General features: G+C 43.6%; 1 protein-coding gene across 2 annotated transcripts; it reads left to right on the top strand.

Annotated features, from left to right (window-relative positions):
• The first annotated feature begins 51,268 nt into the window (after positions 1-51,268).
• On the top strand, positions 51,269-120,542 carry TAPT1 (transmembrane anterior posterior transformation 1). Of its 2 annotated transcripts, XM_023253285.2 has the most exons (14): positions 51,269-52,808; positions 64,305-64,435; positions 79,356-79,474; positions 90,525-90,687; positions 93,125-93,260; positions 94,563-94,660; positions 94,841-94,910; positions 96,163-96,243; positions 104,568-104,677; positions 106,060-106,119; positions 106,494-106,562; positions 111,691-111,767; positions 115,264-115,424; positions 118,395-120,542. In XM_023253285.2, the coding sequence occupies exons 1-14, from the start codon at positions 51,962-51,964 to the stop codon at positions 118,610-118,612; spliced, it is 2,340 nt and encodes a 779-aa protein (XP_023109053.2). In that variant the 5' UTR covers positions 51,269-51,961; the 3' UTR covers positions 118,613-120,542. The 2 variants fall into 2 exon arrangements, 1 of the variants encoding a protein (XP_023109053.2); XR_006597206.1 differs by lacking the exons at positions 115,264-115,424; positions 118,395-120,542 and adding an exon at positions 107,391-107,496.
• The last annotated feature ends 23,637 nt before the right edge of the window (positions 120,543-144,179 follow it).

The following is a 144,179-nucleotide window of genomic DNA, read 5'->3' on the forward strand; positions in this document are numbered from 1 at the left end:
CCCACCATCTATCCCCTGCTTCTTCCAGTAAATCACCGAGGTAAAGTGTCCCCCTGACAAAGTTCTGTGACATGATAGCTGCATCACTCAGAAGGCGTTTAGCGTCAAGGAGCTGAGGACTTCTTTAAATAATTAGGAAATATAGAACTAAACAGAACTGTATTAAGTAAGAAGGAAATATACACAGAAACCCACAGACAGCCAAAGGTCTCTGCAATAGTACACTTGGAGACTCAGTGACATCATTCAGGGTCAGGGATCTTGGCACCTCTCCACTTTATAGATTTCAACCAATTCTTCATCCTAATGCTTATTCCCTTTGTGCTTAAAAGATGCAACCAATTTTTCCTGCAAGAGTCACATCCTCTGACTGAAACAGATTATCCAGAAGTGTTGAAAACAGTAAAGTGCCGTACACATATTAGGTGTTATATTGCTATGCTGCTATTTTGAGAACTCCCCCCCCCCCAAAAAAAAACAAATAAGAAATAATGGGGAAAAAAAAAACAAATAAAAGCAATGTCTTGATTTTTGAGTACTTGAGCTATTCACTAATTTAGTCAGTCATTAAGAAAATATTGTTGAGCACATGCTCTAGGTCAGACGCTGTGCTAAATGCTGGGATACAAGATTAAGACAAGGAGATTCTACAACAATTCATTAATAAAGTCACAGTCTGTGACTTTTGTATAAAGAGTTATTAGCTGGTCTCAAAGTTCCTCTAAAAATGTTTATAGCAGTGGTTAAAATTTGGAAACCCAAAGGTTACTTCTTGGGTTGTCCAGACAGTATTTAAAATTACTGGAGAATTCTACATAATAATCCAGATTGCTGCCTTTCGCATGGGACATTTGTTTGGATTTGAGCAATGGTTCTTCCCTTAGGTGTGGATAGGGCATGAGTCTTCCAGTTTCCAAATACTGTCATCAGTGCCTTTTGCTTTATATTTTGCCTGCTTTGCTTATTTACATTCCTTGTCTGGCTGTGAAGGGAGGTCACAGGCACTGGTGTGGACTCCGAGGTGCAGGAAAAAAAAATTTATTATGTCTAATGCCGGTCTTCTGCATCCAAATGGATACAAAACCTCACCCAATGGGGAGTAGGATGAAGTTAAGTTCCCTAAATTTCTTCCAGTTTAAAGCAATGCCATTCCAGGTAAATAGCCCAAATTTCATAAGCCTGAACGCTTGTGATTCATTCTGCTCATCACTAAAATTTAGCCATGAGGCTAGCTTAAGAAGAAAGAGAACAAGATGTAGGAAGATTAAAGGATCCGTACCTGCCATGTCTGGACTGGACATGAGAAAGGATGTCCCAAGAGACAGGAAGAGAGAGGAATAAAATATCCTCTCCCCATTCTGGTCCCAGCCAGTCAACAGCAGCCAAAGAGACAGATGTGCCCTCACTTACCCTCCCTGGGCTCTGGCTGGGAGAGGAGAGGGTGCAGCCAAGAAATGAGAGAATAAGAAAAGAACAGGGTGAGCGCCACACTTACACTTGGGGCTCCAGAAAGCAATCACCTCCCGGAATGTCCCAGCAGCACCGCTGAGAAAATATTCCCTGGGTGCGTTTGGCACATGAGACCCTGACCCAATACATCAGGAACAAAATCACATTCCCTCCTCTCATAAGGCTTATGTTCCAGTGGAGAGAGACAAATAGTAAATGTGATTCCTAAGTGAATTATATAGAGCTGTCTTTAGTCGGGGTTTTGAAATATGACTCTGGCTGCTATGGGAGGAATGGACTCTAAGGGGGCCTAAGTGTTGACAACTACCATGGTAATTAAGGCAAAAGATGCCAGTGGCTCCAACAGAGTGTTACAGTGATGTGGGGAGAAGTCATTGAATTTGGGAAACATTTCAAGATGGAGCCGCCATGACTTCCTGTCCCACTGGACTTGGACATGGGAGAAAAATAGGAGAGTCATAGATGGCACCAGTGTCCTTGGCCATAGGCAACTGGAAGGTGGAGCTGACAGTGCCCGAGGTGGAAAAGATGCGAACAGAGACGCTCTGGGTGGGGGGTGGGGGTTGGGGGGCAGATCAGGTGTCCATGTTAAGGACCGAAATGTTTGGTAGTCATCAAAGTCGAGATATCGAGGAGGAGCACAGGGGTAGATTTGATGCTGCTGAGACAGAGAGGCCCTCAGTTTCCACGTGGAAAGAATGGGGTAAGAAGACACAGCAGGGAGCTGGGTTGAGAACTAATTGCCTGCCATGGATCCCCCGCGGCCAAAGGCTACATATGGACGTGACAGGGGCCCAAGAGTTCTATAGTGCAAATGAAAACTGAGACGAGGCCAAGTGGGCTGAGAAAAAGCGGTGGCCCCTGACCAGGCCACAGAGGAGAAGGCCAGGGGCCATAAGGACTGCAGACCTCACAGGCCCTGCATGCATGGCTACTCCCAGCAGCACAACACCCAGGGCAGAACCACCAATCCAAGGAGCATCCCCAACTTAGTCCTCAGCGGAGCCCCTTGAGGATCCAGATGTGTTTGAGAGCCATGTTTCTTCCCAACTGCCCCCAAGATCGAATTCCTCCGTAAGATGAGAATTCTGAAGGAGAGAAGAGGCCTCATCTCGAACCTAGAGGGGAAGGTCTTCGGGTGCCTGAGCAACAGCTCTTTCCTATGGGACCCTAGGTTGGAGGTAGTATTTTACTTCCTTTTTTAAGGCAGAAAATTGAGGTTCAAAGAAACCAAGTGATACGTTTAAAGGCCACTAAGAAGCTCCATATATACACTACAAGTACCAACTGAAATATCATGGAGAAGATGATTAGGTGTTAGAGCTGACCGCTGGGACATCTGGGATCTGGGCTTTCAGTCATCATCTAAGCACTGCTCCATGGAGGTTCAAGCCGCATGCACTCTGGACTCAGCACGGGCTGGCCCCAGGAGCCCAAGGGCAGTGCTCAGAAAAGAGTCCCAAGCATAGCATTTGGGAATAAAATGCTCTGAAATCGGGAGAGGGGCTCCCAGACGCAGTAAAATGGACCCAAGGGGATCTGGGCGGGACACAGTGTCCAGCGGGATTTATCTCTTGTCGATTTGTTTCTTTTAAATTGTGGTCAAAAACGCATAACATAAAATTTGGCATCATACCCATTTTTAAGTGTATAACTCAGAGGTTCTGAGGCCCTTCGCACTGTCGTGCAAGCATCTCCATCATCCACCTGCAGACTCTTGCAAAATTAAAATTCTGTCCCCATTAAGCAATAGCTGACTCCCCATTCACCTTCCCCCGGCACCCAAAACCCACCATTCTATGTTCTTCTGCCTCTGCGACTTTGGCTCCTCGACATGCCTCGCACAAGCGGAATCATATTCTAGTTGTCTTTTTGTGACTGGCTTACTTTGCTTGGCATTCTGTCCTAAATATTCCTTCCCATTGCAGCCTGTGTCAGAAGGTCCTTCCGTCTTAAGGCTGAATGAGTCCCTCTTATGTACCTATCACATTCTGTTTGTCCATTCACCCACCGATGGACATTTGGGTTACTCTCACCTGTTGGCTATTGAGAATAGTGCTGTGATGAATATAGGTGTGCAAAGGGACTTATTTTGAGCGTAGGCTGTGCCAGGTATCATTATCTCATTTAGTTCTCCCAACCATCATGCAGCATGGGGTGGCAGACTGCTAGGCATCCCCCAGCGTCCATTTCCCCCTTCTTCCTTAGTAGTAGAACCCTCTCTAGCTTTTTTAAAATTTTTATCATTTTTAAGGAGGTTCCACACCCAGCATAGAGCCCAATGCAGGGCTCGAACTCACAGCCTTGAGATCAAGACCTGAGCTGACATCAAGAGTCAATGCCAACCGACCGAGCCATCCGGGGGCCTCTAGTTTTAAATCAGCACAAAGCAAATGAGCAGAAAGTAAACGAGAGACAACAAAGGAAGGCTGCTGATGCTAAGCTCCCCTTGAAGCTGGAGGTAACTACCTCACCAAGTTCTCTCCAACGGCTGTGAAGAGAAGTGGTCCGTGCAGTTTCCAGGCAGGCTGTTCACAGCCGGGGGTGCACCCTTACCTTCTCTTTCCTACAGGCCGGAATGTGGATGTGGTGGTGGCCTATCTTGGATCTTGTGAACAAGAATACCCTCCTGCCCCCACCCAGAGACAGGGAATAAGGTAGAGAGAGTGTGAGCTTCTGACTTAGGCTGTTTGTGTGGGGCGTGGCATCCCTCTGTCTTGCCTAAGACACAATTTTTTGAGGTCTTCGCTACAAGTGTCAAACCATATCCCAACTAATACTGATAGATTGATTATTATTCTTGCTGTTGCACAGATGAGGAAACTCGTGCTCAGACAGACAGAATGCCTTACACGCACTCATGGCCATGGATGGACCAGCCCTGCCTGGCTCCACGCCTGTGTTCCTCCCATCACGCCATCTTGCCTTGGATCATGTTTATGGGAGGTATACGCATGGGGGAGAGTGTGCGCCGTATAGGCGTGTATAAGAACATATACGAATTTAGATTGTGTTATTAAATTCCTATTTCTAAAAAAAAATGAAAAGTTACAAATTAAATAATATTTTAATTGCACCAAAGGCACTTAGGATTCAAAGGTATTTTTTTTCAAAGATATTTTTTAAAAGAATTCTTTTGGGGCACCTGGGTGGCACAGTCGGTTAAGCGTCCGACTTCAGCCAGGTCACGATCTCACGGTCCGTGAGTTCGAGCCCCGCGTCAGGCTCTGGGCTGATGGCTCAGAGCCTGGAGCCTGTTTCTGATTCTGTGTCTCCCTCTCTCTCTGCCCCTCCCCTGTTCATGCTCTGTCTCTCTCTGTCCCAAAAATAAATAAAAAAACGTTGAAAAAAAAAAAAGAATTCTTTTATGAAGTGAAGGCCACATCCCCAGTTTTGTTCTGTTATTCAAGGTTGGGTTTTCCTATACTACATTTAGCTTACTTAACACAGATCACATGCACACACACACACACGCACAAATGGATAAATACGTCTCAATTGCCTTAATAGCCTATGATATTTGCTTTCAGGCTTCATTTGTCATATTGGAGGAGGAAGAAATCTGGAAGAGGGGAGGAACAAGATGGGTAATTCACACTCAAACTTTTAAATAAAATTTCCTTAGACGTATCATATTTGCAGTTTAAATTGTTTTTCTGTTGCATGAGTGGTTTAACCACCCCCCTCCAAAAAAAAACATGAGAGGGAAGACAATGAAGCAAACTGAATCATTGGTTTACAACCTACAATGACCATGACTTTAGCTGGGAGTGTATGAGAGTACTTCCTTAATTCTGCCATCTGGCAAGGTTTTCCATGTGATTAATGAGAGACCATTGCACAACATTACCAGGAGGGAAACAATTCCAATTATGCATAAAGTGAAACCATAATTACTATGCAAATGATTTCAGTAATGTAATAGAATGGGATATCTGGTCATTACAGGGCAGACAATTCACAATGCTAATTGGGGTTAGTGTGTTTTGAGAAGGTAAATAATATTAACAGTAAAATAAATCCAAACTAATATTAGGTTTGATTTTGCCTATAATCAAGGGGCATGGTCTGGCTTCTGAAATTACATGTATATTAAAAAGATAAACCATACTTGCTGTAGGCATTTTACTTCTCTCAGAAGTAAAATGACTTTGGGTTGAGACACTGGGAACAGAATGATACCGAGATGAGATTTAGCATTTGAGAGGGGGGTCAGCCGTTGAGGGTCTTTGGGCCAGAAGATCTGAATGGAAATAGACAAGCTTTCATTCTCAGAGTTGCCCAAATAGACCTGGGGCAAGAGGTGACGCTCAATCTGAAGAACAGGGGAGGACAAAGAAAAAGGAAACTGCTGATCAGTCACCCACTTGAAACCTTTTTTTTCCCCCAGTCTCTTTTCTGTTACCCAAGTATAAGTCCTACATCATCACCACCCACTTGTTCTGTTATGATCACTTTCAAATCAGTTTCTTCTGCGTCCCTCCTCCTCCCCATTCATGCTCACCTCTCCACCATGCCATGCTATGGCAGCTCATGAGGTCCTTCCCTTCCACTGCTGAGTCCCACACATTTTACCTCTGGGGGAAGTACCCAAAGCCTCCTTCATCAAACTTTTCTCTCCCCATTCTGCACAGCCACCGGAAGGGCACAGAACCTGAGCTTGGATAATCAGAGTCATTCCCCCAAGACTCTTGCAAAATGGAGCCCATTATCCCAGCAGCAGTGCCCAAATTTTGAGCCCGTCCAGCAGCTTCCCCCGACCCTGCCTCCACAGCAAACATGACATCTGTTTGTGGCTCCTCTCATCCTATTTTTGGACCAGGTGTTTTAGATTCACTCCCATTCCCTGATCCACATAGCGTCCTTCTAACAAATTCCCCTTCTAGAGGGTCCTAACCAGCCCTCGTTTCTGTGGATTTCCAAAAAGGAACCAAAACTGCTACACTTCTCCTGAGAAATTTAAGCTAGATCTACATGGCATTCAGTGGATGGGCATGAGAAGAAGGTCATGATCATCTTGTAAATTGGTGCTGTTTCTAGAGATTGCTTGTGGTCATTTGACATTTGGAAACATCCTGTGAGTACATGATATCATCAGAAGCAGTGGAAGCAGTGGTTGAGAACCAAGCTCTCAGCATAGACCATGTGGGTTTGAACCTCACTTCCTCCAGTTGAGAGCTTGTGTGGCCTTGGGCAAGTTGCTTACAAGGAAAATGGAGAGAGCAAGAATACATTCCTCCTAGGATTGCTGGGAGAATGAATGAGTTATACACGCAGAATTCCTAGAGCAGAGCCTGATACTGGCAAGCATTGTAAGCATGTGAAATGTGATTATTAAGATTTCCGAAAAATAGCCTATGTGGGCAGGCAAAATAAGATTTAAAGCATAATGACTCAATACACTTACTTGACATCTGTGTACAAGGATTTATGCCGCTTCCAAAGTAGTTCCCCTGGGGCTACTGATATCCCATGATACTGCCATTATTCAAGTTTGGGGGGAGTTGGGGTTTTTTTTTTTTTTTTGGTTTTTGGTTTTATTTGCCGGTTCCAAAATTTCTTTCTTAGAACTTTGTTTACAGCTGCTGTACATAGATTGTAGTGCACTTTTTCCAGTTGGAAGGGGATTCAGTTACTAAATATCAGGAGAAAGTTACTATTAGAGCAGGTAGGCGGTGTGTGACCACTATTCCCACGGTCGCCCGAGCCCTGCCAAAAACCGAAATTGTGAAAGTGAGGATACACGCCTCTTTGCTCCCATGGGCCCTTCTGGCTCAGGGAACCAGTCTTTTGGTAAAACTGTAGGCACTTGCTCGTCTGACAGCAAAGTCACTAATCCAGAACCTTAAGTGTCCTCGCCGCCCCTTATGGGGTCTCAGATGACCAGCAAGGAAGCCCGGGCCTGGGACATACTCCTGCCTCCCCTGCTCCTAGAAGGCACCAATCAGCACCTGCTTCTGCTGCTGCTAACTCTTGGTCCTTCACTCCTAGCCCTGTCCAAAACACTTATCAGGCTCTCCAGAGGTAGCCAGAGTTTGATGCATGTTAACTTGAACACTTCCCAAGAGTCAGATCCATGGGTCTAAAATTTGAGAGCTCACTGGCATCTTGGGAAATTTAATCCTCTACCCAGTTCTCAATTTGAAGATAATGCCCCTCTCAGTACTCTGAGTGAAACACTTGAGCTCCCAGCTGCCAAAAACAGCAGGAAATGAGTCCCCAGGTCTCCCCCCTGGACTCCAACACACACAGTGCTTCGCATTCAGGACTCCCCGGTGCCCACAGGTGTCTTGGGTCAGGTGTGGTAGTGGAGGATATAGTCAAGGCACTGGCGTCATTCAATGCATGTTTGATTCAGAGAAACAGTGGTGGCTGACCAGAAGCTCACCCAGTCATGTTCTGATCCCAAGTGGTGGTCTAGTGGCCAAGTCCTGCAGAGGACACAAGCGGTTGGTATCATCTTCTAGGATAACTCATCTTGGTGGTGAGCAGCTGGCTCACCAGCGCTTCAGTCCTTGGGAAGGTTCTACTGGCCAGTCTCTTAGAAGAACGCTCGCCTGGTTCCCTACAGCCTCAGGCATAAGTTGTCTCTGACAATAGCTGCCGTCAGTGACAAGTATGGCTCACTGAATGAGAAGAGGCTTGGGAATAGAGTCATGGTTAAACCTCTCGGCGAAAGCCAGAGCCACTCAGAAGCAGGGCTATGGTTGGGGCTCTCCTATAGAAAGCACCTAACACCAGGCTAGTAAAAGGTGCCAAGTAGCTGCCATTCTGAGTTCTAAGTTGGGAGCCAGATGTTGGGAGCAATTATCTTTATCTCCATAAAGTACTCACTGAGGGAGGGTCACTTCAGCAGAATGAGCACCAACACCACCTCCAACCACCCATTGATGTGAAAATAGGGTAAGGATGGGACAGAGCTTAATTTGGGGCTGCAGTAGGAGAACATTTAGATGTTGCAAAGTGCCAACCTACCATCCTTTCCTTTTAAGACAGGAGCAATGTCTCTAAGTAAGCATATTAGCTCCAGCACCCAAGGCAGTGTCTCTCATCCAGTAAGAGCTGAATAAATATTTGTTCAGGACCAATCCCTCTCTGTAAAAACAATTTCCAGGCCTTCAGTGAGAGATTCTAAGAGATAGAAAGACATCTTCTTTCAGTCCTGCTAGTCCCAATCCACTTCTGAATTGAAACAGTGACAGTCGTGATCCCTCTTCTCCTTCATTTTTTCCCCTAATTTTTTTCTAATCTTTTCAAGGAGATAAAATGTAGTTTAAAAACTAACAACACCAAAGAGAACATAATTAAATGTCCAGTGAGCTCCGTGGAAAAGAAACATGGCTGTGCCCAGAGGTAAACAAGAATATGTGGCCAGGGTGGTTCTCCATCCATTTTCACTGTACCCAACCTAAAAAGGCCCATCTCAAACAAGACCAATGCCAAGTCTTTCCCTACACCACTTCATCCCCAAATCTACCTCTTATCTGTCTCATCAAATCTCCATGGTACAGTTTGGTTTAGTTGTTTTGGGTTTGTTTGTTTGTTTTCTGCTTTAGCTTTAGGTTTTTTAAACAACATAAAAAAATAACAACAGTATAGAAATGTATAGAGTAAAAACTAAAAATTCCCTCAGCCCTCAAGGACTGTTTGTGTTTCTCTTATAGGATTTATTTGCTTTCCCTTTTTACTGTAATTTTTTTTAATTTTTTTTTTAACGTTTATTTATTTTTGAGACAGAGAGGGACAGAGCATGAATGGGGGAGGGGCAGAGAGAGAGGGAGACACAGAATCGGAAACAGGCTCCAGGCTCTGAGCTGTCAGCACAGAGCCCGATGCGGGGCTTGAACTCATGGACCATGAGATCATGACCGGAGCTGAAGTCGGACGCTTAACCGACCAAGCCACCCAGGCGCCCCTACTGTAATTTTTTTTAAAAATTTGACTTCCCTCCCACAATTTGGAAGTTCATGGAAGGAAAATAATGCATCTTATTCACTTTTGATCTACTTCAGAACTGGTAAAATTTGAGATTGAGTAGAACCTTAAAGCATGGATAGGTTTTAACAGGTAGGGAGGATAGGGAAAGCTATTTGAAACTGGCATGCTCTCTGACACTTAGGAGAAAAGGTATGTTTGTGAAATGAATGAATGAATGAATGAATGAGAGATTTGTCCTCTGTGGTAACCAAGTAATGGATTGAGATAAATTCAGGATCAATAAAATTTATGAATAAAATTTTTCCTAAACAATGTAAGAGGAGAGGGGTACCTGGGTGGCTCAGTTGGTTGAGATTCCGACTTTGGCTCAGGTCATGATCTCACGGTCTGTGAGTCTGAGCCCCACGTCGGGCTCTGGGCTGACAGGTCAGAGCGTGGAGCCTGCTTCAGATTCTGTGTCTCCCTCTCTCTCTGACCCTCCCCTGTTCATGCTCTGTCTCTCTCTGTCTCAAAAATAAATAAACATTAAAAAAATTTTTTTAATGTAAGAAGAGAAGAAGAAAAGAAAAAAAACAAATAGTCTTAGTGATCATGTTTTCAGCAATGTTGCTAAATTTAAGCTGGTATAAATTAACAATTTTTGTTTCCCAGTTTTTGACACTTTCTCCTTCCTTAATTCCTAAATACATGCTGAATTACATGTATTAAAATTTTGTTTCAAAATTTTAAAGTATATATTCTTATAGAAGTTTGGAATTTCTCTTTTTCTCCTTGTTTTGGTTTTGAAGGGATACCAGCCTCATAAAATGAATTTAAGAGCTTTCTTTCTTTCTCTATTACAGGAACAGTCTGTGTAAGTAAAACTTCCTTCATGGTGTGATAGACTGAGTCTTGAAAATTGTCTGATCCATGGGAGTGAGGGAGCATGCGTGTGTGTGTGTGTGTGTGTGTGTGTTTATTTTTGAAACTTGATTCAATTTCTTTGATGTTAATAGGACTCTTCAGATTTTCTATGTCCTCTTGAGTCATTTCTCAAGCTTAAAGAACTTTATTGGCATAAAGCTGTTCATAATATTCTCCTATACTCTCTTTGTATCTTTATTTGTTTGTAATCCCTTCTGTATCTGCAGTCATGATTCCTTTTTCCTCTTAACAGCAATTATCATTTACCACTGATATTAATGCCAATCAATATTGCTGGAAGTTTATTCTGTTAGTTTTTTCAAAGAAGTTGTTTTAGTTAATGTTTATTGGTTGTCTATAATTTTTTGTTTCGTATTTAATTATTTTCTGTTCTTATCTTTAATATTACCCCTTTCTCTTGTTTTGGGTTTATTCTGCCACTTGTTTTCTAGCTTTATTTGTAATTTTTAAATTTTTTTTTTTTAGCGTTTATTTTTTTTGAGACAGAGAGAGACAAAGCATGAACGGGGGAGGGTCAGAGAGAGGGAGACACAGAATCTGAAACAGGCTCCAGGCTCTGAGCTGTTAGCACAGAGCCCGACGCGGGGCTCGAACTCACGGACCGCGAGATCATGACCTGGGCAGAAGTCGGCCGCTTAACCGACTGAGCCACCCAGGCGCCCCTATTTGTAATTTTTAAATCTTTTTTTTTGGTCAAATAAATGTATTAACTCCATAAATGTAAAGTATTACAATCACTAAACCCCATTATCCCATATTTGTACTGTTTTTCTAAATATTTTGTAATATTTATTACAATTTGGTCTTGCGATATACATTATTAATTGATTACTGTGGTGTTTTTTTTTCATTTTTAAAACTATGGGGACTGTCTATAGTATTAATTGCTAGTTTGATCGCCTTTTAGTAGAACAACATAGTCTATAGTGTATTTGTTTTCAGGTGTTTGCTAAGACTTTTTGTGGATTTATACATGTTTATTCTTTAATTAATGGGATCAGGGTGGTTTTATTATGCCTATTTTATTATATTGTCCAAACCTCCTAAAGCCTTTAAAGATGCTGTCTGTCTTATTTATCAGATTCTAAAAAAGATATGTTAGACTCTCCAGGATTGGTAAGAATATTCCCATTTCTCCCTGAAATTCTCTCAGTGTTGGTTTAAATATTTTGAAAATAAAGCTGGTAGATGCAGACGAGTTCAGACCTATTTTAGTTTCCCAGAGAATTGCTTAATTTATTGTTCGGTGATGACTTTATCTCTTACAATGATTTTATTGCCGTGAGAAAGCTAATATTAATTATTAATGTATTTTAAGACAATATTAATAATTCATAATTACTAATGACTAGGCTCATTGATATCGCTATGACTACTTTTTAAAAAAAATTTTAGCTTGTATAGAAGAGTGTTACAGGAGCCAAGGAGGGTGGTTTGGGCTCACTCCCGTTCAAGCCAGCTGCCAGCCCATGAGCTCAGCATCCCCCTGCTTAGGCCACCCACTCTGGTGAGGGACAGTGGATGCATGCCCTATAATTGCAGTCATTTCTCTTCTTCCCTGCATGCCCAGGTGGAGACGAGGGCAGGGCCCACAGGCTGGGTGGATAAGACATTGCTAATAAACACACCTTCATTGGCTAAAGACCATTCCAGACACCGCAAGAGCCGAGGGTCCTTCTTCTGACCAGGGTCAGCATTCCATCTCTTCCCCATCCCAGCTCAGCCTTATCAAGGACAAGGAGCACGTCCTAGTGTCCAGGATGCTTGATGGCCATCAAGGCACTGCAACCTCAGCTCAGCTCAGTCTGGAAGAAAGCCTGAGACCAGGGGAAACCACGGCACCCATTTGGGTGTATATTTACGCTATAAAGTGAGGGAGGTACATTTTTTAAAAGTCTGAGGTCATTTCAAGTTGAAGAAAATGCTTATTGCAATAGGTGACCTGCTCTTCGTACGGGGAATTTCAAATCCGAATTATGCTGAGAAATTAACTTATAATTATGCTGAGAAATTAAACAAACAAATCCTCAGAACTGAACACAAGAAGGTTGCAGTGAAGGGAAATGATGGCAGGGGGATAGATATTAGGAAATTCTAAGGTGGAGCTTGGCAGAGCAGGAACACTTTTCTTCAAACACTCAAAGCAATGACGACATTTTTTCCCCCAGGAAATTCCCCTTTTTTCTGAACTTCCACCTCTCTGGCAAATGAAACATAGCAATTTTCAAGACAAAGCAAGCTCTGTGTAAGTATAAAACATTTTAAAATATACAACATGCTTTCGAATTTTATTTTAGTCCTCCAAAAATCTAACAAGGTAACTCTTCATCTGTTTAAAAAAAGACTGAAAGATATGTGTTATATAGACCCTCTATTTGTAGGAAATCTTTCCTATACCAGCTTTATAAAACTTAGGAGAATCCTAATACTTAACCAGAATTCAGGTGCAGAAAGCACAAAATCTGAAATCACCAGCGCAGCCCCGTGGCTATTCCACTAGGGGGCAGCATATAATAACGAATAATGGTACTACAAAGGCATGAAGCGAAAAGCTACTTTCATAACAAATGTCAGTCCCACAAAGACTCTGAAAGAATATAAAAGAACTTGAGTAACTTTCAGCTTAACTTTAGAGTACTGTGGATCTACTAGAGGCGTTATTTTACTCCACACATTCACACTTCCTGCTTTAAGTACAAACTCTTGAGACTGAAGTATGATATGGGTAGAAAGGTTGGATTCTCTGACGCATCTTTTCTTCATTTACATTTAAACTAAAGGAAATGAAAACTGATCTCCTAGCCAAGACAGCTTTCAACAGATACCAAGAATCAGTTGGGGTGCCTGAGTGGCTCAGTCGGTTAAGCGTCCGACTTCGGCTCAGGTCATGATCTCACGGTTTGTGAGTTCAAGCCCCATGTCAGGCTCTGTGCTGACAGCTCGGAGCCTGGAGCCTGTTTCAGATTCTGTGTCTCCCTCTCTCTCTGCCCCATCCCCGTTCATGCTCTGTCTCTCTCTGTCTCAAAAATAAATAAAAACGTTAAAAGAAGAATTTAAAGACTCAGCTATAATAAAGCCTTTCTCAAAGTCAGATCTTGAGTTTTATTTGGCAATTAATGATCTAGAAAAGGAACTCAAGATTTCAGGGAAACATACCAATCCAACTGAGAAGTTTAAGGCCAAAGGTCATTCTACAAATTCAGGGCATGAACATGTTTTGCTCGGCCTGAAGTGTGTGTGTGTGTGTGTGTGTGTGTGTGTGTGTTTTAAGAACAGTCCGTATTCAAATTCACACTCTTTCATACAAAACTCCAGATCCCTGGGTTATCTGGAGCATACAGAAGATCCGCCAACACTGAATCCGTATTTTCACACGCAACGAGAGGCTGGAATCAAACGGTGGCTGCTCCTTTTTGACCAAGCAAGAGCCCTTAAGTTTTTCTCATTTCCTCTGGCTCTATTATCTATTTCCTAGCTATATTTTCTTAATGTTTATTTTTGAGAGAGACAGAGAGAGACAGAGTGCAGGTGCAGGAAGAGTAGAGAAAGAGGGAGACACAGAGTCTGAGGCAGGCTCCAAGCTCTGAGCTGTCAGCACAGAGCTCAGCGTGGGGCTCGAACTCGTGAACCGCAAGATTCGTGACCTGAGCTGAAGTCGGAAGCTTGACCGACTGAGCCGCCCGGATGCCCCAGCTATATTTGCTTTCTACTGTTATGTAACAAATCGCCACAAACTTAGAAGCTTAAAACAACACGCACGCGTTAGCTCACAGTTCCGTGGATCAGAAATCCAGGCCTGCATTTTCTGCCCAGGGGCTTGCAAAGCCAACGTCGGTGTGTTGGCCACACTGCAGCCCCATCTGGAACTTAGAATCCTCTTCCAAGCCTATGGTTGTGGCAGAATTCGGTTCTTTGTGGTTGTGGGCCTGAGCTCCCCATTTCCTTCCTGGTTCTCAGCAATTCCTATCAGCTGCCTGCGTCCCTCACCATGTGATCGCCTCCCTCTTCAAAGCCAGCAAGGGAGAACTTACCACGCACTAAATCCCACTCAGGCCTCCAATCTCTCTGCAGAAGTAGCCCGGTCCCCTTTAAGAACTCGGCTAGTTAGTTCAGGCCCACCCAGGTTACTCTCCCTTTCCGAAAGTCAGTGTGCTAGAGGACATAACCTAGTCATAAGAGTGATGTCCTCCCTCAATCACAGTTCCAGAGATTGTACAGAGATTATAATGGAACATGCCACTGTTACATCAGGCAGATCTCAGAATCCGATTTACTGCACTTGGCTAAGAGTCAGTTTGTCATTTATTGTGAAACATACACTCTTCCTTTTTCAGAATAGAGTTTAAAGGAAATGGAACTATTTCTATGCAAACATTTCTATTAAATGATAAGAAAGAGAAAATGATGAGTGGAAAGGCCACATAGTTCCACAAAAACACCAAGGAAAAGATTCTTACGTGTTTCTAATGAAAATAAAAAGGACTATTTGTAGACTGGGGCCTCGTGTTTCATTTACGGTACCATCTGGTTGCTTTGGGGGTTTCCGTCTGGGACCTCTAATTTAAAGCATCTCCTGACATCCATCGCCACTAAAACCCTCTGAGTCCCTCTCAAAACACACCCCATGGGACTCTTGGCCCCTCACTCCTACTTCTCCCTTTCCTCTTGACGTTGGTGTCTTAAATCTCCCGGGTTCGCCAAGACGGAGAGTTTCCCTATTCCAGTGCTTCTCAAACCATCTTCCGGCAAAGGAACTTTCTTCCCCCAACCCACCACAGACTGATGCTTTTATAAATCGAAATAATGCAATGAAAATAGAATGCACTTACTGCTTATGTTCTCGGATGTTCGAGCAATATTAGATTGATATTAAAGTTTCTAAACTTTATCTCACTAAAGGCTGATGAGCCACGGCTCATGGACAGCTACCACTCCACTGACCACACAATGCTCACGATGAACTTTCATCAAAGAAATTTTCAGTGCAAATCCTGTGTAGTATCTAATTACATATATCGCTATGGCTGTGATAGCTAACTTTTCTTGTGGAATTATTATCTGCCTCTGTCAAGTATTTTTCTAGTACTTTATTCACATTATCTCCTTTGGTCCTCAAAATCTGCTGATGAGTGAATTCTGTTATTTTATAGGTATGCAAACCAGGCACAGATAATGTAAATAACTTGGCCGCATTCGCACAGTCTGTTCTCAAATACCATGCTCTGTGGCCACTCAAGTAGCCACAAGGGTTGTTAGAAATTGTACCAGAAACTAGGTACAAACTAGGTACAAACTACAACTCCTTTGTCTCCTAGATACATGACATGGGTCAAATTATTTAACTTCTCTGAGGTCCACTGTCTTCACTGAAATGCAGTATTATAATCTGCGGCTCACTGGGAGAAAATAGGGAGAGATGGTTACATGATATAATTTGTATTAGTACTTTACAAATTGTAAAATTCTCTTCCAGCATTAATTATACACACACACCAATTTTTTTTAAGGTGATATTGGCATAGTCTCTAACCAACGTCCTTCAAAAAGCCTCTTTCAAATATGCTGTACTGGTGAGGGGAAGAAAACCCACTCTTCCATACAGAAACAATTGAATACCGGGAACAGAGTTGGTGGAAATATTATATTTATATTATATTTATATATATTATATAATATAGAATATATGCATATATAATATATATACACATACATGTACCAGAGACATAAGAATATTTTGTATCTATACATAAATATATATAATTATAAATATATTTTTACATGTAAGTAAATATAATATATGTAATAAATATGAATATATAATAAAATATATACGACATATATGGATTCAACACAAATAGCAAAGAATCGTCAGTCCCTCCACCTTACAAATGCTTCACATTTTAATCTTTTTTTTTTTTTAATTTTTTTTCAATGTTTATTTATTTTTGGGACAGAGAGAGACAGAGCATGAACGGGGGAGGGGCAGAGAGAGAGGGAGACACAGAATCGGAAACAGGCTCCAGGCTCCGAGCCATCAGCCCAGAGCCTGATGCGGGGCTCGAACTCACGGACCGCGAGATCGTGACCTGGCTGAAGTCGGACGCTTAACCGACTGCGCCACCCAGGCGCCCCTTCACATTTTAATCTTTTGTTGTCAGTTTTGTTCATCTGTTTATCTTCCTGCCACCCTCATGGCTGCACTAGTCCAAACGTACCAATATAGCTTTCATAAATACATAGATACCAATCATCTGATTTACATAAAAATGCTGTCAGGCATAAGCTTAGCATAGCAGACACTGGGACTTGAAAGACGACTGCCGTAAAATAGTTAAGTGCAGGGGACATCTCCTATTTATTTTCACCAGATGAACAAGGACCTGGAGAAGGTGGAAAGCATAGGGCCAAGCGTGGAAGCGGGGAAACTGGCCTTGGGAAAAATCCAGGAAACCAATTCACAGAAATAGGGAGGAAGAAGGGCTAAAAAGAGAGGTGTTTTGAAGGGGGTGCTGCAGAACTGGCCTATGGTCCCTGCAGAGCAGGAGGTCAAGGGGACAGGGCGGGGTTGGGGCTTAAGGGGAGAGAAAAAACTTTGCAGTGGGCCATGGTGAGGGATTGGAAACCAGCTCACCGTGGAATGGCAGTCAGTCCTAAGTCGGCTCAGGGCCAGCTGTGGGGAGAAGTCATCAGTTCCTGATGTTTCCAATGAGTCTTGAGGCAAGACCTGTCTCCTCTGAGAGTCTTGGTTCTGCTCTCCACCTTTCATATGCAGGCATACTTGCATTGGGAAGATGTGTATCTTACACACACATTATAGATCTGCAGGTGGTGAGGATCGGGAATTGTTACTTTGTGTTACCCTGTGCCTCTAACTCTTCTCCTCTCTAGTTTAGCATCTCAACCTGCAGCTGCTCCTCAACTAACACTCGTTCTGCCATCTTGGCAGCTTTCTCTTGGAAATAAGATAACTCACGACGAGAACTGGTACATCTTCAGGTTACCTTGTGGGATGGTTAAGTTTATGTCATCTTGGCTGGGCCACAGTGCCCAGATATTTGGTCAAACATTATTCTTGATGTTTCTGGGAGGTGTTTTGGGGGGAAAGTTTAACATTTACATCAGCGGACTCTGGGTAAAGCAGTTTGCTCTCCATAATGCGAGTGGGCCGCATCCAAGCAGTTGAAGGCCTGAATAGAAAAGGACTGACTTCACCCATGCAAGAAGGAATTCTGTCAGAAGAATGCCCTCGGATTCTAACTGCAACTCTCCACTGGGTCTTCGGACTGCTGGCCCACCCCATCAGACTTGGGGCTTGCCAAGCCTCCATAATTACATGAGCCAATCCTTAAAATATATCTATAGATACATGATTAGATATGAAGATTAGATATGAAGTTAGATATGAAGATTAGAGACATACAAATGATAGAGATAGAGACAGACACATCATGTCGGTCCTATTTCTTCAGAGAATCCTGGCTAATACACTTTATGAAAAGTGTTTTCACATAAGCTACCCAGCAGGTGCATTATGAAAGTTATTTGTGCCAATCAGCTTATATGGGCTTTTCAAAATTCTTTCACATGAAAAGGGATATAAACTTTTGTGATCCCTTCTCCAGTTCTCTTTGCTAATTTTCAAACGCCAAAGCCCACAGCAGCTACTGAATGTTCATATCTGGTATGAGTTACACAGAGGTAGGCTAAGCCTCAATTCATTAGTAGCACTTGTAAACAAACAAACACGCCATAATTAATGACCACGAGCTTGTTTATTCCCCAACTTCCCCTCTGATCTTCGAATAAGCTGCCTTTCTTCAAATAATGCAGGGTTTCTAACCTATCAGTTATAAATATTATTACAAAGTGGATTTGAAATTCAGCAGCACATCTAGAGAGAATGATGAGGATTCTGTTGGAATAAAGATGACTAATGATGTATTATCAAGAGCAGCAGCAGCTAAGGCTGGTGCAATTGGCAACTCACCCACGTAGTTCCAAAAACAGACCGCCTCGTTGAGATCCATGATGTAATACTAGCAGCCTTCTGATGGAGAACTCTCTGGGTCTTCTCTTTGACCCAATTCACTGACAGAGCTTTACTTTCAGGCAAACAACCCTGGGTTAGTATGAGAAGTAAATGGAGAACAGCATAGCTAGGCTGTATTCTCTCTCCTTTCGAATCTCCTTTATGGAGGGCTTAGTTTGGGGAACAGAGCTGCCTCAGATCATAGGCACCAACACAGTCAACCCAGATTCTGAAATCACAAAATTGCTTGTCCTTGCTGGAAAACACCTGCTACCCTATGCAACACCCCCCCCCCCCCCGGACGGCCCCATACCATCTCTTCCTCTCCTCTAGTCCCTGCTTGGGACTGCGCCAAGACCTTCCCACAGTTTCTAAGCCAAAAGATCATGCTTGGCAGAGTGGAGGTCCTCGGAAGCCCATTTTGGAGCCATCGCTGGCATGTCTTCTGATTGGCCAGTATCCATGCGCTACTGATCTGTAAACATGCGACGTGTCATACCTGGCTGGTAGGGAATGTTTTGAACATTCTTTTTATTCTTTTCCCCCATACAAAGGTTTTTAACTAACCTATATTGGGTCCTGTCATTCCAAGCACCACGATCAATCTTCTCTCTCTCTCTCTCTCTCTCTCACACACACACACACACACACACACACATCCTTTACTCCTCATGACAACCTTGTGATGTAGGTGGTACCATAATAATCCCCCCACCCCCCTCAAAATCATATTAATATTAGCTAACATTCTTTGTGCTGGATGACAGGCCCTATGCTGGGCACTCTACATGGATTCGCTAAATTTAATCTACAACGATGTCATGAGATACAGGCTTTTCTTTTTTATCCCCAATATCTAGATGAGTCAACTAGCACCAAAAAAATTAAGTAACATCCTCAACACTAAAGAGCCGCTAGGAACCGAGCAAGAGCACTCACCAAGGTTTTCCCACCCACTGCATTCTCCGTTCTTGCCTTACAAGTTGATATTGGCAGAAGCATTGAGTAACAGGGCTACCGCAATTTCTAAATGGTTTAAAAGCGGATTGAGCTCTCGCTTTCAGCTTTAGCATCGGCAACTTCTACATTTCACAGCAGAAAGGTTAGCATTCCCACAGCTAACTGATCTCCAGGTGAAACAGTGCTCCTGTTGCTCATTGGCAATTCTAATCTCCAAAGGATGGGCATTTTACCATAGTGACTCTTTCTGTGTTTTTATTATACGTCGTATTTAAGGTGAAAAAAAAAACTGTGGCTTTGACTTCCTGGGGCTATCGCAGAGCAGAGGAGTTGCTGGAGATTTTCTCTGATTCCTGCCCCCACCCCACTTTTCCCTACTCCTATCCAGAGGGGAATGCTTCACCACAAGTTCTGGGACAGGGCCTATGCCCATTTCATTGGATCCCCAGCCACGAATCTAGTGCCTAGAACATAAGAAAATAGAAAACGTTGTTTTAATACAGGAATAAGTACGGATGATAGGGATGCCTGGGTGGCTCCGTGGGTTAAGTGTCTGAATCTTGATTTTGGCTTAGGTCATGATCTCACAGTTCATGAGGTTGAGCCCTGCGTTGGGCTTCGTGCTAGCAGCACAGAGATTCTCTCTAATCTCTGGTGCTTGAGATTCTCTCTCTCTCCCTCTCTCTCTCTCTCTCTCTCCCCCCCTCCCCCTGCCCCCTCTCTCTCTCTCAAAAATAAATAAACTTAAAAACATTTTAAATAACATCAATATCTCCAAAAGAGGGTGTGCTTTCAGTCATGACAATTATCATACTTCCCACAATATATTTTCTAAGTCCCTTGGGTTAAAAAGTCACCATATCCAGTATACGACACCTGACACCTGGTTCTCTCTTCATTCTTTCACTTCAACAAGCATTTACTGAAATAATCATTCATTTATCTAACAAGTGTTTGTTGAGCACCTGTTATACACCAGGCAACGTGCTCAATTCTGGGAATACAGTGACGCATGAGAAGGTAAGCGAGGTCACTTCCTCAGGCAGCGTATGTTCTAGTTGGGGGAAGGAGGTGGAAATGAATGCATTCAGAAAAGAATTCCGAAAGTAATACGCAATATACTTATCAATTGTATGAAGGGCTATGAAAAATAAAATAAATGAGGGGAAGAGATGGAGAAACTAGGAGTAGCAATGAGAAGATGGCCTTGGGCTATCTAAAGGATGAAGATTATGTCACCATGCAAAATGGTGGGAAAGAGCATTGTGGGCAGAGAGAAGCGTATGTACAGGTGCTTGGGCTCTTGAGAAACAGAAAGGAGGCTGATGCTGCTCCAGTACAGTGAGAAATGGGGAGGGGCAGGAAGGAGAAGGCAGACCTTGCAAGATTTCATGGTACTGAGTTTGCCTTTTATTCTCAGAGAAATGAAAGGCCAATGGAGGGGAATGAAAAGAATTTTATGTCTACTGCAGAGAGGACTGAAGAGGGAAAAATAAAGAGAGGGAAGTGAAGGTGCCTTAGCAGTAGAAATGGAAAGAGGTTGATGGGTTCAAGGCCAGCATGAACTGGGTGTATTGGATAAGGACAATCTGGCCTAAGCAACTGAGATAGGAAAGAGTGGAATAGGAACAGGTTACAATCAAGAATTTTTGCTTTGTACATATGAGCTTTCTTTTGTCTATTAAAGACCCAGATGGGGCTATCAAGTAAGGAGTTGGATATACAAGACTTGAGTTCCAGGGAGAGAGAGAGATTAAAGCTGGAAGTAATAAATTTGGGTATCGCCAATAGATAGATGGTATTGAAACCAAAGTGATATGTACAAGGATTTGTCTCTTTAAACACCAGTTACAAACTATGCTAATCCCATGATCCTGAGCAAACACACGACTTCTTCATGCCTCCATTTCTCATCTGTAAAACAGAAATGAAAGTGCCACTCTTAGGGGCATTGTGAAGATGAATAAAATAATCCATGTTCCCTCCTTAGTCCTGGATAAGCACTCCATGAGTGTTAATGTAATTTTTCTCCCACAACTGACTTCACACTTGCTCTTGGTATGACTGCGTTAAGAAAACTCAAGTCTGAGTGCCTTCAATGGGGTCACTTGGACATGCTTGCTCTACCAAATTCTAGTAGTCTTGGTCAGTGCCCTTGCTGCCCTTAATCTTCATCTGCAATCTCAGGCAGCTTTGCCCACCCCCACATGTTCATAATTCTTTAGGCAATAAGAAGGTGTCAGTCTCGGGGGTGAGGTGTCCATATTCCCTCCTGGCAGACATTCCCCTTTTTTAGGTTTGCTTTGAGGACCATCCTAACTGGGCTTCAGGAATAAGCCCTCCTCTCTTCCCCCAGAGTTGGGAAGATCAGAGAAATGCCATGATGCTCTTACATCCGTGAATCCCATTTAAAGCATCTTCTCAAGCTTTTTCCTACATAGTTGAAGGCGGTTAACAGAATTGATAGTCAGAGGACCCGTTTGTTCATTTCAAAGTCCCCCACAAATGTGCCCAACGTTGCTCTTTATAATGAATTTGTCATACAGTGTAACTAGTTTTGGATCATCAGCCAAAATTCCAACAGAAAACATCCCATTTCTCATCATTTATACTTTATTTTTAGTTTTTTCTTAGTATCGGATTTATTAGCTCATTATGACCTCCAGGCGAATAAATACTGGCCTGAAAATCCAAGAAAGATTTAGGAAGAATAACAGTATATATATTATTGTCTCTTCTTTTCTTACGCTTGTGATACTGGTTACAAATCTGCATAAGACATTATAAATATCTGTACTACAGAGCAGTTCATAGAAAGGGTCATCTGGGTGATGTTTGATTTTAAAGAAGGGTGGTAATTAATTGCTCCTTCTCCTCAGAGTTCAGAACTAATTAAGAAATGGAGTCCTATGCATGGAGACCCAAACATAAGCCTTATCATTCGGAAAGACTATTGGAGAATGTTGCTTATCCTATAGCAAATGTAGGCTCCCCAACTCCCCCCCCCCACCCCACCCAATTAGGCAAGGCAAGATGACAGCCTGTCTTCAGAACCCTACCATATGCAGTCGGGGGCCAGAACTGCATGCCTGTCATTGGCCAGCAGAGCCCTGAGAGGCAAACAGGTGGCCTCTTTTGAAGGCAGGGACACACAATCACAGACGCTTGTACAAGCCGACATCGGACTCCCCTGCCTTCCAAATCAGGACGGTAAGAGAGGAGAGAGATACCACAGCGTTCCTTGTGTCTTTTCCTTTCCTTCCTTCCTTTTTCCTTTCATGAAGGAAAGGTAGGATGAGGGATAAGAAGGGCCCTTCAGTAGGCAAATGAAAGAGCTAAATGCTGTGCACATGCAGAGAGTAGAGAAAGATCACCTGGAAGTGGAGACACCCAAGGAGGATGTCATGATGTTCGTTTGCTCTAGGGCCACAAGGTGTGCATTTTTCAGGGGAAGGGGTACAGGCAGCGTTCCCATCAGAGGCAGAGCATGAGTGAAGACAGGGGGGCACAGGCAGGGGTGCTTAGGGAAAGTAGGTGGCCTAGACTGACGTGAAAACCAAGGCTTCGATGGGGACCGGAGGCAGACAGTGAAGAGGCCATCTGGAGCCAGATTGGAGAGGATCTTGGTTACAGGCCAAGGAGTTTGTATTTTATTTGGTCAGGAATTGGAAAGCAGTCAAAGTTTTTGAGTAAGAGAGGAACATAATTATAGCAATGCTTTAAGAAGATTAAGTGGGCAGCAGGGTTCAGAATGTATTATCTAGAGAGCATTTGGAAGCAGGAAGATCAGTCAGAGGCTCCTGTACAGGTTGGAAGTGGAAGGGACGCTAATTCGTATCATCACAGTGTGATGGGAAGGCAAATGGCTTGCGTCGTGCTTTAGAGTTTACAGTTCTTGTTGCATTAATTACCTCATGTGATGTGGTAGCTGCGAAAAGTAAGTAACTCAAGGATAGACATACCCTGAGTTATCAATAACTGTTAATTGAATAAGAGCAAGGGACACTCAAAAGGACTCGGTGACTATAAACAGGAAGGAAGGCAAGTGGGCATTCAAGATGACCCACAGCCCTCAAGAACTAGGATAAGTGAATTGATCGTCAAATATTTATTGAGCTTCTACGACAATGCCAGGAATCCTTCCAGATGCTGGGCTATAACAAAGAGCCTGATAGACAAATCGTTTATCCTCAGGGAGCTTATGTACTAGGGGAAAGAAATCATCAATAGATATGTAAAGAAACATAAAATTAAAATACCTGGGAGGAAAGGGATGAACATCAGAGTAAGTGAATTCAGGGTCAGGCAGGTGCTTTTTAAGATAATGCTATCAGAGAAGTCCTTTTTCTGGAAGCAACTTCTGAGCAAAGACCAGACGGGAGAGAGTCAGAGATCCACACAAAGTTCTGAGAGAAGAGTATTTGAGGCAGTGAGAACGGTAAAGGGAAATCCTCAAAGCAGGCAATGGTCTGGCACGTTCAAGAAGCACCCAGGAGGCCTGTGCAGGCAAAGCAGAGTCCACAAGGTGGGGGTGGTAGGAAATGAGTCATCATAATAGAGTGATAAATGACAAATGAGGGGTAGGTCAAATCCTAAAGGGTTTTGTAAGCCAAGCTAAGGACCTTCTGGCCATGGTGGAGAGTCATTTGTAGAGGGGCAAGTGTGAACATGCCGATGATTGACGATCATTGGACTAATGTGATACTGTTAGAGAAGATGAAAAACAGCCAGAATCTGTTTACAGTAGGTAAGACAAGGCTTATAAGATTCTTTATTGGATTTGATCTGGAGTGGAAGAAAAAAAAAAATTAAGAATGCTTCCAAGGTTTTTGCCTTGAGCAGTTTGATAAATAGCTGTGTCCCTACTGAGATAGGGAATCATGGACAAAGGAAACGGGAGCTTTGCTTAGAGCCTTTGTCTGTGATAAACCCAGAGACGTTGCAAAGATACAATTCTGGAGTTAGGAGGAGGGGTCAGGGTTAGAGATACACATTTGAGAGGGCTTTGCCGTCATCAAAAATACAAAAGCCAGGAGGGAGAAACTGGTTCTTACGCTTACCCAGTACTTACTAAGCACTTAGTATGTGTGAAGCACTTTTTCGGGCCCTAATGGGTGCGGATACCAAAGTCATAGTTCTCCTCTTCAGAAGGCTCACCATTTACAAGCAAGGAAACAACCAAATACACCGTGGTGGGAAGAGTTCTACAGCAGCAGCTTCCAGGGGGTACTGTGGGAGATTGGTGGTGGGGCACTGGATCCAAGAATTCAAGCAAGTTTTCCTAAAGAAGGTGACACCTCAGAGAAGTTTTGAGGGTTGCAGAAGGGTTGTCTGGGGAGAAAAAATCAGACTGGGGGAGAAGGGCATCTCAGGTGGGCGGAGCATAGTTAATAGCATAGAGATGCGTGGGAGCACAACACGTCTGTGCAACAACATTTAGGTAGGTAGGACCAGAAAAGAGGGGGCTTGTGGGAGAGTGGCAGGAGATGAGACTGGAAAGGTAGGCAGGGACAGGTCTTGAAGACCCCTTTAGGCCATGTTAAGGGGGCTGGTTAGATGAAAAGAGGACAAGTTCTGTTTTGGAGATGCCAAGCTTGAAATGCTGATGGTGTGTGTCTAGAGGGTAACAGAAAACAGAAGATGGGAACTCCAGGGAAGGTCAGGGCCAGATTCATATTCTTATGTCTATTTATGTAAAACAGAGATATGGATATAGATAGATATAGACACAGATATGGATATAGATACCTATAAAATCTCAGAGTCTCCTTCATGGGGGTTATCATTGAAGCCATAAATGCAGATTCAATAGTCATGAAATAGAAAATGCAGAGAAAGAGGGGTGTCTGGGTGGCTCAGTTGGTTGAGCATCCAACTCAGCTCAGGTCATGATTTCACAGTTCCTGAGCTCGAAACCCACATGGGACTCTCTGCTCTCAGGGCAGAGCCCACTTTGGATCCTCCGTTCCCCTCTCTCGCTCTCTGCATCTCACTGCCCATGCTCCCTCTCTCTCAAAAATAAATATTTTTTTTTTAATGAAGAAAAAGGAAAAGCAGGAGAAGAAAAGTTGTAGGTAAAACCCACAGTTTGAGGACTGGAAGAGGAGGAGGTGTGAGGATGGAAGTTAGGACAAGAAAGGTCAGGGACGTTTCAGAACTGGAAGAACACATTGTCATGGTAGCCAAGGAAAGGGGGAAGGTTCCTGAAGGTTCCCTGCCGTTCGCAGTGTCACACGCTGAGCAAGGTTAAGGAGGGTGAAATTGGAGGGAAGGTCATCAAACGAGGTGACCAAATGGTCCCTTGGTGACCTTTGGGAGAATACATAGAATGCTGGGGGTAAACCTTGGCAGCAGGGGTTTAGGGTGACTGGGATCCCAGCAAGAATGAAGGCAGAAAAGGCGGACTTGCAAACCTCTGTTCCCAAGCTTGTCCTATTTTTATGCCTGGCATCTGCCTTTTGTACTCAACCTTCACTTGACCCTTTTCTCCTGGCTCTCTGTCCTGTCTCTGTTATTCTCACTGTCAACTGTCCCAATGTGACGGCACCTCTTGCCAGAGGCAGTTCTAGCGTTCAGCCATCCGGCAAGCCATGACCTGAATCATCAAATACACTTTATCAGATAAGGAAATGGGTCAAAGGTTACCTTGATGAAAGACATGCTGTCATAGATTCTGTAAAACCAACAGAATTTCTCTTCCCTTTTTTTTGCTCATTTGTTCTGAGCAGGTGATGGATGTTGTCCACTGATTTTTCTGAATCTATTGGAATGACTGTGTGATTTTTTCCCTTTATTTGCTCAATTTAAATTTTTGATTTTTATTTACTTAAAAAATTTTAAATTGAGGTATAATTAACCTATAACCTTATATTAATGTCAGGTGTCCAACACAATGGTTCCATATTTGTGTATATTGTGAAATGAGTACAAAAAGTCTAGTTAAGGGGAGCATGGGTAGTTGAGTCGGTTAAGCGTCAGACTTGGGCTCAGGTCATGATCTCACAGTCCGTGAGTTCGAGCCCCATGTCAGGCTCTGTGCTGACAACTGCGAGCCTGGTACCTGCTTCAGATTCTCTCTCTCTCTCTCTCTCTCTCTCTCTCTCTCTCTCTGTCCCCCTCCTGCTCCTGCTCTCTCTCTCTCTCTCTCTCTCTCAAAAACAATACACATTAAAAACTATTTTAAGTCTAGCTGGCATTCATCACTATATATAGTTACCAATATATTTTTTTCTTGTAATGAAGACTTTTAAGATCTACTCTTTTAGCAATTTTCAAATATGAACAGTATTATTAACTACAGTCACCATGCTGAACTAGAAATCTGTACCTTTTGACCCCTTTTTTCCCACCCCCTACTCCGGCCTCCCAACCACACCCTGCTCTCTGTATCTATGAGCTTGGGTTTTTGTTGGTGTTGTTTATTTCTGCCTATATATGAGATCATACTGTATTTGTCTTTCTCTGTCTTCCTCATTTCACTCAGTGTAATGCCCTTAAGGTCTGTTCATGTTTTTGCAAATGGCAAGATTTCATTCTTTTTTATGATTGGATATATTCCAGTGTGTGTGTGTGTGTGTGCGCGCGCATGTGTGCGTGCATATCCCCCCATTTTTTATCCATTTATCCACTGATAGACATGTAGGTTGTTTCCATATCTTGGCTATTGTAAATAATGCTAACATGAACATGAAGTGAGTTTATCTTTTCAAATTAGTGTTTTCATTTTCTTTGGATAAATACTCACAAGTGGAATTGCTGGAACATATCACAGTTCTATTTTTAATTATTTGAGAAACCTCCATACCATTTTCCACAAGTACATGGCTGCACAAATTTACATAGCCACAGCCATGCATAAGGCTGCCCTGTCTCCACATCCTCAACAGCTCTTGTGATCTCTTCTCTTCTTGATAGCCATTTCGCATGCGTGAGGTGACATCTCATGGTTTTGATTTGCATTTCCCTGATGATGAGTGATGTTGAGCATCTTGTCATGTACCTGTTGGTCATCTGTATGCCTTCTTTGAAAAAAATGTCCATTCAGATCCTCTTCCCATTTTTCAATTGAATTGTTTGGTTTTTGTATGATTTGTATGATTTTTTTTAAAAATATATTTTTGATATTGACCCCTTATCATATATATGATATTTGCAAATATTTTCTTCCATTCAGTAGGTTACCTTTTCATTTTGTTGATGACCTCCTTTGTTGTGCAGAAGCTTTTTAGTTGGATGTTTATTTTTGCTTTCGTTGCCTTTGTTTTTGGAGTCAGAGCCAAAAAATCGTCACCAAGACTGATGGCAAGGAGCTTACCCCCTGTGTGTTCTTCTAAGTTTTATGGTTTCAGGACTTAATTCATGTCTTTAAGCCACTTTGAGTTTTTGTGTGTAGTATAGGACCGTAGTCTAGTTTCATTCCTTTGCATGTGTTTGTTCACTTTTCCCAACGCCATTTATTAAAGAGATTGTTCTTTCTCCATTGTATATTCTTGGCTCCAGAATCTCTTTAAGGACACTTTCTACTAGGAAGAATGCCACCTATCTATTAACAATAGTTACCCACCCAAGTCCTGGCCAGTAGGAAGCTGTGGGAGAGGATGCTTTTGAATTTTTGCGATATACACCATTATATTATTTTAGGTTATTATCATTGTTGTCGTTTTCCAACAAAGTTTGTTGGTTTTCTAATTTAAACATTTTTTTTAAAGACATACCCTTCATTCTTCTAATCTGCAGAGGTACTACTTGGCTAAGATCATCTATACTTTATGTTTTCCTCCCAACAATCTTTGGCAGCCAGCATTAACTGAATGGAAATGTTGGCAAACTCTCGAGTCAGACATTTGTTCCCTTTAATGTCACGACCATATCTAGATAATTGTTCTTCTACATCAATTGATACCTAGCTTTTAACGTAATTGGATTTTTGCATATCCAAACGCCACTTATGCAAATTAAAACAATGACTCCATTCAATAAACTGGAAATGATAACCACAGTCATTATGAAAGTAAGTGGAGCTAATCAAAGCCCCATCTTCATCATTTTCTTTTTAGAGACCGACAACTGAAACAAATGATCAGGAAGGGAATAATTGGCCATTTATTCCAATCCATGCTTTTTCTAATAATAATAAAGAGCATAAATAGCAAACAAATTAGGCACTGGTCCCCCTGAGCCAATCAATTACCAAGTCATGATAGCTTTACCTCTTCTGGCTGGAATCTTTTCCTTTTATCACTGGTTCACCCAGGCCCTGTTCTTTTGCTCTGAAACATGTCAACAGCCTCCCAAACTCTATTCTTGCTTTTCTTAAATATGTCCTCCACATCTGTCACTGAAATGAGCTCTCTCATACAAAAACCAAGCCATTGTCTTGCTTAAAACTCTTCGGTGGCCCTTAGAGCAACACGGAATGTTTCAGCTCATTGTCACAGCACGCAAGATCAGTGGTTTCTACCTGTGGATGTTCTGAATTCAGTTTTGCAGTATGCCAGATTGAGCTTTTACTTTTGACTTGGGGTTATTGTGTGGAACTCAGATCACTGCCAGACCCCACTTTCTCTGTGACGCATTCCCCTTTCGGAAAACTTAGTGTCCTCTTTTGTCACTGTACCCAGGTGAGGATGACCACAGTCCACTGTGGCAGGTTTACCTAATTTTAACCCCGGTTGAAGAGGTTGTTGACTTCCTTTCTTCCCATCCAGTGGGCTTTTAGGATCCTATGCAGATACATCCATTCTCCTCCCAAACCTCTATGAACTAAGAAGGGTTTTGCAGCATTTTTTGTTAAAGTTTATTGTATACCATTTTCCAAAGTCAAGACATGCCTCAACTCTTATATTTGTATGAAGGGATGCAGCTCCAGTATGGCTTTCAACGTTCACTCTTAAATAAAAAGTTCTACCACGCCAGGCACCCTATCACACGCATATAATCGGATTTGTGTAAAACTCAACTCACTATAGATAGAAGCACACGCATATGTATGTTAAATATATCTCTGCTCGAAATAATATTTTTCTGGAAATACTTTCAAATAATATTATTACTGTGTTCTGGGTGGCCTAACAGATCATTTCCTAACTAACATTAGAGCCTTCTATGACTTTAGCCAGAACCCAAATGACTGAACCCCTACAAGTGACTGTCCGTTATTTCTTCTGCACCAGACTTCTAAAAGAAAAAAGGAGAGAAGCTACTAATTACAGACTTGTCGGAGACTATTTTAAGGAGCTGTTGAAACAGCTTCTGAATCTATAGGCCTCAACCACACATGCACACATAAAAATACAATATCTAGTTCTTAAGATCTAAAGACTCCACTTGGCTCATGTAGGCCCTTTCACCAGGTGTAACTCTCCTCTTGCAAGATCTTACTCAGGCATCTAGAAAATGGTGACTGCGGAGATAGGAATTCCCACTGAAGACCAGATGAAGAACACCTTAGAAACATAATGCTGGCCCTTCTGATGGCTGTAAAAATATCTATAGGACCCACAGAGACCCAGTCAACTAACAAGCTAGGGTCTTTGAAAAACCCTTAAATATAAAAAACTACAAAGTTGGTACATGTATGTCTTCAAGTCCCCCAGCTTTCTAGGGCCATTCATTCTTAAAAGGAACTTACTTAAGGACGTTAGGCAGCTCTAGAACCTCTAGGAGGACCAAAGAGTCACGTTTGGAGCCATCTAAGGACAATGCTCCCTGTTACACAAGGAGTCCCGCCCATTTGGCTTGAGATTATTGGGAGGGATTATTAAAGCCTTGTGTCTTTCTTCACATTATAGTTCTTTTTTTTCTTTTTCAAATAATAAGAACTTTATAGCCCAACACTCACCCCACTTTTGTCTAGCTCTCAGGGAAGGCAGAGCTCAAGTCAGAGCTTCCTGTAGTAACTCCCCACTGCCCTTTTGGAATAGCCTTATTTATGTGGAGTAAACTTTACAAAACCAGGTGGAAATCCCAAGTAAGGTGGACAAATGAGGCAGAAAGCATAACACGCAGCCTCAGTCAATTGCTGCCAGATCAAGGTACAAACATAGAATAGCTCTGGCCTTTTAAATAGTCCCTGGATTATCAAAAGTGAATGTCTGCTGCTTTACTTGTGTCTTCTGAGGTCATCGTTTCCTTAAATATCCTAATAACATTGTCTGGGCCCCAGTACCATATACTTTAGGAAACTCTGCGGCCATCTTCCCCTGACACAAGCACACACATACAGGCACCACGTGCACACGCTTTTCCCATCCCTGCATCACTCTCCCCAAGGTACCCCAGGGAGCTTGCTTCTAGTGCTCAGCGCAACCTCTGACTTACCCCTTTCCCCTCTCCTCTGCTCTAAGATTGTTGGTGTCATGGATGCTATGGGTGCTCAATCAAAAGGGAGATACTTCATCCAGGAGATTAAGTTTCTCCCATCCCCCCTTCAGAGAAGGGGACAATGACTCACAGACACAAGTTTTAGAAAACCACAACTCTTGCCTCAAGTGGGGACCGGCTCTATGGTGCAATTCACGCTCTGGAGCGTCCCTGTGGAATCGGCCCCAAGTTAGTCCCTGATGAAGCCATACCCCTGCCATCCCTCTCTCATCCCTCTCTCCTGAGGACTCAATACCTCCATTCATTCCCTACATCATGTTCATGGCAATTCCTGTCTCAGGCTCTGCTTCTGGGCAACCCGACCTGACACAGTTGTGTTCAGTAGATTTTTTCCTGAAGGAGGATGATGATCCAACATAGAACAGCAATGTTTAGATTTGAATTCAGTGCCAAGGACTACCAGAGTGGACACCCACAGGGCATGCCCCCCTCTTCTCTGTGTAAGACAATAGGATGATATCATATCTCTTTTGTAGTTTGAGGGGCTTTTATTCTGTCCTCTCTTAACTGCTTCCTGGGGAAGGAAATGAGCACTCAAAGAAAGGGACAGAAAATCGTTGGTGCAGGGCCCTCCCAGAGTTTGACAGTTGCATTATTTTAAATGTTGCTAAAAGCTTTTTTTTTTTTTATTTTTTTTAACATGTATTCATTTTTGAGAGAGAGAGAGAGAGAGACAGAGCATGAGCAAGACAGGGGTAGGGAGAGAGGGAGACATGGAATCTGAAGTAGGCTCCAGGCTCTGAGCTGTCAGCACAGAGCCCAATGTGGGGTTCGAACTCTCATAAACAGTGAGATCATGACCTGCGCCAAAGTCGGATGCTTAACTGACTGAGCCACCCAGGCGCCGCTCTAAAAGCTCTTGAAGTAAAGACAAAACACAGGAATGAGATCATTAGACCCTTGAAAATCTGCCCTTCCCCAAACTCATTTCTCCCGTTTTCTTTCCCAGCCACTTTTATCCACAAAGTAAAGAACCTTTCCCTCAATTCGCTTAGGGACCTTGGCAAGTGTTGCAAAGTGGAATGTGTGACGCTGTGAGGGAAGGCATGTTAAAAAAAATAACAACGACGACAACAAAATGCTGAGTGAACTTGAAGATCAAACTGGCTTTATTCAACAATTCACAATTCAACAAGTCCCCTCTAGCAAGTAAAAAGGAACTCTGAGGAAGTATACAAAATGGAAAACTTTTAGAGGCAGATGGGGGTAGAAAAGGACGTTTTAGTAGAGTGGACTATTCCAGCCAGGCTTCTTCTGGGGGAAGGGTGGGGGTCTATCATACAGATCACCTCACTAGGGCTGACCGGATAATTCTAGGTTGACTGGGTAAACATCACATTCCCGGGAGAAGCTGAAACTGCAAATTGGGGAGGTAGTAAGTCTTGGTTTGTTGACGTTGGCCTTAGCCTAAGTAACTCCTTTTGGGGCCTGTTGTCTCTTTTTCTTTCTTTTTTTTTTAAGTTTATTTATTTATTTTTGAGAGACAGACAGGGGAGAGAGAGAGAGAGAGAGAGAGAGAGAGAGAGAGAGAGAGAAAGGATCCCAAGTAGGCTCCATTCTGTCAGCACAGAGCCCAACGTGGGGCTGGATCCCTTGAACCATGAGATCATGACCTGAGTGGAAATCAAGAGTCAGAGGCTGAACCGACTGAGTCATCACGTGCCCCTGTCTCTTTCTTTAACGGGTATACAGGGATCTGGTCATGAGGAAATCCTGTGAGAACTGAGATACACAGGATGGGGTGATTTCCTCCTTCATGGGGCACCGGTGGTGTGGGGTGAACATGCACATTTCGAGGGCAGCTGGGTTAAGTTGGTGGGATGTATAAATTGCCCCGGGGCCCATAGACAAGGAAGCAACCAACATTACTTGAAGAGGAGGAGGGAGAGGTCAGAAGCATTTTTACAGAGTATATGACATCTGCTCTGTGCCTGGAAGGATGAGGTGGATTACCAAGGAGGAAAGGAGCAAGAGGGAAATCCCAGCAAGAGAGCCCACAAGGTACAGAGATGTGAATGCAGACGGCGGTGCTGGGACCGGGTAAGCACAGAGTCCTGCAGAGACATGGCAGGAGACGACCCTGGGCAGAACCAGCTTGCGAGGGTCCAAAGCATCCTGGAAATTGTTCCCTGGAAATTGTGGGTGGTGCCTTGCTCATATATGTTATAGAGGCCAATCTGCCTAGCATGTTGGAGATAGAGAGAAATTGAGAAAGAGAAATGAGAAGGTAGTGAAACCAGTTAGGAGGCTTTTGAAATGTCTCTAGAGCTTATTGGGTATTTATGACATGCTAGGCACTGTTCCAAGCATTTTCCACATTTGATTTCACTTAATCCTCGCCATGACTGAATGTGACAAATGCTGTTGTGCACAAATAACAGGGGGAAAGTGAAGCACAGGGGGGTTAAGTGAGTTGCCGGGGGGTTAACGCTAGTGAATACAGAGCGATGAATTAAACCCAGGGAGTCTGACTCCAGAGTCCGAAAGCCTTTCTGCTCCACTCGGCTGAAATTGTCCAGGCAAGACCCATGGAAAAATTGTCCTAGGGCAACAGAGGATGGAAGAGCTGGGGACAGAACAAGAACGTCTGCAGGGTGAATACAGGTGAGGCAAAGAAGTAAATACAAATAACTGACGTTTCCAGTTTTCAGTGAACCAAGGAAAGGGGATCGGAATTCACAAGAGAAGGAGCGACAGCTTCGGGGGTGAAAATACTATCATTGCATGAGGCGTGCTACATTTGAAAAGCTTGGGAGACATTCCGGTGAACCCCTGGGAAATGTGTGATATACTCCCAGTCTCTCCTTCCTCTGTCCGAAGATACCCTCTCCGTCTTCCACGACTGGACATCATCACACTTGCTCTGTCCTCTGCTCTGTCAAAATGTCTTCAAAAGGAAGTGCCCGCTAGAGGTGTGCAATATTGTGATTGTATAAGAAAAAATGTATTTGTTCTTCATCCTGGTTCCTGGCGGAGTTCCCAAAACCCTTGGAATTTCCTAAGGGTTGGGAATATTAAAGGTGCCTTTTATATGTAAAAGAGGTGTCTTTGGAAAGTAGCTAAGGATGGGAGCTGGCTGGGAGGGGAACAGACCATATAATTAGAGGGTTGGAACTTTCAGTCCCATCCTCTGACTTCCAGGGAGGGGAGAGGGGCTAAAGGTTGAGTCAGTCGCGAATGGCCAATGGTTTAATCAACAATGTCTATGTAACTAAGCCTCCATAAAAACCCGAAGGGACAGGGTTCAGAGAGCTTTGAGGTTGGGGAACTAGAAGGCTTCCATGTGTCACTGTACCAGGCCCCAAACTCTACAGGAACAGACGCTCCTTTGTTAATGACTTTGTCCTATGTGTCCCTTCATCTGGCTATTGATTTGAAACCTTTAATAGCCTTTTCATAAATTGGTAGATTAGTGAATAAACTGCTTTCCTAGGCTCTGTGAACCGCCCTAGCAATTTAGTCAAACCCAAGAGGAAGTCTTGGGAACCTCTGATTTATAGCCAGTCAGCCAGAAGCACAGGTGACAGCCCGGACTCACAACTGGCATCTGAAGTGGGGACAGCCCTGTGGGACTGAGTCCTTAACCTATGGAATCTGATTCCATCTCTGGGTAGACAGCATCAGAACTGAGGTGATTTGTAGAACACCCAGCTGGTGTCAGAAGTTTGCTTGATGTGCGGTGGGGGGGGAACCCACACATTGGAATTGACACCCCCAAATCCTAAGATGCCATTTACACACTAAGGTCAGCACGTGCTCTCCTACTGGTGGCTCTGAATGAAAGGCTTACCTCCGTCAAAGGAATCAGGAACAATCAAGAGAATATGCTGGAGAGAAGGCTTCCTGGTATCTTGAGACTCTACCCTGCTTACGTGGACAAGTCAACCCTACCTACCAAGACAAACCTAAATGGCCACACAGATCAGGGTCTCCCATTAAGTAAGCCAATGGCTGTAGACCAACAGGGGTACTTCTTGGAGTCCTCTCATAGGGCACAAAAGCATAAGGAATAGGGAACACTTTGGAATGTCAGTTAACTCCCTAAAGGACATCCAGGACTTCTCTAAAAAATATTCTTGGAGCTCCTGGGTGGCTCAGTTGCTTAAGCGTCCGACTTCGGCTCAGGTCATGATCTCAGGGTTTGTGAGTTGGAGCCCCACATCGGGCTCTCTGCTATCATGCAGAGTCTCCTTCAATCTTCTGCCTCTCTCTCTCTCTCTGCCCCTCTTCTTCTCTCTCTCTCTCTTTCACTCTCTCTCAAAAACAAACATTTAAAAACATATTCTTATTCAGGGGACTCTTTTTAAAAACTCAAGCATCTCTTTCCCTCTCTTTTCATGTCTCCCTCTCACCTCCTCCTGCCTTCCCACCTCTACTCCTATTTTTCTTTTTTATTAAAAGAAAGTTAGTGACAGATACAGAAGACTATGCATTGTGCCATTAATCATAGCAGGTTAGAAATAATCCAAACGTTCATCAATAGAGGACTTAAAAACTATGATATGTTCCCACGATTCTGTATATTGAGCCTTAAAGAAAAATGAAGTTCCCTATCTACCTATCTGTGGATAGAAAGATAAATTGTTATGCACAAAAAGCAAGGTCCAAACTGCTAAGTCATATGCCACCTTTCATATATATATTCTTACATTCACAAAAAGAGACGCTGGAAGAATAAAGCAGAAGCAAAATTAATTCCCTGTAGACAGCTGCAGCAAACAGGGTGGAGGGTATAAAGGACGGAAACTAGAGTGCCCTGTGTCTAACTGCATGATTTTGACTTTGGAGTCACGTAAATGTGACAAATACTCAAAAGGCAAAATTAAATGTAAAGAAAAAAAAAGCAATGAAAATACTTCATGCAGAAATTAGGACTATTTTACAGAAGCGATTCCCATGGAGAAGTCAAACCGTGGCGTTTGGCCCCCTGAATTGATTCCCAAAGTAGGGGAACCCCTGAGTGCCTGGTCAGGCCTCTGCATGGCTTTCCTAGGATCGGTGTCGGCCGAGAGTGAAGGACTGTGGCAGAAAGACGATGGGGAATGGACAGAGAAAGACAGTATGGATCAGGAAGAGAACGGCCAAGACGAAGGGACAAGAGGACAGGAAGGGAGGAACAGCAGAGACAAGACAGCACTTCCCCAAACCATCTCTCCACCAGTTTGCAAACTCTCCCTCAGTCTTGCCTGAAATCTTTCTCACTCACCGCTACTTTTTTTTAAGTTAAAAATACTTTTTTCTAAATATTTAGAGAAGACTCTCTATTAGCAGTTACCCTGTGGGGCAGGGTGCTGTTTTATGACACTAACAGGTGACTTTCCTCTCCCGGTGAGTTCCTCCTTCTCTCCCAGCTCCCTGCTGGACTGAAGCAGGAGGCAGCTGTGGGTTCACTGCCTCCGGGAGCAGACGTGGAGGGTAGAAGATAAGGGCCTGCCTGGCTAACGTTCACTGCCCCACCCCCCACCCTAGGAACCCGTGAGGAAGAAGGGGGAAATGACATCTGGGGTTCTGAGAACACGATCTATCATTCCAGGCAGGGGGGAAACACTCGTGCCAGAAATGGTTACAAGGGGCACCTCCGCGGTTCAGTCGGTTAAGCGTCTGGCTTTGGCTCAGGTCGCAATCTCACGGTTTGTGAGTTGGAGCTCTACATCAGACTGTCAGCGCAGAGAGCCCACTGAGGATCCTCTGTCCCCCTCTCTCTGCCCCTCCCCCACTCATGCTCTCTCTCTTTCAAAAGTAAACATTAGAAAAAAAATGAACTGGTTATAGGCCCAGAAGCCTCTGGGCAGAGGGCTCCAGGGGCAGCCTAGCCAGAGTCCTGTGCTCCAGGCAAGACAGGGAAACACGGCGAGACCCATTAGATATAAAGTATTGTGCACAGGGAACTTTGGGGACTGGAAACAAAGATTAAATGGGTCCCCACCCATTGTTTGGCAGGCTGCAAGATCCAGGAACTGTGACATGTGTCAGAGAGAAAGTGCAGAAACACCCCGGACGGAGTGAGGGTTTCCTCCCCTTTTCTTTCTCCAACGCTCTGTTCTAATGTGAGTGTAAAGTTCGTATTAAATTGGTTTAGAGATGATTTTACTGTAGTGTTCATTACACATCTCCATCCGGGGGATGAAATGTGTGCCCAAGACCTCTGATTTTTTTCTCCACCTCATCAGACATGCTTAGACCCCCAGGGCAATAGCAGCTTGGTGCACAGAAACCAAAGCAGGGTGTCTCTGGCTTTCTCAGGGCTCCCCCAGCCCCTTGCTGTCCTGCCTCAGTGTCCCATCCACATGCAGAGTGCCAAGTGCTCGGACCCGGAGGCAGTAGCATGTCAGTTGGGGTCAGGAAACGGCAAAGCACGCAAAGGCAGAAGCTTGGAGAACTTGTCAGGGAGAGATGCAGATTGACCCCTCAGTCCACCTTTATTTCATTCATGTGCCCACAACTAAATTCCACAGAGGTCAAACAAACACACTTCGCTCCGGAACAGCCAACAGGATTGTCCTGCACTTCATCCCGAAGGTTAACATCGACAATAACGGGAGAACAGGGACAGGGTGAAAGGGGCTACTAGCTAAAAATATTCAAAGAGAATGCCCTTTCTTTGGAGTCCTGCAAGTTCAGGAGCTGATCTTGGTCATGACCTATGGAGACAGGTTTTCTTTATGGGAATCACCATCTTGGAACCTATCCACCTTCATAAATAAAGTTAACCTTTGGAACTGTGTGAACTGGCACATGAAATAATTACATTGGGATAAGAAGCCCACACTTCATATGTTCAACTGACCTCATAAAATTGTTATAGATTTAAAAAAAAATAAAGTTAAGGCAACCTCCCAGTCACTGCTTACCTAGATGAACTGGTTCTTTCCCTTGCCCATCTGTCACACGATATTGCAACAAAGATTTGCTCACCTGCCAGGACATGAGCTCTGAGAGCACAGAGACATTGTCCCTTCATAGTTTAACCGCCACGGCTTACCCCCGTGCCTGGTGCTGTTAAGTGCCCAACAATTATGAAGTGAAGAGACAGATGAATGGCTAGGTGGGCGCTCCTAGATGGACAGATGGCATGTGCCTTGGCAACTGCCCCATTATGTGGGAGGCAACCCAGGTTTTGCCGTAACTTGTGTAGTCCCACGACAAATGGAAGGAGCAAGGAACGGGCGGGGTCATGGAAAAGTGGTGTTGTTTTCTGTTTTATCTGCCCTGTGAGTGGTGGATCTGAGTAGATGTGGTAAAATGCCCAGCTCACAACTGTCGAGCGAGGATATTGCAGCATTATCTGATGCCGTGGGCAGAATGTGGCGACAGGGCATTTTGAAAGCAGTAACTTTCAAGGGTCAGGGCAGGTGGTAGTATCGTGGGTTTAAGGACAATACTTAAGATCCCCTCGACTGAGGTGTGTGAGTGCCGAGCAAATGGTAATAGTTCAGGGTAGAGTTCCGAGTCCAGTCAGGATTCAGGATTATTTGGGAGACACCAAACTAGGAGCCCAGTTGGATGGGCTGATTTATGATGGTTATGTCTTCTGGGGCACATGGCTGCTGATGCCTCACTGGATATGGAGCTTTAAGGCAGCAAGACTGATGTCAGATCCCACCCCCAGACAGCAGGACAGTTCCAACGCACTCTTTTGGGGATCCCATTCCAATTCTCATGTACGTTCATCCTCTCCCTCCAACAATCAGTGCATAACCATGCTCAAGGCTCTCTCCTACTAAAAGGAAATAAATAAACTAGTTAATGAATAAACATACTTACCTTCTTACAGCCAACAATGGCTGTACAATGGTCTCCGTTCTTCAGTTACTTTTCACTCCTCTGATGAATATATCCAGCTGGGTATTTCTTTCTCCACTCCTGAGATGGCTCTCACTGAGCACAGTGATGATGTTGTTGCTAAATCCAAAGGACACGTTTTGGTATGGGTCCTACATGACCTCTGCAGCATCCATCGTCACCCACCATTCCGTTCCTTGACCTGGCTTCTGTGATAATGCCTCCTGCGGGCTTCTTCCTACCTCCTGCCTCTCCCTCATTTTCTCCTCTTCTAGCCCTTTCTTTCCCAAATGTTGGTGCTCCTCTTAATGTTCCCGGGTGCTCTTCTCTCATGGTCTACACACACTCTTGTGAGGTATCACCGCTTCCCTTGGCCTCAACACCCAGACGAAAATGACACTCAAATTTATTTTTGATCCCAGGTTTCTCTCCACACTCCCCCTACCTGTCCAGAAATATCCTGTGCCCTGGATACCTCCCCTTGGCTATCCATGGGCTGAAGCGTGCCATTTCTATTCTGTCATTTTGAGTCAATTTGATCTTAAGCACCAAAATGAAACTGACAAGGGCCAAAATGATACACAGTAAAATTGGTTATAGATAAAAAGCTTACTTGAGAATCACATATTGTTGGTAAATCTGAAAACCGCAAAATTTACTTCGGGAAAATACTGGACTTGCTAAAAAAAAAAAAAAAAAAAAAAGTAAACTATAGCCGAGAAGAGCAAACCCAGCAAATGGTAAAAATTATTATTTCTCACAAATTAATGAACAATTATAAACATTTTATAAAAGCTTACGTGTGTAAAAAAGAAAAGGAAAAACATTCCATGCACCTGGATAGGAAGAACAAATATTGTTAAAATGTCGATACTACCCAAAGCAATCTATATATTCAATGCAATCCCTATCAAAATAACACCAGCATTGTTCACAGAGCTAGAACAAATAATCCTAACATTTGTATGGAACCAGAAAAGACCCCAAATAGCCAAAGAAGTCTTGAAAAAGAAAACCAAAGCAAGAGGCATCACAATCCCAGACTTCAAGCTGTGCTACAAAGCTGTAATCATCAAGACAGTATGGTACTGGCACAAGAACAGACACTCAGATCAATGGAACAGAATAGAGCACCCATAAATGGACCCACAAACGTATGGCCAACTAATCTCTGACAAAGCAGGAAAGAATATCCAATGGAAAAAAGACAGTCTCTTCAGCAAGTGGTGCTGGGAAAACTGGACAGCGACATGCAGAAGAATGAACCTGGACCACTTTCTTACGCCATACACAAAAAATCAAAAGGATGAAAGACCTAAATGTAAGACAGGAAACCATCAAGATCCTCGAGGAGAAAGCAGGCAAAAACCTCTTTGACCTTGGCTGCATCAGCTTCTTACTCAACATCTCCAGAGGCAAGGGGAACAAGAGCAAAAATGAACTATTGGAACCTCCTCAAAATAAAAACCTTCTGCACAGCAAAGGAAACAATTAGCAAAACTAAAAGGCAATCGATGGAATGGGAGAAGATACTTGCATACGATATATCAGATAAAGGGTTAATATCCAAAAATCTGTAAAGAACTTATCAAACTCAACACCCAAAAAACAAAGAATCCAGTGAAGAAATGGGAAACAGACATGGATAGACACTTCTCCAAAGAAGACATCCAGATGGCCAACCGACACATGAAAAGATGCTCAACATCACTCATCGTCAGGGAAATACAAATCAAAACCACAATAAGATACCAACTGACACCTGTCAGAATGGCTAACATTAACAACTCAGGCAACAACAGATGTTGGCGACGATGCGGAGAAAGAGGATCTCTTTTGCACTGCTGGTGGGAGTGCAAACTGGTACAGCCACTCTGGAAAACAGTATGGAGGTTCCTCAAAAAACTAAAACTAGAACTATCCTATGACCCAGCAATTGCAATACTAGGTAATTCATCCAAGGGATACAGGTATGCTGTTTCAAAGGGGCACATGCACCCCAATGTTTATAGCAGCACTATCAACAATAGCCAAAGTATGGAAAGAGCCCAAATGTCCATCGATGGATGAGTGGATAAAGAAGATATATATATATATATATATACATATATATATATATATATATATGTGTGTGTATATATATATATGTGTGTATATATATATGTATACACACACACACACACACACACACAATGGCGTATTACTCGGCAATCAAAACGAATGAAATCTTGCCATTTGCAACTATGTGGATGGAACTAGAGGATATTATGCTAAGCAAAATTAGTCAGAGAAAGACAAATATCATATGACCTCACTCGTATGAGGACTTTAAGATACAAAAGAGATGAACATGAGGGAAGGAAGCAAAAATAATATAAAAACAGGGAGGGGGACAAAACATAAGAGACTCTTAAAATGGAGAACAAACAGAGGGTTACTGGAGGGGTTGTGGGAGGGGGGATGAGCTAAATGGGCAAGGGGCATTAAGGAATCTACTCCTAAAATCATTGTGGCACTATATGCTAACTAATTTGGATGTAAATTTAAAAAATAAATTAAATTTAAAAAAGCTTGCATGTGTAAAATTTGACATGGTAAAAATACTAGAAATAAAAGAAAACCTACCACGGAAAAGCTATAATCTGTACAAATTTCACAAAGAGCAAGAAAAAGAAGGTGAAAAATCAATAAACTTCCTTGTAAAATGTACACAAGTAAGATTTTATCCTCATGGTGAAATAAAAATCAAAGTGGAAAAAAATGGGAACAGTTTAAATATGATATAATGGACCAAGGAATTAAATTGCCTTAATGGAATTCACCCTGGAATAAATCTTTGCCACAAAATTCATCAGTGTTGATATCATCCTAACATAGATGTTTATGCTCAAGAATAAAAAACCAGCAGCGTCAGAAATAGATAGGAGCTCATAATGATGAAGTCAAAATGGGTACTCAAAGTCCAGTTTCCAGACTGGAGTCGCTTTCCTTCCCCGTACGCCCCCCATCAGTTCTCTTGTTTTCTCTCCCTTTCTTACCACCTGTCTCCCACCACATCTGACCACATCCTGCCTCTTCTGGCTCCTAAATATCTCCCAACATACTCTCACCTCCCTATCCCCCTTTAATTCCTGCAGTGGAGGCCATCTTCACGGCTAGGCAACAGCCTCTTAAGGGGTCATGTCAATTGCTTGACCATCTCAAACCACACCACACACTGCCAAGGAAGGAGGTCTTTCTGAAAGGCAAATCTGATTAGACGTTCTTTGCAGTTTCTCTGCCAGGTGCCTGGCTTGCAAGGCTTCTCATGGTACTTACGTCTCCAGCCTCAACTCCTCAGCCACTACTATATTGCACCACTCTCTGGCGCAAACCCAACACGCCTGTTTCCCCTTTCGCCCCCAATCTTGCTACCTTCACCACAACCCCTAGAACCCCTGTGCTGTGAATTTCTATTCATCGTTTAAGAATTAAATTTCAATCATCTGTTTTCGTGTCTGTCTCTCCCACTAAATTATAAAGTTCTCAGGGCAGGATCATGCCTTATTCATCATTATATTCTTAGTACCAAGTACAGTGGCTCACGTCTGATAGGATCTCTCTATGCATCTGCTAGAGTGATGGATGGATCTTATTTAATCTTCACGACAATCCTGCATGGAAGGCGTTACTCCCCTTATTTAAAGAAGCTCAAAGAAGTTAAATAGCTTGTCCAAGTTCCTATAGCAAGAAAGAAGCAGTCAAGATTTAACCTAGGGCTTTAGCTATCAAGTGCATGTTCTTTTTATTCCACAATGCAGTGCTTCTTAATTGTATGCAACCAAAATAGAGATATGGGGACACAGTTCCTACACACACAGCATTGAGTCAATAGGAGAGAATAATGCATTGAAAAGATCACTGGAACACAGCGTGTCCATGCCATTTTAGACACATGGGCTTTTTATGTATATAAAGAAAAAGAGAATGGCCGTGGGGAAGGGGAGACTAGGAAAGACTGTGAGAGGGCATCAGAACCAGGGTTTAAAGGATGAGTCAGAGCTTAACTGGCAAAGCTGGGAAGTGATTTCTCGGCAGACGTAGAAAATGAGTTCAGTTTTCTTCTACATCAGTTGCTGCATCGAATAAGCTTAAGAAATTAATATTCTCTCTGCGTGTAGTGTAGATGACAAAGCTGTTAATGCCAATATTTCAACGTTTCAAAACACACTGAAGTGATTGAATGTATAAGAGTCTAAGTGCCAGGGAGGTGATTTCTCAGAAGTACCGAGCAGGATGCTGTGTCTCTTCTGGGCTCTGCCAGAGTCCTCAGGCAGGCCATTATGAACGTATTTCTCCATGTCTTATACCTCATCAACCTATTCTGCTGTGTTCCAAGTGCTAATTAAAATTGTATGCTGCCTGCCAAAGTAAAAGCGCTTACATTAAAATAATAAGTGTCTAAATTAAATGGCTCAAAACAGAGTCTGATTCCAAGCTGACATACAGTTCTTACTCCATAATAGTTGGGGAAGGGAGGAGAAGAATTAGAGTCAAGACATAAGATTTAATGAATAGTGCATTCTTTGTGACCTTTATAATTATTCAAACAACCTACAATTTAAAGTCTATGAAAAGTAGTTTCCAAGCCCTCATCCCATTTTATCCCTTCAATACACTGAAATGACTTAATCTGGAATTTTGAGGTGAAATGTGATAGTCTCTATGTGAAGAATACATTCCTTATCATTATAATGTATCTGTAATTCTTTGTAAAAAGAAAATAGGTTCCTTTGCCTGATAGCCAAATATTTATTTATTTACTTACTTACTTATTTATAGCAAGTTTGGGGGGAGGAGCAGAGAGAGGGAGAGAGAGAGAGAGAGAGAGAGAGAATCTTAAGCAGGTTCCATGCCCAGCATGGAGCTTGACACGGGGCTCAATCTCACGACCGTGAGATCGTGACCTGAGCTGAAATCAAGAGCCAGACGCTTAATCGAATGAGCTACCCAGGTGCCCCAGCCAAACAAATTTTTAAAAAATGTTTGCTCTACAAGTATCACACAAAGATAAATTTTTAGGACAAAAAAGTTGTTTGTGGTATTTCTTAACTAGATGTTGGAGTTGGGACTTGGAGAATAAGACTTAATGCATGGTAAATGCTCCCCAGGCTCGGACTAACATTCCGACAACAATTACGAGTAGCACAAGCAAATCTCAGTACATCTGAGGCTCCAAAAAGATTTGAGTTAATCTTCAACTTGGGAAGAAGGCCCAGAGGTGCTGTTATCAACCTGCTAATCCCCTATCGCCTCATTCCCCTTCAACCATCCTTGCCTGTTCTTCTGTCTATTCAGTGCTCTGCCTCCCCCACCATTTGTTCCCCAGGATTTAGCCCTGGAAATTGAATCAACCTAGAAGTTCCACTCAAACACTAGGCCTCCCTCTTCCCTCTGTATATGCTCTTCCATTGGTCTGTAAGGCCCTTTTGTTACTTCCCTCGGCCCCATCTCCCGCTTGGCAAACACATCTTCCAAGACCCATTTGTTGCCACTGTTTTCTAAGCTCTCCCGGCTCTCTGCAAAGCAGGATTACTCGGTCACTTCTTTGGACTACCATGGCATTTCAATCGTCTACTGTGGTCCTTATCACCCTACAACATCATTACTTGTGCGCAGGAAACACATCTCATTTATCTTTGCTACTCTAGGGCTTTGCACATCCCTGGCCCATAAAAAATATTCAACAAATGTTGGCTGGATAAGCAATAATAAAGTGTGTTGATTAAACGTTAAGAGATTTAGGGTGAACATTACAATTTAGCACGGGTGCTTGAGTTCATCAGAAGAAAAATATTACAAATTAATGCCAAGTCAACATTTAACTTCAGCTTAAAATAACGAGGTACCTAAAATCTTATCATCTTAGACCTGAAAGGGAACTTCGACACCATCTAGCCCACCCTCTGCTATATGGATCAAAAGACTGAGACCTGGATCTCATCCCAGGTTTCATGCTAGTGAGCAGCAGCACAGAATCCTAACTCAGGGCTCTGGACTCCCAAGTTAGTAGTTTTCTCCTGTTTACTCTGCTGTTTCCATTGAAAGACCTTTGCGAGTCTTTAGTTGAGAATTTAGTGGAGACTAAATTCTAGGGTCTAGTCTCAAACAAAAGTTTTACCTACTTTGGTGCAGACACACACACACACACACACACACACACACACACGCACACACACAAACACACACACACACACACACCAGATTATTTTGAGAAAACTATCCGTTAGCTAGAAACAAATGTTTGCATGGGTGAATCCACCTGTGTGTTTCTATAGGCCCCTGAAGGATTAACGGACACTGCCTATCTGAAAATTCAGTTTAAAAAATTTTAGGCTCCAAAGAAAAATCCTTGTTGATATGTCACTTTAAAAACTATACCTTAAATACAAAGAAATTTATTTGCTTTGCTGGGTGAAGCCACTTACACTCTATATATAAAACAGAACACTGTCTATAAAACATCAGTGAAAAGATCATATCATACCAATCAGGCTTTCTCTGTAAAACATTACTACAATGTTAGAGGTAAACAAAAGTAGAATATTTAGAGTGAACATTAAGTTGCCCAAAGTCAATGGCATCGGTTTATTTTTGATTTTTTTTTTTTTTTCAACGTTTTATTTTATTTTTGGGACAGAGAGAGACAGAGCATGAATGGGGGAGGGACAGAGAGAGAGGGAGACACAGAATCGGAAACAGGCTCCAGGCTCTGAGCCATCAGCCCAGAGCCTGACGCGGGGCTCGAACTCACGGATCGTGAGATCGTGACCTGGCTGAAGTCGGACGCTTAACCGACTGCGCCACCCAGGCGCCCCAACATCGGTTTATTTTTGTACCTTTAATTACTTAATACAAGATTGATTTTATTGTCTGCATTAGGATAAACCAGAAACTGTAAAGAGCATACAAACCTTGTAAAAACAAAATCAAATTGCATGAAACTCAATATTGTTTAGAAAAAGGGTATCTAACCACATCGTATCATAAATTCCAGCATCATGAACATTAAAATTGATTATTTTAGAATGGTTCACAGCACCAGAAGTGAATTTTTATTTATACAATCGGTATTACGACATACTTAAGTATATGGATGAAAGATCAGAGTGAAAATAAAGAGATGACAAATAATGACCAGTTTTCTTAGCAATCAAATATTTATGTATGAATTATACATGCCATATTTTTAACTGCAGCATATATATCTGCCATCAGTGGGCATATGCTTACGAGAATGTGAATTAATGTTAGTGTCAGCTTAGGCAAAAGATAATTAGGAAGACAGAACTGTCCCAAGAAAATAATCGTTGCTAAAGCCACAATACATGTTTTCTTTTTATTGCTATTTTGAAAAATTAGCCACATAACTGTTCACTAAGTTATAAGAGGTAAAAGTTGTTCATTATTTGAAATTGATGCCTAATTAGAAAATGTCAGAAACAACAGAAGGATTTTACCCATAAACATAAACTTAGAACACTGAAAATCCAAGGCCTTGAACTCAGATAAACACCTTTCTAAAATTTGGAAAACAGAAACCCTAAAAGGAGACTTTTCTGAGAGTCTGAAAATCTACTATGCATTTGTAATACATTTTGGTAACAAAGACAAAAAAGAAGGATAAATACTTAGGTTTGTGTACGAAGAGACAAAATAGATGTTTATAAAACCCAGAAAGTCCATTTACTTTTCACTATCTTAGAAACAAAAATAAGGGAATAGAAAAAAAAAAATTAAGATGGAAACAGTGATGAATGAGCAGAAAGGGAGCAAATCGCAAGGGCGGGATCACAGCCCAAAAGAACTGAATGGGCATGGAAGTAAAGAGAAAAATTACTCTGTTATCTTGATCCACGAGAATTAAAAATGTTTCCTAAACATCTTGTAAAATCCTCTGATTACCAATGACTATTTGATAAGTGGCCAAAAGAAGCAATAAATAACTCACCACCAGGGAACAATGAAAACAAGACCTTAAAAATTCTGAAAGGCAAAATCCAAAAGGGCTAGCCAACACGAACTCAATGCTAAAATCCCCTGTGTTGGGTGAATTCTGAAGTTAAAGCCTTTGCTGGATGGAATTATAAAGAAGGATTTTGACAGTTATCAAAAAATTTACTGGAAAGTCTGAGCTCACTCTGCAGATTCTCGTTAATTAGCTAACTGAATGATCAAAACCATTCTCACATGGCATGTCTGTTTTTTTTATGGGTATAATGAAAAATGAGCAATGTTCTTTCTCTTCAAAGAGAGAAATCTGGAATGGAAAGCTTGCTAAGTCATCACCGTGGTCCCTTTCACTCGTACTTTGCAATTTTCCAGAAATTTAAAATCTAAACCTTTTATCTAATCATGAACCAAATGCCCTGTTGCCTAATAAATACGGATTTGTATTCATATGCTTTGATTACATAAACATAACCTACTTTAGGTTGTCAGAACAGAGCATTTTTAATGGCACATCCCTTTTAACAAAATACACTTTTCAATAGGGTCTGAAACAAATGGTTTCAGTCCTATATTCTCGTGCCACAGAAATGCTTTGAGAAATAAGATTTGGTTCATGGCTATTCTGGTTAACTTGTAACAGGTACATTGGAATCAGAGGTACATTATTCAATTTGTGCTATATCTACCAGAAACAAACCGCACTGGTATCCTTTTGAAATGCATGGAATAAAGCCCAGACAGGATAAAACTTAACGAGTATCAGTCCAAAAGTGACTGCCGAAGATAGACAATATTAGTACTCAAACTCGGAGATAGAATAAACTCACATTAGTTTGCTGTAAGGTTTGCTCTGGGCCCAGCACTATATTTTATTTCTTTAGAACATCAGTTGCAAAGCTGTCCCAATTTTTAAAAAAAATACCAACTCTTACTTTTCCCTTTGAAGACAAAATGATGAATTAAATTCAGCAACACGTTTTACAAATTCGACAGGTGGCATTTATGGTTTAGAAAAAGCCACGCATTACTGAAGTAAATTTTTGACTAAGAAATACAGAATTAAAACTGCAGATCTGTCCAGTGCTTGAAGCTATACTCCCAAAAGTAACTGTACAACAGTAATCATCTCAAATACCATTTCAGTTGCTCTTAAATGCCACCTTAGAGCAGTGTTCTCAGACTTAGGTATGCCTGGGTACAATACGGGAAAGTTGTTTAAAATGCATAAACCCTGGGGCGCCTGGGTGGCTCAGTCGGTTGAGCGACTGGCTTCGGCTTAGGTCATGATCTCGTGGTCTGTGGGTTCGAGCCCCACGTCGGGCTCTGTGCTCCCAGCACAGAGCCTGGAGCCTGCTTCGGATTCTGTGTCTCCCTCTCTCCCTGCTCCTCCCCCACTCCTGTTCTGTCTCTCTCTGTCTCAGAAATAAAATAAAATAAAATAAAATAAAATAAAATAAAATAAAATAAAATAAAATTAAATTAAATTAAATAAAATAAAATTAAATAAATAAAATAGAATAAAATAGAATAAAATAAAATAAAATGCATAAACCCTGAGGCCTATGGTGAGGCCTGGAAAGGTCACCAAGGGCCCATCAGTTCTCATAAAGGGATGAAGAACTAACGCATAGATCAGAAAGGAGGTACTTTAAAGACTTACATGTCTTTGATGCTTTGGCAATAAAGTTACCACATTTTAATACCCTGCATGCAGACTTTAGACCAAATTACAAAGTCATTCTGTAAATAAGGATTTCATACTTTTCTACACATCTTCATCATATAGGCATAGCGAGCTATTTTTAACCCAAGTCCGAGAATCTGAAAAAGGGTTTGCAAGGATTTTATCCCCAAATTTTGGAAGAGGCCATGAGGGTAATCTAGTCCAATATGTTATGGGGGAAAAGGAAAATGAAGCACAGAGTGGTCACATGTGTTACCTTAGGTCAAAAGACTCTTTAACTGGAGTCAGAGAGCATCCAGGCCTTCTCTTGATTTAGAGTCCTCACAGGTCATTAAAGTATTTGAAGTTTGGGCGCCTGGGTGGCTCAGTCAGTTGAGTGTCCAACTTCAGCTCAGGTCATGATCTCACAGTCTGTGAGTTCAAGCCCCACGTTGGGCTCTGTGCTGATAGCTCGGAGCCTGGAGCCTGCTTCGGATTCTGTGTCTACCTTCCTCTCTGCCCCTCCCCTGCTCATGCTCTGTCTCTGTCTCTCTCAAAAATAAATAAACATTAAAAAAATTAAAAAAAATAAAGTATTTGATGTTTTTGTTACTCAGGAAAAGTATACAGAACGAATTTCAAACATATTTTAGCGGCACATATATAAAGTGCCATTGAGATAAAATGCTTTGTAGTTGAAAAGTAAAACCTACTATAAGTTTAAATGAAAGGAAACATTCAAAATTATCTGTAAAGGAGAAAGAAAAGTAGAAATAGTATTTTTTTTCAGCTTCTATTGTAGAATAGGTATTGCCCATTTACCAATGAAAAGGCACAGAGAACCAGTTTATAGACTTCATGACAGTTTTCAGGAGCTTGAATCCATGATTCATGCACAATGCATTCAATTTATTTTGTTTAGCCATAAAATCACAACTGTTAAATCTCTAATTACTAAAATATGAAGTTATGCAATTTATTTTTTTAAACTGTGTATACTTCTTTCCAAATTTTCATTATTTTAAAAAATGATATTTTGTGCTTTGCTATTTTCAAAATACAATAGCCACATGATAGACATTACAATTAGAAGGTACAAGAATACACAATTAAAAACACATGCAACAATTTTACAAACTCTTAATTAAATTTATATCATCAAAGTTGTTACACATGTATATTAAAATGTAACTTTGAATATAGGATTCCCTTTCTTAAGAAAGGTTTTTCAGCTTGAGTTTTTCTCTTTTCTGCTGTTTACATATAAGATTCTTCCCAACTTCTTGTTCTTACTCTTCACTTTCCTCTATTAAAACTATTTCTCATCAATAATGTTATTTCTTACATCAGCAGCTAGGACAGTGACATATTACTAGCACACCAGCTCACTCGTCGTTGAACTAAGTTAAACTGCTGTAGCTGACTGTCATCCAAATCGTTTTTCTTTTAAAATTTTTTTTAATGTTTAATTAATTTTGTAAGAGAGAGAGAGAAAGAGAGAGAGAGAGACTGTGAGCAGGAGAGGGGCAGAGAGAGAGGGAGACACAGAATCCGAAGCAGGTTCCAGGCTCCGTGCTTTCAGCACAGAGCCGGACACGGGGCTCGAACTCACGGACCGCGAGATCATGACCTGGCTGAAGTCGGACACTTAATCGACTGCGCCACCCAGGCGCCCCAAAATCGTTTTTCTCTTACAGTTTAACTCAGAATGCCATCTGACGTCTCTTTAATGGTGAGAGTTGTCAGGTTTTTGAAACATTCCTATTGTTTCCTAATGGTGCTATTATAAATCTAGGCCTGTATCTTTTTACACCTGATATAAAAAACGTTGTTTCTGAACTCCTAATTATTTTCCTCAGAGACCTGGTGCTTCAATGCTGGGCAACTATTTCTTACCAAGACTTAGAATATGTATTTGAAAACACCCTTTCCTGGATTCTGAATCAGTTGCAGTAAGTTGAATTAACCCAAAGAAAACGAGTTTTTGTACGCAATAAGGTATTCGATTGTCTAATGACCAAAACCTATACAAGGGAAGAATAGTGTGAAATGAAAGTTTTAGACCATTTAAAAATGTTTTTCTAGTATGACTTCATAATGGGTTTGAAATCGGGCAGTTTCACAAAGCATTAAATAAAATAACCAGCTCCAGGGAAGACCCAGCTGATGAGAAGCTGCAAGTCTCTGTTTTCCCGTCTTCACTGTGCTCCTCAGCATGTGTCACCTTCATACCTAGTCTGGACACAGCGCTCCTTTCCTCTTTGCTGACTATTTTAAATGATAGCACAGACTTTGGAACAGTGTTTTTCCTCCGGCCTGATACAGAAAATGAGAGAAATCCATCCCTACAACTGGCTGCCTTAGAAAACAGGAGTTCAGGGGCGCCTGGGTGGCTCAGTCGGTTAAGCGGCCGACTTCGGCTCAGGTCATGATCTTGCGGTCCCTGAGTTCGAGCCCCGCATCGGGCTCTGTGCGGACAGCTCAGAGCCTGGAGCCTATTTCAGATTCTGTGTCTCCCTCTCTCTGACCCTCCCCCGTTCATGCTCTGTCTCTCTCTGTCTCAAAAATAAATAAACGTTAAAAAAAAAAATTAAAAAAAAAAAAAAACAGGAGTTCAGATTCCTTCCCTTCCAGCTCCTGTTGAGTTAAAGGCAGGGGCAATACGCCACTAATTGTGGTGAGGCAATAGATGAGAGCTGACACAAACAAGCAATACAAGTCTACCTCCTTCTTGACGATCAGTAAACAATGGAATAGGGATGGTCTTACACTATAAAAGATCAGAGAATGATAGAATTTAAGCTATAAGGAATCTTAGAGGGCGTAACATTTTCGTTACCTTTTGATTTTCAAAATGACTCTGAAGTTTTGACCAGATCGTTTGTTTTTGATTAAGGCTCAGCTTTGACGAAGTATAACACAACAGAATTTCATGAAAATGGTCACAGCAATATTTAGAATTGTGTACCTGTGAACTGTTCTATGAAAAAGGGTAAGGATGTTCCAAAGGCATTGGTTCCTCCTTTTCCGAGGCCAAGCAGGGTCAGGTGCCAGCTCTGGAGCCTTTTTAGTCCATCTTGTTCCCTCATCTGGGCTCTTACCCTGCTGTCAGACTGGCAGGTGGCTGCTCTCGGCATGCTGCCCCAGACGGTACACTGTTAAATTTGCTCAGAGTCTGGAACCAGGTCCTCGCTAGTGACAACAGGACCCTCAAGGTTCTCTGATGAATCAACATGAGCCCGATTTTGCTCTATTCATACCTGTTTATAGCTGGCTGTCAAGTTTAGATCTAGGGAAAATTCCAGACAGCTTAATGTTAGGGGAAGAATCACAGTTTTCCTTGTGCTAATCAAAAGGGCAACAGACACAGGTCAGTTCTGAAGTTGGCAAATCGACTCGCCACAGTCACCCTAAATGGAGCACGCAGCAACCACGTGGGAGGCAGGTGGCAAAGGCCCTCCCTAGGTCCCTTCACGGAGCATCTTCACTTGCACCATTCCTGAGCCTGGTGGTCTTGACGCCGCGCTCGGTGCGGAGTCACACCCCAGAGCGGCAAAGGACGGTGCGTTTAAGCAAAGTGGGCGCCCAGGTGACGGAGCAAGGGCACCGCGGCGGCCAAAAGCCGTACCCCAACCCTCATCCCGGAAAAACAGTGCAGTACGCCCGCGGGCGCTTGAAACGCACAAGGCACCGGGCTCCTCGGGCTTCCCCTCCGCGCCCCCACCTGTAGGCCAGCAACCCCGAGCTCCTTCTTGCTCGAGTGTTTTGGAAACTGTCAACGGAAACCCAGAGGCCAGACAATGTGACGGGAGATCATAAATATGCAGAGGAGATGGAGCCCAAATAGCGGACGTATGGAGCCAGGGCTCGCGGGGGTCGGGGATCTGGAGCCGGGCCCTCGCTGCCGCGGCCGCGCAGGCGGTGCCAAGACCGGGCAGGCGGCGCCGGCGCACTCCGGTCACCGAGCCTGCAAAAGGGGCCCCGGGCGGGCGGCCGCACACCTCGCAGACGGCGGGCAGCGGTCGCAGAGACCGCCGCCCCGGGGCTCCTCCGCCGACCCTCCGTCCGCCGCCGCGCTCGGCCCGCTGCCGCCGGGCGCCCGACCCGAGCCTCGGAGGCGGCCGCTGTCCCCGGCCGCGCGGCCCGGCTGCATGGAGCCTGGCGCGGGGTCCCGGACGGCCGAGCCCACCGCGGCGCGAGAAGCCACCGCGCGCCACGCCGAGGGCAGGAAGAAGATGGCGGCGGCGGTGGCGGCGGCGACGGCGGCGGCGGCCTCCCACGCGCCGCTGACGCCAATGGCGCGCGCCGGCCGGCGAGCCGCGGATGGCGGCGGCGGTGGCGGCGGCGGCGGCGGCGGCCCGGGCTCCGGCGAGGGGCGGGGCGAGGCCGGGAGGGGGCCGGCCGGAGGCGGAGGCCGGACCGGAGGCTGGAGGGAAGCGGCGGGGACAGTTTGTTGTGCTCGGAACATGGCGGGCGTCGGCGATGCGGCCGCCCCGGGAGAAGGCGGCGGTGGCGGCGCGGACGGCCCGCAGCTGGACGGCCGCGGCGAGGCGGAGCAGCCCGGAGGCGGCGGCGGCGGCCACGGGCCCCCGCCGGCGCCTCAGCACACGGAGACGCTGGGCTTCTACGAGAGCGACCGGCGGCGGGAGCGGCGCCGCAGCCGCGCAGGTGAGGCGGACGGGCGGGCGGCGCTAGGCCGCGGCTAGGGCTCCGAGGGCGGCGCGGGGGTGGGGGTGGGGGTGTCGTGCGACCCCGGGTCCCTGTCCCGCGGCCGCCGCTGCCTCCGGGGCCGCCCGGGCTGTGGGCTCGCGAGCCGCCGCGGCTGCCGGGGCTCCGGGGCTCCGCGGCCGCTGACAGCTCGTCGGGCGGGGTCCGCGCGCGCGGCACCGGGGTCTCCGCGGCACACGCCCGGCCAGGTGTGGCCGAGAGACCGCGCTGCGGCCGGGGAAGTTCTGTCCCGGGGGCCTTGGCCGCTTTTGCAAGGTCTTTCAGAAAGACCCCCGGGGTATCCTCACGCCCAGTTCTCGTTGGAGAGCGTCTCCCACGTCTCAGGGAGCTCAAAACTGAGAAGCTCAAGGCTGATTTCTTCATCATTTTCCTGCCAAGGTGACTTTTTCGTTGTGTATTTTAAGCGAACTTGAGCCATAGAAACCTGTTAACTTGCCCTCCAAATATGTGTTCCTCAGCCACAGCTAGCAATGTGGTAGTGACCAATGACCGTGAAGTTCAGTACTTTTCCCCAGAACAGAAATATTTAGCTGTCTTCAAAATGTTACCTGTGAACTTTTCCCAAATCGAAACTTAAGCCTCTTAAAAAAAAAAAAAAAAAAAAAAAAAAATGACTCTATGGGAAAAGATGCTTTTGTAAATCTTACTTTGAACGACCAATTTCAAGCATATTGTTGTAATATTTTGTAAGCTGTAGGATTCTTTTTTATTTTAAATTGCATTTGTATTCATATCGTAGTTGTATATTAGGCTTAAAAGAAAAAGATTTTGAGGTATATGTTTCACTGAATACAGTGATCACAACATTTAATTTTTTTTGTAATTTTAAGTTTTGAACAGCAACTGAATCATAACTCCATTGAATTTCTTCCCCCCAAATTGCTTCTCATGGGCAGTAGGGGCTGCATTAGCCATCATTTCCTGCAATTCCTGCAAATAAATGTTCACTCTTCAGGCTTACTGCATCACTGACTGTATTGGGATATTGAAAATGTAGGAATACTCAAATATCAGAAGGCTGATCAGGTGAGATCCTGTTTGATTTGTTAATTCTCTGAACTAGACGTAGGTTAGGTTTTGAAGAGATCTGTGTCTTTGAAAAATGAAGTACGGACTGTGCCTTGTTCAGTCTTTTTTAATTAACCACTTAAAAATTCTCCAGTGTGTTTGGTTTAGTTGTCAGTTAAATACTTGCTTTCAAGAGTATTTGCTTTCTGAATTGGCAGGCTCTAAGTAAGACAAAGTATTAAGTCTCAGCTGTCTGTTTACTGACTTAGACTTGAACCTTAAAGACACTCTGGTGCCAATGGCAGCGAGTGTGGCCAGGTTTCACTACAATGTCTTTGAAATATTTCGGAGTTTCAGGCAAGCCAATGTTATGAAAGCCTTTTTGGTATTGTTTGCATACACGGAAAATGAAGTTGTCGGGAGCCTTTTGATGAGCACAAATGTATTAGTCTCTTGGAATAACCCCTAACATCCCTTCCTTAGCCCTTCCCAAGACGGGTCTGAATACCTGGTACCATGAACTTCCAGAGACTTCACACCCGACACATGTATTCTTCATCGTCATGAGTTTCTGAGCATGGCTTACTTAACACGTTGGGAGCTGGACTTTTAACCAATGGTAGCAGAAAGTCTATCTGAGAGACGCTTCCAGCTTTAGCTGTGGGGGTAGTCCTCCTTGTCCCCCTAATTCCATCAGTCTTGTTGTGAGGGGACATAGACGGTGGAAACCCGTGGGGATCAAGACTTAGGTAAGAATCCCAGGAATATTTCAACAGGGGTCACCAGCCAGCGTTGTACCCTGTGGACCCCTTGTTTTTTCCCCCAGGTGTCTGTCCCTTCTCTGCCAGTCATACAGCTCTTGCCCTGCTGGTGTCCACCCTCTGAGTCTGATGCCCCTTTGTTCGGAGCCACTCTCTGGAGATTAGCACACTTACAGCCATTCTTAAACAGCCAGGCTTCGAAGTGGCTTCTGCTTCACCTGGCTTTTCAAGCATCGCCCTTTGCTGCTGCTCTGTAACCTTTCCCTGTGTCTCCTCTAGAACTTAGAGAACTGTTCCCCAGGGGCTGGTCTGGGCCCCCAGAGGGCCTTTGAGCGGCACCACCTGGTGTCATGTGGGAAGCGTTTCTCCCTGAATCAAATGTCTTCGATGTCTTGCTGCTTGCCCTTAAGGTGTTCCTCATCCATTGGAAAAAAATTGTTCTTGAGTGTAGTTGACACACAAGGTTGCATTCGTTTCAGGTGGACGGCATAGTGATTCAACATCTCTATAGGTTATGCTGTGCTGGCCGCAAGTATAGCTGCTGTCTGTCACCATATCCTTTTTTGTTTTGTTTTGTTTTGTTTTGTGTTTTTGTTTTTGTTTTTTAATTCTGATTCTGCCTCTGATCCTCTCGTCCTCCTCCCCAGTGGAGGGCAATCTTTGTTTTGCCTTTTGAAAGGCACACTCTTAGTGTCCTGGTGGCCCAACCATCAGTTAGTCCCAAAATTCTTTTCATTATTTTCCCAAGGAATTTAGAGCTCTTACAATGTTTGTTGGCCTCTCCTAACAGCCTAGGATTTCCTGAATGAATACACAGACGAGGTGCTTATCCACACTCTCCCCGTCCAAGTAAAATAATTCCAAACCTAGTGTTTGAGGTTAATATTTTTGCTTTATACCTGTCTTGGTTCACTTATATCTTTAGAAAATATATACGAATATTAGTTTGTGTATGAGCAGTTATTTGTACCACATACAGGTATCTACATCAAGTGTAAGCTTTCTTTTTTTTTTTTTCCCTCATTTCAAACTCTTCGAATCACTTGATTTTCTGAATGCCTTCATTGACTTATACGTGGTGTGGCAGTGGGTTGAAACTTTTCTTTGGTCCTAGAACTTCTACCTTAATGTAGTGTGCAAGGGATATGCCACTCACCATACCTGTTCTCTTCTCTCTCTCTCAAATGTGCATCGTATGTTCCCCTATTGCCTTATGTGGTCACTGTTCTTAGACTCCGGGTATAGTGTGGAGCTGCAGATTAATCTCTTTTGTCTTTTGTTCCTACTCTTAAAAATACTACCAACTTCTGTTGTCCTTTCTGATATAAGCTCAGATAATAAGTACATGTTACCATAGTTTTGTACTCATTCCCCACTTGACTCATCCGTAAAAGATTTTTTTTTTAAGTTTATTTATTTACTTTGAGAGAGAGAGGAGAGAGAGAATCCCAAGCAGGCTCCCCATTATCAGCACAGAGCCCAATGTGGGGTTCAATCTTACGAACTGCGAGATCATGACCTGAGCCAAAACCAAGAGTTGGATGCTTAGCCGACAGAGCCACCCAGGTGCCTCTCATCTGTAAAAGTTCTAGGCGGGAGAGTTTCTGTATAAGCCATGTTCCCATTTAGGAATCTAGGTCCAGCAAGTCAACTTTGGACTAAGAATTAGGCAATCTGTTCTTGGCTGGTTTCGGCTGTCGAATTGCTCTGTAGACTCTGTGCTTGCTTAGACCGTTTGCCTAATTCTTTGGCTCTGTGTCATGACTCCACTACTAAATAGTTTAGTATCTGCAGTACCTAAGTTGGCTCTAGTGCCCGTGGAGACTTAACAGTAGAAGACTTGGTGTAAAATAAGCCTCACCTACTGGTGAGGAGGAAACAGTACCTATATAGTGCAGGTGCTGGAATATGCACAGGGATGGGTGTTGTCTGGAAAACAGAAGAGCTTCAAGCAAGGTTATGGTTGAATAGTATCGTGTCTGATTTCAACAGTGCCATGGGGCCCATGTTTGTCCTTTTGTTCAAATGGTGACTCTCCACTTCTAGAGCTCACACTTGTTATCCATCTGTTTTGCTGTTTTTCGCTTTCTTTTGCCCATTTTAGACCTCTTGCTTTCCCTCCGTGAGGGAATGAGCAGAGGCAGGAAGAAAGCCTAAACCCAGAAAGGCCAGCTGAACTCCTTTTCACAGTTCCCACAGAGGCCTTCGAGTGGGACAAAGGTTTTAACTGTTCATATTTTTTACGCCCTATTATTTGTGTAAATTATTACAAATAATTTATTTTTATTAAAATATTTTTTCATGGGATGCCCGAGTGGCTTAGTGGGTTAAGTGTCAGACTCTTGATTGCGGCTCAGGTCATGATCTCACAGTTGTGATACTGAGTCCCACACTGGGCTCCCAGCTGAGCGTGGGGCCTGCTTGGGATTCTCTCCCTCCCTCTCGGCCCCTCCCCTCCCCCACTCTCGTGTGTGCACACTCACACGCTCTCTCAAAATAAAGAAACATTAAAGAAAATAAATACCTTTTCATTTAACCGGACCTCATCTTCCACGGATGATTAAAGGCGGTTATTCTGATATTATACTCTAGGCAATTAATTTCTCATTTACAAAAGGAAGTATTAATAACTGTAAAACTGGGAAGTAACTTGGAGTAACCACAACCCTGAGATAGGTAAGATAAAATTAGCTTCTTCACTCTGGCAAGCTACTCCTCTGCTTTTAAAACTCTCACTTGCTTTATTTAACTAGTACGTGTCAACTAAACAAGCAATGAAAAATTACTCATTTTGGTCTTTGACCAGTTCAGTATCCTTGCTTTAAACTGTTTAATTTCATCCTAGTTTACCCTCCAAAATGCAGCCCTGGCTGCTTATTTGTGGCCGGGTTTGAGGAATGTTTGCATGAAACAGGTCTTTGGAAAGACAGTAGTATTGACTGTCAGATTAATGACATTCCGATCCCATTTTTAGTCCTTAACCCTGTAACCTTGTGACCTTTTTTCTCTGTGTCCCTATTTTCCATCTATAAATGTATAAATTTATGAGAATTCTACCTATTCTTAACGTTCCTAAATGAGACTATTTATAAGTAGTATGAGGGTCTTAAAAACTTGAATGGTACTTTTACTACTGTTTGACTTAGGAAGACAGAATTGCTGTTGTATTGATTTCTAGTTGGCCTTGTACAAAGATGTACCTCTGTATTTGTGTAATAAAATTACCTATAATATTTTCACATAACCTTAGTAAAGTTTATTATGGTTTTACATTATTTAAGACTGTGGAGATTTGTATGTTTTGTAGTATTTTCCTAACAGTTAACCAATATTACTTTCCAATTTTTTAGGGGTCAGTGCTATTTTAAGAAAGATATATTTGGACATATTACTTAACATATAAATATATTTATGATTACTCATTACTTTTAATTAATACTTTTGTATCCTGGGTTCTTATTTCTAAAACAAGCTATCTCAGAAAATAATTAAACATAGTCATCTTTGAGGGATGAGGAGAGCCATTTATACTATACTTTTCCTCAATTTAAGATACTGGATCGGGGTGCCTGGGTGGCTCAGTCAATTAAGCGTCTGACTTCTGCTCAGGTCATGATGTCACGGTCTGTGAGTTTGAGCCCCGCGTTGGACTCTGTGCTGACAGTTCAGAGCCTGGAGTCTGCTTGGGATTCTGTGGCTCCCTCTCTCTCTGCCCCTCCCCAGCTCGTGCTCTTTCTCTCTTGCTCAAAAATAAAGAAACATTAAATTTTTTTTTTTTTTTTTTTTTTTTTTTTAAACTGGATCACAGGGGCGCCTGGGTGTCTCAGTCGGTTAAGCTCAGGTCATGATCTTGAGGTTCACAGTTCCTGAGTTCAAGCCCCACCTCGGACTCTGTGCTGACAGCTCAAAGCCTGGAGCCTGCTTCACATTCTGTATCTCCCTCTCTCTCTTCCCCTCCCCGACTCACACTCTGTCTCTGCCTTTCAAAAGTAAATAAACGTAATTAAAAAAAAAATTAAATACTGATCACAGAACATTTCTGTGGTGAAAGATGAATATTGATTAAAAATACTCTGGAGGAACTGATTTGCATTTATGATGGGTATTATTCTCCTTATATGAAATATTCATATATTTCAAGTGGCAAAACTTAGTTTTCCAACGTAGAAGCGGTTGTTTATATTATATGCTGACATTTCTTCTTGGTGAGAACTGGGTAAATGAACTAAAATTGGTTGCCATCTAAAAAGTTAAGTCACTGTTCAGAAAATAAACATGTGGATTATTTTATTTTGGAAAATAATTTGCTCTTAAACTATAAAAACAGATGTTTGGCATAACGAACGAGAGTGACGTTGGCTAAGAAGGAATGAAATGCCACCACAGTATGGAAGAAGTTAAGGTATACTTAGAATTCTTGAGGGGTGGCACCCACAGGTGAAACAAGAGGCTTCTTAAGGAATTAGCCAGGCAGCTCTGCCCACTCGAACGGGACAAGTAAGCTCAGGCAAATCTGTAGAATGCTAGAGAACAATATTTAAAAGAGCAAGAAGAAAAACAGTGAAACGCAGCTATACTTGGGAACAGAAGACTAGGGAGCATCCTGCTGAGTATGTCTATGGCTACGGAAAGGCGGGAGCAGACTCACAAAACCAGGAGCCTAACTTAATTGCCCAGCTGCATGCCAGCGTAAGCCTCTTCTCCAGTAGGAATCAAAGGGCTCTTTCTGGCCAGCTGAAGCCAGGTTAGGGTGAGGTTATCTTGTGTGATTGTCAGATAGGTGTATGCTAATTGTGCTGTAAGGGAGAGAGCACGTTGGACTTGGAGGTCAGAGATCTAGATTCTATTCCCTATTTGCCTCTTACCCTTTCAGTGACTTTGGACAAGTCTCTTAACTTCCGCGACCCTCCGTTTCTTCATTTGTAAAACATGAACATTATCTGCTCTCTGTAGCTCTCAGGCTTGTTGTGAGAATTTTATGAAGTACCGTGTGCAAGACCTTTGCAAACTGCCTCTTGGCAGAGCGGGAGGATCCTAATCCCTTAAGCCAAGCCAGTTTATGAGCAGTGAGGGAGAAGGTAAGACAAAGCTTCCAGAATATTTCACCCCATGAAGCTTGGTTCCTTTGTTAATATTGCTTTAACACATCTTTAAAAACCATTCCCTAGGCCATCAGTAATTGTAAGCAGACACTTCCTTTAGATTCAGGACTCACTAGGGGCTAGACATCGGGAAGATCAGGGTACACGGTGCCTGCTTCCAAACAGCTCGTGAGCTGGTTAGGGAGCCGACCAGTTAACAGTGTAACATCGTAGAGGTGAACCCAGGGTGCTGTATGTGCAGACAGAAAAAGGAGAGAATGGACGGCTCCCAGTTTTCCAGAAAGTACATACACACTTGAGACAATGATAGGCAGAATAATCTAGTGCCCCAAAGCCCACGCTGTGGCGATAGACTGCTTGATTTTGAATTCTGGCTTCCTTTGTGATCTTGGAGACCTCCTTACCCTCTCTGTCCCTTGGTTTCTTCATCTGCAAAATGGACGCAACAGTAGACTATGCTCCATAGTTTTGAGAGCTGTGCACTAAAAACGCGTTTTTATCATTTGATTTTTTTTTAAGTGCATTGTGGAATTTAAATTAGTGTTTAAAATTCCTGCATTTCTAGAAGTAGAATCCTGACACACCACTGTTTTATATTTAGAATATAGTTAAGACACTTTGGGGTTTATATTATATGACTTGTTTACAAAAAATTAGTTATTAGGTTATATAGTTCATTGAATATGTTTATTTGCCGCATTGCCCTTTATCCATGAAAACAAGCTTGCAGAAGTAGCATCAGTAAACGCTAGGGAACCCCAAACCAGAACTGAGTAATACCTCTCAGGTCCTTCAGTAAGAAGGAGCGCGAGACCTCGTGTCCTGCTTCGCACTGTCACGTGCTTTCATGCAAACCCTGACTGGGCCCCTTGGCCGTCCTGTGTGGACGACGCAGGTAGCAGATGTTCTAAAACTGCAGGCCTCGGTTTTCTCTTCTGTGAAACTACATCTATGCCTTGAGCAGGGTCACAGGACTAACATGTGATAGAGAGGATGCCGGAACCCCCTTCTTCTGATCGCCAGTCCCTGCTTTTCTCACGGATCCGAACAAAACTCTTATTATGGTAAAACTCGGTCATCTGCAGTCATCAGGGAAGACGCCACTGCGGAGGATAATTTTCTCAGTAAACAGGGTACAGCTGTCTCAATCTTTTAATTTGCTGTTTTAAATGTAAGATTCTGTAATGACCTGTTTCTGTATTTCCTTACCACGGCCGACATGCCGGCAGGCTGCCCAGCTGCCCTCCCTGCCCCTGCTGTGGATGATGCGAGATCCTTGCCAGACCCCAGACCCCAGGGCACATGCTGGCTGTGCCCGCCGCCATGGCACCCCGTCCTTTGGGGTAGAGGTTCCGATACCTGGTGGGTGACCTTTGACAGTCACTTAGACACGCACACGGCATAGAGGCTCCTTATCTTTGGCTGTGCTGCGTCCAGCGGGGTACTGGGGCCTGTCACCCTTCCTCTGCTCACCCTCCCAGTCTCAGAAAATTCTTTCCAGTCACGGGCTGTTTTCTTGAGAATCTGGTGTTCTCTGCCTTTGCCACTTCTGTTTCTGATTCTGTTTTTGTCCTCTCTCTGCCACCCTCCTCTCCGTGATTTTGCCCCCTCCTCCTCCGATCCACGCCTGCTGAGCACCTCTCGTGTGTGTCCAGTCCGGCACGGGGGATGCAAGGTGAGGGAGGGACCTGGGCAAGAAAGTGCACAGTGTGGCATGGGAAGCGCAGGAAAGGGTGCGAACTGAGGGGGCAGAGGCTGCCTTGTGTTCAGGGACCTGGAGCCGTCCCCACGGAGAGGGCGTCTGTGCCTCTGTGCACTTGCCTGTGGGACACTGGGAGGGAATCTTCGCCAGCCCACCTCTCGTTTTCGAGAAAGGAGAAGCAGCCTAGTAACTAGGGATCCAGAGATTCAGGGGAGGTGGGTGTGAGGCACAACTGAAAACAGCCGGGGGCCACATCCTAAGGGAGCTGTGTCACCACATCTGAGGTGTAGGACGCGACCCACAGGGCCTGGCTGCCAGGGGTTAGGACCCAAGGGAGCCAAGACTGGAGGGAGGGCGCCAGTCAGGAAGCTTGTGCGGGAACTGGAGGGGGAGAGGAGGACCAGAGGAAGGTGACACAGAGAGAGGGGAAAGTTCGTAAATGTTCCAGGGGAGGAATCAGTGGGACCTGGAGGGGGGAGGGCTGGCCCCCAGCTTGTAACGTACGAGTGTGTCACTGGTGGTGCGGGAACTAGAGTCAGGGCTGCAGGGGAGGGCGGGCTGAGCTGAGCGGGGAGATCCTGAGCTCTGTTTGCGGATTAAAGTGGTGGGGGTGGGTGGAGAGTGGTTCCAGGTGCAGTTGACCGGGAGGCAGCTGGGAATCAGATGTGGTGACTTTAGGACTCAGGTGGTGGTTTTAACCTTAGACTGTGCAAGGAGAGTATATATAGGGAATAAAGGAGCGAAGAGAGGGTGATCGAGGGCATGTCAGGGAATACAGCCTTGTATTACTGTTACTGTAGCTGGTGCTTTGTTAGGACACAGGGACTAGAACGCGGAACGGCAGACCTGTACGGGTCAGGAGGAGGACGAGCTGCCAAAGATGCCCAGGTCAGAAGAGTCGGGCGATCACAGAGAGGAGAACCTGTGTGGAGGGTGGCAGGAGGAATGGGGACAGGGATCCTGGGGCAGTGACCTCTGGGGCTCGCTGGTGTCGGAGGAAAGTCGTGTTAAGTTCAGTCTCTCCTGCCTTCTGAGAGGCCTGCTGCTTCTCAGTGTTTACGCAAAAAGATTGATAGTTATGGTATGTTTATTGATAAGTATCAGCTAATCAAAACATCCTCTGCTCTCTCATTGGAAAACTGAACTGAGTAAGAGTACAAATTTTGTCTTTCACTGGTTTGACTGTTCTTGTGTGCGCTTCAGAAGGCTTTCTTTTTCTCCCCTTCAAACAGCCGATCTTGTTCTCGATGTACCCAGCCTACAACATGTTGGAAAGTCCCTAATCAAAAGTTGTGCTCTACATGGATTTGGTGATACTAAGGCCTTCTGATCTGAACACCTGTTAATGTGTGAACAGTACTGTTCACCTCCGGTGTCCGTGGCTCATTGTACATGTACTGAAAGCATGAGGCTCGCAGCGCGTTTGATGACTTGGCCTGCCCTGCATGGGGCTGGAGTGGGTGGAAGTCTGCTTTTCTCTCCGTCTGTTTCAGTCCCCAGATACCTCTCATGGTATCACCACCTCTCCAGAGAGATGACGAATCTGGAATTTACAGAAGTGTGTGCACGCATGTGTATATCTTTGTGTGTAATATAACTTCTTTACGTGAACAGGCCATTGACCTGATGCTGAGAACTAGCCATCCATTCAGTCCTGGAGGAAGTAAGTTGTTTTAGGCCCACTGGGAAGACCCACTGCTTCTGGGTTTTCTCAGGGCTTTGCAGCGGTGTTTTTTGACTATATACTCTTCCCCATACCTCCAGACTTTCAATCCTAGCCCTCACAAAAGATGCAGTTCCATAAGTCAGTACTCATAAATGAAATGCACATTCCCTCTCCGTTGTTTTTTGGAGGGAACACCAATACTGTGTCTGGTAAAAGGACCACAAGGGCCAGTTCAGAGCAAAGAGGACAATTTGAAATCTTTGTTATCCTGACTTCCGGCAGAGGGCTTGGCCTCCTGGTGAGTAAGAATAGGAAGGTGATGTGAGTTGGGGTACTGAAAAGTCATTGAGGTGATGGGCTGTGAGGGAAGCGTAACATGTTGGAAGTGGTTGGAACCTTAGCTTCTCATCTCAAAGTCTCCAGGCACAGCCAAGGGGAAAGACTCCACCTCCTTTGGCCTTACTTTCACGTGAGACGGGATGACTCTGGGTGAATCTGTTTTGGAGGAACAGAGGGAACAGGTGGACCAATCAAAGAAAGGGAAGTCGTTCTGATCTGCTTGAGGTTCTACTTTGTATGACTTGCTGTGATTATTATCCTGTTAGTAAGCCTTCACCTAGGGAAACGGCATTATTTAGATCCTTTTGCAGGATCTCCAGGGCTGAAGAAGAAGGAAGAAGGTGCACTGATATCAGTGTAGTTCCCCCGGGGATGGTTTTTGCACTGGATCAATGCCTGTTTAGGTGACTTGACTCCCTTATAGCATATGTAGAGTCATATATGTGTGTATGTGTGTGTGTATACATACATACATACGTATATATATGTATATAGTATTCATTTTATATATACTTGCTCTCGATTCATTTTACCTCCCTTCTGTCCATCAGTCCAGGTCCTATATCACCTATAAGACCCAGGACTGGGCTCTTACAGACACTTTTCTAACTATTCTGATTAACAGTAATCATTCCTTATATATGTCTGTGGCGTTTTCCCTTTGTACCACACAGAGTAACAATTGTCAACAATTTTTACTGATCGTTTGTATGTAGCTGTTCAGTTCTGGGCACAGAATTATAGATTTTTTTTATTCTCTTTTTGTTTTATATATGTATTATCTGTGACCCCAGCTAGCATATAAGTTTCTTGATAAATACTGTTCTTTTTATTTTGTGTCATTTTCTTTTCCTGTAGAGCTTTCATTGTTGAGGTTCCTCAGTGCTGAACTAACAAGAGGGTACTTCCTTGAACATAATGAGGCCAAGTATACAGAAAGAAGAGAAAGAGTATACACTTGTATGCGAATACCAAGAGAATTGGAAAAGGTACTATTTTTTTTTCTTTTACTAGACATCATTTTGAAAGTTATGTCGACATGTTAATTATATGAAAATAAACCGTGAATACCTTGAGTTGAGTTTTTTAAACATCGGGAATAATACGATCATAGGTAATTAAATATATTGGGGAGTAGGAATTCCCATGTAGGAAGAGGCTTTAAAACTTATATTTTTAGTGTAAGTAAGATTCAGTGTTTCTTTACTTTGCTACATATGAAACTTAACCATATTTCCACTTGTGTCCCATCCAGATCACTTCTGGGGAATTCATTTCCACCCACTCCTTAGCTCCCATCAGTTTTATTGTAGTAGGAGCAGCATTTTTCCCATTGGGCATAGGAAATTACTTAATTTCAGCCCTTTTAAAGGTTTCAGTTTCTCAGAAAGCCCTCATATTTAAAAACACATATGCCAGTCTCTTCAAAGAAAAAGACGATTCATTTCATCATTGCCACACAAAACCTCACATCCTGGGGTGGGCACAGCCACAACAGCACTGAATTGCGTGCACACCGCCTTCCCTTGATTGTATCTCGAGTCCGTGAAGACCAGTCAGATATGACAGGAAGGCCGCTCTTTTTCCTCTGTGTTGCTTCAGTTGGTAAGTCTGGGCACTTCCAAGATTTCTTGCTAGAAAGAAGGGATTAAGAAATAATTCAGCTTCAGCTTTATTGGAATACAGTTTCGTACTTTCATGGTAACGTAGAACTTACCAATGGTCTGATCACTTCCTTAGAATCATATTTTCTGGCGGAGTGGCTTTCAGAAGAGTTTTGTTGGTTAGCTTGACCAGAGTGTTCTATAATGGGGTGCGGTCGACGGTGAGAAGTGAGGACCCCGCTGGCTTGTCTGATGGTCTTTTATTTCTGACAGTCCATCAGTGTGGTAGAGGGAAGGGAGTCAGATGTCACGTGACAGTTTGAGAAGCATCGCTTCACCTGGGTTCTTGGTGGCGCGTGGCAGGCTGACGTTTTAGGGAGTTCTGTGTTCGGGCGGGGAGCGGTGGGAGCGAGCACAGACCGGAGAGAGAGCAGTGGAGACAGTGAGACGGTTGTTGCCTGTGGTCGGGATCCTGATGCCCAGTTATGATAGTGTGGCTGCTTTTCCAGGGAGTCATAGGGCCCGGTGGGTGAGACGGAGGAGGGTGGGGCGTGCTGTGCACCACTGCGTCCCCAGGGCAACGGCACCTTGATTTTGCACATTGGAATTTGTTTAAGATTTTGGCCAGGGATGGGGGGTAACGTTTCTTCTGCTTGCCAATAATAATACTAGTAATTATTATTATTAAATGTAAACATATAAATATCTATTATATTTATAATAATTATAATTGTAGGCATTATCATTATGTCTTTGTTTTCTGAGCTCACTTTTTCCTTCCAACGATAAGCCAAGGCAGGGGAGTGTGAGGACACCGCAGAGGCATTTGGAGAGATGGTCAGCCTGTGCCTGTTTCCTCATCCAGGACAGTGCCGGCCGTCGTCAAGGTTTATCTACCTGGTCTCTTTGAGGGAAAGTTCTTCTTCCACCTGTCTGAATGGTTGTGAATTCCCATTTTTCTCTGGGGAGAGATTTGCCTGCAATCCGCAGCCAAACTGTAGACACGCCCAGGGGGTCGCTTCAAAGCAAGAAGTGTGTGTCTGACCCCTTTTATTACCCCTCCTGTAGCAGAAACGGTGAGCAGCAGTAACAGCCCTCATGATTATTAGCTCATCAGAGGCAGGTTCAATGCACACGTCCTTCTCTCTCCTTTACCAGCCCTGTTGAGATGCCAAGCAGTTTCTCAGTAGATTTCTCGCAGAAACTTGCAAGCATTTCACATTTCTTATTGTGACTGTTGTCTTCCAGGGCAAATGCCCGCAGGTCTTGGTAGGACGTCAGTATAAACCAGTGTTTTACACACCATGGTGCATGAAGGGACCACTGACGGGTTGGCTAACCCACGTGGTAGGTTGCAATCAATTAGGACTTGTTTCTAAAGAAAAGAATAGAAAAGCATCAGTGTCTGTTGCCTATAGGAGGGTATTTTCTCATGAAACTTTGGTTTTATTTGTGTGCACGTAAGATGTGTAACGTCTGGAAAGTTGAATTAACGCTGCTCATGCACGACTAGAAATTTTCTAGCCCCGTTTCCCATCACAGAGACTTTGCTTGAGGCCTATTTAGGAAAATTTGATTTAGTCTCTTAGAACAACACTTCAGAAGCTTTATTGCCTCAGATGTACGAAAGGATGTGCGTTTTTCAGTTTAGAGAAGTTTCTTCTTAACATCTCAGAGTAAGTGAAATGTAGAGGGAAGCAGAATTCGATTTCAGTTTAATCATTGGCATAAATATCTCGTAACAGTGCGAGTTCCCTCTGGTGTCTCAGAGGCCTTTATTTTATGGGTAGGGTTTCACTTCAGGCTTTTATTACAAGAGTTGGGGGGGCTTTCGAGACATTCATGTCAATAAATTCATTGTCTGATATGTACTACCTAATATGTAATACCTTTCCCTCGATACAGAACACTTCTGATAGTTAACACTTTATACATTTTTTTTTCTTGTGTTCTGGTAAATGCTGTGATATTTTCACCAACCTTTTCAGGATGAGAAACTTGATAATTAAAGAGCATTGTGCTTCTACAAGGGTTGCACATGCTATAAAACACTTAATTAATGTTTATACTTTCAAGTCAAGAGAAAGGTCAACTCAGTATCTCTTACTGAACCTTTTTACTTAATATAAAAAAAAAAAAAAATCCCAGAATTTTTGTGTAATCTTATCAGTGGATAAACCCATTACACTTGATATTCAGAAAAGGTGAATCGCTTATATATGTAAAATCGTATTTCTAGTGGTTGGCACTTTTTTCACATTTGAACTTCTCATTCTGATGTAAGGGGATAAAATTTTAGAGTGTTTCGTTCTCTTTGGGGAGCATTTCTTTTTTTTCTGCCACAAACTCCTTCCCCCTGTGCCCACACACCCCTTGGGTTCTTGTCCTGGTTCTGTTACCATAGGCACGTCTGTGTGGGGGCTGCGTTTTTCTCTTTATACAGCGGGGGACACTGAACTACACTTCGTCTGCGTTCTGAACTGAGAGGCAGGATAGTGCAGTGGTCAAGGGCACGAACTCTAAAGCCAGCCTCCCTGGATTTGCATCTTGACTCCACCATTTATTAGCTGTGAGGCCAATTTACTTCTGTCCATTTGCCTCATTTTTCTCATCTGTATATTAATTGTGTGGTATCCCCTATGTAAGTGTTTTAAACTGGTTTACAGCCCTCACTTCAGCAAGTTGGGGAATGCCCTGCCTTAGGAGAACAAGAGACATTTTGAAAGTTTTCTTATCTTCAGGTTGCATTCCAACGGATGTCGCCTCACAGTAGGGGTTGCTGTCTACTTGGGCCCCCTGTACGGTAGGGTATATATAGATACCGGGAGATGTCTGGTGTCCATGGTTTCCCCATGTCCCACTCTGATCTTATATGATACTTTTAATCTTCCTACTTCATTTGCTGCTAAATTTGACTTTTCTGACCCAGCAAAGGGCATGATTTTCTGACTCTCTGCCTTCTTGGATTGCTGACCACGGGCAGAAGGAGCCTGTGGGAGAGAACTGTTTCCTTCCCTCTGTCTTTGTAACCAGGCTGTCTTAGAGTAAAGCATGTCTTTTTCATGAGGGATTTAGCTGATGGCCAAAAGAGGTAACACATCCCATCACCCTGACATTTTCTGTCAGGCCCTCTAGAGTCTGGCCTCAGCAGGCACATGACTGGAGTTTATGGTTAGGTCGGACCACACGGCTTTAACCAGAAGCCTTGTGAAATCAGGGCAGGGTCACCAGTTTCTTAGAAAATTCCTAGTGGGTAAGTGCTCACTGCTCCATAGCCCCCCCTTGACTTGGCCACTTACATCCCACCTCTGGCAGCTGTTTCTGTGTTAATAATAAAGCAGATAGGGGTGCCTGGGTGGCTCGGTCAGTTAAGCGTCCGACTTCGGCTCAGGTCATGATCTCGCTGTCCGTGAGTTCGAGCCCCGTGTCGGGCTCTGTGCTGACAGCTCAGAGCCTGGAGCCTGTTTCAGATTCTGTGTCTCCCTCTCTCTGCCCCTCCCCTGTTCATGCTCTGTCTCTCTCTGTCTCAAAAATAAATAAATGTTAAAAAAAAATTTTTTTTTAAATAATAAAGCAGATAGTGGTTATCAAATAAGAATTGGGTGCCAGGCACTGTCCTAGGCACTTTAAGTGAATTAGCATTAAATCTCCCCCACAGCCACATGTGATACATGTTCTCATAAAGTCCCGTTTTCTTCGTGTGCCCTGACATGGCGATCTTGCTGGTGTCTGTGCTGCACTTGGACCCCCTGGGAGCAATTTATCCTGTACCACATACAAAATTAGCCCTGGGACAAGGATTCATCTGTGTGAATCCCAAACTGCAGGAACTAATAAGGAAATGCTCACGAAAGTATTCTTTAAGATTCCTTAATAATATTTAAATGCTAATTTAAAGAGATACATGTCACTTGTTCACTGATTTATCGGTTTTCTCAGTGTGTTTTGAGTGCTGTGTTCAGGCACACTGACGGCAGAAGCACAGCCCTCCACCCCAGACCTGTGAAGGTAATGGCAAGGTGATGAGAAAAGGAGGTGGATTTTGCACCTGCATTTTAGGGCTGGGGGTATGGGTGGGTATGTAGGAAGATCCAGAGGTGGGAAGTCATTAGGGACAGGAGGGACACTGGGAGGGTAGGCCGGACCCAGGAAACTGTGAGTGGTCAGACTTAGCAGTGGAAGCTAGCTTTGGGAGGGTTTCTCAGGAATACTTTTACCTATATGTGTGGTAGACCACCTAACAGAGGCTTGGACACATTTCAAAAAAACTTTTGAGGAGTCTGGAGGGAAGATCTCAATGGCTCCAGCCGACTAATGAAGCCAGCCCGGGTCCTTTCTGTGTCTCCATTCTGCCATCGTTGGCAAATTGGCTTCTGGTCCTCGTGCTTGTTGCCTTTTAATAGAAAGATGGCAGTCGCAGCCTCAGGCGTTGCCTCTGTATTACCCTCCGAAAGGAGAGGGGAGCGACAGGTCTTCCAAGGAAGGGAGAGGCGAATGGAGAATGGCGGTTGGGTTGGCCACCGGCCAGAGCTCTGCGGCTGAAAACCAGAGAGCGGTGTTCAACGGGGATTGGCAATGAGAGAAGCAAAAGGAGCCCCAGATCCACGTACATCATCTTCCTTCAGAGCCAAATAGATTGATTATTTGTGTTCCCTCTTAAGGAATGTAGTCCTTGTGTTGAATGCACATCAGGTGTAGGTTGTGACCATTACAAAGTCTTTTACCAAAATTACTTCCTCCTGTGGCTACATATGTTTATGTGACTTTGCCTGTCATGAAAAGTAGAACTAAAATAAAAGTGTATTTTTGACCATTCTTTGGTAATTCTATGCTTTTTGGCAGTCCTTTATTTCATTGTTACCATCCTTTGTACATTATAGTTATTTAATAACATTTTTTAAAAAAAATAGAACTCAACTGCTTGGTCTTGAATGGAACTACTTAGTTGTCTTAAAAATCTAGTAAATTCTTCTAGGCTTTAAATTTGTCAGCTGTGGGTACAGAATATTGTTGTTTTTCCACATAGGCTATTGCTGTGATTGAAAGTGAGAAAGAGTAGTGTCACGCAGGATAATTTGGGGTCAGAATTCAGTAATGTTAACTTTTCTTCTCAGATCTGCAGGTGACAGCCGAGTGGCCTGATCAAGGTGTTGAACCTCCTGTGACTTTGACTTTCTTTGTCAAAGATCAGGGGGTTGAACTAGGGCGTCCCGAGAGTCCATGACTCTGAATGGGTTTGCATATGAGGAACAGAGGAAACAGGAGCGGATGGAAAGATTCACAGAAAAGGAAATTTGACTAATCTAATGGAGGAACTTAGTTCTGCTTTTTGGAGGGTCCAGGGGTGTAACATTTAGAAAAAATAATTTAACACGTTGTTTTCAAAACTACGAACGTACTCAAAATATCACATAAAGCCTTTTCGTTGTTTCTCAGTGTGAGTGTTCAGAAACATTAAGAAAATGTCACAGCCATTTGTGTGATCTTTATGTCGACAGAACAGTCCTGGGGTTTCATGGTGAAACGAATAGAGAGTACTTACCCAGACCCATGTTTATGGCAGCGATTTCTTGGACATCCTGCTCAGTTTCTAATTTCATGGAAGTGTGTTTGGGGAATCACCCCTCTAAGTTCTCCTCGTGATGCAGCTCTCGTTTGTGACACGACCTGACTCAGACGCCCCACCACGAGACTGCGAAGAAGCCGGAAAGCCGCGGGATCCACAGTTGTCAGAATCCAGCACCTCGGCAGCCCAGGCTGGTGCCCCTCTGGTTCAGTCTGAGGCTTGTTGCCCCTGATTGGGGTGGTGGTGACGGCAGTCCCTCACTCCTTCTGCAACGGTCTTACCTTTTTTGACTCTCTTTGAGGACAGCCAGCAGCCCCTCCAGAAGTGGGGCTCGGAGGCAGGGGGGGAGCACTCGGCATCCAGGGCCTCTCAGGCCCTGCTACCTATTGGGCATAGGGGACGCGTCCGAGAGTTCTAGATAACCAGCCAAAGACTTCACGCTTCTGCCTGGTTCACTGATGTAGTTAAAAGACAACTTGTGAAGTTGGCAGTGTGGGGCTCTGTTGATCTTTTCGAAACAGTAACTTATTTCTTCACATTGGCTTTAGAAACAATTTTAAATCTCTCCCTTCCTGTCTCTTTCCATTCGGTCGGATCAGGCCTTGTGATCTCTCATTGAGACTGTCATTCTCCTTACCTGTCCCCTCGGCTTCTCTCAGCCTGCTGCAACGCTGCTGATCCCTCCCTAAGAAAGTAGATTGGAGCCAGGAAGTGGTACGGTGTTCCGACCAGCCGGCAGCAGCTGCTAAGACCTGTTCCTTAGCATGACTCTCCCTTGTGCGTGGCAGCCTTGTTTGTTTTTGCAGATGCCAAGTCATGGTCCCTGCCTCAAGGGCTGTTGTGAGGAGTAAACAAGTTAATGTGGGTCGAGGGCTTAGAATGTAACAATAGTCAACGTGACTTAAAGAGAGGCAAGAAAATCCAAGACCTTTCCACGTATAGAGTCTTTTTACAAATGAAAACCTTCAGTTCATTTGCCTCTTAAGAAATGTATTTCTCGTGTTAAAATATATGTCAGGTGTAGATTCTGATTATTATGAAGGCTTTCATCAAAATTACTTCGTTTTCCATGGTTACATATGTATATGTAATGCTGCTTGACATGAAGGTCCCAGGTTCACGGTGGTAATCCCATTGTCGGCCCTCCCCTGGAGTGCAGACTTCCCGGGGTCGGGGGGGGGTGTGAATTTTTTAATTCAGGTGAATAAAAGTTATTATAGGGATGACCTTGAAGCAGTAATTGCTTTCAAAGTCAGTCATTTGTAAACTTTTTCAATTGACAACTCATTCTCCTAAGAATGATAATCCATTCTTCTCATAATGGATCCCTGCATGTGGGTTCGTTGAGAACTTCTGGAATGTAGGATAAAGGTATGTGTTCCTTAGCGATTACTGGAGATGGGTTCTGTCCCTCTTGTAGAGTGATTACATCCTGGCCATGCAGGCTCCTACTCACACTGCACCCGGGCGTGCCCTTCTCTTTCTCCAAAATTCTGTTCCTTCCTGCCGTGCCTGCCAAAATCTAGTGCCCATCGTGTCTCCCCTGTGGGAGATCCTTGCTGACTCTGTTCCTCCCTCCCCTGGGTGTACATTCCCCAGCGCCACTCCCACACGTGCCCACCCTGCACAGACCTAATGTCTTTGCAGTGTTCCCAGAGCACATCATTCACCAGCACTTACTACCTGGCCTGCGTCCGGCTCACTCGATTGTGAACTCCCTGAGGAACGTGTCCTTCCTAATGACCTTCTATCCCCAGTGTAGAATTAAGCCAGATACGGTCTCCGCTCTTGCAGGAGGAGACCCAGAGCTCTATAAATTGTGAGACCAGGAAAGAAAAGGGAAACACCGCTTCCCATTTTCCTCCTTTCCAGCTAACAGTCCAGGCCAGCCACCCTCCACCTGCGGGTGCCGTGCGGTGGTTGTGGTGGAGGAGATGGTGTTCCGAATTGCCACAAGGTGGTTTGTGTCATTCAGAGAGGCGTATTCCAGAATGTGCTATTTTAGTGTTAGCCATAGAAGTTTATTTACTTTGCAATTTAAAAAGGAAGGCAGGAGATTTTTGTCAAAAGGGGACAGATTCTAAAAAGGTTAAGAAACCATGCTCCATTCTCCATGGAGATTGGCACTTCTGTTTACTTCTTTTGAGGTGAGTATTTTTCAAACGACGAAGGGCAATAGTAGTAGGTTGAGAACGAATGTGGGAAGAGCTGGTTGTATAAGTTTTCACTAGCATGTGGTGGTTTGTTGACCAATACATAGTGTTATAGAATCTCTGCCATTTTGTAGTTTTCTTAACACTCAAGTTGAGATCTTAAAAACTCTGTTAAATCTTTTCTTTTTTTTTTTTTAGGAAAATTTGTATAAGGGCAAATCCAGTAGCAAGGTTGAGTCTGGAAGGATGAGTAACAGGGGTCGTTAATAGAAACAGTGCTTCCGTTTTCAAAGTTGGGTGTTCTGCAGATGGACTGAAGTCTGGCCCTGCCTCTCCTGCTCACAGACCAGGCCAGCTCCCGAGTCTCAGCACAGACCAGGGGGTGAGGGTGGTGGTTCTCGCCTCTCAGAGCAGAGCGGGGCATGGACTGAGGCCCCATGCATAGAACCCGGATGCACCGCACAGTACCGGGAGAAGGCTTCCGAAGTCCTTCCAGACAGGAGCTCCTGCGAGACAGAAAGGCCAGCTAACATTTCTGTCCATTGATTATGTCTGCTTACAGGTTTTTTATTCTACAGATTTGTAAGAGCTACCTCATTAATCAAGCAGATTATTTCAAAATCTATTTCCATGTAAATTTTAATAAGTCTCTACTTTGAGAATGAATTTTAAGAGATATTTTCAAATTGGGGCACCTGGGTGGCTCAGTCGGTTCAGTGTCTGACTCTTGGTTTCAGCTCAGGTCATGATCTCACGGTTCGTGAGTTCTAGCCCCACGTTGAGCTCTGCGCCGACAGCATGGAGCCTGCTTGGGATTCTCTCCTTCTCTCTCTCTGTCCTTCCCCTGCTTGCTCTGTCTGTCTGCCTCTCTCAAATTTAAGTAAGCTTTTAAAAAAAAAAGATCTTTTCAAAGTGAATATCTGCAATTTGTCTCAGTGCTTTTCATTCATTTTTGTACAAAGGGCTTCCCAGCTTACCCCGAAACTCTCTGCCAAACTACCTGTAGCCACTTTGAACTGTCTTCACTGCCCCTGTGTCTGTCCATGAAGGGAATTGAGTTCCAACCAGCCTATCCCTGTAGGTACTTGTGTTTCAGAGAGTGCATTACCATCCTTCAGCGGGTTGGGAATTCAGGGAGACCAGTACTGCGTTATAAAAGGGAAGTAGAAGATATCAACCTGTATCTTATGGAATAAAAGTGAATCTTACTTTGGCGAAACTTTTCTTTTGGGTTTTTGCATTATATGAATATGTGTGTAGTGAATCATAACAGTGTTTCTATTGGTGGATCCTGGTCAGAGTTTGATTGCTCTTCTTTGGGCAATTTGCTCCTTTACAAGACTTGACTTTTTTTTTTAAGACCGACCTTAAAATAGTGGTCATATATTTGATTCAGCTATCACAGTCTCTGCCACATGAGAGCTGTTCAATATTTGTTTGATTAAGAGGAGAGGAGGAATAAATCAAAGAATGTTAGCCCTGAGAATGTTTCACACAAGACCGTGTATAGCGTTTTGTCTTCTTTCCCTGGGCAAATGCACAGAATGGAAAAGCAAAAGCCAAAAAAAAAAACAAAAAACAAAAAAATTCCAGTGTCTGATTTCTTCTCGGAATATTGTCATCATGCTTTGGTTCTTTGCCGTATTTTCATTTTCTGCTCTTTGTTATTTATGTAGTGGTCAGTGTGAAGAGGTGATGTATTCATTCTAAGGGCTGCCCTGTAAAGGTGAGATGGGTATGAAATGAGATCCAAATCCACAAGATGGTAAAGTGTGCTGAGCCTGGGGTGGCGGTGCTGCAGAGGGCGAGGACGACGGAGAAATGGGTGAGCCCAGCGAGGGTCCAGTGTACAAGGCATGACTGCTAGCTGGTGGGACAGATTTGCACCCGGGCGGTAAAAAGAGGCACAGTCAGAAAGCCTTGTGCTGTTTAATTTCAGTTAGAACCTGGTGGGGTTTTTTTTTGTTGTTTTGTTTTGTTTTGTTTTGTTTTGAGTCTGCAAGTGGCATTTAAAGGAGGGCAGGATGCTTTTGTGTTTCTCAAAAGGGAAACAGAGAGTGGTATATGACACCGATTCCATTATAGTCATACCTTGGATATTTCGGAGGGATTTTCGTTAGGCGTTGCTTCAGACTGCTTGATCACTCTGGGTCCAAAGAGAAAGGAAATCGGAAGGGCCTATTTTACCAAGATGCCATGCAAAGTAACTGAAGGTGTGAAAGTACACATCATTCCCTTCCTAATATATAGCACACCCACAGCTTTTAATTCTTAGTAACGTGTTTTCAAAGTTAGCTATAAATCTCAATACGTGAAATTTATTTGCCTTTTATAAGTTCGATTCATTAAATGTCTTATTTGCATTTTTTAATGACACTAGGTAAGTTAGCAGAAGAAAAGTTAGCACCAAGAAAACCGTGTTAATCCGTAGGTCTAGTGAAAACAGGGCGTAAGTTCTTTTGGCTCTGCTCAAACTGCTTCGACCAGAGCGTGTAGGGCCTTGGGTCAGGATGACTCGGGCTTGAACGCCAGTTCTTTTACTCTGACCCGCAGCCTTGGGCGAGCATTCAGCTTCCAGAAGTGGGGTTTCCTCCAGTGTCCACTAGGGATGGTAATAACTACCTCAAAGAGCTGTCAGGAGGATGAAGTAGCAGGCTCTTACCACTGTGGCTGGCCGGTGTGAGCACGGGTGACGTTGCTGTCCAGCCCCCCCAAACTCCGGAGTGGCCGCGTGAATTAGCTGAGAAATACCCATGCGGTGAGTGTCCCGCGGGGCTCCAGGCTCACGCTGCACCTCGCATGCTGGCTTTACCTCCTTCGAGGATGAATGGTTTTAGGATCACATCCTGTTTATTAGGAAGTTTTCTCGTAAGGAATTTAAAAGAATCTTTGCTCTCTGAGAAAGTGCAACCTCCAAACAGCAGGGACAGTAGTTGAGTCCACTCTCCCACATTTCCAAACCCTGAAAGGCATTTGTGTTGCTTTTCTTGTGCATTGTGTGTTCTCACTACATGAGTACTTTCTCCCCACCCAGCTGAAATTTCCTTAGACCGCAGCCACTTGCCCTCCTTCCATTTTTCTGTTGCAGTCTGTTTACGTCGACAGCTCCAGACAGTCCACGGTTAGCATACTGTGTGACATTATTGCTTGCCCGCTTGGTTTGCTGGGCTGGTTTAAAATGCAAAGAGAGGGGCACCTGGGTGGCTCAGCCGGCTAAAGGTCCGACTTCAGCTCAGGTCACGATCTCACAGTTCCTGGGTTCAAGCCCCACATCAGGCTCTGTGCTGACAGCTCAGAGCCTGGCCCCTGCTTCAGATTCTGTGTTCCCTCTCTGTCTGCCCCTCTTCTGCTCGTGCTCTCTCTCTCAAAAATAAATAAACATTAAAATATATAAACAAACAAAACAAAATAAAATCCAAAGAGAAAGGCCAGTAGACGTCTGATACTCTTGCTCACCGTGAACGATTGTGAATACTAATTCCTCTAAGCCAGAGAGAGGTGGCTGCACTTTTTTTATTTTTTAATTTTTTTTATTAGTTTTCTTTATTTTTGAGAGGCTGAGAGAGAGACAGAGTGCATGTGGGGGAGGGGCAGAGAGAGAGGGAGACATAGAATCTGAAGCAGGCTCCAGGCCCTGAGCTGTCAGCACAGAGCCCGAGGCGGGGCCCGAGCTCACAAACCGTGAGATCAAGACCTGAGCCACCCAGGCGCCCCTAGGTGACTGCACTTTTATTCTTTAAGAGAAAGTTGCAGTCTTCATAATTTCTTTCCTCCTCTGTGCCCTCGCTCTGCTTCCTCCCTCTGGAAACTTCTTCCCCCTCCCCTCCCCGCCCTGACTTCCGCCCAGTGTATCCTCTCCATGTGGCAGTAGCCCTCATCTTCTCACACGTCTTTAAGGGTCTCCCCTGGAGTGTTTCCTACATCTCCCCAAGTTGGTTCCGCCATTCTCTCTCCAGGGCTCCCCCGTTCCTAGTAAACTTGGTTCTGTTGTAGCAGCAGTCTCTGTGGGTGTCTGTGTGCTAAAACTGAGTAAGTGTAGTGAGGGCAGAAATCGTATCCTGGTGTCACGCCTGGCGGGCTGAGCTCGTTACATGGCCCATATTCACAGCTTAGTGGGTGTTGGATGAGTGAGTGACGTGCTCCTCCCCAGTGTAAGGTCACGAGAAAGACGACCACTTAGTCTCCTGCCCAGCGTGCCGTCTCCTGAGTTGCATGCACACCGAAATTACCTTCTGGGATGTGCAGGCCTCTAGTAGTTTCTGCCTTCGGAGGGCAACCAACGGTCCACCAGGAAACAGAGAAAGGCTTCTTGGCGACGAGAACAGTAAATAAGGGCCACGAGCTTTACGTGGACCGTGCTCAGTCTCCTACAACACTCCTTTGCACGTGAAACAAGGAAGCAGATGCAGGTCAGTGCTGGCAGACAGGACACCTGACGGACCAGCTGCCACGGAGGGAACCCTGGAACGTGGTTCGCAGCACATGACTCGGTCCTCCCCTTGGTGTTCGTAGTGAGCCTACATTGTTTTAAAAAAACAGAACAGTTGTTAGGGTGTCTGTATTCTGATTAAGAAACCTCGTCCGTATATGTATATATTCTTTTGAGACATTTTGCAAAACATTAATGTGTCCTTTCTTCTTTTAAAGGTTTGCTAGGGCTTCTTTACGAGAGCACCACAGACCTGGGGCGGGGGGGGGGGGGGAGCTTAAACAACAGGAATTTTATTTCCCCACAGTTCTAGAGACTAGAAGTCGAGATCAGGGTGTGTGTCCGCAGGGTGCATTTCTTCTGAGGCCTCTGTCCTTGGCTTACAAAATGATGTCTTCTCCCTGTGTATTTGTATCATCTTTCCTCTGTCTGTGTCTGTGTCCAGATTTCCGCATCTAATAAGGACACCAGTCATACCGGATCAGGACTCACTGTAATGACTTTATGTTAACTGAATTACCTCTTTAAATATAAAGAACCTGCCTCCAAACATGGTCACCCTCTGAGGTCCTGGGCGTTAGGGCTTCAACATAGGCATTTGGGGAGGACACAGTTCTGCCTATAACATTGTGAATTTTAAACTACTTAATGTATTTACATAGGATAGTTCATTACCTCAGGTTTCATGGAGTCTTAACGTGTGAGGACATTGGGATCTCACCGTGCTTGTGTGTCAGACCCAGAAAGTCACCGCTCCTACAAGAGCAGAGTTTGGTCTCCTAGGTGTGGCTACTTCTCCAAGCCATCAAAAAACTCCACCTTCCTACAAAATATGTCATGCATTTAACAGGACAAATGCATAACATTACTAAAAAATAGGAAGGATGTGGCAAGGGAACAAGAAAGAGGAAGAGATGCAAACGTTAGCAGCTACTCCTCCAATTAAGAATAATGCCTTCTAGGGCGCCTGGGTGGTTCAGTCAGTTGTGTCCGACTTCGGCTCAGGTCGTGATCTTGTGGTTCGTGAATTCGAGCCCCGTGTCGGGCTCTGTGCTGACAGCTCGGAGCCTGGAGCCTGCTTGGGATTCTGTGTCTCCCTCTCTCTCTCTGCCCCTCCCCCCACTCGTGCTCTATCTCTGTCTCTCAAAATAAATAAATGTTAAAAAAAAAAAAAAAAGAATAGTGCCTTCTGGGACACCTGGGTGGCTCAGTCAGTTAAGCATCTGACTCTTGATCTAGGCTCAGGGCATGATCTTACAGTTCATGGGATCGAGCCCCACATGGGGCTCTATGCTGGCATCGAGGTGCCTGCTTGGGATTTTGTCTCCCCACCTCTGTGCCCCTCCCCCTCTTGTGCTGTTAGTCCCTCTCTCTCAAAATAAATTAAAAAAACTTAAAAATATAATGCCTTCTAAGTACAACAAATTTGAGTGCATGTGAAATTGTGTTAGAATTAGTAATCCCTTTACACATTTGTGACATAAAGACAGTATTTTAGGGGCACCTGGGTGGCTCAGTTGGTGAAGTGTCCTACTTCGGCTCAGGTCATAATCTCACAGTCCGTGAGTTTGAGCTGTCAGCATGGAGCCCACCTCGGATCCTGTGTCCCCACCCTCTCTCTGCCCCGCTCCCACTTGCACTCAATCTCCCTCAAAAATAAACATAAAAAAAAAAAAAAAAAAAGACAGTGTTTGAGCCCAGTATATGTCCTAGTCTTTCCCCATCCACGAAGCACTCTGATAAACAGGAGACAGCAAAATCAGAAAGAGTAAAGTTAAAGACTTTATCTGAAAGATTTTCAGCAGTATCTTTAAAGTCTGAAGAGGTGCACATCAGGTGTTTCGTAGTCATGGTCAGAGCAGATTGTCTTTTGAGTAATTGACTTCTCCAGGTGGTACACCAAAGGTTCTGTGGGGAGAACTACAAACTTGCACTTTGAAAAGGGATTCATCATTAAATGTGGCACATGTACAATGATTAACTTGTTATTCGCATAGCTGAGTTATGAGTACCGAATCTCCGACCGAGTTTAGAAATTCCTCATTTGAAATTTTCATCTACAGTTGTTTAGAGAATATTTATGTTTTGTTTTTGTTTTTTTTTTTTGTTTTTTGTTTTGTTTTTTGTTTTGTTTTCTTCTCTCCTTTTAAAATCCAGCTCATGGTTTTTGGAATCTTTCTGTGCCTGGATGCATTTCTGTATGTGTTCACCCTGCTTCCTTTAAGAGTTTTCCTGGCACTATTCAGGCTCTTCACTCTGCCTTGCTATGGCTTAAGGTAAGTTTAAGATCGTGAGCTATTTTAAATGTTTAAATTATTTTTGCTACTTATAAAAGTGGTATTTTACTGCTTGTAGTTGTTAAAGTAAATAATCACTTGGATAGATTTTGCAGAATAGGGATAATTCATACAGTTTTCATTTATACTTTGGCCCTTAATGCATTAACTAATTCTGTTTGTCTTATTAATGAATATTATATAATGTGTTTATATAATATTTGTACTTTTTTCGTGCACGCTTTTTTTCCAAGTGGTTTTGAACTAGAAATTTGCTTCGGCTCGTGCAGTAATAATAACGCAGATGGCTACATAGGAGAGTGGGAAGGCCTGGGGGCTGAGAGCCAAGGACCTTGTGGCCACTGTTGCTACCTTGCCCAGTACCTTTGGGTTCTTGAAGTCCCTTGACCTCCTGGGCATCATTTGTAGGGTGAGAACTGGGTTCTGGGCTGGCAGTTACCAGGATCTCCTCAGGAGCTCTTACTTCAGGGCTTCCTCATCCTCTCATTTAAGAATCACTGTCTTAGTGGCCGCGGAGCCTTAGTTGCTGACTCCTGTTGATTCTCCCTCCAATTTGTGAGAGGGGGGATCTCTCGGAGAGCATTGTCCTAGTGGGAAAGCGCAGCCCAGCCCAACGTTGATTAATTGGTGAGATGTGGGGAACTAACGTCTCTGTTCTCTAAGCCTGTTTCCACATCACGGTAGAAAGGGGATGTTGAGAGCCCAGCATCTTTTACCACGAAGATTGGGAGGCATACAGAGAATACCCAGCATGATGCCTGGTTCATAGTAGATCAGAACAAATACTAGTTTCTTTCCTTTCTTCTTTACCAAAACTAGGAACAGTCAGATGAAAATGTTAAGCTTACATGGATCTTAATGCTTTACTGAGGTTAGAAGTTTGGGTTTTACAGATTTCTCTTTTTGTACAGATACACCAACATGTCTCCACTCTATGGAGTCGTTCTCTATAATCATTTTACGGTTCTTAGCAGAGTTGCCCAAGTGACGTTTCTCACATGGATCCCTTTTCTAAACACATTTCATTCTGAAAAAGTTTTAAGACACTGAAATGGACAATAGTAATAAACTTCATTTAACTATAAATTAGGTAGTGATTCCACGATATATAAAAATATGATTAATAAAATCATCAGTAACTTAACCATGGAAGCTGAGGTACAAAATTAATGGTCGATATACAGAATTGTGTGTTGATTTTTTTTTTTTTAATGTCTAAAGTCATGGAAGATTCTCTTTTAAAGTAGTAAATGGGCATATACTTCATACTTAGTAAGCACTGAATAACACATGTAGTCCGTTTAGAAATGAACCTTAATCAGTTTCAATAAGGAAGAAATCATTCCAGTATAAGTGGGAAGAATTTATTGGTCATGATGACCATGTTGTGGAAAGAGTAAAAATTCTTTGCCACATTACATGGAGTAAAACAATGATGAAAATTAAGATCGCATCACTGTTATATGTGATGCTTGACATTCTGTAACCCTACCTACCAGAACGAGAGAATTGTGTTACAAATGGAAGATTCTTTTTAGAAATTTGATCATCAGCTTTCAGAATTCAGGTTCATTCTTTACACCTTTGGGAGAATTTTTAATGCTTCATTCTTATTAGCAAACCTTTTTGAAGACATTTATAGCATGGTATTTTAACATTAGCAAAGCCTAATCTCATATAGCTTTTTTCCTTTTATCACTATCGGGGGCTCAGTAAAATTATGGTTATTTTAGTTTTCAGAAGACCAGAAAAAAGTATCTAATGAAACATTACTGAATATAAGTCTTCATATGGACCACATAGCCAGGATGGACACATAGAAATTCAGACAGAGCCAGGTGAAGCTACCTGACATAAAATAACTAATGCCATGTAGAGATGTTCACGTCTACACTGTGAGCTGAATTAGCTTTTTAGTTTTTCTCTGATCAGCAATGTGAGGGAAGTTCGTGTTCCAGCCATCTTTAAGTGAATGGCTTTCAAAGACATAGTGTGTTCCGTATGGCCGTTGGCATGTGATGAGATAAAACAGTAGAGGGAAATACAACTTAAAAACTCTCTTCCTTCTAGAGTGGGTCCTTCCTCGGGTATGTTAGCACACAGTGGAGCTCACGGAATGAGTGGCAGTGGAGATTTGTCAGTGTTTTCCCGAAGGCCTTTTTTAGGTTCTGTTTGAAGACCCATCTTGTTATTGTGCAGGCATCTAGAACTGTGTCATTTCTAGTGTTTCTTGTCACTTGGGGGAAGCAGGACACCAAAATAGCACGAGAGTAGTCTTTCAGTGTGTGTTCTGAAAACTAAAAGAGGTGTTGCAGAGAGCTGGCACATTTTCGTTCCTCTCCTCCCGTTGGCTTTGTTGTGAGTGGCTGATGGTCCCTGGAGCCGACCTTTACTAGATATTTGAAGATTTTTCTTAGCACATAAAGTAGAGATGATTGCTTTTGTATATTACTTTAAAATACTTTCAGTGTAAATTAATTTGAGTAACATTTCAAAATCAAATAAAAAGTGTTCTATTTTCAAGGTTTTAGAGCTAAAATGACACTAGAGGGCAGCGCGTTACCCTACATGCATGACTCCGTTAAGTTTCCCAGTGCAAACCCTTGCTATTTCTGCAATGTGGACCAACTAAAAAATTACATTTTATGCTCTCTCTAATAAATATTGTATACATGTATACATATATATGTAACTAACGTGAAATGCAGTTAAAATTGTGTAATAGAACTTCAGCAACTTTCAGTGTTCTGTGTGAATGTAGGCCAGATTACACAGAATATGAAAATACTGCCTTACTGTCTTAGTACCTTAAGTATGCCTTATCCAAATTGAGTAGTTTGTACTTCCATCAGCGTGCATTCCAATTTATATTCTCTTGGAACAATTTAGAAAACAGTGTCTTTTGGGGCATTATTTTTAAAAGCACCAAAGTTGAAGTGTTTAAAACTTGAACTAGGATAAGAAAAGTACAGTAACAAAGCTATTGTTAATATTATGCCTAAGACCTCTTTAATTTTTGAAGAATAGAAAAATACATTTGTTTTTACAGAATTACTATTTAGAAATAGCCAAATTCTGCCTTCTCATACGTTTTCTTCCAACATTCTCTACTTCCATTAAAGGTTGATTTGTCTTCACCAGTAGCTGTGTTATGTTCCAACTTTTTCAGCAAGCAAAAAGTGCTCTTTCCTTCAGTCTGACTTTATTTTTCAAAGGGATAAAAGGAAATTCAAAAGACCAATAAAGAATTCGATTGTGGGTTTTTTTTCTGTTCCCTTATTCTTATATTCCTATATGTCAGTCTCTTTTCTCTAAGAAAGTTGCTGTCTTCCTAGTCTCTTAGTTCTGTTGAATTCTTCCCCCACAAAGCGGGGAGAAGGATATTTGTCAGGGTAATCAGGATGCTGACATGAACACAGTGACTTTGTGGTCTCCAGCACTGTTTCCAGATCACGTCAGTAGTTGTGTAACGTTGTTGCCTTCTTTCCATATTGGAGATCAGTGTGTTTGCCTCCTCCGCTTGCAGAGCTCATCTCCGGCAGCGCTGGTGAGATGCTTTTGAAAGCTGACAGCCTCCCGGATTTTCTGCTTTAGAAATTTACTCTTTGAACCGATTCCTAAATATTCTGTAAACCTCCCATGGGTTTTGGTTTGGGTTTGCTTTTTGCCTCTACTGACATCTCAGTACACGAGGACTCTGCCCTTCACTCCGGCTGAGGGCCAGGGCCATTCTCCACGCCCTCAAGAAAACCCAGCCTTCATTGCGATGCCCCCACTGGCTGGCATTTGCCAGCTTTTGACCCTGTGAAAACATTGTTCATTTTGAGAAATTGGCAGGGTAATTATCTTGACTTGGTGGGTGTGTTTGTGTTGCCTACAAAGGAGGCACTGCTTCCATAAAAAGTATAGTGATCTCAGGAATACTTATTTGCCAACTTTTTGCTAATGAATTAACAATCTTGAAAATTTTTTGCCCCCAAATGTTTTGTTGGAGACTAAAATAAAAGAAAGACATCTAGATTATTTAAAAAAATTGTTTTAATGTTTATTTATTTTTGAGCGAGAGAGAAAGAGCACGAGCTGGGGAGGGGCAGAGAGAGAGGGAAACACAGAATCCCAAGCAGGCTCCAGGCTCTGAGCTGTCAGCACAGAGCCCGACGTGGGGCTCAAACTCCTGAATCGTGCATGAGATCGTGACCTGAGCCAAAGGCAGAAGGTTAACCGACTGAGCCACCCAGGTGCCCCAGACATCCAGATTATTTAAAAGCAGATTCCTAGGTTTCTTCCCTTTTGATTGATTATGTGAACTATCTGTTTCTTGGAAGAATGGAAGTATTTCATTTTTTAGAAAAGTGGACTGCTCTATATTATGCAAAAGAGGTATCAGACCTCATTTTTCCAAATTTACTTCTAGAGTAAATATAGAATAACCAATTGTGGAAGTGTTTTTAATTTACCTGACATTTTTGAGAATCTTCTTTCCTTCTCAAACTTGTGACTTCATTTTGTGTTTTAGAATTCTCCATAACATTTGAGCTAAAGTTGAGGGAGATGATAGAGAAAAACCATGCTCTCTGGTGCCAAGAACTGATTGGTATTTTTGAAAACTTTGCTAAACCATTTTAGACGGCAGTAAGTATAGAGTAGGCTTAGGTGATAAATGCCAGGGTGTTTTTCTTGTGTTATCAGAACTAATAAAATATGTGCAAGCAAATTTCCCGGCCGCACTTCGGTTTTAGACAGAACTCTTACTTGAGGTTTCATGGACTTTTTTGTTTTTAAGAGGCAATAGTGTCTTTTTCCTCGGAGAGTTTATCCCCTAGGAAGGCATTCGTCTCTCAGAAAAATTACGAATATCAAATGCTTGAGGGTTTCTTAAGCTGTTGGGTTTCCTCTATAAGCCTTACCTCCTTCAAGATAATTCACCCCCAATTCACTTCACAGACACACACGCGCACGTGCGCGCGCACACACACACACACACACACACACACACAGGGCTTTTCTCTTCTTAGGCCTGAGCCTCAATTTTGCCCTGAATGGTTAATCTACCCCCTACAGCACATGGAGGGAGAGCTCTTGGTAGCTCTGTCTGGGGAAACAAGTATGTTTGTGATTTCCTCTTATCAGGGTTGATCTGCGTGGCTGATGTGTCGAGAGCAGTGTACTTGTTTAATTAGAGAGTCCTCTTAAATCGGGTTTGTTGTCCCGTCTCCTCACCATGGCACTCTGAGTAGTGTAGCGACATGACAACCTTCTCTCTCTCTTTCTCTCTCGTAAATCAGACCCAAGGGAGGAGCACTTTCACTTCCTTTATAGAATGGAATGTGGTGTCACAGGGACTCCTTGTGGTGAGTAAACCCTGATTTTTCCTTCTCTACTCTTGGCCAAATTGACATCAGTGCAAACGAATATTAATTATAACGGAAACGACAAAAACGGCATAGGCAGACGTAAACATTTGAAGATGGCCACCTGAAGAAAACATGGTTCCCTGTCCTTTATTGGTCCTAAACCTCTGTCCACATTTTTGCAGGCTTTGACCATGATCTCACCCAACATAGAAAAATCACCAGTAAAATGATCTTTAATTACACTCGTTCAGACTTGACAGCAATACTTTCTCCTCGATGCCACAGCAGTCAGCTGAGCTGCTTAGCCACTTCCATCTAAACAGTTTTTATTTTGCATTATTCCAAATAGTGAACATAGCTTTATTAAACGAGTTGGGTTTTCTCCTAGGGGAGTTTGAAAGTATTTTGAAACCCAAGGAAAGACTTATAATCATTCAATTTCAGCATTTAGTCATTATTTTCCTACTGTATGTCAAGAGAACTTAAGATTTAAAATACTGTTTCCTAATTAAGGAAAATATCTTTTTTAAATACAAGAAAAATTTTTAATGTTTATTTATTTTTGAGAGAGAGACACAGAACGCGAGCAGGGGAGGGGCAGAGAGAGAGAGAGAGAGGGAAACACAGAATCCGAAGCAGGCTCCAGGCTCTGAGCTGTCAGCACAGAGCCCGAAGTGAGGCTTGAACCCACGAACTGCGAGATCATGACCTGAACCAAAGTCGGAGGCTTAACCAACTGAGCCACCCAGGCGCCCCAAGGAAAATATCTTAATCGCAATGCTGTGTTTGAATTTACTTCTAAATTATAAAGGGACTTCTTTTTTAAAAATGGGAACCATATAATATTTTACGTTTTTTAAAAATTTTGCATTCTTTTAGTTATACTACAAACAGTTAAAGCGTTCAGAGAGAAAGAAAGAAAGATTCAGTCTATGTATTTTATAATGAAATATCTTGTGCTGATAGCTCGACACCTTTCTACACCAATTTGAAAATCAACCAGGCAGGGATTATCCCATTTTTCTTGCTCATTTGTGTTACCTTTTCTTTTTAGTTGATCTTTCTGTATGCTACCAGTTTTTACTTTAGTCTCAGCACGTTCCCTTCTGCCATGGAGCAGAAGGAAGAAGCCTACCTAGAGCATCTTTGTCCACCACCTTGTTCGGTTCCCATGAATCTCTGAGCCCTTTGAAGCAACGGCAGTGCTTCCATAGACAATTGCGCATGTCCAGTGGAAGCGTCTGAATGAGTAAAAGGTGAAATTTAGAAATGAGAAAATGTGGTTTCTGTATGAGTGGCTTGACATGAAAATTTTAAAAATATTTTAAGTTCTGTTGAGTATCTTGTTTAATGTTACTCGTCTTGCAGTAACTCACAACCAAGCCTAGACTTTAGTGGGTTTTTCACTTTGTCGAACAGCTTCCTCCGCTTATTTATGTGTTCGTGTAGGATTTTTAGCATTTGCCAAATGAATTGCCAGTAACTGCCACTTCACAGACATTTATAACGGAGAACATGAACCTGAAAGTATTGTTTGAAAGCCCATTCCAAGTTGATTGGCAAGGCTATGGATAAGCTGCTTTTGGAGTTGGAAATGCTTATCAGATAGTCGTCTAAAAATATCTTGATGGAGAAGGAAACCTATATTGGGACTGGTTCAAGTTCTTTTAATACTGTGAACTTATTTTGAGGTTAGGTCTTTGCTTACTCAGAGATGCTGTGATAGATAAAGATACCTTTTAAGATGCCACCTTAGAAATAATTTTAATTTTTGCAATTTTCCTTTTTTACTAACAGGGATATTTATCTGAAAATAAGAGTCTGTTTCTTAGGACGTCTGTTACTTTTATTCTTTATTTAAATGATACTCCTTCATTTTGAAAATCAAAGTTCTCTCTGGAGCAACCACTTATGATACTAGCAGTGGATATTTTCACCAGAGCAGAGAGCACACAGAAAGCAGTGGGTCCGGTGAAATATGGTCCTGGTTTTTTTCTCTTTTTAGAAATAACAAAAATGATGGATATATTTGCTGTTTAGCACAAAATTTTTCCAAATGAGATGTCAGGACAGTGATAAGTAATATAGAATTAAATTATTATGCTGAAAGAGAAAGGGTACCATTTTGTTGATTTATAAGTTCTTTTAAAGAAAAGTCTAGAATGGTAATAGAGACTACCATGGTAGTAGAGAACACGCCTTCTGGAGCCAGACTGCCAAGGTTCAAATCGCTGCTCCTCCATTGCTTGACTAGTAACTGTCCAGCTGTGGGCACATTCTTGACTGTACTTTGCCTCATTTGTAAGACTGAGGTGGTGATAGTACCTTGCCCATAGGATTATTGTGAACACGGAAATGAGTATATTCCAAGTGCCTAGAACAGTGCCTGCCGCATAGTAACTGAACTGTCATATAAGGTGTTTCTACAACTTTTCTGTCGTTTTTACAACCTGGTTTAATCCTAGGCAAGATAAAGCTAAATTAAAGTTGTTTATGCTTAATTGTGAGTTATAATCATCTTTGTTCAAAATGTGTCATATTGTGTTATTTTGGGATACATTTTTCCCATGTTTGGTAGCTCTGATTCCCGACAATGACTTGTAATTAGTGATAGTATTCCTTCATAGATATACCAACACATTGGTCCTTTGTTGTAAATGTTTATGAAGACACATAATTGGGTGTGTGTGTGTGTGTGTGTGTGTGTGTGTGTGTGTGTGTGGGTAAAAGCCCTTTGTCTCTTAAATAAAATTACTTTGGCTGAGATCACTTAACTAAGTAGATGTCAATCTATTACCGAAAGCTCTAAGTATAGTTTTCTTAGTTTAATTAGTAATCAAAATCACCTTGGTAATTAATGCAAATTAATTAATACTGCCCTACTTTTGGTATCTATCATTTTCTTTAATTCATAAAACATGACCTATAGTTTCTAAATACAGAGACCCACGGCTCTTGGCGATTTGTGATTTTCAGCATATGCAGAGCCGCACCTGCGCTTCTGGGGAAGCGTTGGGAAGTGAACTCCGTACCATTGCCAGTTTGTCCCCTGGCTGTCGCAGGGGAGGCAGTCACACATAGGCCACCTGTTCAAACTCTCCTCTTCTCATTGCTTGAATTAAAAATATGTTTAGTTCCACCTCTCAACAAATGTAATGCCTCTTCTGTTTTTAATCTTGTGGAAGTAGGGGCAGGGAATTGCCTTGATAATCGAATAGGCCTTGACAGAGATCTGTGTTCTGGGCTGGGTGCTTGGGAGATGGGCCGCGATGAGAAACAGCCAGACTCCACGTGGGAGAGAGGAACGGCACTGGAGAAAAGAGTCAGGGGGAGAGGGAAATAATGACAGATCTTCATCAGCTTTGTCCTTGAAGCAATTTTGCCCAAAACTTCAGCTGCTAAGAAAAATTTCCCTTGGCGTGTCAGTTTGTAGCGCTGGTCTCAAGACCTACGGTCTGACACAGGCAAATTCTGACCTGTCTCCCCAGTTAGACTCCCTGCTTCAGTTCAGTGTCTTCCCATCTACTTGGAAACCTTTGTAGACCTCGTTCTCATAGAATTTGCCTCTTTTCAGGACTTTTGCAGTATCCCGTGTTCTATGAACAGATCGAATTCATCTCTGGCTGAAAACCACGTGTGGTGTGCATTATAGGAAATAAGAATGAGGTCCTGTATCAACTGCTTGTGGAGCTGATACCGCAAACCTCATTTGTAAAACGATGTTTCGCTGTTTGTGTAAAACAGCGTTTCAGGTAACAGTTGGGAAGGCTTGCAGATTCCTTGCTGATCTCTGCAAGACTGTGAAAGAAAAGAGCCCCTGATCCGAGTGGGGACAGTGGTTGGGAAAGAGCCTCAGAATAGGTCAGCAGGCAACACCGAATATACGGAGACCTTAGAAGGTCGAGGGCCAGCTGGAAAAGGAGCCGACCCCTTAGGCTGGTGCTAGAATGTTGTCACTGGGGCGGAAATGAAGAGATTCTGTAACTCCTGAAGAAAGTACTCAGGGCTTTTGTTGATGACACTGGGCAGAACAGCTGTGCGAACAGGAGGGGGAGCATTTCCTGTCGTGAGGAATTCGCCTGCAGACACAGAGCCGCTTCCGTTCCTGTCACGGGAATTTCATAGCCACTGAAAGAAATCTTAAATTTCCTCTTTTCTGTGTGTGTGTGTGTGCGTGTGCATGTGCGTGTGTGTGCGTGTGTGTGTGTGTTTTCCCTTGTGATTTAGTGAGATGATTCCATGCACAATTTAGGTTTAGCTCTTTATGCTGTGATCTCAGAAGTGTATGGGAGGAAACTTTTTCTTTTTTCCTTTCTAGACTCTTTGGCTGATCCAATAATTAACCTGCCATAAAACAGACTAACAGGAGAAAAATTTGATTTCATACGTATAGGAGCTTATAAAAATATTTGAGACTCAAAGAAGTGACCAAGCAGGAAGCTTTTATGCCTTTAAGACAAAGAGTAAATTTGTGAAGAATTAACAAGATCCAGGTGTTTGGGCTTGGGGTAGCAAGTTAATGAAGAAGTGACAAGGGTTGCTTATACAGCCTTCTCAGCACTGGATTTCTTATCTCTGGTGATCAGGATGCCTTCTACGTCACTCCGGGTGCAGGGAGGGTGCCATTCATGGGGGAATTTATCTCCTGCTTTCAAGGGGACAGAAGAGGTCAGAGTGTCCTTGTATCAGCTGTTTCTTCAGTCACTTTAATTCAAAATAATATGCCACATTGGCATACTTGGGGGTGGATTGCCTTGAACCCCATCTGAAGTAAGCAATGATTCTGCCCATATTAATTAGTAAAACAATTTGCAACTTAGGTCAAGCGAGTAAGAAAAAGATACGAGGGGAGAATTCACAGAAATGTAAATAACTTAAATATATAAAGAAATGCACTTTTCCATTGGGAAAAATCAATGGCCACTACGCTAGATGCCATTTTTCAGCAGTGGGATTGGCAGAGATCCGGAAGTTGATCTATCCCTGGGTTGATGCACTTGGGCTACAGGCTTCCTCATAAGCCACTAGTGGATATGAAAATTGGTACAGCCATCAGAGAGGGCAGTTCTGCTGCTTCTGTCCAGGGAACATGCCCTTCAAGTCCAATTTTAGGAGTTTATCCTGTAGATATACATTAATATATGAGACATGACATGTACATGGCGTCACGGTTTGTGGTTGCAGAAGACTGGACATTTGCCAGTGGTGTCCGGTAAATTACGGCACATCCACACAATGGACCATGACGCCATCATGGAAGTATGAACTCCTTGCGAAGAGACATGGAGAAACCTTCTATGCTATAAATAAAAAGTGCTGAGGGCTACCGTTGTACCGCAGGGGCTGAGCCAGCGGGCCGCAGGGCTTTGAGGTGAAAGTCTTGTGTCGAAATCATGGAAATCCATTGCTTCAAAGTACTTTATCACCAGATGCCCGCCTTCCTCGTTTGCTTGTTAAGAGGGCCCACTTCTAATAGTAATTCTGGTTTCACATCTTTATATTTTGTACTCGACAGAAAACTTCACACTGCTGAATAGTCAGTAGAATTTGTTAGTTCTTAAAATATCAACGTAATTCTCATTTTTATTTTTGTATGCCAGTGCATGTTCAGTAAAGATTATTTCGAGAACACATAAAATAAAACTCATGTTTTTATTACTTCTTATGCATTTCAGAGACAGACGTTTGCTTCAGCCTGCTCAGGTGTGTGACATCCTGAAGGGTGTCATTTTGGTAATCTGCTATTTCATGATGCACTACGTTGACTACTCCATGATGTATCACCTGATAAGGGGGCAGTCAGTCATCAAGCTGTACATCATCTACAATATGCTCGAGGTGAGTTAGGGCACTCACACGGTCGGTCTAGCTTCCCAGACCGTGACAGGCTTGGCTGATGCACAGACTTGGGGCCTTCTGATATGGAATACTTGTCTGCCAACTCTAGTGTTAGGACTGTTGTTGGCCTTGATGTTTATAGAGTCACTTAGAGACCTTGTTAAAAATACAGGTTCTGATTAAGTGGTTCTGGTCTGAGGCTGGAGAATCTCATCCTGGCGAGATGGTGCCCACTGCTGGTCCAGGGTCCCCAGGGCGTGTATTGTCCTCAGGTGGGAGGGAAGGGTGCCTGCTGCCTGGAGTTTAGTCAGAACCCCCATGAGAATATAAGTTGTCAGTTGTTAGGGAAATTTGTTTGCAAATTCATTGGAAACCCACATATACTTTTCACTGGACCTTTAAAAATTATGGAAAAATGATAGGATTGTATGTGTTTGCTATAATAGATTTATATTTTAACGTGCTTTGGAAGTTTTTCATAGAGCAAGCAAACAGAAGTTTCCCAATTTCTCCAAGTACTTAATATTTTTAATACAATATATTTCACTTTAAAGCAGTCAACCTATGAAAATCTGCATTCATACAAAAATAAGCAGCTACACAAAGCAAAAAAAAAAAAAAAGGCTTTGCTTTAATAAATTCTTAAAATAGTAAGTAAGCTACCCTAGGTGATACAGTAAAACTTTTGAGATTCAAATGCATTTTCCTATACTACTTTTCAGGGACACAAGTAAAGTCTCCTTACCTTTTAAGTGAGCCAAGAAAGGACTTTCCCTACTGAGTTGGGCAGATGGAGTGGTGTGGGGACTGCCGGCCTGTCTGCTCTGAGACTGCATTGCTGTGGTGGAGGAGGGTTCTCCGTATCGTCACGGAAGCCATGGAACTCTGGCCGGTCCTGGTTACTCCTCAATTCATTGACCAACATGACTTAAAACCACACCCAGCTTCCTGATTCTGGGCTCGTTGCCTGTACTCTCGTTTCGGCCCCACCAAGCAGGATGCAGATGGTGGGAGTGGGTTTTTGAGGCAGAGTAGCCGCCCCACTCTCCCCTCCCTCTCACATACAGAAAAGCCCGGGCTCATCTCCTTCCTTCTGCTGCGTGAGTGGTTCTTCGTGCCAGTAGCCTACTAGTTCCCTTCCCTGCCTTCCCTCATAGGGGATTGTAGGCGCCGAGGGCTTCTATCTACCCCCAAACGTAATGCGCCCCCTAGTATACGAAGCCCTCTACGGGGTGGCCTCAGTACTATTATTCGCGAATAGGCCTTAAGGAAAAGGGTCCGTAAATTGCTGATCAGAACGGCTGAAACACATACTCACTTTGCAGACTACGGTTGACGACGTGGCTTCAGCACAGTGGACAGGAGTCCAGACTCTCATCTAGAGATAAACCGTCTCTGACCGAACCCTGCTTCTTCACTTACTGCCTTGCTGTCCTGAACTTGGCTGCAGGTTGCCGAGTGTCTGTAACTCTTACTGTCTCACCAGTGAACCGCTGGTGCTAGCGGAATTAGGAACGTTCAGTGAGGCAGTACGTAGGGCTTAGCACGGTGCCACACATGTGTTGAGACTCCCCGAACGGTGGGTAGCTCTTATGTCTTCCTTTAGCAAATATTTAATCAACAATTTCTGCATGCCAGGCACTGCCTTTAGACTCTAAAAATCCAGAGGTGAGCAAAGCCTGTTCTCATGGAGCTTATATTCTGCAGGTGGAAAAAAGACCATAAACAAGAAGGTACTAGGAAACGATAAATACCATGGTGAAAAAGAACAGAGTGATGGGTTAGAGACTGTGGGAGCCCAAGGCTGATGATCCGGGTGTGGCTGCACATGACAGCTGAAGCCTGAATGACCTATGCCCTCCTTTTTTTGTTTGTTTCTTTTGTTTTTAATTTCAGTGTGCTTCCGGTTATTTATCATACTATATTCATAGAGATCAGTCCCTGAAAATGTTTTTAGGAAGTAAATCTGCATATTATATACTATGTAATTAATCCAAAACTAATTACAGCTACCATTGTTTACAAATACTATATTTGTCAAATTATATATTTGTCCTAAAGGATTTAAGTTCAGACCCTGAATCCGAATTTAGAGAATTAAAACTGGAGGACCCATGATTTTCATGTGCCTCTCCCTTTTATCTTTGCCCCCATGTAAGACACTCCTTGTTATAAATATAGATAATGAGTCTAAGTGTACAAGAATTTGAGCACTCACTGTATGTGAGAGAATAAAGAAACACCCCTGCATAAGTAAACAAAGATCTCTGTTCTTTTATAGCTTGCCTTCCAGCGGTATTTAAAAATCCCAACTCAGTTGGGATTGAGTTGCATCTGAGTTATAGTAACATACTTCGGTGGAATATTAAGAAACACGTTGCAGGGAAAAAAAAAAGAAAAGAAAAGGAAACACCTTGCCAATAATTTTTCTCCTCAGGTAGCAGATCGTCTGTTTTCATCATTTGGACAAGATATATTAGATGCTCTCTACTGGACAGCAACAGAGCCTAAAGAAAGAAAAAGAGCCCATATCGGAGTGATTCCTCACTTTTTCATGGCCGTTCTCTATGTCTGTATCCTTTAAACTTACTGGAAATTTCAAGTCAGTGCATATTGTACATCATTTTATTTGGTTAGCTGCTTCTCAGATTTAAAGGGGGAGGAGTGTGTATCCTGAAGATTAGTGTGAAATGTCTGCTTTCTTTTGATAAATTGGCTGTAGTAGTGATTATAAATTAAAGAGACTTGTGTATGCTTGCTCCCTTTAACTGGGAAAAAACAGCTCTCGTCTCAGTGTAACTGATTATATGGAAGAACTTGAGAATGAAGGGTTTATATTTATACGTACTTTATGTGATCTGTATAACTTTCATACCCACACTGGAATTGTGTGGAAGTTATCTTTAAGCCTGTGAATTCTTTGTTAAATCCTAGGGCTTAAAATGTATACGGCTCATCTAGAGGTAGAATTTGAAATTGGTTGAGAGGAATTTTGGAGGTTTTGTCTCCTCTGTTCCCCACACCCCATCTTAAAGCTTTTCTTTTGAGGAACAAAGGCTTTACTAGATAAACTTTGTGTGCGCGTGTGTGTTTACCCATACGTACATTTGTACACACTCGTGAGCAGCTGCACTTCAGTTCCACGTGGGGTCAGGGCTCCTTCACGGGAGTTGTACTGTCTCTGAAAGAGTGAGACTTGAAAGGATCGGATTAACACTTGGAAAACGTAGGGACTAAGTGGGAAGATTTCTGTAGCATAGAAGTTTGTTCCAAGTATAGGAAGTAAAACAGCTACTCTTTTCACATAAACGAACTAGTCCAAGTGTAATACAAATATCATGCCTGCCACTTGTGGATGTTTTCAAAAATGACATGTAAAGAATCTTCATTATTAGCCATTTCTTATTATCTTACAGTCCCCATCCCCTGCAGAACTACAGAGGTGAGTTGCTTCCAGACTTTTACTTTGTGTGCTTTTCTGTTTAGAAGGCAAATTAGCTAAGTCTCTTTTCTCAGTATTTATCATAATTTATTCCATATATTTAACAAACTGTTTTCAAGGCCTGTTTGCCAGGCCTTGTGCCAAATACCAGAAATCCAGAAAGAACCAGACAACCATCTTCCAGGACTCAGCGGTCCAAGTGAATGGGTGCGCAGAGGCTCATTTCTGCTTTCGTTTCACATGGGTCCCGTACGTCTTACCTGTCAAATTCGTATCACCTATAGCTAATAAGAAAACAAAGCATGAACGCAAGACTGGATTTAGAAAGCATAACCATGCCCCCCTCCCACATTGTTCACTTTCAAAACTGTATAGTTGTATCTATTGATATGGCGTGAAAACAGGCTTTTTCCTTGATGTCACTTCCCACTAGTTTTGCATGCAATTCTCATCATGGTTCAAGCAACCACTCTCAACGTGGCTTTTAACTCACACAACAAGTCACTGCTCACCATCATGATGTCTAATAATGTAAGTATGAGGTTTCATTTTACAATTTTGAGGTCATACGGCACTTTAGTGGTAATATTCTGGGTGGGACAAAGTTATTTTTTTTTCATGTTATCTACTCTCCAGGAAGTTTTATATGTAGCATGTCCATTTTTTCATCTATTATCATGATAAAAGTCATGTTTTTGTTTACTATTGCAGTTTGTTGAAATTAAAGGAAGTGTTTTCAAGAAGTTTGAAAAGAACAATCTTTTTCAAATGTCTAATAGCGGTACGTACTCTTGGCTTCTACAGGCAGCTGTATGCAGTATTGTTTTGCAATTCATTCTGAAACTGGGGTGTCACATTGCCTCCAGGTTACGGTTTCCTATACTTAAGCTCTGCTTTCTCTTACTCCCTCAACATCTGCACCGAGTTTTCTATTCTCTAGGTTATTGTAATCTCAAGATATTTAACATGGTAAAGGGTAAAGAATGGCATAGCACCTTACCATACTTTCAGAGTTTCCTCTTCATCCAGAAATTTCTTTGTAACAGATGATATTCCCTTTTAGAGATGTGGAAAGTAACACAGAAAGTAATTTGACTTCCCCAAGGTCACCCACATGGACGCTAAGAGCAGAGTTACGACGTAACCCTCAGATTGTCTCTCTGTTCTCAGCTTTTTCAGTTATGCCTTACTGCCTCCTTACTACCTTGAGAAGCCTGAAGGCACAACATCTATCCCTGGAATTATCTTTCATAGTTATGAAAATCAAAGGAGCATAGTGGCTTGGATCTCAAAGTATAGCCCAGGGAACCCTGGAGGGGTATTCCTGAGACCCTGGAAGAGAGTTCACAAGCCAAGACTGTCTCATCAAAATATGAATATGTGATTTATCTCTCACCACATTGACGTTTTCACTGTGGTAAAAAATGGAGTTGAAAAAGCCCTAAGGAGATGCCACTGCACATACCCCAGAGTGGCTGCTCCTGTGGTGTGACAGTGCCGAATGTCAGCAGGACATGGAGTGACGGGCATTCTCAGGATTTGGTAGTGTGAGTGGAAGACCTTACGATTGCTCTGCAAAAACTTCTGGCAGTTTCTGATACATTGAAGTATTTGCCTGTCACGCAACTCAGCAGTGAGAACACATTTTCACAAAAGACTTGTACCAGAAATATGGTGGCTTTATTCATAGCAGCCAGAGACTGGAAACAACCCAAATGTCCATCAGCAAGAAAGCAGATAAACAAATGGTAGTTGAGCCATTCTGTGAAACCTTCCTCAGGTATTAAAAAGAAAAAAAAACACTGATCTGTTCAACCATATCCAAAACTAGAATTTCCATACTAGAATTAAGTCAGTGAAAGATGTAAATGCCTTACCAATGGAGCATCATCCTATATATAAAATAGTGTATTTATTTTGCAGACATTTGTACATAATAATACTTTGATCACATTCCAACTAAAAGAAAATTACACATGCACTATATTACTATTATTTATATGCAGTGCAGTATTTATGTTAATTTTTTTCAGATATTAAGGAACGATTCACGAATTATGTGCTTTTGCTAATTGTGTGTCTAAGAAACATGGAGCAGTTTTCTTGGAATCCAGGTATGTAACTCAACGAATATAGTGCCTTCGAATTTTACTCTTGAACCCCAAATCATTATTTTATGTGAAATAAGATGAATATTGCAGAGAGCTTCAAACACATCAGCCGTTCAACTCCTCGGGTATTGAAAATACCTGTTTTCAGTAGGAGGGATTGAGTATGTTCTCTGAGGTGTGCCAGGATGCCGCATCACGGGAAGCAGTCTTCGGCCGGCATTCCCTGTGAATCTCACGGCGTCTCTAGAGCGGTGGACTCGGTGGTGAGCGGACCCTGCTGGGCGGACCCTGCTGGGCACTGCAGCCTCTTTGTTTATTTATTTAACGTGCTGGTGTTATCTAAACATAGCTCTTTTCCATTTACAGGGTTCACCAGAAAAACTTTTGTTCTTTATTAACATTTGTCTCTTACTCGTTCACTGCCTATTAATCGGCATTTTGAATAAGGATAACTTGAAGAAATATAATGTAAGGCAGTAAATTTGGTTACTTATACACCTTAAATCAGGGTTAACAGGAAGTTGTGAAAATTCTATGAATTTTGGGGGTACCTGCGTATCTCAGTCGGTTGAGCATCCGACTCTTGATTTCGGCTCAGGTCATAATCCCAGGGTTGTGGATGGAGCCTCATGTCAGGCTCTGCACTGGGTGTGGAGCCTGCCTAAAATTCTCACTCTTGGCGGGGAGTGGATAGAAGCCAGAGACAAAGGAGTGGTGCGCGATTGCTGATCGGGGAGAACAGACTTTCGATACTAGAGACTAGGTAGCTGGGTGACGCCATTTTCACCCCATCTGCACATGCGCATACACACCTACAAGTGCCACGACATCCACCTCAGTAGGCTAAGCAGCGCCAACAATAGTGCCGTTACACTAAGCCCCACCCAACTGAGCCACCCTTGCTCTTCAGGAACACCATTAGTCTCTCCACCTGCTTAGTTTATGGACTATAAAGGGCTTCAGAGTTTGACTTCTAGGGGAAAATGTTGTAATTTCAGTCGTATTGCAGTCTGTTCGCTAGTATTCAATTTACTTTTTTTCTTTTTTGTTGCTTCTTGAATACAGAGAGAAAAAATTTATTTTCAAGTTTTAAAAATATTTTTCTTTAATTTTTCTATATTTTTTATTATTTATAAATTTTTCAAATTCTATTTTACTTCCATCGTTTCATTTTATTCTGTTTCACTGTATGCATTTTTCAAATTTTCAAACGTTTTCCTTTTTTCTTTTTGTTTTGTTACCTTTTTTCTTTAATCTATCGAGCTCTTTTCAACAACCAGACCAAAACACACCTAGAATCTAGCATCATTTATTTCATTTTTTTGTGTGTGTTGTTTTTAATTTTTTTATTTTAATTTTTTTTACCTTCTTAATTCCTTTTCTTTCTCCAAAATGACAAAATGAAGGAATTCACCCTGAAAGAAATAGCAGGAAGAAACGAACACCAGGGACTTAATCAACACAGATATAAGCAAGATGTCTGAACCAGAATTTAGAATCACGATAATAAGAATACTAGCTGGGGTTGAAAATAGATAAGAATCCCTTTCTGTGGAGATAAAAGAAGTAAAACCTAGTCAGGATGAAGTAAAAAATGTTGTAATGAGCTTCAATCTTGAATGGATGCCGTGGCGGCAAGGATGGATGAAGCAGAGCAGAGACTCAGCAATATAGAGGACAAATTTATGGAGAAAAATGAAGCAGAAAAAAAGAGGGAGACTAAGGCAAAAGAGCACAATTTAAGAATTAGAGAAATCAGTGACTTATTAAAAGGAACATCAGAATCATAGGGGTCCCAGAAGAGGAAGAGAGAGCAAGCAATAGGGGCAGAACGGTTATGTGAGCAAATCATAGCGGAAAACTTTCCTAACCTGGGGAAAGACACAGACATCAAAACTCAGGAAGCACAGAGGACTCCCATTAGATTCAATAAAAACTGACCATCAATAAGGCATACCATAGTCAAATTCACAAAATACTCAGGCAGGGAGAGAATCATAAAAGCAGCAAGGGAAAAAAAGTCCTTATCATACAAGGGAAGACAGATCAGGTTTGCAGCAGACCTATCCACAGAAACTTGGCAGGCCAGAAAGGAGTGGCAGGATATATTCAATGTGCTGAATCAGAAAAATCGGCCAAGAATTCTTTATCTAGCAAGGCTGTCTTTCAAAATAGAAGGAGAGATAAAACGTTTCCCAGACAAACAAAAATTGAAGGAGTTTGTGACCACTGAACCGCCCTACCAGAAATTTTAAGGGGAATTCTCTGAGAGGAGAAGAGACAAAAAAAACAGAGAAAGAAAGAAAAAAGACCAAAGGCAACAAAGACTAGAAAGGACCAATGAACTCTACCAGAAACTCCGTTCTACAGGCAACATTATGGCAGTAAATTCATATCTTTCAGTACTCACTCTAACCGTCAGTAGACTAAATGCTCCAATCAAAAGACATAGGGTAACAGAATGGATAAGAAAACAAGATCCATCAATATACTATTTACAAGAGACCCACTTTAGACCTAAATACACCTTCAGATTGAAAATAAGGGGATGTAGAACCATCATGCTAATGGTCAACAAAAGAAAGCCGGAGTAGCCATAGTTATATGAGACAATCCAGACTTTAAAATAAAGACTGTATCAAGAGATGAAGGGCATTATATCATAACTAAGAGGTCTATCCACCAAGAAGACATAACAATTGTAAGCATTTATGCTTCAAATGTGAGAGCACCCAAATATATAAATCAAGTAATCACAAACATAGAGAAACTCATCGATAGTAATACCATAATAGTAGGGGACTTCAACACCCCACTCACAGTAATGGACAGATCATCTGAAAAGAAAATCAACAAGGAATCAATGCCTTTGAATGGCACACTGGACCAGATGGACTTAACAAGATATATTGAGAACATTTCATCCTAAAGCAGCAGAATTCACATTCTTCTCCAGTGCACTTGGAACATTCTCCAGAATAGGTCACATTCTGGGGCACAAATCAGCCTTCAACAAGTACAAAAAGATCAAGATCATACCGTGCATATTTTTAGACCACAATGCTATGAAACTTGAAATCAACCACAAGAAAAAATTTGGAAAGATAACAAATATTTGTAGACTAAAAAACATCCTACTGAAGAATGAATGGGCTAAACAAGAAGTTAAAGAGGAAATTGAAAAGTACATGGAAGCCAATGAAAATGATAACACCACAGCCCAAAACCTTGGAGACACAGCATAAGAGGTCATAAGAGGGAAGTATATGCAATCCAGGCCTTCCTAAAGAAGGAAGAAAGATCTCGGATCTTACACCTTAAAGAACTGGAAAAGGAACAGCAATTAAAACCTGAAACCAGCAGAAGACAGGAAATAATAAAGATTAGAGCAGAAATCAGTGCTATCGAAACCAAACAAACAGTAGAACAGATCAAGGAAACCAGAATCTGGTTCTTGGAAAGAGTTAACAAAATTGATAAACCCCTAGCCAGTTTGATCAAAAAGAAAAAGGAAAGGACCCAAATAAATAAAATCAAGAATGAAAGAGGAGGGATCACAACTAACACAGCAGAAATACAAACAATAATAGAATATTATGAACAATTATATGCCAATAAAATGGGCAATCTGGAAGAAATGGACAAATTCGTAGAAACATATACACTACCAAAACTGAAACAGGAAGAAATAGAAAATTTGAACAGACCCACAACAAGTAAAGAAATCAAATTAGTAATCAAAAATCTCCCAAAAGACAAGAGTCCAGGGCCACATGGTTTTCCAGGGGAATTCTACCAAACATTTTAGCAAGAGTTAGCACCTATTCTCTTGAAACTGTTCCAAAAAATAGAAATGGAAGGAAAACATCCAAACTCTTACTATGAAGCCAGCATTACCTTGATTTCAAAAACAGACAGAGACCACACTAAAAAGGAGAACTACAGACCAATTTCCGGGATGAATATGGATGCAAAAATCCTCAACAAGATATTAGCCAGCCGGATCCAACAATACATTAAAAAATTATTCACCACGAGCAAGTGGGATTTATACCTGGGATGCAGGGCTGGTTCAATATCCACAAAACAATTAACATGATTCATCACATCAATAAAAGAAAGGACAAGAACCAAATGATACTCTCAATAGATGCAGAGAAAGCATTTGACAAAATACAGCATCCTTTCTTGATAAATACCCTCAAGAAAGTAGAGATAGAAGAATCATACCTCGAGATCATAAAAGCCATATATGAACGACCTAATGCTAAAATCCTCCTCAATGGGGAAAAACTGTGAGCTTTTCCGCTAAGGTCAGGAACAAGACAGGGATGTCCACTCTTGCCACTGTTATCCAACATAGTATTGGAAGTCTTAGCCTCTGCAATCAGACAACACAAAGAAATAAAAGGCATCCAAATCGGCCAGGAGGAGGTCAAACTTTCACTCTTCGCAGATGACATGATACTCTATATGGAAAACCCAAAAGATTCCACCAAAAACCTGCTAGAACTGATCCATGAATTCAGCAAAGTTGCAGGATATAAAATCAATGCACAGAAGTCAGTTTCATTCCTATATACCAATAATGAAGCAACAGAAAGAGAAATCAAGGAATTGATCCCATTTACAATTGCACCAAAAACTATAAAATACCTAGGAATAAATCTAACCAAAGAGGTGAAAAATCTATTCTGAAATTATAGAAAGCTTATGAAAGAAATAAGACACGCACACACACACAGGAAAAATATTCCATGCTCCTGCATAGAAAGAACAAATACTGTTAAAATGTCAATACCACCCAAAGCAATCTACATATTCAATGCAATCCCTATCAAAATAACACCAGCATTCTTCACAGAACTAGAACAAACAATCCTAAAATTTGTATGGAACCAGAAAAGACCCCAAATAACCAAAGCAAGCTTGGAAAAGAAAACCAGAGAAGGAGGCATCACAACCCGGACTTCAAGCTGTACTACAAAGTTATAATCATCAAGACAGTATGGTACTGGCACAAAAACAGACACTCAGATCAATGGAACAGAATAGAGAACCAGAAATGGACCCACAAACATATGGCCAACTAATCTTTGACAAAGCAGGAAAGAATATCCAGTGGAATAAAGACAGTCTCTTCAGCAAGTGGTGCTGGGACAACTGGACAGCGACATGCAGAAGAATGAACCTGGACCACTTTCTTACACCATACCCAAAAATAAACTCAAAATGGATGAAAGACCCAAATGTAAGACAGGAAGCCATCAAGATCCTCGAGGAGAAAGCAGGCAAAAACCTCTTTGATCTTGGCCGCAGCAATTTCTTCCTCAACACATCTCCAGAGGCAAGGGAAACAAAAGCAAAAATGAACTATTGGGACCTCATCAAAATAAAAAGCTTCTGCACAGCGAAGGAAATAATCAGGAAAAATAAAAGGCAACCGACGAAGTGGGAGAAGATATTTGCAAACAACATATCAGATAAAGGGCTAGTATCCAAACTCTTTAAAAAACTTATCAAACTCAACATCCAAAAAACAAATAATCCAGTGAAGAAATGGGTAAAAGACATGAATAGACACTTCTCCAAAGAAGACATCCAGATGGCCAACCGACACATGAAAAAATGCTCCACATCACTCATCATCAGGGAAAAACAAATCAAAACCACAGTGAGATACCACCTCACACCTGTCAGAGTGGCTAACATTTACAACTCAGGCAACAACAGATGTTGGCGAGGATGTGGAGAAAGAGGATCTCTTTTGCATTGTTGGTGGGAATGCAAACTGTTGCAGCCATTCTGGAAAACTGTGTGGAGGTCCCTCAAAAAATGAAAAATAGAACCACCCTACGACCCAGCAATTGCACTACTAGGTAATTCATCCAAGGGATACAGGTGTGCTGTTTCGAAGGGACACATGTACCCCCATGTTTATAGCAGCACTATCAACAATAGCCAAAGTATGGAAAGAGCTCAAATGTCCATCGATGGATGAATGGATAAAGAAGATGTGGTATACATATACAATGAAGTATTAGCAATCAAAAAGAATGAAATCTTGCCATTTGCAACTACGTGGATGGAACTGGAGGGTATTATGCTAAGTGAAGTTAGAGAAAGACAAATATATGACTTCACTCATACGAGGACTTTAGGATACAAAACAGATGAACATAAGGGAAGGGAAGCAAAAATAATATAAAAAACAGGGAGGGGGACAAAACATAAGAGACTCTTAAATATGGAGAACAAATAGAGCATTACTAGAGGCGTTGTGGGAGGGGGCGATGGGCTAAATGGGTAACAGGCATTAAGGAATCTATTCCTGAAATCATTGTTGCACTATATGCTAACTATCCTGGATGTAAATTTAAAAAAATAAATTTAAAAAATTCTCCCTCACTCTCTCCCTCTGCTCCTTTCCCCCCACTAACATGCACTGTCTGTCTCTCGAAAATAAAATAACATTCTATGGATTTTCATCATCCATTCATAAAGCAGACATTTACATAAGGCTGGGCACTGTGGCCCGCATAGACAGTACTGAGATATGTGTAGGACTCTCAGCCTAATAGTGAAAATAGGTAGTTAAACACAGTCTGGTAATGCTGAAGTGAGCTTGGTGGGGAAAGGATCATGTGCTCAGGTGTCTCAAGTAATTAAGAGTTTTTTTGTTTGTTTTTATTTCTGACATTTTTATACAACCTTGTTCTTAAGGAACAAGCTTATTTTTTGCATTTTATTCATTACCTTCAACGCGATACACTTTCCGGGCTTTTAATAACTTCTTGTTAATTTATTTTGATTCATTGCTAGTCTAGTCTTCGAGTACCTGTGAGAAACCAGAAACAGATGTTAAGTGAGATATATGATCTTGGAAATACATTTCCAGAAGTAATTTTCTTGTGGAAAGCATAAGATGAAATCTATCTTACGGTGGCTTGCGTTCCTGTCTGAATAGATCCAAAGTCTGCCTGAGTTGTGGCAGCAAAGCCGTGCTCCACACACTGGCATTTTCTCTGTGTAGCTGCGTTCTTGGTTTACAACTACGGCGGCTAATATGGTGTCTGCATGAGGCTGGGTAGAGGGCATGCGTGGCTGGTCTCAGCAGAGCCCACATGGGATCAGCAGTCTTGAGGCAAGCTGTTGTGCCAAAGGACAGTAGTCCTAAGCCTGCTGACAGCTGGAGGTTTGAAGTCATATTCTCATTTGTCCTGGGACTTTCAGCAAATTGCTTGGGTCTTCTTTATTACTGCTATGGCGGTGTGATGAAAGGAGCACTTAATGTTGGTGAGTCGTCATTCCTTCACTCTCTCTTTAGTTTCTTTTTTTTAATTTCTTTTCTTAAAAAATGCCATTTACGGAAGCTTCCTGTAAGCCTGCAAGATCATGAATAACATAAGAGTAATGCTAGCTGTTTTGTGTGCCAGGCACTTTGCGCTGTCCGTCTTTATTCTCATAGTGGTGAAATACAGATGCTTTTTATTTTGTAGATTAGGAAACTGAAACTTCGATCATGAAGAAACTTGCCAAAAGTCATGTAGCTAGTTAGTGGCAGAATTTGACGTGGAAAAAAAGTTTCCTGATTCCCAAAACCTCAACGCAATGCCAGACCCACTAAAACCGTCAGCTCGGATGGCCTGAGCTGTATTCTCTCCACCCTGCCCTCCAGTGCCCAGATCCCAAACTGCCTAGGACCTTGTTGACATTTCTAACCTTTTTCTTGCTCTGTCACACTCTCACATCCTTCTTCAGGGTCTGCATTTTTTTATCAGGTACTTGGTACTGAATTGACATTTTAACAAATAATGGTAAAGGTGCGCAAACTTGACAGATTGCATCTGTGGGTTACTGAAATAAATGATCAAAATCTTTGAATCTTAGGGAGCAAAGAGGGGAAGATCGTTCCATTGACTCCAGCACATGTCCCAACTAGCTATTTACTAGCATACTAGGCAGCTATAGAATTAAAGGGTTTTATAACAAGCCTGCTCAATTAGTCGTCCTAGCAGCGTGTTAGCTGTGTGAAGGAATTCAGGGGCTCCACTCACCTCTGTGACCTGCCCCTCAAGGGCTTGGCACAGAGAAAATACAAAATAGGTTATCTATTGAGTGTATTATCCTTTAACTTGATAAAATAGAGGTTTTTTGATAATTAATTGAATGCTAGTTTTGCCTTGGTTATCATTTATTGGCAGCATTATAGTTGAGCCATGTGGAGATTGCAGATTTCTGTCGCTGCCTGTGTGATACTATTATGGTACATGATACCCCGTTCCTATGAATTGATTCAACTGTCTCTTTTTCCCTGCACTTTCTAGATCACCTCTGGGTGTTGTTTCCAGATGTCTGTATGGTGATTGCATCAGAAACTGCTGTGGATATTGTAAAACATGCCTTTATCACCAAGTTCAATGACATTACTGCAGATGTATGTATTTTAATAAGCAATTCAGTGTTTAATGTTGACTGCTGCTGCTTAATATTATGAAGTTGTAAAATGACGAGTCCAGGTTTACTGCGTTTATAAAGATAAGAGTACTACTTTAAATTTAGAATTATAATTTTCAATTTCTGAAAATTATAATACAGAAAGTATACTGTTTCAATGTTGACCAGTCCTGTTCCATACTTTTGGGTGGGACTATAGTTCGGCCAATAGTTCAGGTCAGAGTAGAGTGTCACTGACTCAGAATCATTATAAACTGTTAATAGCATCATAATTTGTTTACTTAAACTTATACAAATCCCATTGTTTCTATTTAAGCATTAGACTATCAAAACTGTTCCCTCTGGCTAGGTTTTTTTTAAGTATTTTATATTTAAAAATGGATTTTTTTCTGTGATTATAGATTTCTGAAAAGTTCTAGAAAACAAGAGCCTTATACTTTTTGGTGAAAGCATTCGAGAGATTTGTTTTGTGTTTCAGCCAGCTGTTCTGTGGAGTTTCCAGAAATAGACATGTGCTGTAGGCTCAGGGTACAAAACCATGGGAGTTCCTAGCATCTTCCCCGTTCCTGCCTCAGGCCCAAAATAAACATTAATTTCATCAGTTTCCTACATTTTATTTGGTTTATACTTTGTCTTGTTATAGTACTGTCTCAGAAGGTACTATTTCAGAAATCTAATGTGGTTGGAACTGCTACTGTGTGATGATTTGATATATATTTAAATAAGATTTTGTATTCTTTTGTAAAGCAGTGATCGAGTCATTTCACTGTTTACTCTCTTGGCTTCCTCAGTACAGAATGGAATCATCTTCTCAGCATCTGAAGTCAAAATTAATAAACTTGATTCAGTGCAGTTTTTAGTGAAATGACAGTTTACAGTCCCTTCATAACTTCTATGTTCTCTCAGTTTTATATCTTGCAGAGCATCCATTTTTTGAAGAAGGCATCATTATCGTTATATATAGACAGTCTATGTATATTTATATATATATATATATATATATATATATAGACAGTCAATAATTCTTTAAACTTTTCATTTAAAATGTCAAATTTATATATATATATTATACTATTTAAAATAGCCCCTCTTCCCCAAATTCTAAACTCTCAGTGTCATAATCATTGACTATTGCTCTTTGAAGGGAAATATTTGAAAGGCTCGTAAACATAACAGATGGGGGAATTAGGACTATTTTACCCTTACTCTAGGAAGATAGAGAAACACTACCCAGATGTCTGCTTGGTGATCAGCACATTTTTCCTGGTTAATTATTAAACATTTTCATCTACAAAGTCTGAATCTGTGCACATTGTGTATTTGCACTATATTACTTAATATATCACTTTTATTTGTCTTTAGGTCTACAGTGAATATAGAGCCAGCCTTGCTTTTGACCTTGTTAGCAGCCGACAGAAAAATGTGAGCATTATAACAGAGACATAGTCTGAACTTAACAGTGGTTTAATTTAGCATGGAATATTGGTTAAGGGAAAGGTCCATAAATTTCAACTTCCTCTTAATCTCTGTTCTCTACACTGTGTTTAGTAAAATAATAATAGTCCTTAATATTAAGCAGGGTATGATTTTCTGTAGTATTGTAATAGTTATACAACTTTGGATTTAAAACTTCTTATGAACATTTAGATAATGTTCACAGTATTTTACTCAATTACTCAATAATAGGTGCTGGCTTCTGTTTTTGTGCATAGTCTTGCCTGTTGAGAACATTTGCTGTTGATGAGCGGAAGCGAACTTTTTAAATGCCATAATCCTTCTCTGTTTTCTCTGTCCAGGCGTATACTGATTACAGTGACTCTGTGGCACGGAGGATGGGGTTCATTCCTCTCCCACTAGCTGTTTTAGTAAGTTCATACTTTTTTCCCTTTTTTTGTGATGAGAGAGCCATCATTACAGAACACTAATAAGTGGATTATCATTAAGTTTATTTCAGAAGGACATGATATAAAATGGGAAGGAAATTTTAAGTTGTGGCATTATGTTTTTGGATTTTGAACTGTCCAGTAGATAATTTTAACAAACCATTTTATGTAATGGCTTTGCTAGCAATGGGAGTGCTCATTTTTACTTACTCATTTGGCAAAGATTTTTCGTTTTGAATGGAGATGCCTAGTGGTAGGCATTGGCATGGCCAGTGTAGCATGTATTAGTGGAAGTATAAGAAGTCGATCCAACATTTCTAAAAGGCAGTTTAACAGTATAATGCTTTGATGCAGCAATTCCAGTTCTAGGAATCTATCCTGAGAAAGTACTTATAAAAGGCACATGATGGTTTATAGGCAAGATTATGCATTGCAGTGGCATTTATAGTAGTAAAATTTTGGAAAGAAATGAAATAGGTTAAATAAATTATGGTATGCTCAAATAAAGAAGTAGTCTTTATCCATTATAGTCATTACTTTTTAAATTTTTTCCAAAGTTTTTACAATGAAAATTTTTACTGTTATACCCAGAAAATATCATATATATATATTTTTTTTCTTTTTTTTTAAGTAATAGCACTGAAATGTATTAGATCAATCCAACATAATGTCACCAACCTTGAATAATTTAATGAATTGCTCAGAACAGCCTTGTAGAAAGTTACTAGCCACATCGGGCTGTAATAATATTAATTAAGAAGATTTGCTGGCTGCACCTGTATTTAATTATATTCCTTGTTGGCTACCTAGTCTCACATCAAAACAAATGCAACCATCTTTTTGCCAAAGGACATCTAGAATTCTCCTGTAGATGCAAAGTGTCATGCAAGTCAACTAAGAGATGTAAAAAGCAATTGTAAGTGATACCAACTGTATTTTAGACCAGTTTGCCTGACCTTTTTTTAGAGGAAGGGAGATTGATAAATTTAATGTTATGTATATTTCATTGTAACTCTCCAGACAGCCACATCCTAAATGTTTTCAATTCTGTTAGTAACTTGTTTATTATATAATAATATAGCTTTATTTTGTTTGGGAAGAGAAACTCCTAGAATTTTGGAAAAACAGGATATTTTAAAGAGTAAAATTCTTTAAAGTATAAGAGATTGATAAAATACTAAATTTTTCTACATTTGTTTCCTACAACTGGAATCATGATACATGTAGTATAAGGATAAACCTAGGTTGCCTGACTGATTTTTTTTTTCTTTTAAGGATTGGTTAAGTGATTGGATTTAAATGTGGCCCTTCTTTGCAAATAATAATTGACTATCTAGTAACTTATTTGCCAGAAAACTCTATTCATAATTAATATAGATTTTTTTAATTTAATATTTTTAAATTTTTCTCCAGCCTTTATTTTATTCCTTAAATGAGTTTTTATGGTTGTTATACCAAAAGATTTAAGTTTAACTAATAATTGATCAACGAAATGCTTGGGGGGTTATTTTCAGACGGGGTTATGCTGTTATGCAGGAATCCAGAGGGTTTTCTCCTCCAGCACTTTTCTCACAGAGCTCCAGAGTGAGCCAGTAGCTTTGGCAGATAGCTAGGAGCCTTGAGGAATATTCCAGGGCCTCAGCAATCCCACACATTCTTTAACTGAGGCCCACGAGTGACAAAATTTCTCTCTAAATGCTACCTTATGTCCTAAAATGCATTTGTGTCCAGGAGAAGTAAAAGAAATTATTAAGATCTTTTTTTTTTTTTTTGCAAGTAAATTTCTTTATTTATAGTAACTGCTTTTGAAGTCTCATTTAGGCATTGTGTGGCTTCATGCATATTATTTTTTTTAATATGAAATTTTTTGTCAAATTCGTTTCCACACAACACCCAGTGCTCATCCCAACAGGTGCCCTCCTCCATGCCCATCACCCACCCTCCCCTCCCTCCCATACCCCATCAACCCTCAGCTTGTTCTCAGTTTTTAAGAGTCTCTTATGGTTTGCCTCCCTCCCTTTTTTTTTTCCCTTCCCCTTCCCCATGGGTTTCTGTTAAGTTTCTCAGGATCCACATTAGAGTGAAAACATGGTATCTGTCTTTCACTGTATGACTTATTTCACTTAGCATAACACCCTCCAGTTCCATCCACGTTGCTACAAAAGGCCATAGTTCATTCTTTCTCATTGCCACGTAGTATTCCATTGTGTATATGAACCACAATTTCTTTATCCATTCATCAGCTGATGGACATTGAGGCTCTTTCCCTAATTTGGCTATTGTTGAAAGTGCTGCTATAAACATTGGGGTACGAGTGCCCCTATGCATTAGCACTCCAGTATCCCTTGGGTAAATTCCTAGCAGTGCTACTGCTGGGTCATCAGGTAGATCTATCTTTAATTTTTTGAGGAACCTCCACAGTGTTTTCCAGAGTGGCTGTACCAGTCTGCATTCCCACCAACAGTGCAAGAGGGTTCCCATTTCTCCGCATCCCCGCCAGCATCTATAGTCTCCTGATTTGTTCATTTTAGCCACTCTGACTGGCATGAGGTGATATCTCACTGTGGTTTTGATTTGTATTTCCCTGATGAGCGACGTTGAGCATCTTTTCGTGTGCCTGTTGGCCATCCGGATGTCTTCTTTAGAGAAGTGTCTATTCATGTTTTCTGCCCATTTCTTCACTGGATTATTTGTTTTTCGGGTGTGGAGTTTGGTGAGTTCTTTATAGATTTTGGATACTAGCCCTTTGATATGTCATTTGCAAATATCTTTTCCCATTCTGTCGGTTGCCTTTTAGTGTTGTTGATTGTTCCCTTTGCTGTGCAGAAGCTTTTTATGTTCATGAGGTCCCAATAGTTCACTTTTGCTTTTAATTCCCTTGCCTTTGGGATGTGTCAACTCAGAAATTGCTGCGGCTGAGGTCAGAGAGGTTTTTTCCTGCTTTCTCCTCTAGGGTTTGGATGGTTTCCTGTTTCACATTCAGGTCCTTTTTCCATTTTGAGGGGTTTTTTTTGTGAATGGTGAAAGAAAGTGGTCTAGTTTCATCCTTCTGCATGTTGCTGTCCAGTTCTCCCAGCACCATTTGTTAAAGAGACTGTCTTTTTTCCATTGGATATTCTTTCCTGCTTTGTCAAAGATTAGTTGGCCATACTTTTGTGGGTCCAGTTCTGGAGTCTCTATTCTATTCCATTGGTCTATGTGTCTGTTTTTGTGCCAATACCTGCTGTCTTGATGATTACAGCTTTGTAGTAGAGGCTAAAGTCTGAGATTGTGATAATATCACAATGGGGAAAAACTGAGAGCTTTCCCCCTAAGATCAGGAACATGACAGGGATGTCCACTCTCACCACTGTTGTTTAACATAGTGTCGGAAGTTCTAGCATCAGAAATCAGACAACAAAAGGAAATCAAAGGCATCAAAATTGGCAAAGATGAAGTCAAGCTTTCACTTTTTGCAGATGACATACATGGAAAACCCGATTCTCCACACCAAAAGTCTGCTAGAACTGTTATGTGAATTCAGCAAAGTCGCAGGATGCAAAATCAATGTACAGAAATCAGCTGCATTCTTATACACTAATAATGAAGCAACAGAAAGACAAAGAAACTGATCCCATTCACAGTTGCACCAAGAAGCATAAAATACCTAGGAATAAACCTAACCAAACATGTAAAAGATCTGTATGCTGAAAACTATAGAAAGCTTATGAAGGAAATTGAAAAAGATGTGAAGAAATAGAAAAACATTCCATGCTCATGGACTGGAAGAATAAATATTGTTCAAATGTCAATACTGCCGAAAGCTATCTACACATTCAATGCAATCCCAATCACAATTGCACCAGCATTCTTCTTGAAGCTAGAACAAGTAATCCTAAAATTTGTATGGAACCACAAAAGACCCCAAGTAGACAAAGTAATATTATATTAAGGTCTTATGGAAATTAAACTTTAGACCTATATATCTTAAAATTACCTAAGAATATATTAAATAAAATGAAATTGCTTAAGCCTTGAAGGGGGCAGATGGCTTGCCTTCCATATTCATGAGTCAAATCCTAGAGCCGTCTTAACTTCCATCCCAAGTGTGTGTCCAGGGGTCGTCTCCCCGTCACAGCCTGTGTGAGAGATGGAGACTTCCATATCCGTTTTCTCCTAAGGGACCTTCACTGGGCATACTACAGTCCCTTCTGTCTGCACCCAGCTGTTCTTTTACTGAAAGCATTTGTAAATAGTGTTTAAACTGTGTCTTAGGATACTTGTTTAAGATGCTCGAGTAGACTTGATTTGATGATAACTTCACATTGTGGATATCAGTTATTTTCCCTGACTTTTCCATTTCCACGCAGCAGTCCCCCTAGACCCTGATATGTGGGTACATTATGAAGCCTAACCTGGAATGTGTAAATATTTTTTGGTGACAGATCCCACCAGATTTATTCTACACATTTCCAAGGACAGTGCTGTTCAGCCCATATTTCTCTGAGATAAGGAAGAAAACGTGTTTAATCATAACTATCCAAAAGAGACAGAAAATGTCCATCCTTTATAATTAATTTTGTAATACTATTCAGTTTTTTTTGGTAACGGTACAAAACTCCTAAGGCTCCCTTTTCTCTCTCCTCCCTGTAGGTCCCTTTGGGTTCCTAAAAAGAGTCCATGAAAGACAAAGCAAGAACAAGGGAAACGCCCACCAAGTGGTTCTAGCTCTGGTCGAGGGGATACATGCAGTAGGATGAACCCACTTGTATTTCCCAGAGTGACTTTTCATTTAAAGATCAGCTGATTTGCATCTCTGTGAGGTACAACTAAACGTGTCACTCATGAACCTGGACGTAGTGCCCGACTTGACACTCACCAGCAGCTGAACGTGGCATCTTAGATTTGCCTGAACAGACCCAAATCAGCCGCAGGAGTTGTCACAGGCAGCCAGATTGTATAGGAATTGTCAAAGCTGGAACGACATACTTGGGTTCAGACAGGGGCCACAGGGGTGCACCTAAAGTGTTAAAATCAACGTGAACAGGTCTTTAAATATTAACTAATAACTCTGTGATTGTGTGTTTTGTGTGTGTGTGTGTGTGTGTTGTTTCGGTTTGTTTCTCACTAGCTCATCAGAGTCGTCACAAGCTCCATTAAAGTGCAAGGAATCCTGTCGTATGCCTGCGTCATACTCTTCTATTTTGGGTAAGATTAACTGTTCTGGAACATGTTTTTCGGTTATACAGTAAAGTACAAATACAGGATGTAATGGACAGTAGTATTAACCACCTCACACTGTAGCCATTCTCACTGTCCCGGGGTCCCCTTAGCAGCACCTGCCTCCAGGTGTGTCTGTGACCTGCTGAGTGAGACTCAGTTAAATGCGCTGCTATTTGGTGCTAGTATGAACAGCACTTTAGATTTTATTTTAATCTTTAGCAAAAGGAGTCCGTTAAAGCTCTTTCTGCTTAGGATTTCAGTTGTACTCGTATTTCCTTTTACGATAAAATCTGCCATCACAGTCAGACATTCTCCTGTGTTTAAAAACATCTTTAACTCCGTTAATCCCTGGGGCTCCCCGCACCGTGGCTTTGCTCAGGTTCTAGGAGGCGGACGCCTCCGCGTGGTTGTCACCCTCTTTCCCCGCATTGTCCCAAGCCGTATCGTCAGCACCTTGATTCGTGGCTTTGCTCTGACACGAGGCACATAAGAAACTGCGTTGAGGCAAGGGGTCCGGGGTCTGGATTTCCCCTCAGGTCCTGCCCCTTCTTCATACTGCAGGGACTGACTCCCAGAGTCTGATCTCAGGGGACCACACCCCTCTCTCAGGTTTTTGACATTAAAACCCTGAGCTCCTCCTCTGGTCCAGATGCTCACACAGCCCTCCAGAGTTCTTAGCATTGTGCCTCGTTCCTCGAGTGGTGTTGCTGTCATTGCTCCCATGTTTGTTTAACAGAATATTCTTGTATTTTTCTTGTGACACAACCCAGGAAGTGAAGCATGTGTGCACTACACCTAAAAACCTTCGTTTAGTGACTGTTGTGTGTGCGTAATTCACCAAAGTGGACGCGCTTCAATCCAAATGACTGAAAAGTCACAACCTTCCCCCATGTTTCTCCCCCGTCTTGTCACTGTTCCCCCCGATAGCCCAGAGAGGCATACCTGCTCACTGATCTTTCCCCTCGACTCATGTGTCCTGATTCGCCTTGGATCAGGGTAGTGCCCAGATGACCCTCTCCTCCTCCAAAATCTTTCCCAAACCACCTTGTCCGTGAAGCTTTCTTTATTCCTTAACTCCACCAAGCCCAGGACTCTCCCTTGAGTACAGACCAGTCAGAATTCAGTTGACCCTCCTGGCACACAGTGCTGTGTCCCCAGCCCCCCACCCCCCCCCCCCCCCCCGTTTCAGCCTCTTTCCCTCCAGGCTTGCTATGGCCAAGCTGCAGAGGGAAGGCTCGCAGCCTCTGCCCTCCTCATCTGGGCAGCACGCCTCAGTCAGAGCCCTCTAGGCGCCAGGTACTGGTCCTGGGGTGGGACCGGTGCCCTGCCTTCATGGCACTGAAACTCTAGTGGAAAAATAGCAACCAGGAAAGCAAACCACCGTAAGAAGACAGTTGGTGGTCGGCATCAGGAAGTACGAAAGAGCAGCGTGAGGAGATGCGGAATGAGGGACACGGCTGCCTGTGAGCAGGCGGGGGCCTCCCTGGTGAGCTGGTGTTTTTCAGTGGAGACCAGACAGAGGGAGAGAGAGCCGTGCAGATGCCCGGGAGGATGGCAGACTCACAGAGGGGACGCGGGACAAGTCTAACAGGAGCAGCGGCCGGGAGCGTGGCCGTCCCGACAGGGCACTGAGCGGGGGGACCCGGCAGCCCCACCGGGCTTCCAGCTGAGGGAGGGAGGGAGGGAGGGAGGGACCCCGAAGGCTGCCAAGCAGAAGAGCGTGCCACATCCGGCTGCCACGTGGGGAGTGGGCTGGAGCGTGCGTGGCAGGAGAAGCAGACCTTAGGCCCAAGGTGACCGTGGCGGCTGCCACTGAGGTGGTCGCGGCGGACTGGTAACGATTCGTCCGCTGGCGAGTGTTTGTTTTGATGGTGGAGCCAGACAGGACTTGCCGAGCGGTGATGGGACGTGAGGTGTAAGGGAATAAAAGGAATCCGGTGTGATTCCAGAGTTTGGGGCCCAGCAGTCAGGGTAGTAGAATTACTGTGACGAGGGAGCCTGGAAGAGATACACGGGGGTGTGATTTTGTTTTGTTTTCTTTTGTTTTTTTGGAGGGTTGGATCAGAATCAAGAATTCTGGCTTGGCTTTAGTAAGTTTGGAATCCGGTTAGACTTCCCCAAGGCAGTGTCAGGGGAGCGACGGAAGGTAGGAGTAAGGAGTTCCCGGCAAAGTTGGGCCTGGGGCTGAGCTGGGGAGTGTTCTGCACGCGTAAGTCCTCGGGGCCAAGGATCTGTGTGAGGCCCTCCCTCGTGGTGGCATTCTGAGCTCCTGGACTGGAGAGGCTGGGGACGGTGAAGGAGACCTGTCTGCCCCTTGCTCTGACCTCCCGCCAGGCCCCTTCTTGGCGTCACCCCCACTGACTTGCCACTCCCTGTCATTGCCACGACCTCCCCTCAGCCATAAGAGACGGCAGCCGCCTCTTCACTCGCTGGCAGTGACGTCTGTGCTTCTTTGTCATTTGAAGAACATCACGTGAGCACATATCAGCGCCAAGAGCAGTTTTTCAGATTTTTTTTGTCAGATTTGTATCAAGTACCTGAAAATGCCATGCACGTTTTTTGGCCCAGAAATTCTACTTCAATAATTATAGCTATCTAGGAATTTATCTTAAGGAAATACAGATTTCACCTATGTTTTCCTAATTAGAAACTTTTAAATAGAAACAAAATATTGGAAATAGTCCAAATATCCAAAAGTTAAGGGCTTTTGGGGCTTCGTTATATGATAACCTAAACAGTGATATTTTAAGGCCATTAAAATAATGTCACTGAGGAACATTAACTGGTAGGGAAAATAATAATAATAATATTGTTATGTAAAACAACACCGACATCTAATGAAATAACATTGGTTGACATTTCGGTGTGCCAAGTACTGTTCTGAGCACTTAACTAGAATCATCTCTTACTACTGGGTAAGAAACTCACTCAGGTCCACACGGGTTCTAAGCAGCACATCAGGTTTGAACTCAAGCGCTTGATGCCCAGAATCAGCTCAGCCTCCAACTCCATCCGCTTGTGCCTTGTAAAATAGCCCCAATTTCTGAACAGTGGGAAGGTACAAATTAGTATAAAGTCATAGCAAACACTACCAGGACATAATATACCAAATATCCCAGTGAGTAGCACTGAGGTATGGGATTCTAAGTTCTTTTTGGTTCATCTGTATTTACTACACGCACTGGTTTTGCATAAGAGAGTAAATGCTAAATAACTCGGGACCAGGTAAAACTTGTAAGTGGTACAATTTTTCTCTTGTACTGAGGACTAAGGAATTTACCAAGTGTTTTCCCTTATGGGAAAACAGCCTCAGGAATTCGGGCTTTCACGGGAACCTCGTCCACCCCAGATGCGAGCCTCCGACCCCCAGGCCACGCTCCTACCCAGGCCCCACACCTCCTCGGCAGCTGTGGCGGGATATGACGTTTGTGGTCATGGAGATGAATTCCAGCTGTGGTTGTTTCTTTCTTTCTGGTTCCAGGTTGATCTCCCTGAAAGTCCTTAATAGCATCGTGCTGTTGGGGAAGTCATGTCAGTATGTGAAGGAGGCCAAAATGGAAGAAAAGTTGTTCAATCCTCCTCCGGCCAGCACATCAGGCAAACCACCCCATAAGTCACAGAACAAATGTAAACCCTCTCAAGGTACGTTCTGTTCCTTTCATCACTGTGTGAATCGTTTTCTACAGAGTTAATGGTCTGAATTCTCCCTAGTGAAGAAATCCCTATTCAGTTGATGTTTGACATTGCTTTCAAGATTTGATTTCACTTTGCTGAGTTGTCTTCAATGTTTCTATTTTAGATCTCATCGCGGATACACCCCCATGCCGTGCTCTGAGTTTTTCCATGTGTTCATCATTCAGTAGATGATTTTTGAGCACCTGGTACATGACAGGCTCAGGGGATACATTGGTGGGGAAAACAGAACTGGTTCTGACCGGGAGACAGAGAGAGCCAAGGGGCGGTAGTGCTACAGAGAAAACTCCAGCGGGTCCACCAAGGGGAGTGTGAGCGGGAGTCAGGAGCTCCCCCAGCCAAGGAGACAGAGCCTTCCCGGGCTCAGTGCCAGCAGCCGGTGCGTGTGAGGGCCCGGGGCAGGAACCTGCCGGGCGTGTGGAGGGACAACAAAGGCCAAGTGGCTGGAGTGGACCCCTGCCATGGGTGAGGGACTGGAGAAGGCATCAGAGAGGCCACCCTGCTGCCTGTTGTGAAGAGCGTGGCTTTTACTGTGGGGAAGGGGCCGTTCCAGGGTTTGGAGCAGAGGAGGGACGTGATCCAGCTGTGAGCTTTGTGGAAAGTAGACTCGGGAAGAGTGAGCCCAGAGGCGGAGGTCAGCAGGGAGACTGCTTGGCTCAGAGCCGGGGTGAGTGGTGTGAGCCAGGAAAGCTGGCCAGATTCTGGAAAGGTCTGGAAGAGCACAGGATTTGCTGATGAGTTTTACAGTGTGGGAGAGAAGTGGAGGATTCCAGGGCTGCTGGCCTGGAATGTTCGGAGGAAGAAGCGGGGCCCTGCCGTCAGATTTGTCATTAGATGGCAGTTCCCGGTTCTCGTGGTACCTGTTCATAGGACTTTGCGTTCATTGACTTACCTTTAAATATACGGAGCCACTGTGTGCGGGTGATATGGGATCCTGGAGATACACAGGTAAATAAATCGTGCCGCAGGGCCTCACAGAGGAGATGGTAAAAGTGGATAATCCAGACACGTGAGTGGGTTGGAGACAGGTGTGGAAGGGACAGGACGGGGTCCCTTCCTGGAGGTGGTGAAGCCTGGGCTGAGTTTCAAAGGATGAGAAGTGGGTCCAGGCGAAGATGGGTGGAGAGGGCACTTCAGAAACCTACCGGCCTGAGCCGAGTCTAGAGGCCTGAAAAGCAGCCAGGAACTAGCAGCTCAGTATTCCGGGTGCGGCGTTTGTTGTGGGAAGGGGCCAAGTCCAGGCTGAACGGAGTGCCGTGCTCATGCGCGCTTTCTAGGGAGCCAGGAGGAAAGTGAAATCTTGTCCAACAACCAGAAAATAATGTTCGTCATAACAGAGAGCATGTAAATACTCTTAGCAACACGGGATTGTGTGTGTTTCGACCGGGTCAGTCATAGTGGCCAACACGCATTCTGTCCTGCTAGGCACCTTCCGCACATTGACAGATGAGTGTCGGTCATGCAGTCGGGAGTCCAGTCTGATGGGGGACGCAGGAGGTGAAACCTTTAAGTGCACACCTCAGTTTGAGGCCATTGGCTCCAGAGCCGCGTACTAAGAAGTGCATTTGGGACGAGAGTGTGAGTGTCCATGTAGAGTGTTTTTGGAGGTCAGGAGACCACAGGCCAGACAGACACTGTTGAGGAAGGTGTTGTAAGTCAGGTGGCTCAGGTTCAATTCAAGGATGAAAAGAGGGGCAGCTCTCAAAACAAGCGTCGTGTTCGTCATGTTCTTAAAGAAGCAAAGGACAGCAGTGGGGGTGGGGGCAGCAGGGAGGGCAAGAAAATAGACTCCGTGTTCACGGTCGATCGTGGCGGTGGTTTGTACAGATGTACGCGTGTGTCCACACCCATCAGATTATTCATCTTAAGTATGTTCAGCTCACGTGCTGTCATTCTTACCTTGATGAAGCTGCTCTCCTAAGGACTGAATGTGTGATGCAGAGAGCGGTGGCTGCAGGCCCTGACCGAGCCGTCCCGCAAGCCGGGTTCCAGGACTCCCATGACCCAGAGTACACATTTGGGTCTTGTCGGTCGGTCTGTTTCTCCCTGTTTTGGACTTCCCGCAGGTGAACTGCTGAGTCGAGCTAAATTTTACAGTGCCTCATTTCACAAATTGCGCACTCTGTAATAAGAATTTACTTCTAATTGACAAGTGACAGGACTGTCTAATTTGAATTCTTCTTTGGGTCTTAATGGTGGCAAAATGTTTGATTTTTGTCCGGGGCACGGGGGACAAAAAAAGGGCTGGTGCCGGTACCCAGGAGAGGTAGGATGTGTTAGAGTCTGCTTCTCCTTGACGTCTTGAGCGTAGCAGCCAGTGTTAACTGTTGAAGCAACAATCATATTAGGACCTGGTTATGCAGGGAGGGAGTTTGTTAGGAGTTCTGATACCAAAGTCAGGTGGTGGTATTATTTGTGTGATGCTATCCACATAATATCCTTCTGTGGAATTTTTTTTTTAATATGGAACTTATTGTCAAATTGATTTCCATACAACACCCAGTGCTCCTCCCAACAGGTGCCCTCCTCGGTGCCCATCACCCACTTTCCCTCCCCCCACCCGTCCATCAACCCTCAGTTTGTTCTCAGTATTTAAGAGTCTCTTATGGTTTGCCTCCTTCCCTCTCTGTAACTTTTTTTTTCCCCTCTTCTCCTCCTCACTGGTCTCCTGTTGAGTTTCTCAGGATCCACATAATAGCCCTTCTGTAGAATTTTATTGAGCAAACAGAAATGGCACAGCCACTGAGTTTCATGATAAACCATGGCCGCTGACATGCCACGTGCTATTCGGTTATCACTCGCTCTACCTAGAAGACGAACGGGGACACCTTTTCTCATTGCCACTCCGTTGGTTTGCTTGTATTTATTATAAATTGAGGGGAAATCCTTTTCTAACCAACGGCGTCTCTTTTTCCACAGAAGAAAACTTGTCTGCTTCAGTCACCAGCCAGCCTGTTCATCCGAAAGAAAACGTCATACCCTTACTTGTCACAAGCAGTTCTGATCAGTTTCTGACGACTCCAGATGGTGATGAGAAGGACATAACGCAGGAAAGCTCTGAATTAAAGCACAGATCCTCAAAGAAAGATTTGCTGGAGGTAGACAGGTTCACAATCTGTGGAAACCGAATCGACTGAGCTCTGCGGCCAAGTCCTGGGGCGGGAGACGCTCTGCTACTGGGATGGACAGATGCGAAAACTGGCACTTAAATATTTATTTAAAAACTTAAATTATTAATGGAAAGCGAATCTTAATATCTTTCTTCCGGTGACGTGGTCTGGCTGAAGGTCAGGTCACAGAACAGCAGCGACCTCCAGCCTGGACTCTGGAACCTGACGGGTGAGGAGGAGCCCCCGGCTTGGCAGAGGGCAGTCACTTCCGGGCCTCACGGGGGCCACCTCCCAATCACTTTGCCGTATCCGTCCGCGCTTCCAGAACCTCGAATTCTCCCTCGAGGCCTCTTCCATACAAGGATACACCTGGAAAACTGTGAAGCTTCTGCCATGACATTACCTTTCCAGCTCATACTGTTTTCACAAACAGGTTTCAGACTTGACTTCATCTGCCAAAGCATTAAAAAAAAAAAAAAAAAAAAGATTAAAACTTAAGTCAAGATAAATGTTCTTACCACCAGAATAATCCTTGAAGATGTATCTGAATTAATCAGAATAAAAGGCTACCTAAAATAATTCATGGTGAATAGTAGCATTTTATAGGAAGAAACCCTAAGCCAGTTTGTTTATTTACAAAATATTCATTAATGAAAGTTATGCATCACAGAGAAAACGTTTCATGATTTTTCAGTTTCCTCTTTAAAGCAAAATGTGAGCTGTGTGTTGTTCAATTGCAATGGAGAGAATAGAAACACCCTTACGAAAAGGCACTTTTTATACTGAAAAAGCAGAGCAGTGTTAACTTTCATGTGTAGTTAACCGGTTTCGCTTTAAAACTAATTGCTTCACAAATTGTTACAGTTAAAAGGATCGGATGTCGAGTGGGCTGCAGGATTGTCATTGTATAAAACCCGAAGGTTTTTAAGGTGTCCACTTGAACCGAGTTTTTAAAGTGACAGTTTTAAAGTAAATATTCTAAGCGGTTTGGGCAGCATCTTGCTTGGGCTTAAAAAACGCGTCAGTCTTTCTGACTGGAGTGTCCGTGGGTGTGCCCGAGCTGGGGGTGCCCATGGGCTCGGGGCCTGTGGGCCACTGTCTGTGTGGGGAGACCTTTGTGTCTGGACGCTGGGAACAGCAGCCAAAGGTGCTTCTTGGTTTTGTTTGAGATCAAGATTCCATTTCTGTTTAACTACTAGTTTGTGGCCTACAGCAGAGGACAAGTTATTCCCCACCAGTTTTATCTCGAGGAACCTTTCTGCATTTTTATAGAAATTTTACAGCGTCTCATTTCAAAATGTCCAGATGTTCTACTGTTCACTATCATTTCCTTTGATGTTTTCATTTTGAAGTTCAGCTGTTGTGCTGATATTTCAGGCATGTGACCTGCAGAAAGTAATTTTAGGGGATTTCTCTATTTCCTGGGTGAAATATAAAGCAAGCTTTAACGTTTGGCTTCTTCATGAGAAATATGGAAGTGGATTTTAATGTTTTGCATCAGCTAAGGAAACCTGAAGGTTAATGTTCACATAGGGTAGAAAAGAAAGTCCTACTGAAATACTTCGGTGAAACCAGGAAGTATTTTAAGTTAAAAATGAAAAGACTTTTGTATATGTTTCAATGAAGCCCCATTTTAGAATTATACTTTTTTCCTATCCCCTCTTCACCACCAAAAGGAACAGTGTCCATGTGAATGGAATAGTTTGGGGGGGGGGGCCTTTGCCAAATGTAGCCCTGATCCGTGCAAGAATATGATTTGGGTATATCCTTCCACTCAGCTTGAATTAGCCTGTTATTATTGTGCTGTCATTTTCGGAAGATTTCATTTCCTTTGCAGGATATATTGGGAGTCGGGAATGATGTTCATTTCTTCTGCTAAAATGGCATTCAATACTAATTTTATAAGTGCATCTTGTGTGAAACTCAATAAATTCAATTTTGTAATCTTTTTTAAAAAGGTCACTGAATTTATTTTAATAAGGTTTGTTGCTATATTTGCTGGCATAAATTTTCCACTCTGTAATAAGAATTTACTTCTAATTGACAAGTGACAGGACTGTCTAATTTGAATTCTTCTTTTGGTCTTAATGGTGGCAAAATGTTTGATTTTTATCCTGAAAAAAAAAAAAAGGCTGGTACTTGATCATAGATTGTTTAATATCTCTCAGCCGATGGAGATACTTGCATTTTGCAGGTGTTTTGAATGTCACACAATGTGTTTTTCACATCTGGGAGTCAAGTTCAAGACAGTACTTTTTTTTTTTTTTTTTTTAAATTAAGACACAACATAGGTCACTCTAATGAGCTTTTCCTTTAGAACAGAAGTGGAACAACCAAGGGTCATTCAGGAGCTTGTCCAAATTTTCTTTGTGCCTTGCACCTCTGTCCTTTGGCTAGCATTTAGACCTCATACCCATTATCCATGTACTTGGAAGAAATGTCTTCTCATTAGATCCTCCAAAATGTTTCTGCCACCCCTGGTAACTCAGCAGAGGAGGCTATAGATTCACAAAATAATTTAAAATGACAACATTTTGATATGTTTCAGGTTCATTTATTCTTTCAACAGAGATTTATCCACACCTTCTATGTGTCAGAGACTGTTCTAGATGCTGGGATCAGCCCTGAGCAAGGCTCTTGCTCTTCTGGGAAAGGGTGAGAGCAAACACGTCAGTGGGATAACATCTGCTGGAGACGCACGGCCTAGTGACCAGGGAGAGGATCTTTCAGGTTTATCTCAGGTCTAAAACAAATCTAGTTCTTCAACACTTCATAGCAGTCTGACTTGTTTTCCTATTGTATTCGTGTAAAGTAAGAGAATTATGTAGCGGTTTCACAGTACTTCTATAAAACAAGTAAGAAAATACTTTTTTTTTTTTTTAATACTGAAGACTGCCAATTATCCATCAGAATCTGTTCTGCTCCATGGACACGGAGTTACAGCTGGGCATGTAGCTGGCGGCAGTTGGGGACTATAATCCCAAGTCCTTCTTGCTCTCACCAAGGGATGTAAGTCAAGGGATATGTGCCATTATGGACTCCCCTCCACCTTCTCTTCCGTTCCCACCGACTGGAACCCAGAGAAGGTGTGACTTTGCCCCAACCAAGCAGGTCAACACGGTGCCCACAGGACGGCAGAGCCACGAGAGGGACGGATTCCGGGCCCCTGAATGCCTCTGTGGAGCAGAGCCGCCTGTCCACTAGGAACACTCAGCTTAGACCGTACATGAGAGAGAAATAAATGCCTTTGTTCCTAAGCCACTGAATCCAGAAGGTCAATGTCACAGCCCAAATTAACACACTAAGCAATCTGGAAGGGTCTATTTAGAGATCTTTACACAAATGGAGTGAGGTCTAAGACCTCAAAAACACACTTCTGAAAAACTCCGGATTCTCATATGTACTCTGTTGTTTGTAGGGAAAAGATAAAGATGACTACGTCCCCCTCACTCAGAGGTGGCTCTCCCAGCACCCTTGGCCATCTCGAACTCAACTTTAAATTTGCTCATCAGTTGCGAAGTCCTGTTTGCTCATATACTGTACCGAACAGATATGCGTTGTCCCTTATCTCTCAGGAAATCGTGTACAGGAAGAGTAGATGATGAGGATAGTCTAACAGCACAGAGAAGTGGAGGCAAAGGAGTGAATATATCAAGAGAGCGGCAAAAATATGATCATCTGGGGCCAGTTTGAGGCAAATGGTTCCGTGCAAGTGATTGCTCAAAATATCCCTGTGTTCTGCTTCAGCATGATGTGTGTGGCATTCATGAGCGCCGGAGACATCTGGGACAGTTTCGCTTATGTCGAATCTGATCTGGTACAAACGTCTACAGTTGAGGCGGAAGGGGTTAAAGAAATTGGCATTCGAAGGGAGTTTTTGTGATCTGAAAAGTCTGCGTATAGGGAACACCTGATATTCAGCAGTGGGCCTTGCTGTCCTAAATTTCAGTAAGAAAAGATCATTAACACATATGCACAAGTCAGTAAGACTCATGTTTTGACGTCGTGTAGTAAGGTTGTATTTGAAGTTGTTCGATAATGAAAAAAAAAGGGGGGGATAGGCATCCACACAACATATTTCACTGTCAGCTTGCAACTCTTTTTGGCAGTGGGAAGGTAAGGGTGGTGGGGGGAGGGGGGGTCCTGGAGTGCATGAGGCACCTCTTAAAAAAGATTGGATCAGGAATTATAGAATGTCTAAGCTCTTGCAGGGTGGCTTGCCTGCAATCGTTTTTGAAACTGCCGTTATTTTTAATAAGCATATTCTCATTTCGTCTTAGATGTGTCTATGTAAGAATGTAAACACTGGGAAATTGCTGCAATGTCAAGGTTATTAACCAGATAAAGTGAGATAGAAGAAAAATGCATAAATATCTCGTAGGGCTTGATTTAACGTATTAATTGCACAGTCACTGTGGAAAGCACAGAAGTGGATAAGCGCTGATCACAGAGCTCATCGAAGGTCTAGTGGGCAGACAGATGGTTGAACTGACTTGGCAGTTACAGTCCCATGAGTCAAATGCTACCATAAACATGGGGACTGGCTGCCGCAGAGCTTCTCATTCAGATGGGGTCCCGCTGGGGCCCTAGCGTCTATCTTGTATGGTTCCCGGCACATGCAGGTGGCCAATAAACATTGGATGAATAAACATGGGACTCTTCGTGGAGAATGTGCACGGAGACTATCTTAAAAAGAGAGAAGGAATTAGATGGATAGGAAAGGAAGGGCAAGCCAGACACGGACGAAGGAGGAAAGCACACATGACAGCACAGGCTGCGTCCACTCACTGGGTGCATGTCTGAGTGCCTGTCGAGCGCCAACTGTCACGCTCAGAATACGAGAAGGAACAGCTTCGCTCCAGGGGGCAGTTGGAGAAGGAGGCAGGGGCTTGATCTGGAGAACTTTGAATGCCTTACAGAGTCTTGGACTTGATCCTGCAGGCAACAGGGCTTACTTGGGATCTTACACTGGATCGTGGGAATTCTCAAATGAGAGGATAAATGGGGAACAAAAAGCTACTTATAAACCGTAAAGAGTTAGGTAACCTGTCCAAGGTCACATGCATAGCGCATTATCAGAGCAGAAAGCCGAACCCCTTCCCGGAGAAGCCTGTGCCCTCTACCTCTGGGCTCTCTGCTGCTTGTGAGAGGAGAGAGAAGCAGAAACCACGAGACCCTTAAGGGGGCCACCACGGTCCTTCCTGCCAGAGGAACAGGACCTACAGGATGCAGGCTGCGGCGACCTTTGGGATGTTGGGTGTTTGCCCCTCCGGGAAGTTCAGGGAGAGCCAACCGACTGCGTGGGGTTGGAGTCAGAGGGTTGTTCGTGACACTGCACACCTGCTCAGCTGTCGATCGGGCTTGATAACACGCACTCCTCAGGGTCGTTGGGAGGAATGAGAGGGCGTCTGACACTCGGTTTGTAAATGACGCAGCACTGTGCGAATCGAAGCTGTTCACTGTCGTCGCCCAAGTCCTCGTAGCCTAGATTATTGGCCCTCAAGGTGTGGTCCCCAACCTGCAGCATCCATCACCCGGGGACATGTTAGAAGTGCAGATTCTTGGGGCGTCTGGGTGGCTCAGTCGGTTAAGCTTCGGCTCAGGTCACGATCTCACGGTTCGTGAGTTCCAGCCTGGTGTCGGGTCCTGTGCTGACAGCTCAGAGCCCGGAGCCTGCTTCCAATTCTGTCTCTCTCTCTCTCTCTCTCTCTCTGCCCCTCCCCCCTTGTGCTCTGTCTCCCTTTCTCTCTGAAAACTAAACATTTTTTAAAAATGTTTTTAATAAAAGAAAGGGTGGGTTTGCTTTCTTGAAATTGGACAGTCTGGGAAGACCTCTGTGTCAGCTGCAGCCTGAGCGAGAAGGAATGTCATGGAGGCAGACAGCCACAAGTTCAAAGCTGCTGGCATGAGAGCAAGCAGTGTGTATTCTACCAGCAGAAGGAAGGAAGTTGGGCAGAGTTGGAGGCCACGGAGGGGGTGGGGTCCAGGCCATCCAAGCCCAGGGACAGGAGTTAGGGTATTGCTGGTCCGAGGGCCAGGGAAGGAGTTAGGATGTTGCTTTTCTCTGACCTTGTGGAGACTGGGTCGCAGAGCAGCTAACGAGCGGAATCAGGGAGACCGGTGGGGACTGTTTTGAAGGGAGTTCACTGGGCTCAGGCCGGCCCGGAATCACACCAGGGCCGGGCCCGGAGTCCCCCAGACTGACCTGGCCCTGTCTGCACCCGGGAAAGGCAAACCATTGGCGCCTCTGCAGGAACCTCTAAACCTCCACTGGCAATGCAGTCACAGAACAGAGGGCTCCACCTAGACCTGATCCCCTCGTTTCTTCCACGAGGACACAAAATCCACTTTTGTCTGACTTTCGCATTGGATGGGCGTGGTGACGAGCAGCCTCCGGAGGTGCTGCTCTGTAGAAATAATTCCCCGAGGCAGGCCGGGCTGCTCCCTGGCCCGCGACAGAAACCACGTTTCCTGAAGATAGTGGAAGGAAGCAGCGAGGGCCCATGCTGAGTAGCAGGGAACTGGGCTCAGCCCTCCCGCCTTGGACCCAGGCAGGGAAGAAGCCGTTGGCAAGTGAAATAAAGCCATGCACTTTCAGATTCTGTCCATCTTTAATTGCAAAACACAGCAGGAAAGAACATGACTTTCCCTTGTGAGTATAAGGGGTTTCTCCTGCACCCCTGATAGGTTGTCATCTAGCTGGGATGGGAAATACCTACAGGAAGTCTCCCATTCTGCAGATGTGGAAACCGAGGCTACGAGGCTCCTTTCTCAAGTCACCCCGCTGGAGAGGAGCGGGACCGAGATTTAAAGCCCGGCCCCTGTGACGGCAGAATGTCAGCTTGTCACCGAAGCACGGAGCCCGACACACACACGATCTTTTTTTCCTTGCGTCCAGGAGTTCTCTAACAAAAGCATGCGTAGTTAACGAACTTTCCACCCCCTCTGACCTCCTTCGGTTCACCTTTCCCAGACTCTCATGATTCTAATGCTCCGCAGATTGGCGCGGCTGAGTGTTATTTTTAGAATTTCTCCCTACTGAATCATGACGAGGCATTAACAACACGGGTTTCTGTGACGCCTGGCACTTTTCAAATAGTCTCTCCTTGGCTTCTTATTCACCCCTGCAAGGTGGGTACAATAGAGATCGAGATGTCCATGTGCCGACCAGGAAACCAGGGCCCTGAGTTTCCAGCTGCTTGGCTGTGGTGCCTGGTCCAGACAGGAGGACTCCCCACCCAACACAGGGCACAAGGTCACTCAACACATGGTCATAACACGCTGAGCACTGCAGGCCCCAGACTAAGGAGGGAGCATTGGGAGAGCATATCCTTCCTGGCTGGGACAGTGGCGAATGCCACACATTTGAAGCTTGTATTAGTTTTGATCCTCAAGTAATACGTGTTCATTGTTGGAAAATCAGAAAGCCGCTAAGAAAAAGGGGGGGGGGGTGAAAGGAGGAATTTCAGCATTTAACTTGATGCATATTCTTTCCAACTGTTCCTGCGACTATACACACAGGTACGGGTTTGTACACGTAAATATGTGTCAGTGACATTCTACGTGCTGATTTTCGGCACACTTCATTTCCTTTACACGTGGTGGGAATTTTTCCGTGTCAACAGTGTACAATACTTTCAATGGGTGCATAGAATTCCATGTACGGCCCTATGACAATTTATCTGATCAATTCCTTCTTGTTGTACATTTGTCTGGTTATTTCTTTGGGATACATTCCTAGAGCTGGAATTGGGCAAAGGCTCCAAACCACCTTTGATGTGTTGCTCCAAAATCACCTTCCAGAGACACAGAGTATATGAACGCTCTCACCAGCCCTGGGCCGGGTGACTGTCCTCACCCTGGTCAATTTGACAAGTGGTTTAAAAAGGGGACCTAGTGGGGCGCCTGGGTGGCGCAGTCGGTTAAGCGTCCGACTTCAGCCAGGTCACGATCTTGCGCTCCAGGAGTTCGAGCCCCGCGTCAGGCTCTGGGCTGATGGCTCAGAGCCTGGAGCCTGTTTCCGATTCTGTGTCTCCCTCTCTCTCTGCCCCTCCCCCGTTCATGCTCTGTCTCTCTCTGTCCCAAAAATAAATAAACGTTGAAAAAAAAAATTTTAAAAAAAATAAAAAATAAAAAATAAATAAAAAGGGGACCTAGTTTTATGAGTCTGATTACATATTTTTAATATATTTATGAAATATTTTTCATTTTAGTGACATGCATATTTGTATCTTTAATATTTCTTCTCAGGGGTAGCTGGAAATAGGACAAAGAAATGGGGACCTGAGAACCTATTGATCGCCCTAGACCCGCATTTTTCAACATTTTGGATAGAGACCCATAGTAGGAAGACCCAAATAGGAAGGAGACCCATAATATATTTTACTTCAAAACCCAGTGGACACACACATATATACCTGAAATGTAAACTTTTACCAAACAATGCCTATCTTTACTCTGATTTTTTCAAATATTGTCTCTCTATATCTATTTTTTAACTTTTTTAAATTCAAGTTAAATTCAAGTTAAATTCAAAACATACAATGTAGTAATAGTTTCAAGAGTAGAATTTAGTGATTCCCCACTTAGATATGACACCCAGTGCTCATCCCAACAAGCGCCCTCCTTAACACCCATCCCCCATTTAGCCCACCCCCCACCTGCCTCCCCTCTAGCAACCCTCAGTTTGTTCTCCGTATTTAAAAGTCTCTTATGGTTTGCCTCCCTCTCTATTTTTATCTTATTTTTCCTTGCTTTCCTCTGTGTTCATCTGTTGTGTTTCTTAAATTCCACATGAGTGAAATCGTATGATATCTGTCTTTCTCTGACTGACTTATTTCATTTAGCAGAATACACCCTACTTCCATTGGTGCAAAGGGCAAGATTTCATTCTTTTTGATCACTGAATAGTATTCCACTGTGTGTATATATATATATATATATACCACATTTTCTTTATCCATTCACTAGTTGATGGACATTAGGGCTCTTTCCATACTTTGGCTATTGTTGATAGGGCTGCTATAAACATTGGGGTGCATGTGCCCCTTTGAATCAGCATCTTCATATCCTTTGGATAAATGCCTAGTAGTGCAATTGCTGGGTCATAGGGTAGTTCTATTTATATTTTTTAAATGCTAGTCATTACATATTAAATTGAGCCCATAATCTTGCCATGGATTGTGTCCCATAGTTTGAAAAACACTGGCTTAGACCCAACAGCGTCAGCTGCCTGAACATATTGGCCCTGAACAAAGTCAGGGTCTTATTAGCAAAGGGTAAGAGGGAGGTAGACATCAAGCAGACATGTAACAGTCACCCTCAGACCTTAAAGGGTGGGCCGGGTGTAGGCAGGTGAAGACTGGGAGAGCCCCGGTGAGAGAGAGGAGGTCGGAGCAGGGAAAGTGTGCGTGTGCCCGGCACCATGCCAGCTGAGCTCTGGGATGTGTGGAAGGAGGCTCGCTGGGAAAGTTGGTTGAGCCCTGCCTGCCACAGAGGACCTTGGCCGCCAGGCTCCAGGAGAGCCTCTTGAGGGAGTGATTTAGTGAGGGCGCCATAATCAACACCACAGACTGGAGTTCAGGAGGCTGCAAGTGTCGGCAGGCCTGATGACTGGTGAGCACCCTCTTCCTGGTTTGTGGATGGCCGGCTTCTCGTGACCTGGCATGGTGGAGAGCAGAGGGAGAGAGAGCAAGTTCTCTGCTGCCTGCTGATAAGGGAACTGTGATGGTCCATTTCACTCGTCAGCCTGGCTGGGCTCTGGGACCCAGGTAGCTGGGAAAGCGTTATTTCTGGCGTGTCTGTGAGGGCCTTACTGGAAGCCATCAGTGTTTGGTTCAGTGGGCTGAGGACAGATGTGGATGGGCATCACCTAATCCACGCAGAACCCAACTGGGACAAAACAGTGAAGGAAGGGTGAATTCTCTGTGAATTCTCTGTCCCTGAGCTTCGGTGTCCGTTTTCTCTCACCCTCAGAGCCCGGAGCTCCTGGTTCTTTTGGGCCGTCAGCCTCAGGGACTTAAAACCAGCAACTTCTTCAGTCCTCCGGCCTCAGCCTCAGACCGAAAGATACCCTCGGCTCCCCAGGTTGTCCAGCTCGCAGACCAGACTGTGGGGCTTCCTGCCCTCCATTCCCAGGTGAGCCAAAGCCCAGAGTAGGCCTCCTCTTCTGGTAACTATGTATCTCCTACTGGTTCTCTTTTTCTGGAGAACCCCGACGAAGCCAGGCACTAATCCCATTCATGGGGCTCTACCCTCATGACCTAATCACCTCCCCAAGGCCCCACCTTCGGGGGTAGGATTTTGACATATGAATGTGGGATGGGGGAACACATTCAGGCCCTAACAGAGAGGGTTATCCCTAGGCAGGGATGCTCAGATGCCCGGCGGCCCTTCTTCCCAGGACTCGTTTCTTTTAACAACAGGCTGACCCCGCTCGGGGCTGCTGTCCAGGTGAACTCAGGTTGGAACTCATTTGGTGAGTTATTTTTTTTTTCACGTGAAATACGCTTTCTTAATGTCTTTTCAACTGTACAGTCATTACAAAGGCTCCCCCGAGGTCCTCTTTAAACTCATCATCTGGCTGTTTCCCTAAGTGGCTTTGGACAACCCCGCGTCATCCAGAACATGTGTCACCTGCGATGGGACCCGTGGCACCGGGAGCCATCTGATGAACCACACCGGCCTCTGGGACGTGGCGCTCAGCGTTCTCTCACTGCCCCTCACTGTTGTTGCCCCGGCAGGCTGAGGACCCAGCAACTGGGTACGAAGTGATCCCCATGCTGTCTAGACGGGATACCAAATTCCCTTCCCCCCAAAAGGGCTCTGCTCAGTTTTCTTCGTGTTCAGAAATAAAGCATCTTTGTTTTTACCAGTGATTCTTTCCCATTCTGTTGGACTAAGGCTTCACCAGATCTTTTTGTTTTTCTAATGTTTATTTATTTTTGAGAGAGAGTGCGAGTGGGGCAGGGGCCGAGAGAGACGGAGACACGGAATCCGAAGCAGGCTCCAGTCTCCGAGCTGTCAGCACAGAGCCCGACATGGGGCTCGAACTCACAAACTATGAGATCATGACCTGAGCAGAAGGCGGATGCTTAACTGACTGAGCCACCTAGGCGCCCCTTCACCAGATCTTTGATCTGATACTCACCCTAATGAAAGTCCTGGCTCCTGTCCGTTTGGAGTGTCAGTTTCTTCATCATATAGGTGATGGCCAATGATGGCAGACAGAAAAGGGATGCCATTCCCATGATGCCTCTGTGACTGGCTTACGCTTAGAAGGCAGAGGTTATCCAACTGGTTATCATGGACTGCAACAGTATGAGCAGACGTACCTCGCTCGACTGCACTTTGCTTCACGGATACTGTGTCTTTTTGCAAATTGAAGGTTCGTGGCAATTCTGCCTGGAGCAAGCCTATCAGCGCCATTCCTCCAACAGTGTTTGCTCGCTTTGTGTCTCTGTGTCACATTTTGGTAGTCCTTGCACTATTTCAAACGTTTTCATCATGCCTATTTGATACGGTGATGCGATTATGACTTAACTGAAAGCTCAGATGATATTAGCATTTTTTAGCCATAAAATATTTTTGAATTAAGGTATGTACACTTTTTAGACATAATGCAATTGCACGCCTAATAAACTATAGCATAGTGCAAATAGAACTTTCGTATGCATTGGGAAACCAAAAAAATAATAATAGTTTGACTTGCTTTATTGTGATACTCACTTTACTGCAGTGGTCTGGAACGAAACCTACAGCCTTTATGAAATATGCCTATATCCCTGTACAAAGGAATCTTACTAAAAGCTAATCTCAACTCATTGTTTTCCATTCATTCATTCATTCATTCATTCCTTTAACACAGCAAGTGGGAAGAAGATTCCCAAATAATCACTTTTTCTGCACTGTCTCACCTGTAAGAAACAGCCTCCTGAAACCCACTCGGGCATTTGTAGGAATGATGCTGTGTGTACTCCCTGTTTCTATGTGCCGCTTCAAGTCCTTGTTGGAAAATGGTGGTCAACAAAGAATGAAGGAACACAGAGACAAACGTCACCCCTCTCTGGTAACGCTGGGCTCCCCTAGACTGGTGACAAGAGAAATGGCGGCAACGGGATGGACTTAATACTTTCTGCAGTGGGTTCCCATCAATTACCGGGTTTAATGGTTTAATGGTTAAATAGATTTAATTGTACTCGTTTTTCAGCGTAGGAAAAAGAAGACCAGCAAAGGTTGGAGAGCCTGACCTGGGTGCTCAGATGTGTCTGGTGATGGAGACAGGATCCACCCAAATTAGGTCTCTGACCTGCAGCTCTGACCTGTGTCCCTCTACACCCCTGCAGAGAGCACCCTACTGCCACTACAAATTAAATTCCTGTCAGTCCCTAATTAAAATGGCATTAATTAGCTGTCACTTTAACATAGATGACCCAATAGTGAAGTAGTCTTTCCTCCACTTTGCACATGTCCTTTTACTTCCAACTATTTAATTAGGCAGCAGGATCATCCCCCCTAGCAAGCTGCTGACCCGATTCAAAAAGCCGAGACTGCATCTCAGTGTGGAAACAGTATCCCAACTGGGAATTAGAATCTTCTCTCTGTGCACTCATGAACTCGGTCCAGACTCGCAAGGCAGACTCCCAAGCCCTGGGTTTCATCCTGGAGTTGGCCCTTTTCCCTCTTCTGCTGTTTTGACCAAAAGGCAACAAGCTTTTATTTTTAAATACCCATTTACAATTCCCCAGGAGCCCACATGCCATTATCTCGTGGGACGTTCGGGGCAGCCCCGAGAGGTTATGCCCTATAGTGCCAGTTTGGGTTCGTGGGTGCTTTGTACCACATCTGGACATCTACTAAAGTAGAGCCCTGGGACGTTCACGCTGCACGTATTTTTTTTTTTGACTGGGTACCGTTGCAGCCTAGTCCCAGCAGGTGAGACTCAGACTTACAGAGGAGACACAAGTTCAAAGGAGTACAGTAAGGGGCAGGCAGAAGCAGGATTTGAACCCGGGCAGTCTGCCTCCAGACCCCACTGGGACCCACAATGCCACTCGGCTCTAACTGTAGCGTTTCCGCACACCGGGCCCATATTTGCCGGTTGGATCACGGTCCTGTCCACGGCGCAGACAGGGCCAGCAGAGCAGCGGACGGTCAGAGCATCGTACCCTCCTAGGGGCCCCTCCAGATGGCAGGGACATCAGTTGGTGAGCACAGGGAGCCAAGGGGGCAGAGAATGAAACCCGCTTCTGTTGATGACCTACTCAACGCCTGCAAGAGGGCGGAGCACTTGCCCCACACCATCTGGACCCTCACAGCAAAGAGGAAAGACTTATCTCAGGTTTATAACTGAGGAGTCTGTGGTCCACAGAGACCCCGTGAGCCCCTAGGATCACTCAGCAGCTGTGGAAATGTCAAACCACCTTGGCTGACCCCGAAGACCATGCCTTTGAGGCTGAATGAAAAATGAAAATGAGAAAACAATCCTGCCAGGCCTGGTGCTGATCATGAACGACAGTTAAGGAGCCTGTTGCCAGCTGAGGAGACTCCCAGTATAAACGGGGCTCAGCCAGGAGTCAGAGGTTCCTGAGTAAAACTTCAATAATGCCAAGGCTTTTGCTTCTCCAGGCTCGGGGTCCAACACACACAGTGGACCGATACGCCTTCCTTAAGGGAGGCGAGATGTGGCTGTTTTCAAGAAAGATCGATGCTCACATTGACCATGTTTCCTTCTGAGGCAGAAGTGTGGAACTCGGCCAGCTCTGTCCCACAGGGAGACTGAACCTGGTTCAGAGGGACCCCCACCCAGGAGACCTGGGCGCCCAGCAAAACCAGGCTATAGACCATACAATGCGGGGGGGGGGGAGAAAGTGTCTCCCATGCAAAGAGGGCGGAGTTGCCGGGTTGCCGGTGGGGCTGGAGTGCTGGAAGAGGTGGTGATGTCAGAGACAACCCTCCCCAGAAGCACCCCCTCATGAGGTACGGAAGCGGTGGGGATGCGGGAACAAAGGTGGCAGGTAGAAGTTCCCACCTCTGTCCCAGCAGCCTGCCTGGGGCACCCCGTGACCTTCCCAGAGGAGTAGTGGGGACAGCAGGTCTGCAGGTTCCCGAGAAGGGGTAGCCACCCTTGCAGAGGGGAATGGGAGGGTCCCCAGAAATCCCCCACCCCTGTGCCAGAGCCGAGCCCCCGCGCCCCGGGAGACCCTAGTAATTCCCTTCCCACCCTCCATTGGGTGAGAGGGACATCCCCAAAAGATCAAAGCAAGGGAGGCCCAGGAGCTGGTGGTAATTCTTTATCCTCTAGCAGGATGTTTTAAACTCTTCTCCAGAGCTCTGGGTCCCCCCTTCTCCTGTAGGAAGTGAGGGTGGTGCAGGACGTCCAGGCACAAGAGTCTCATCTGAGAATCTGTAGCAGGCAGATCTCCCCTGGGGACTGCTCCTGGAGGGACCCCTCCTGGACCTGCTGTCACGTCCCCGCACTCCAGCCACTCAAGGGCAGCAGCACCTGGCACAGCTAAGGCCTGAGTCTGTTCTGATGAGTGGGTGCCCGTGCCTTTGGTTTGTGAAATATTTCACATATCACCCTTGGTACTGATTGAAATTCTTTAAAATAATTTTTTTTTACCTCTCTGATCTCAGCCGAAGCAATTTCTTACTCGACACATCTCCAAAGGCAAGGGAATTAAAAGCAAAAATGAACTATCAGGACCTCATGAAGACAAAAAGCTTCTGCACTGCAAAGGAAACAATCAACAACACTAAAAGGCAACTGACAGAATGGGAAAAGATATTTGCAAATGACATATTGGACAAAGGGCTAGTGTCCAAAAATCTATAAAGAACTCACCAAACTCCGCACCTGAAAAACAAATAATCCAGTGAAGAAATGGGCAGAAAACATGAATAGACACTTCTCCAAAGAAGACATCCAGACGGCCAACAGGTACATGAAAAGATGCTCAACGTCGCTCCTCATCAGGGAAATACAAATCAAAACCACACTCAGATACCACCTCACGCCATTCAGAGTGGCTAAAATGAGCAAATCAGGAGACTATAGATGCTGGCGAAGATGTGGAGAAAGAGGATCTCTTTTGCATCGTTGGTGGGAATGCAAACTGTTGCAGCCACTCTGGAAAACACTGTGGAGGTTCCTCAAAAAATTAAAGATAGATCTACCCGATGACCCAGCAGTAGCACTGCTAGGAATTTACCCAAGGGATACAGGAGTGCTGATGCATAGGGGCACTGTACCCCAATGTTTATAGCAGCACTTTCAACAACAGCCAAATTATGGAAAGAGCCTAATGTCCATCAACTGATGAATGGATAAAGACATTGTGGTTTATATACATGATGGAATACTACGTGGCAATGAGAAAGAATGAAATATGGCCCTTTGTAGCAACATGGATAGAACTGGAGGGTGTGATGCTAAGTGAAATATGTCATACAGAGAAAGACAGATACCATATGTTTTCACTCTTATGTGGATCCTGAGAAACTTAACAGAAGACCATGGGGGAGGGGAAGGAAAAAAAAATAAAAAGAGGTTAGAGTGGGAGAGAGCCAAAGCATAAGAGACTGTTAAAAACTGAGAACAAACTGAGGGTTGATGGGGGGTGGGAGGGTGGGGAGGGTGGGTGATGGGTATTGAGGAGGGCACCTTTTGGGATGAGCACTGGGTGTTGTATGGAAACCAATATGACAATAAATTCCATATCAAAAAAATTTTTTAATGTTGATTTATTTTTGACAGAAGAGAGAGCACAAGAGGGGGAGGGGCAGAGAGAGAGGGAGACACAGAGTCCTAAGCAGGCTCCAGGCTGTGAGCTGTCAGCACAGAGCCCCATGCAGGGCTCGAACTCACAAAACACGAGATCCATGACCTGAGCCTAAATCGGACACTTAATGGACTGAGCCACCCAGGCACCCCAGTACTGAAGGCAACTCTATCTAACAAAACGTTTCTACTGCCTTGAAACAATTGAAAACGTTTCTATTCCACCAACCCATCTCCGTCTACGCCCAAGGTTCTAACTGGGGCCCACAGTTGGTTTTCATCTACAAGTGTTTTCAGTTGCAGCTGTCAAAAGGTGTTTGAAAAATCCAAAAATTTTGCCTAAACATGTGGTTTCTGGTTTTTAACTTCCTCCAGTCCCATCCTCCACTCTCCAGCTCAACAGTAGCCTTGAAAAGTAAGTCCACGTTCCCCGTATTGGATGGAGCAGAAGGGAGCTGGAATTCTCCCAAAATGTCATTCCCAAAAGCATGTCATTGTTTGACCTGACTGCTGGTTCCCTTGAAAACCCACTCAAAAGGATTGTCTTTATTTAAACTGACTCCGAGTTCATCCAGTAGAGAAGTCTCTCCCACGAGGATGGCTGTTACAAAAATAAATAAACCTTAGGAGTAAGTGTTGGCAGAGATGTGGGGAAATCGGACCCCTCGCACGTTGCTGGTGCAAACGAAAAATAGTGCAGGTGTTGGGGAAAACAGTCTAACAGGTGCCCAGAACATGAAACACGGAGTTACCCAATGGTGCAGCAACTCTACTGACGGTCTACACAAGAGAAATGAAAACATGGGTGTGCATAAAAACTTGTACATGGGAAAACCTGGGTGGGTTAGTCAGTGAAGCCTCCAACTTCGGCTCAGGTCATGATCTCGTAGTCTGTGAGTTCGAGCCCCTTGTCGGGCTCTGTGCTGACAACTCAGAGCCTGGAGCCTGCTTCGGATTCTGTGTCTCCCTCTCTCTCTGCCCCTCCCCCGCTCGTGCTCTGTCTCTCAAAAAAAAAAAAAAAATGAACATTAAAAAATAATAATAATAGGGGCACCTGAATGGCTCAGTTGGTTCGAGTGTCAAACTCTTGATTTCAGCTCAGGTCATGAGACTGAGCCCCATGTCAGGCTCCACGTGTGGAGACTGCTTACAATTCCCTCTCTCTCTGTCTCTCTGTCTCTCTGTCTCTCTCTCCCTCTGCTCATCTGCCCCTCTCACGAGCTCTCTCTCTCACTCTCTCTCTCTCTCTCTCTCTCAAAAATAAATAAACAGATAAGACACTGAGAAATAAAGATCTGTTTTGGGGTGCCTGGGTGGCTCAGTTGTTTCAAGCGTCTGACTTCGGTTCAGGTCATGATCTCATAGTCTGTGAGTTCAAGCCCCACGTCAGGCTCTGTGCTGACAGCTCAGAGCCTGGAGCCTGCTCCAGATTCTGTGGCTCCCTCTCTCTCTGGCCCTCCCCCACTCACACTTTGTCTCTCTCTCTCAAAAAAAAATTAAAAAAATAAAACTTGTACATGGATTTTCATAGCAGCATTCTCCATAACAGCCAAAATTTGGAAACAACCAAATGTCCATCCATATTAAATGGATAGACAGCATTGCATAGGATGGAATATTATTCAGCCACAAAAAAGAAATGATGTACTGACATGTGCCAGGCACAGGTGGATGAACCTGAAAAACATTAGGCTAAATGAAAGAAGCAAAATCCAAAGACCACATAATGTAGGATTCCACTTCTAGGAAATGTCCAGCATGGGTTAATCCGTACAGACAGTCGATTAGTGGTTGCCATGGCTGGACTGGGGGGTTTGGGGGATGGCCACTAATGGGTATGGAGTTTCTGGAGCCATGAGAAGTTTCTGAAATTAGAAAGTGGGGAGGGTGATACAGCCTTGGGAATATAATGAAAACCACTGAAATTGACACTTCTAAATGGGGAATTTTATAGTATGTGAAATATCTTAATGAAAAAAAAACAGCAAATAAATGAGGAGGACTCTGCTGTGATGTGTGCTGTATTCTGCTCCAAATTTCATTTCTGAGAGAGAGAGAGAGAGAGAGAGAGAGAGAGAGAGAGAGAACTAGCAGGGTAGAGGCAGAGAGAGTATTTTATTTCTCTACATCAAATTTCAGCTCCAAATTGTACTTTTGTTACTGGCCTTCTATATCTGACATGTTTTCCGACCTTCTGTGACAGAGGGCAGAGAATATGGATATTTACTCTGGATTTGATCTCAGAGAAAGTAAAAGCAGGGATGGACTTTAAAGCATTTCAGGAGGCGCCTCTGAGGCTGGGTCGGCTTTCTGGTCTGTGGGGCTATCGCCTCTGTCTTGTGCCTAGAGGAGTTAGTAAGGGGTTGCTTTCAAAGTCCAACCCTAGAATTTCAATGAACAAATAATGGAAATTGTCAATGGAATTGTCAATAAAAAAGCATGAAGTGTGAAAAACATTTGGAAAGTACATGACAGCTGGGATATGGCTAAGCAAATCAATGCAAAGAAGATAAATGGCCCATTGAAAGAGAACAAAGGCACATGAAAAATCGATTCTTGAGAAAATAAATACATACAGCCAATAAGTATCAAAATAGACAATCTCTCAAGTAACTTAAAAATGATAAATCGAAGGGCACCTGGGTGGCTCAGTCGGTTAAGCATCTGACTCTTGATTTCAGCTCAGGTCATGATCCTGCAATCGGGAGATGGAACCCGGCGTCAGGCTCCGTGCTGAGTGTGGAGCCTGCTTGGGATTCTCTCTCTCTCCCTCTCTCTCTGTCCCCCACCCCCCCAAAAAATAAATAAGTAAATAAATAAACTTTAAAAATTACAAATTGAAACAAGAGCCCATTTGTTGGCCTATCAGATTAACGCACATACTACAAACAACTGTAACACAAGTGTGGTTGGGGGTTGTGAGCACTTTCCTGCATTTTTCGTGGGGAGTATAGATTAGCACGAATTTTCTTGAGGGCTCTTTAACAAAAGGTATGGAAAGGATTAAAGATACAGGAACTGATTTGGTATGTTTAGGCATCAGAAATTATTAACGAGAATCAGATAAACTTAGGCAAGTCGTTTCTTATATCCAACACCAGCTGCTCTACCTGTAAAATGAGACTAATTATAGGACTTGCCTTCTGGGGTTCTCTGAGAGTTCCTGAATCCAGACATTTGTGAAGGACTCAGTCACTGGCTCTTACTAACCACTCAACAAATATTCGTTATTTCATTGTCATTAAAAATTTACTCTAGGGATGCCTGGGTGGCTCAGTGGGTTGGGCATCCGACTTCCGCTCAGGTCATGATCTCACTGTCCGTGGGTTCGAGCCCCGCATTGGGCTCTCTGCTGACAGCTCAGAGCCTGGAGCCTGCTTCAGATTCTGTGTCTCCCTCTCTCTCTCTGCCCCTCCCCCAACTCGTACTGTGTCTCTCTTGCTCTCAAAAATAAAATGAAAACGTTAAAAAAAACTTAAAAATTTACTCTAAGAACATGTGATGTTTATCACAGTGTATTTATACTAACACAAGTTAAAATGATGTCTGAGAATATGGAGTGTTTAAATAAATTGTAGTTCATCTACATAACGGATTTACATGCAGATATCATAAAATGTAATAAAGTCTTTTTTGACCTAGAAAAATGTTTACAGCATGTTGCTGAGTGAAGAAAAACAGGCTAAAACCCTATAGCATGAAACTATTTATATAAGAAGTTTCTGTTTACAGAAACTGCATGCATATGGGTCAGACTGCTGAGTGATCACGTATGTGTGATCAGACTCTGATTTCTTTCCCTTATGTGATTTTTAAAATTTTTTTACGTTTATTTATTTTTGATAGAGAGAGACAGAGCACAAGTGGGGGAGGGGCAGAGAAAGAAGGAGACACAGAATCCGAATCAGGCTCCAGGATCCGAGCTGTCAGCCCAGACCCCGATGTGGGGCTCGAACTCACAAAGCAGAAGATCATGACCTGCGCCGAAGTCGGACGCTCAACCGACTGAGCCACCCAGGTGCCCCTCCCTTAGGTGATTTTTAAAATATAGGCCTTAATTTTTTTCTATTCGTGTATCTTCCCTTTACTTTTATTTTTTTATTCAGGTATAATTAGCATACACTGTTATACTTTCAGGGGTAAATATGATTCTATACATTACTCAGTGCTCATGATGACAAATGTACTCTTGATCTGTTCACCTATTTCACCCACCCCCTCACCCACCTCGCCTCTGTCAGCCACCGATTTGTTCTCAGTATTTAAGAGTCTGTCTTTTGGGGGGCACCTGGGTGGCTCAGTTGGTTAAGCATCCAACTCTTGGTTTCTTCACTCTCTTGGGCTCAGGAGTTTCCTTGCGGCCTTCTGTTTCCTTGCCTTCCAGAAGGCTACAGAAGCCATTCCTCATCCAATCGGTCAGTTCTACAGAAATAAAGAAAGCCCTCCTGTATTAATGAAATCATTTTATTCTGTGTTCCTGATGCTTTGACATCGTGGCCCTGGAGGACCATTCGTCCCCAGGATAGCTAATTCCTGGAAATATGAAATGGCTGACTTGTAAAAAAAAAAAGTCTTTCCTGTGCAAACCAACCAATCCAGAGCCCCTACCACAACCACCTTCTCAATAAGGTCTCACCTCAGCCACAATCTACCTGACTTAATCACCAGAGGGCCAGGTACAGACAACAAGGGTCAGCACCCATGCCCCAGAGTCCGCTGAAATTATGCACCCTAGCCAATCCCAAGCCTGCTTGTCCTGTAGCACATTTCTTCCCTGCAAACTGTGAGAAGGGTTCTTGTCCACACTTCCACTTGCTCACTCTACCTCCCTACGGACCCAGACACTTCCCTCTGTGGCCCCGCATAGCGTGCTGCAGGGCTCTGTGACGATAACACGCTTCTTCCTCCATGACAGTCCCTTCTATGCCCGTATGTCTCACCATACTTGATCGAAACAAATCCCAGCTACTCTTTAAACGCTCCTGGAGACCCAGTCTAGAACCCCTCACTCCTCAACAGCCTTCAGACGATTTTGTAAGCACTCAATTGCCTGTACAAAGTCTCTTTTTGCTTAGAAACCACTAGACGGTTTTTGTTTCCTACAGCTAATCCTGACAGTAAAGCCACTTACCCAGACTGCACAACTGGCCAGGAACAAAGCCCCACGCCATCCGCCTTGAACACCCAAGCCCTCACGCCGGGAGACTTGCTTGTTTACACTGGCATTTCTGTCACTATCTGCCATCTCACAGGTTTTCCCCCCTGAAAGCACTTCCCTGCCCCAGAGTGTCGCCCTGGCCAGTACATGACGTTCGTTGGCCAGCCTCCAGGTGAAGCTGTTGCCTGAGCAAGTGTTTGGCCATCCCTTGAGGTCTGGATCGTTTCCCTGCAGTGACCTGGGCTCTAGGTTAGGTTTCAGCTCTCGGAGTGGAGGAATCCGAGACCTCTGTGAAGCTGAACTGAGGAGGGCTCCTTCCATTTATGGAAAAGCCCAAGGAATGGCAGAGAATCCCAGAAAACCTTTGGCTGCCTCTCGCAGTCTGCTGGAGACAACTTCGGCACCGTGGAGGCTTGGGGCCCATCAGCTATTTCTACCTGTGTGTTTCCTGTGGGTTCTTTCCTAGTCCTGGCTCCTTGAGGCAGCTTCCCACATTAAGGTGGATCCTATGGCTTGTTCTGGTCATGTTCAGGTAGCAAAAAAGATTCCAGTCCAACTTAAGCCAGAAATTTCTTTTCCTTTTTTTTTTTTTCATCTCACATCTCATTCAAAGCAGTGCCTCTCCCCCCAGCTCAGGCAGAAGAGCAGCGAAAATGGAGCAGGGGGGTGTCCTTCAGCTCATCTGTTTCCTTTCTTCTCCCCACTATGCCTTGTTATTCGGCTTCTCTGGAATTAGGGGGAGAAGGGTAGTCAGGGGGACAGAAGATGTGAAGACAAGCCAGTCCTGCTGGACTCCTGTCGGATATTCCTCTGGCCACTGACACCTGCTGGGGTGGATCCCCAAAGGCTGGTCCTTATGTTAATTTCCTAGGGCTGCCATAACTAATTACCACAATCTGGCTTAATCAACAGAACAATCTGGCTTAAATCAACAGAGCTTTATTCTTTCACAGTTCTGCAGGCTAGAGATCCAAAATCAAGGTTTGGGCAAAGCCACGCTCCCCCTAAAATCTCTAGGGGAGGATCCTTCCTTGCCTCTTCCAGCTTCTGGTGTCTCCAGCCTCCCTTGGCTTGTGGCCATATCACTCCAGTCCCTACCTCTGTCTTCAAATGCCCTGTTCCTCTCTGAGTGTCCAAATTTCCCTCTTCCTATAAGGATACAGTGGATTAAGGGTCTGCCCTACTCCAGTATGACCACACCTTAACTAATTACATTAGCCACAACCTCATCCCCAAATTAGGTCATGTTCACAGGTACTGGAGGGTTGTGGACTTCATCATATCTATTGGAGGGACACAGGTCAACCCGTACATAACAACCCTCTTTGTCCTCTGTCTTTTAGGGAGTGCTTTTGTGGGTTCAAAGATACCCACCTGCTCACTCCCATCCCTGAACCCCCAGGACCCCTTGGCATGGAAGATACATTCCCTGAAGTTCACCATGGAGGCCCCCTGCCTCAGCAAGCAGCCCCCAGGGCAGTGTCTTCTCCAGGGTGACTCTGGTCTGGGTCCTTCCTTGGCAATTGCTTGGCCACAAGAAGACTCCCATGATTCTGGCCCCACTAGCCTCTCGGAATGCAGGACGCTCTCTTTGCTGCCCTCACTGCTCCTTGTGCATCCAGGGAAGGGGTGCCACTTGTCACCACACTGCGCTCTGGTCTTGTGGTGGCCCCTGGCCTGCTCTCCAGCAGCTCAGGAGACATTCAGTGCTGAGTCCAGCGATGCCAGACAGGCCCACTTGCACCCTTCACCTCTCCCAGGGTTTCTCCTCCGGTCCCCTGCCCCCTTTTGGGATGAGGAGCTTGCCTGTTTCTTTTTTCTTTGGGAGAGAAGGAGAAACACACATTCTCCACATCTGTGAATTTGCTTTAAGGGACAGACTGTGAGGGGCGCCTGAGTGTCTCAGTCAATTAAGCATCTGACTCTTGGTTTCAGCTCACATCATGATCTCACACTTTGTGAGTTCAAGCCCCGTGTGGGGCTCTGTGTTGACAGTGCAGAGCCTGCTTGGTATTCTCTCCCTCTGTCCTCTCTCTCTCTCTCTTTCAATAAATAAATAAACATTTTAAACATTAGGAAAAAAAAAGGATAGCCTTTGATCAATCTCTGAATTGCTCACCCAGGAGGAGCATGGTGAGCCAGGGTCACAGGTTTTTGCAGATATTCCTAGGGGGAATGTGCCTACCACCCCCTTATAGGACATGTGAGAACCCATTACCTCCAATTGGAGAAGTTCAGGAAACCTCTCCAGACAGTAGAAGTCTTATCTAGCATGCTGGAAGATGGATATAGTGCCTCGTTCACACTACTCAATAACAGGCAGTCTTAAATGTCCAAATTCCAGTATCTTCCATGCCACTACTACCGTTTCATTTCTCATTGCTGTGCAGACATTTGCAGCCACAAAGGCTCCCCAAAAGCTGTATTCTTATGCATGCTCTATAAAAGACAAGCTACCAAATTTTTACTTTCTCCAAGGTTCCATAATATTGCCTACCAGGCTCCTGGGCTTGGATAGGTGGGGGTCTGTGTGTGTGGGATTGACATGAGCCGACCACCATCCCTCTCAATGCATTGCATCCTCCAAGAAGACTCCTCCAACTACTTTATTTTGAAGAGATCACCCCCCCCCCCGGATCATCTCTGCCCCTTTACCCTTCCCAAGCACGTTTCAGAGTGGTTCTATCAGAAATTACATTAAATTGTAGTTTGTTTGTTTACCTCTCCCCCACCAGAATACAAACTTTGTGAAGCCGCACTTCCTGCTGTATCCAAGGTTTAGACAGGGTTAGAATGTGTCACGTGGTAGGTATACTGGGTTGAATGGTGCACCCCCTCCCCCCACCCCCCAAAAAGATATGCCCACCAGAAACTATGTGTGTGGCCTTATTTGGAGAAAAGGTTTTTGCAGATATAATTAAGTTAAGGATCTTGGAATGAGATGATCCCAGATTAAGGTGGGCCCTAGGGGGCCCCTGGGTGGCTCCATTGGTTGAGCCTTTGACTTCGGCTCAGGTCATGGTCTCACAGTTGGTGAGTTCGAGCCCTGCATCAGGCTCTGCACTGACGGTGCAGAGGCTGCTTGGGATTTTCTCTCTCTTTCCCTCTGCCTCTCCCCTCTCTCACTCTCTCTCAAAATAAATAAACATTTAAAAAAAATAGTGGGCCCTAAAACCACGGCACATGTCTTACAAGAGAAAGAGAAAGGAAGGAGACACGGACGAGATGGCCACATCAAGACAGACGCAGTTCAGACACATGCAACTATAAGCCAAGAACACTGGGAAGCAGCAGAACCTGGAAGACACAGGGAAGGAGTCTCCCAGGGATCCCCCTCAGAGGGAACACGGCTCTGTGAGCACCTTGATTTTGGACTTCTTGCCTCCAGAACTGCACAAGAATAAATTTCCATTACTCTAAGACACCAAGTTTGTGATAATTTGTGATGGTAGCTCTGGGAAAAGAACACAGTAGACATTCAGTGTCTACTGAACGAATGCATGTATGCACCATCCACTGCAGGGGTACCCAGCCCCTTTCTGTGAGATCCTGGAGAGCCCACTGCCTCCAACAGTCATGCCTAAAGGAGGACTAGGCGTCAGGAACATCAACTTTAAGTCCCAGCTCTGCTGCTAAATGTAAGTTCCCAGTTGTGGCCTCGGTCTCCCCAGTGGGAAGAGATGGGTCTCAGAGATGCCAGGGTTTTCTCGGATCCAACAGAGCGTTGCAGAGACCAGGAAACCTCTATGCAAGCAGCTCTCTCCAGGCAACCCTGCATGCCCCGGGTCTGAGGCCTCAGCTGGCGGAAGGCCCGCGGGAGTCCCTCCAGAGCAGGGCACAGGCTGTGTGCCCAGCCGTGGCAGCTGCTGTGTGTCTGCGTCTGCCCACCCTTGGGGCTTTGTGGTTACCTTAGTGATCGTCTCTCTCCCGGGGCTCCACACTGCAGATGGGACCAGCTGGCGGTAGGGCTGGGGGTGAATTGCCCTCCTGGCTAGGAGACAAATCTTGTGCTTCACAAAGGACTTTCACCTCTGGGTCAGGGTGGGGGACGAGTGGCCCAGGGAAGTCACCTAGTTGCTAAAGGCTTGTTTTCCATTCAGTGGATGTAGGATGCCCCCTGGTATTGCCATGTCTCCCAGGAAGACTGGCCAGCTTCCCCAACATAGAAAAGGGAGAGTATTTTTGGAAACTTGTAAATATCTACAGAAAATTATCCACAAACTGCCTCTATACTCTCCTGAGAACACCAGTGGATGGCCAAGCCTTGGTTAATTTCAGCAGGCTTAGATGGGTTTTGAAACATTCACATCCTCTGGGAATGCAAGCTGGTGCAACCACTCTGGAGAACAGTATGGAGGTTCCTCAAAAAGTTAAAAATAGAACTACCCTACAACCCAGCAATTGCACTACTAGGTATTTATCCAAGGGATATAGGTATGCTGTTTTGAAGGGACACATGCACCCCCATGTTTATAGCAGCACTTTCGACAATACCCAATGTATGGAAGGAGCCCAAATGTCCATCGATGGATGAATGGGTAAAGAAGATGTGGTATATATGTACAATGGAGTATTACTCAGCAATCAAAAAGGATGAAATCTTGCCATTTGCAACTACACGGATGGAACTGGAGGGTATTATGCTAAGTGAAATT

The sequence above is a fragment of the Felis catus genome, chromosome B1, assembly GCF_018350175.1.
Source record: "Felis catus isolate Fca126 chromosome B1, F.catus_Fca126_mat1.0, whole genome shotgun sequence".
Lineage (NCBI taxonomy): Eukaryota > Metazoa > Chordata > Mammalia > Carnivora > Felidae > Felis > Felis catus.

Coding starts and splice junctions, on each gene's coding strand:
- TAPT1 (XM_023253285.2), top strand. CDS start 51,962: ATGCAGAGGAGATGGAGCCCAAATAGCGGACGTATGGAGCCAGGGCTC. Junction 94,911..96,162: donor TTTTCAAATGTCTAATAGCG/GTACGTACTCTT, acceptor AATTTTTTTCAG/ATATTAAGGAACGATTCACG. Junction 106,120..106,493: donor TTAGCAGCCGACAGAAAAAT/GTGAGCATTATA, acceptor TTCTCTGTCCAG/GCGTATACTGATTACAGTGA.